This window comes from Netta rufina (assembly GCF_964035555.1).
Source record: "Netta rufina genome assembly, chromosome: 4".
Classification (NCBI taxonomy): domain Eukaryota; kingdom Metazoa; phylum Chordata; class Aves; order Anseriformes; family Anatidae; genus Netta; species Netta rufina.
In genome coordinates this window covers 63,553,067-63,697,245 of record NC_140127.1, presented here as the reverse complement: position 1 = coordinate 63,697,245, position 144,179 = coordinate 63,553,067, and the positions used below count along the sequence as shown (strand labels likewise).

General features: G+C 37.2%; 1 protein-coding gene across 2 annotated transcripts; it reads right to left on the bottom strand.

The window, feature by feature from the left end:
- Window positions 1-32,053: 32,053 nt before the first annotated feature.
- SLC2A9 (solute carrier family 2 member 9) lies at window positions 32,054-134,938 on the bottom strand (the record flags this gene model as incomplete). 2 transcript variants are annotated; one of them, XM_084285428.1, is made up of 12 exons in its annotated part: window positions 32,054-33,524; window positions 50,511-50,638; window positions 70,129-70,204; window positions 71,821-71,922; window positions 81,972-82,082; window positions 87,778-87,965; window positions 96,207-96,339; window positions 114,337-114,482; window positions 115,736-115,860; window positions 122,694-122,854; window positions 129,596-129,694; window positions 134,879-134,938. In XM_084285428.1, the coding sequence occupies 12 exons, from the start codon at window positions 134,936-134,938 to the stop codon at window positions 33,267-33,269; spliced, it is 1,587 nt and encodes a 528-aa protein (XP_084141554.1). In that variant the 3' UTR covers window positions 32,054-33,266. The 2 variants fall into 2 exon arrangements, with proteins under 2 accessions (XP_084141554.1, XP_084141553.1); XM_084285427.1 differs by lacking the exon at window positions 134,879-134,938 and adding an exon at window positions 133,045-133,125.
- Window positions 134,939-144,179: the final 9,241 nt, after the last annotated feature.

The following is a 144,179-nucleotide window of genomic DNA, read 5'->3' as shown; positions in this document are numbered from 1 at the left end:
TATGATGGTATTTTAGTTCATTTTTAAGAAGCCAAGACATGAAAGACATGGAAGTACAGTGTTTTATTTGAAATGCTGCAAACACTATAAAGACTCACTATTCAAATGTCCAAAGAACTTTTACTAGCACTGGCTTTTACATTTGGGGTTGTTTTGTGCATTGTGGTGTGTTTGTTGGTTTGTTTCCTGCAAGCTGAAGAAATGTAGATGACTTTCTCAAAGGTGAACACAAAAAAAACACTTTTCAAAGGCAGAAAAAAAAAATAAAATATATATATTTTTTGTATGTTTGGTAGTTTATCTTTTTGCTTTCATTGTGTTTTTTACTTTTGCTTGCTAAATCTACGTTTCTGCAGGGAGGCCCCCTACTGAGAGCTCTTGCATTTTTGTAACACATAACAAAAAAGCCTTCAAAATTAGGAGGGCTTCTGATAGAAAAACACTAAGCACAATCTTATACCATTCAGAAGTCAATCATAAACTTGGTATTCAAGAGACTGACTGGAGGCAGTATTTGGAACATGCATCAGGCTGCAGGTATGAGAGGTCATGTGTCCGTTGGCTGTTTTTATGTGCCAAAATTGCCACTCAAAGGGCATTTGAGTCACTGTCACATTGTCGCACAGTAGGCAGGGTATGTACCTATGTTGGTGTTAATAATAATGCAGAGATTTTTCTTTTCCTCTGAGGCCATCTTTGCTACTGTTTAATTAGATTCACCAGATCTTTAGAGTGATTCAGTGCCTATTTAAATCAGTAGAAGACCTCAGTGATGGATGTGGGCTTGGGTCACAGAGCAATGAAATTAATTGTCTTGGCTCCTTATAAATAGTGCTACTGGTATTCCCTGCTAGCAGGTGATGGCATGTTAAAATTGGCATGCTCAACAAAGTATTTTTGCCAGATTGTATGTGGAAATAGTTCTCTTATTCAGATTTGCTTATTTGTTTTCAAACTTTTGAAGACTTTTCAAACTTTCCAGATGCTGCACAAAGTCAACACGGAGCTTCTGCTCTTTGATCATGTCTCAGATCAGCAACAATGCGTACATTTTTAGTGCCTTGGTAACTACATAGTGCATTATGCCTGTTTTGAACAGAATTATGCCTCTGTAAGGCATAAATCAATGTTTGTAAAGATGAAAGTATACTTTTGGTCTAAAAGCACTGATGTGCACAAAAATAACTATAAATGAGGACCTTTTCCATTATAAATGGGACACCAAAAATGTGACTCTTTCTTTCTCCTCATTTATTTATTTATTTATTATACCAGTGAAAAGATTGCAGTGAGCAATAATAGTTTTAGGGGAGTGAAGAGTGAAAATACAAATAATATTATCATCTGAAGCAGGTGATGGATTGCTGATTTTGGAAAGCCTGATGGCTCTCCAAGGATACTTCAGTTTAAGAGAAAATTTACAAGATTATTTTATCTTATTATACATGTATGTCTAAATCATTTCTCAGTTGTGACTGGAGATGGTGTTCTACAAGATTTATAGTGGAAAGATAGCTGTTTAAAGAAGATAAGCATTTTTATTGGCTTAATCATTTATATCATAACCATCATGGTGTGTGAGGCTAGCAAAATGCAATGCAGCAATCAGAAAAAAAAATCATTAAAATTTTCCAGTCCATGAAAGAAATTTCTTCTTATGAATTATTCCCCACCATTAACAACAAATATTTGTGTCTTGTACTGCACTGTCATTACTACCAGAACAGGCTGGAATGCTCTGGATGTGCTACTAGTAACCTGCTGACTCACATTAGGAGGAAGGTCTGAAATATATAGAAATGGACAGCAACATGTACAGATACTTTCAGTGTGTGTTAAAACAGAGAAGTGTAAGCCAGGCCCAGCAGGTGATGGCACCTCAGTGAGCCATTCCCTGTGATACACAAGTCCTTGACCATAAACGCAAACTCCCTAGGCCCTGGCTGTGCTGCAGGGCTCTGGATCCTGAGGTGGATGCTCAAAATCTGTGTATAACCCTCAGGAAGTATGAACTTTTTATATCTGCTCCGACTATTGTTCACCTTAATGTTATTGTTTTCTTATTCAAAGTTATGCTCTGAAGGAAGCGGTTGCAAATAGTGTGGTTTAAATCTGTTTGGAGAACAGCCACCCAATGGTGAAATTCATGGGAGAGAGCAGCCTGCAAGGTTTACCAGCTGCCTGCCTACTGCTTGAGCTGACATGGCTACAGCAGCTGTTTGGGGTGTAGATATCATGAACTGCACATGTCCTAGTTTAGGGGTCTAATATTGCACAGAAAGAATCCTAAATTCATACAACTTTTCCCTGGGGAGCACTGCAAAGCAAAGCCTGGTAGTTTTAGAGCTGAGATGAGACTCAGCCACAGCCAGAGCACAGTTCCTACCACAGATATCGGAGATTTCTTGGCTGCAGCTCACCTGCTGTGGCTTTGAAAGTGTCTCATAAGCAAAACATTAACAAGGAAGTTCAGGAGGTGCCCTCTCTTGCCCTTTAACCTCATTTTTCCAGTTGGAAAGGTTTTAGAAAAATTAAAAATCTACAGTTTTAGCCTTTGGCCTTGACCTTTTGCTTTCTCTGTTAAATTCATATAATTAGTCTCCTGCAGTAAACAGAAGCTCCTGGCATGGTTAGCTGCTTGGGTACCTGCCTCATCGTCACCACATCTGGAACAACCTCAAGCTACACTTAAATTAACTCTCCAGACCAAAGGATATATTTTAGATTTATTTATTTATTTATAGTTTGTCTCAAACAGCATTTCCTTCTTCAACACAAGATTATTCACACAAAACGTAATTTAGAGGACAAGCATAAACAGACTTTCTAAAATGTTCGTAGGGATTTTTCTTGATTATAGAGAATAAGATTGAATAGTGTTTTTACAACAAGAGGCTTAATTTGTCTTTTCATAGAAATAAAGGCAGAATATTTTATTTATTTATTTATTTTCCTCTAGTATAGAAGTTGCAACTTCTATTATTTTGCCTAATGAGTATGGATACTCATTATGCATGGATTTCTCCCATGACATCCTACTAGCAAAGCTGAGAAAGTGTGGGATAGATGAGTAGAGGGCAAGGTGGGTTAAGAACTGGCTGACTGGCCGAGCTCAGAGGGTGGTGATCGGAGAAGCAGAGTCTGGCTGGAGGCCTTTGACTAGCGGTGTTCCTCAGGGGTTGGTGCTGGGTCTGGTCTTGTTCAACATCTTCATCGACGACCTTGATGAGGGAATAGTGTCTGCCCTCAGCAAGTACGCTGATGACACAAAGCTGGGAGGAGTGGCTGACACACCAGAAGGCTGTGCTGCCATTCAGTGAGACCTGGACCAGCTGGAGAGATGGGCAGGAAAAAAACAAGTGAGATTTAATAAGAGCAAGTGTAGAGTCCTGCACCTGGAAAGGAACAACCCTGATACTTTATCAGTACAGGCTGGGGGACGACCTGCTGGAGAAGAGCTCTGAGGAGAAGGTCCTGGTGGACGACAGGTTGACCATGAGCCAGCAGTGTGCCCTTGTGGCCAAGAGGGCTAATGGGATCCTGGCGTGCATTAAAAGGAGTGTGGCCAGCAGGTCAAGGGAGGTGATCCTCCCCCTCTACTCTGCCCTGGCCAGGTCTCACCTGGAGTACTGTGTCCAGTTCTGGGCTCCTCGGTACAAGAAAGACAGGGATCTCCTGAAAAGAGTCCAGCGGAGGGCCACAAAGATGATACAGGGCCTGGAGCATCTTCCTTATGAGGAAAGGCTGAGAGACCTGGAGAAGAGAAGACTGAGAGGGGATCTCCTCAGTGTATATAAATATCTGAGGGGTGGGGGACAGAAGGATGTAGCCAACTTCTTCTCAGTGGTTTGTGGGGATAAGACAAGGGGCAATGGCTGCAAGTTAGAGCACAGGAAGTTCCGCACTGACATGCGAAAGAACTTCTTCACGGTGAGGGTGACGGAGCATTGGAACAGGCTGCCTAGGGAGGTTGTAGAGTCTCCTTCTCTGGAGATATTCAAGGCCTGTCTGGATGTCTACCTAGTCAGCCTGCTCTGAGGAACCTGCTTTGGCAGGGTGGGTTGGACCTGATGATCTTTTGAGGTCCCTTCCAACCCCTACAGTTCTGTGATTCTGTGATAGTTTTGTACAGTCAGTGATGGGATTGTTGGAGATGGCCTTAGGAAACAGAAGGTTTAACTTCATAAATAAATAGAAGTATGTTGTGTAGTATTTGCTAGACAAATATTCTGTTCTATACAATACAAGGCTCATGCTGATTTCCATCTTTGCAGAATTTTGCAGAATGTCTTTTTTTTTTTTTTTTTTTTTAAATCTTGTGGTCACTTTTGTCAGAATACCCAGGTGACGGTAACATCCTGTAGAGATCTGCAAAGTAAACTGTTAAACTGTTAAATTTGATTGTTTTGATAATGTACTCTTTGGATGAGAAGTGACAATACCTCTGCTTGACCATATTCACCATATTTGCACAAAGTTCTGTGCCAGGTAAAGCAGAACGTCTTTTACCTGCACTCCCTCTGGATCCAGTGTCCCATGTTTTAGAAGGGGAGGTGGTGCCCTTGCCCACACTGCAGCTCCACAGCTCTCCTTGGAGAGAAACGTTGGTTCAAATCCATGAAGGTTGCAGAACACAAATCTCTCTGTTTTCAGCAGGGCCTCTCACTACCAGTCTATGATACACATTGCACGTACTGTCCATATTGACTATATTTCAAGGTCCAGCTAAATAGCAGGCTCTGAGTGTGCTTGGTAAATCAAGGAAATCCAGCAATGCAGAAGTACCTAGTCTTCAGGTGCCATCCCTCCATACTGGGTGGGAAGGTGTCTTAGCAAAAATTAGGGCCTGTTGGGTGTATGTGATGGCACAGCTTTAGGCTTGCGAACACAGTATTGCCTTAAAAATCATCTGGCTGTGCAAGTGGGATTGTTTCAAGACTTCTGTCCTGACTTAGGCACCAAGTTCTATGTAAAAAGACATTCAATCATTTCAATACCTTCTAGGTTATAGACGTACATGATGCAGATATTCAAGGTAGAGATGTAGATACTCGAGTACACCCTGTACATGTTGCAAATGAAACTGGATCCCATCTGAACAGGCTTTGAAATAAAACACAGAGCTGTGTAAACTGGATGATTTTGCATGTGTAGATTAACCAGGAGAGCAAACTTGCGCCCCTCCTCACTTGTGAGCATCTCCTTGTTCTGTGCCTGCTGTGTGCCACTTGGCAGGGGAATGACCCTTCAGTGCTATGGCTGTGTTATTCCTTCTCACACTGAGAGCTGAAGCAAAGCACTGGCACTACATGCTGCCATGTCCATTCATGCACAGGGGATGTTACCATACCCTGGAGCGAGGTTTTGCAGCACTAGGACCAACTGATGTAAAATCAGGACAATCCTATATGATGTGTCCCCACGGACAGCTTGGGCTGGCTGGAGTAGGGCTTGTGCTACGTCTGTGCCAGTTTGCAGGTTCAGGTAGCCTTAGGGAGGCCTAAATTTATCTCCAACTTTACCTCCCTGGGTTGAGAGCTTTATTTTGTGGCTCACAGAGGCACAGCCCACCTTCTACTGCTGTTTAAAAAGATGGTATGCTTCAGTGCTTTGTATATACAAGCAAATGTGATGAATTCAGTGATGGCAGCAGTACAAACTCTATAATTTTAATCTACTAGGACAGTTCATTCAGTGGTGAAGGCAATGTAAAGAGATGACTTTGCCAATCTAAAATTGCCTTTCTTCTTGTCTCCCTTCTCCTTCTTCATTTCTGAGCATATTAGTTGGAGCATCAGAGAAAATTATTTGGTGCAGGAAGAAGTTATTTTCAAACCGATTAAATACAATAAATTTTCCTGAAAGTTTCTTATAGTCTCTTTCAGGAGCTGCTAACCAGTAGCAAGGGAGATGTACTTTCCAGATCTTTTGTCTAACCAAGATCTTAACTTTCTTCTCTCAGGGCTCCCTTCTTTACAAGAAGGCAACTTCTTTTTGGAAGCCCTGTTTTACTGCAGTGCACTGTACAGGCTATGTGTAGAAGCTCACTGAGTGATCAGCCTCTTAAGTGGTGACGCTCACATCTCTTTATTAACTGGAGGATTCAGGATGCACTGCTTTTGTTCAGTCTACTTTTAGCAAAATTTACACACCTGTGCTGTTTGCAGCCAGAAGGTAGCAGACGTCTGCTTCAGAGTTCAAAAGTTTGATTTCAGACCTTGCTCCTTCCCTTTAGTTATTTGCAGCCTGTTAAATCCCCAATTTAAGCTTTCTTTCTTGCTTGCTTTTTTTTTTTTTTTTTTTTTTCACCTAAAGCAAAGCTAGAAAAGAATCTGTGCTAGAAATTGTCCTCTACAACTTCCCTTTTCTTTTCCCTCTGATCTCCAGATTCAGAGGAAACTCATTTCTGCATGACTTGTTCTGTGTTAAACTCAGTGGCTTTCAGCTCATGTGAAAATACCTCTGTGACTCTGTGCATTCTTCCTGTGCATTCAAGGTCCATCAGGGCAGTAGACTGACTTTAGTTTTGCTCCAGTGTAGGAGCCAGACTTTCTCCCTTTAACAAAACCAACAAAAAACTGTTTATGGTCAGGAAGCAGTAATTGGGTTGCTTTCTGACTTAATTTCAGCCTCACTGGCTTCCTCCCACTTCTGCTTCCTAACAAATATGTGATATAGGAGAAGAAGACACTTAGAATGTGAGTTATATGAAGTTATGTCTCTGTGTTTGCCCTCTGGTTGGAACTCAGACCTTGTTAGTAAGTATAGGATCAATGAAGTCCATTGACTGACCTATGTAAGATAACTTTTGTATTCCCACAGCCCAAGCAACGGGGCCTCTCCTGTGGGAGGAAATAGAGGAAAAGCACTGAAAACTGTCTTAAATTGCTCTTGTCAAAGCTTTAATAAGCTCTACTGTGGGTATAACAAAGTGTTAGATGTAACTTCTTCCACTGTTAAGAAAACGTATGTCCTATTTACCATTCTAGTATTGAAGTTATTTGAAAATGAACCAATAACTCTTTCCTGGAATTGGGACAAAGGTTGCTGAAGTCTTCAGGAAGATCTTGCTCTGAAATCCCAGAAGAAAGGAACTGTCATGCATGATAAGATGTTTGCACAATTTGTCTTTCTGAAATTGCAACTCAAAATGAAGGCATTTCCTTTTCTGTAGCTGTTTCATGTTAAATTATTCTTAAAATATCAGTGTCTGAGGCATGATGTTTTACATTCCTTCCTTTTGTTGTTGTTGTAATTGATGATTATAAATCTTTAAAAAACTAGATCATCTTGTATTTAATAAAGAAATGGTCAAAGTTTGGGGAAAAAAGCTCTTAGTTCTGAAGTAGTTAGCCTCTATATCTTATGAAGCAAAGTGTGTGTGCCTGAAAGTCTGCTTGTTTACCATACAGGATAATAAGGTATTACTCTCTGCTACAATCAGTGCTGTCCTAGTCTTGACAAGCTGGCATTCCTGTACAATTTTAACTTTAACTTTAGATATTTCTGAAGATGGTTTAAATATTCAATTTTCTCTTATAAATTCACTACACTTTTACTTTCAAATCTGAGGGTATCAAACAAGGTTTGAAAAATTGGTTCCTGTGATCAGCTTTTGACTTGCTGCCTCTCTCTGTTTCATCTGATGGCTCATTATTTCTTGTGTCTCATGGCAAAGAGAACAATAACTTCCAGTCTAGTTTATCTGTGAGTTTATATGCTTAATGGTAAATGGGTCCAAACTTTTCAATTGCACTTTACACTTTACAGGGGAGTTGTGTAATGTCCTTTATAGTTCTTGTGCTAAGCCTCTGCCTACTACAGTTCTGCCTAGTTAATTTGAAGTATCCTGTAATCACTGTTGGCTTTAACCAGAATTGAATTATGACAGTTTTACCTTGCCATAATGCATTGCTTAATAATTGTCTCAGTAACTTGCACAGGGATGCAAAACTGGAATAGAGCAGTAGGAATTGTTATTTGATAACAAAGCAGCAGAAAGAAAAGCCAAAAATCAACCAACCAACCAAACAGAAAAACAAACAAAAAAACCCACACCAATACAAGCAAGGAGCATGATTTCAAAGAGTTACATTGCTGTAACTCAAAGAGACATTGGACAAAGAATGATCTGTTCAGTCTATTACAGAAAAGATTTGAGACTGTCTTTCCCTATGCAAATCTGTGAAAATGTGGAAGGTATTTTTCAAGTTATACATCTAAGAAGTAGCAGGTGGATAAAAGCAAATGAGTCAAGTTTTACTTAACATTTCCATACATCATTAACTGTTTGAGTCAGTGCTGTGCACATAACATGACATTCAAAAATCCTCTTCAGTCAGTGTTTTTTCATTGCCTGAAAGATTACAGCTACTTTCATACACAGGGTTTAGTAGGAAAAAAATATATACTTATTAGGCTGAGGAAACAAATCGAATGCTTTTAAGTGACAGAACATATTGTAGACGGTGCTGCATAGGAGCCCCAGTCCTGCATTTGTGGGTATGTGGGTGACAGTGATGGCAGGAGCCATATGTGCATGGCATGAGTGAAGGAGTCGGTCTGCATGCAGATACCAACTGTTGTTTTTCTTCCTGCAATTAAAATGATGAAGCATATTTATTTTGGTATTAAAATTTGGAGGGAACTACAAAGGAATGATAACTACAACATTCTGTACTAGTAGGAGTAACTGAGTAGGTTTGTTGCTGAGTGAGCTTGTCATTTTTATATCTTCCTCAGTCCAAATCTGATTCCAAATCTAATGACATACAATGAAAGCAGACTTGTCATGCATCAGATACATGCTTTCAAGGTGCAGCTGACAGTACAAGGTCTGATGGCCTAGAAGTTTGCTAAGGTTGATTCTCCCCCTTCCCAACCTAAAACATAATAACTCAGACTATATATATATAACAAATTATAAATAACAAATTGAAACGTATGGATTCAAGTCAAAATACTTCAATCAGATGCATTTAAAGTCATTTGTATTTCTTCAGTGGATTGCTAAATTGTTTGGAAATTGTATTTATTTCCTCTAGATCTTTTCCTCCTTCACAAAAAAAAAAAAAAAAAAAAAAAAAAAAAAAAGTAAAGACAAGGCTGCTAGGTGCAATTTAAGGGAAGTATTTTTCTGTAAAAAGCAAACAAGCAAACAAACTTACATTCATATAAAAACTCTCTGACATATGCTTTATGCTACATAAACAATGCTGACATCAAACTGGATATAGTGTTCATAAGAAATGCTGTTTATAATAAAAACTGTGGAATGCAGTCCTGTAACGCTGACTTTCTTAACCAAAGAAAGAAATAATGAAAACATGGAGTGTGGTGCAAATTACTGAAATTTCTAGGGTAAACAATTTTTGTCTCCACTTTGCCAGTGTCCATTAGGATCTTTTTGGATTGTGATTATATATTTGAGTACAAAGCTGTTGTTTCTGCTTTCTGTGTCAAAGGAAAAGAGAGACTGCAGCTGGTTTAATCTCTCTGCTGTATATCCAAAGTATGAACAGCCCTATTTAGTAGCTCTCCTAACACTATCAGAAGATAAAGTTCAAAATTTTGTGGCAGAAGGCAAAAAAAATCTCTTATAATAGGACCTCTTTTATAATGAAGAAGTGTCTGATGTATTCTGAGATCCTCCTGAAATGCTTGTGATGTGCAGGGGACCTGTGTGGAAGAGAAGCTATAGTGTTGTGCTGCTCTGAGATCAGCAGAAAAGTAACACATCTGCAGCCAACTCATGCTGACACTTAAATTAAGATGAGTCAGTTTATGATACCATGAAGTGGGACTAGCTGGGAAAAGGGTTATAAAGAAGATGGAAGCGGACTCTTCTGGAAGTGTCCACAGAGAAAGGACAAAAAGCAACAGTTGGAAGCTAGAATCAGGGAAATTCTGTCTAGACATAAAGAAAAAAAATCATTATGAGGATCGTTAAGCTCTGGGTGGGGTTGCCCTGAGAGGTTGTTGAATCTCCCTCCCTCTCTGGAGATACTCAAAATTCAATTGAATGATGCCATGAACAACCTTATGTAGTATTGAAGTTAGCCCTGCTTTGAGTGGGAGGCTGAACAACAAAAGGTCAATAAATAAATAAATTCAGCAAACTGACCCCAAAGTGAGTCATTTTGTGGCTGATACAGTATTATATGGGGTGGAAATGCTGCACTGGGGAGCTGCAAAAGGGGGGATACTCTGCATGGGATGAAAAGGAAACAACAAGGGTGCAGTTCCACTGCACCTCAACAAGGAGAGCAGCACGTTTGGTGATTTTAATCTGATTCAGCTGAGATTCCAGTGGCCACCAGTTAGTCCATTATGTTGAGAATGTCCAAGTTAAAGCTGGGAAGTCAAGTCAGCAGGTCAAGGTCAGTAGGGTGCACGAGGGTACTGACATACATGAAGTATAGCTCAGGCAAGGACCAAGGAGAGGGTTTGAGCTTGGATATCACCATGGGGGTGAAGGTGGGGAGGACCAAAATGAGGTTTTCATAGCACTCAGGTCATCTAAGGCTATGAGAATGCATCATACCGTATCTGGATTTAAGCTGGACTTCCCCCACCCCAGAAATGAGAAAGAAGAGCAGAGGAGGACTCTGAATTAACAGACAGCTGCAACTTCACTGAATGCGTTAACTTTTAACTGAAAAATGTAACTTTTTTTTTTTTTTTTTTTTTTTTTTTTTTTTTTTTAATTCCCTGCTCATTTCCTGAAGACTTAAAATTTCAGGGAACATGTGGGTTAGAGAAGGGAAGGTCTCAGACATACTATTCATTTCCCCCAGAAATTTGGGTGGGCTTTAGAGCCAATTTCGTTGCATTTCAGGAAGGAGACATAACAGCTAGCACAAAACCATAACTGCAAAGGTATCTGATCCTCACATTGCTTTGTCAATTACTTACTACTTTGAAAAGAAAAGAATAATTGAGTATTTTATTTCCTCCTTCCTTTTCTTGGCTTTCTTGGTTTTGTTTTCTTGATGGCAGTTGTAAAATGTTTTAACAGGGAAGGAAGCCCCTTGTATTATTTGTGCTGTAAATCCCTTTCTCATAGATGCACATTTTTTCTTCAGAAAAACTCTTTTCAGGCTATTATTGCCATTTTGATCCTTGTTTCTTGTTTCTCTTGCTTCTCTCAATTTCTCCTCAGCAATAATTTCAGATCTGTTTTGTGTGTGTTTCTAGATCACTGTGTGACCTGTCAGTATAAACTCAACCCAGTGCTTCGTCCACTTCAGTGTAAGGTCACCTGGAGACCCAAAGACTGTCAGCACCACCATGCTCATAAACCTTGCTATTGCACTGTGCTGAGCAGAGTTTATAACGTATACACTTTTAAATAAAAAGGAAGAATTATACTAGCAAAGCAAAGATTAAGATTGCAAAACTGAGAAAAAGTTAAAAAAAAAAAAAAAAGCAATAACAGAAAGAATAAATTACAGTATACCTCTGCTCACAGGCACAGTCTTTTCTGCTCTCTTCTCTCTGTTGTAGATCAAAGGAAAAAAATGAAAGGAAAGCCAGTTGGAGCTGTAATTGCAGCTGGATGGGATAGTCCTGTGTGCTGGGAGCTCTGTGATATCGGTGGGGCTTGCTGGACCCTGCACTGTGAACCTCAGGCACAGGCGACTGGATAGGGGGCAGGCAGGGCATAGGGGCTCTTACCATAAGTTTCTGGGACTTGTTCCTTCTGGTTCTTTGCGGGCAGTAATGTCTCCCACCACTTTCCCACTTATACCACAGCATACATAATGGTAGTGCAGTGGCCTGACACATCTGCAAAATTGCCTTAAAAAGAGAAAAATAAAAGACAAGTTGAAGAGCTGATGGCTGCCTATTGCCTTCATAGGTGGGTACAGAGCAAGATGAAGGCAGACTGATTTGAAGAATTTTCTGTTTGCATGGCTGATCTGATGAAATTCAATTTTTTGAATATACCCCAAATTTATGGGTGATTATTATGTCTCTAATGATGCAGACATTTGTCTGTTTGAGTACTACCTTCAATCAAGCATCAAGAGATACTTATGCTAGTGGAATTATCATTACTGTTATAAAAAGAAATCTTTTCTCTTTCTCTTCCAACAACTTGACTCACAACTCTATTAAGCTCCATTTGTTCTTATTTAGAAGCTATTTTTCAGGTATCCTTTTTCAATCCAAGCCAAAAGTTCATTTAGCAATTTTCTTTCCAATTCAGCTAAAAATGACACAGGCTGACAAAAGTGGATAAATTTCCAGGTACTGTTTGTCTTTCCACGTCTACTAATCCCTGATGATACCTTTTTTTTTTCCCCTGGCTGTTGGTCATTCTGCAGCCATCACTGTGGGTGCTTTTACAGAACACCAAATGATGTAGAGCACGTGCATTTCAGTATAGTGCTGGGGCAGAGGTAAGCCAGTGTGAGTAGGATCGACATCCTGTGCAATCACACTGCTTCACAGCAAAGAGCAAACAGGGGGTGTTCTATACACACCATCATCCCCACTTCTAGATATAGCAGCAAAAAGCAGCAGCCAAGATCAAAACACTCATTCATTTTTCATTCATGTCAACTTTTGCAGGATTCTACAGAAAAAAACAGTCATGCTCCATGCCAGGAACTTCTAAAGAAATGGAAGTGATTGCAAGATGTCGCCCTAAATTTGAGGTTTGCAGACTCTCTAAAACATCAGTCAGTTTATAGAAATTCCACTGTATTGACCTCATGTCCTGGGGTTGTGGGCACGGGGGCTGTTTGGGACTGCAGAGGACTGTCTGCTGCTTGGAGGATCAGTATGATTCTTTTTCATTAATGTATCTTCAGTGTAAATTACAGATGTACTCATAGTCAGTGAGGGTAGGTGAAAGAGGATCCAAGGCAGGAGAGAAGAGTGTAAGAGAAGAAGAAAGTGAAGCACTCTGATGGACTGTCTTGTGAGAGTGGCTCACTTGCAGACAAGGGAAAGTATGGAGGTGAGGGGGAAATCTGGAAAGAAATTTTACACACTGGAAAAAAGAAACTAAGAAAGAAATCAACTGAGTAATTGAAAATGAGCATTGTATTCCATTGTCTGAAGAGAATAACATAGACTCTTCCTCCGAGAAATTAGCAAGAAAATATGTTAAACAACAGTGACCGCAGCTCCTTCAGAAAGGGAGGTAAGTTAGAATGCTACAAAGACTATTAATGAAATTTGATTATTTTCCCCTCCTGCCTCCCCCTAGAATAGAAGACAATTTCTCTGTCTCATGATTTTCAGGTTTGAGTCATGATCTGAACAGTAGAGCTGGCAACACAGGAACTCCTAGTTAGGCCTAGACAGACAATTTTTCCTTTAATTTAAAGAGGTGAAGGTCACAAAGGCATCTGGGACATGTCTCCAGAAGCCTAAGCGATGTAGAAAGATGTAGCTGCTTTGTCCAAATTTGTTTTGAGAAGGTAGAATTTGAACATCCCATCCCAGACCAAAAACAAATTAACAAAACTAGGCCTGATGCTTGTTGTGTTTTAACTGCCAGGTTACTCTGTGAGGCCTGAGCTCTACTCAGAGGCGTAGTTTCACACCAGCTCTAGATACCTCTTTCCAGTGTACTGGGGGATTTTTAGGCAAGCCCTTTGAGTATTCCTCACAGAATGTGGAAGTTTTACACCTTCCTGTGCCTTTGGACTGCAGCCGGGAGGCCAGGCTGTGTCCCATTGCCTGTGGTCAATGCAGATTTTTGGCAGCCTTAGCCCACGGCAGCTCAGCTACAGCTCTCCTGCTTGGGTGCTCACTTCTTTCTAGCCGAGCCTGGGTATTTTATACTCAGCTGCTGGCCACTTGGACAATCTCTTTGGTCAAATTCATTTAGGGAGCCTACCAAGGTTGAGGAAAACACAGGCCTGTAAATTACGTTACCAGTTCCATAATAGACAGTCAGATGTAAATACATGCCCCATATACTCTAAGAGGTTAATACACCTTCCTTTTCCATTCTGTTTGCCAATAACACCACTTGGCTGGGTATGATTGTGAGAATTCATAGCTCAGGCCTGTGGTGGAAGCTAAAAGGAGAGGTCATGAAGATTCCTGCTTGTGCATGTTTTGCTGGTCTACCTTATGTCACAGTGGTTTAATTGTGCTTGGGAAAAATATATCTACTTACCTACTTTTCATCATACTATTAAATAATTTGCTCTAGAGTTGTTCTAATTCATGGAAAACTCAGTAGCTTTAATGAAGATCTTTGTAAATCCTCTGGCCATGGTCTCTTATTCATTGCTACAGTTGTAGTAGGAAGGGAAATCCCCCAGCCCCACTTTGATAGCCCGGACAGCCATCCTTAATTTTCAGTGAGCCTAGATGGTTCCTCTAGTTTAAAATAAAATAAACATGTGCTAGCTCAAAAAGTCTCCATCTCACCAACATGAAGAATGAACTACTATATTACTAATGACCTTCGGAGAATATTTTTTTTGAAGCTACTTACTTTAAAAGGCACAATGATTCCTTGAAAACTGCTGACATATTTGAAATGTTAGTAATCTAACTGGAAGATAGATTGGTGTGTGAAGATGAAAATGCCCAGAGGACAAGTAAAATGTATTTGTTATATAGATTTGGTTACAATATTTTACCTGCATGCTGTTAGCTTCATTTAAGATATTATGGATACCACCCTAAATTCAGAAAGTGACCAATCCTTGCTGTTTTCCTTAACTATTGTATGCAGCTAAACTGAGTATTATCATGCTGCATTTCTGTTCTAAAGCTGCAGTTGCTTCTGCCCAAAATATAGGTATTCCTTTGACTACAACCCAGCAGTACTCCTGACCCCTGCCCACCCCCCCCCCCAACAGTGCAAACTGTCTCTCCCTTATAGAAAAGCTGATTTTTCTTTACAAAGGTTTTGAAATTAAAGTGACAAATGTGTGGAGAACTGCAACAAGAATTCATGTCATTTGTGAATTCACGTTAGAAATATATATTAATTAGATTAAGAGCTTGAACATATATTGCAACTTGCAACCCATAAAAACTATCAGTGTCGCAAGACAGTTCCTTTATCCAGCAATAGGTTACTTAGAAATCACTGCTTCCTTTGATCACCTTGTTCAGGGGGTTAACAGGTTATTCTGTGTTGTTCTAGGCAAAGATGGTGCCGATTTAAGAAATGAATAATCTTCTTTTGCTTTCAGGCTTTTGATTTATGCCCCACTGGAGATTCCATGGAGAATAGCAACAGCTTTATTCATAGGGAATGGCTTGAATTGTGTATTTGAGAGATCCCCAGGGAACTTCTTCAATAATACTGTAGTAGTTTTAGTGTTTCATGTTTTTCATGTACAGGTTCTCTAAGAGTCTTCCAGATTCCTCCTGGGGCTCTACACCATTTTTTATAATTATATCCTCTCCTCTTTTAGTCCAGTTAAGAACAAAATGCTCATCAGGCTTTTAAGATTCATGTCAGAATGATTCCTCTCTTTTATTCTTTTGAGGTAAATGACTCGTCAGTATTCTCTGTTTTGCTCTCTGTTGCATATCTCACTGACCTGACCTGTGCTTTGCAGCTCCTGAGCTAAGCAGAGCTGCAGTTCAGAGTCTGGTGAAGAGCTTTTTCCACTCATGCTTGTCAAATTGAAAGTCATTTTTGGAGTGCTGAACTTGGGAACTTTAGCATTTACTTTCTCTCTCGATTTTTTCTTCTGGTTCAAAATGAGTCACATCCTGCTACCCTGACACTTGACAATGACAAAGTATTAAGAAAGACCTTTTCTTTTAGGCATCTCTTTTAGTGAGTTCAGTATGAAAAACATGGCAAACCAAAGGATGGCTCTCCTCAGCCTGAAAGTGCAGCACTGTGGTTAGTGTAATGGGCTTTGGCTTGTGTCTGATTGCTGGGGCGTTGTATGTTACTTCAGAAGATACACGGAAGTATCTAGGAAAAGTTTTTTTTTTTTTTTTTTTTTTTTTTGTCATCAGGTTCTGCCTTGCATAGGAGTCTGTGTACCCAATAGAAAATTCTTAGAGGCTAGCAAACTGGAGAACTGTGACAAGTGCGAAACTGGAAGCTTTTCTGTCCTTTTCAGCTCCATAACCATAACATAACCAGAAAGTTTTGCATAACATTTACTGAGGCACAGCAATGCTGTGCATAAGTGTCTCCAAAAAGTGGGGGAAGATGTCCTACTACCAAGATGCCCTAACTCATCACAGTGCTCAACAGTAAGCCATGACAGAGAAATGAGAAATTGCTTATCAGGAATGGTCCTTGGTTTGTCCCAACTCCTGGACTCTGCCTGGGAACTTTTTGGGAGACTGACGGTGTATCAAAATGCAACAGCCTGTGTGTACTTAATGAGTCTTGAGTACAAAGCATACATTAACTCTTGAAAAGTTTCTAGCTCTGATACACTTGAGCACTGGCTTTTTTTAGAGGAAAGTGGGACCAGGGTCCAGGAGTTTGGTATAGAACTCTGTGGATGTATTAAGAGTCAGATTTTAGGTTGATTTACTCTCAGGAATATTGGTAAAACAAACAGGTTCTGTCATTCCTGTCCTCCCAGATAAACTATTTGAAAATTGTGCAGACATTGTTCTATGGAACCCAAAACATGGTCAGTGGCTGAAAGCATTAGCAAATACAAAAGTTCTGCAATGGCTGAATTAATATTCTGCAACAAAATGATATTTGTTGTTATGGTCTCATTATCTTAAAATAAAGATAAGGATATAAGGATACTACTAAAAAAAAAAAAAAACAAACAAACAAAAAACAAACCTAAAACTAAAGATATTTGAATTCTTAACTTTTAAGAGATTAGCAGGGAAAAAAAAAAAAAAAAAAAAAAAAAAAAAGAGCAATTTCCTGTGGAGATACAAAAGTGAATGAAAATGGATTGTAAATACTCATTTGTCCAAACACAGGGTTTTAGGGACTGATCCCATAAATTTCAACTCTTTGCTAGTCATGTCCACATGTTCTAGCCTACTACTTTCACATTTTTTACTTATTTTATTCTTACTAATAAGTGCTCACTAAAAATCTAGCAATAATAGCCAATGAGTTTTTCTGTGAGAAAAATACTAATTATTCTATTGCTAAATATTTTTAAAACCATATTTAGATAAATCCATAACTAGAAAGAGTGATTTTTTATTTTATTTTATTTATTTTTTTTAAGGAAAAACCCGTGTACTGAATAGTCTTATCTTTGTTTGTAATGGAAATAATTAACATCATATTTTAGTGTCTGCCTTTGTATTAAGAATCAACAGAGAGATTCATGAAGGTTGGAGTCTAGATAGGCTATACTCACTTGAAGAAAGTAACACATGGAAACAATAGCTTGTATTTATAACATCTTTTCTGACTGGAAGGGTCTGAAAGCATTGTACAAATTACATGTAAGTCAAGTGATTTTCAAAACACGAGACATGCTATTTGCACATTACCATCAGAAGAAACCATATAAGCAGATTGATCGTATGCTATGAATAGCAGTAATAACATTTACGCAGCATCTCCAGCCATGAAACTAATACTAATTTAAGTAAATTATGAAGGGGAAAAATAGAGTAAAGGCCTTTTTTCCTTCAACATAGTCTTTCACACCATTATCTGTGCTTGAAAATAAGACTGGTTAGCTGACCACAAAGTAGGCTTTGTCAATGAACTGAAGATACAACACCTTGATTCTTTGTGTATGTAATATGAAACTACAGAAATATTTAAGAAAAAGCATTTCTGATAACCTGCAGTGCTGAAAACTTGTGACAGCTAAAATCTGTGCTGTACTTTCTCCATCCCATCTTCTCTGCTTCTCTGCCTTCACCTCCTCTACCCCCTGCTCATGCCTGCTTGGGGCTCCAGAGAAGTTGGAGCCATTGTGCTCTCACCTCAGCCAGGCATGATCTGCAGGGCATAGGGGAAATTGGAAGGGCATGGGATGGGGTGGTGCAGGAGCTCCAACAGCACCCATTCAAGCATGGCAATGTCTGCGACTTATGCAAGATGTTTCTCAGTGCCTTGGCAAGCCCATAAGACTTTTCCTCCTATGAGCATCCTTTATTGCCAGGAGAGTTTCAATATTTCACATCTCAGCTTAGCATAAACTTCACATTTCTTCTTGGAAGTGTAAAGGACTAGGGTTTTATCACCATTATAGTGACATAAACCCAGGACTAATGTATGCAAAGTTACACAGGCACAACAACAGCCAGAATCTCAACAGAATTTGGAGGATGATTTTTACTTTAGGAAAATACTATTTTTTTTTTCATCTTGATCTAAAATTTAATTATGCGACCTTGGAAACAAAGACTTGAATCTAGGCCTTGTTTTAGCTGGGGCAGTACCTTTGGTGGGAAGTAATGTAATGCTATCATTCGCTTATCACCATGGTATCCAGATATTACTTATTTCTCTCAGTCTTCATGCAAAATGCCCACATTTCTCAGCTGAGCAGCCTGATATTCCTAGTGCAGAGTGATTATAACTGTGGCTCCAGCAACCCTGATATATCTGACAAATAGGCAATGTCAAGATAGACAGTGAAAGAATAATTTAGATAATTCTTAGGTTCATTTCTCTCTCTGTATGTCATATTTTTCTATTTAAAATTAATTTCTGTAACATGTAAAATAGGAAGGTGATCATTAGAGTACTGAGCAGTTGCAAATGAATTTGACTGAGGCAGATTTCATCTCTGTGTGAACCTTGTTGCAAAAAAATAGCACTTCATTTATGGTCTTTAAAGACCAGCTCCAGTGCCTCACCACGCTCATAGAAAAGAATTTCCTCCTTATATCTAATATAAACCTATGCTCTTTTAATGTATGCAAAGTCCTGAGTCCAGTTCTGGGACAGAGTCCTAAATCCAGGTCAGAGGTCCCCAACAAAAGAAGGATGTGGAGCTCTTACAGCAGGTCCAGAGGAGGGCCACAAAGATGATCAGAGGGCTGCAGTACCTCTCCTATGAAGAAAGGCTGATAGAGTTGGGGTTGTTCAGCCTGGAGAAGAGAAGGCTCACAGGAGATCTCATTGTGGCCTTTCAGTACATAAAGGGGGCTTATAAAAAAGATGGAGAACTACTTTTTACTTGGGCAGATAATGATAGGACAAGGGGGAATGGTTTAAAACTCAAAGAGGAGAGATTTGCATTAGATGTTAGGGGGAAATTCTTCACTCAGAGGGTGGTGAGGCACTGGCACAGGTTGCCCAGAGAAGCTGTGGAGGCCCCATCCCTGGAGGTGTTTAAGGTCAGCCAGGATGGGGCTTTGAGCAACCTTGTCTGATGGGAGGAGTCCCTGCCCATGGCAGGGGGGTTGGAACAAGATCTCTTCCAACCCAAACTATTTATGATTCTATGAAGGTTTTGTCTTTTTTTATTATTATTATATATATTTTTTTAATTTTTTTATTATTTTCCTAAGTCCTTTGGTCATTCAGATTTGTCAGCAGCTGACAAAATGCCACTGGCGAGTGAAGATAATTCTTAATATTTACCAATTATTCACCGCATTTATCAATGTGAGGACTTTTGTGCTTTTGGGGCCAATAAAGTGTGGATTGGTCACATTCACACTACAGAATGCCTTTTATAACAGTAAAAATGAAACGAAATGACAGTACAGAGAGAGAAGGCCCCTTCCATCAGGATAACTGCGTTCTGAAGTTACCACCTGGGTAACTGATACTGAAGTGGGCTCCAGCTTCGAACAGCATTAGCAGTTAAGTATGTAAGGCACATAGTAATATACCTTCCTCATTTTCCATGTCCTGAGGACAAATTGTGGTGGGATTTACTTGGCAAATTAAGCTAGGAATGTCAAAGGTCTAACCCCCTCCCTGTTCATGTGCCCTGTGAGGTGCTGCATTCCCAGCTTAGACTGAGGTTAAAAAATATGCATATTGCTGCTCAGAAGCACAGTGATTAGCTTTGGCTCTGATAAGGATGGCCAGCTTCCCTGATTCCAAGCAGCCTTGTATGACAATCTGTGTCAGGGAAAGAGTCATCAGGTCTCTCCTTTGATTCCAAATGTCATCTCCAAGGGGAGAAAAAGACTTTGAGATGACAAGCAGAGATGAGAGTAGCTCCTCAGGAGTCCCGCTGCTCTGTTCTCAGGTGAGGACGAGCAGGGTCTGTAGATGGGTTCTGGAGTTTTATCAGCCTCCCCACAGGCACATTGCACTATTTCCCATCACAACATCTCTCACACCAGCACAACTCCACCACTTGTCATGTGGTGTTAGGATTGCAGATGTTAGGATTTGGAATATATAACAGAGACACCGTTTTCTGTTTATTTTCAGCATGGTATTTGTTGCTTGAGTCTATACTATAGTGACCCATTTGGGAAGACTAAACATGTGCATACCAAATTTCTAGCACACAGCAAGGTGCTTTGAAAGTTCTCCATGGTTAATGGTCAAGTTCCCTCCCTTATACCCTAATAAGGCACTCATTTACAGTACCCCGTGGTCCAGTCCCAATGATACAAACTGGAGTCTCTCACTCCAGAATATATACCAAAATTGCTGCTGCCACTAAAATCAAGCAAAGAGAATAAAATTATTCAGCAGTACTTATTATTTTTATTTATTTATTTTTGCCACATGAAATTAAAGGGCAGTGTAGCTCAGTACTGTGTCATTTATATGTTGTAGGTTTCATGTGTAATTACTAGGAGACTTTCCAGATCAATATGTTCAGCACTGTAAATTCTAGATACTAATTAAAACATTTTTTTCTGTTCCCATTGATTTCCTTTTTTTTTTTTTTTCCTTTTTCCATCACAGTCAAGAGGAACACTGTCATATACTGTCTGTGGGAAAAATATAGTTGAGAGCAGTTTGCCACATTTGAAAGAGTGGTAGCTAGAAAAAATACAAAAAAAAAAAAAAACAAAAAACACAGCTAAGACTCTCTTTTGATGCACTGTAAAAGAATTTCAGGGTAAAATCAGTTCTGAACATGTAAAAAATGGTCAGCTGCTTCAGCTTCCTCCTGTTAGAGCCACAAATACATAGATTAACAGAAGAGAGGTTTTTCTAGGTGAAATCACTCAAAAGTTCAACAATTATCTCTTGTATCCTGTCAGTTAAGAAAATTGCACTGAAAAGCTTTGATTACAGTGTGGAAAAAAGAGAAAAGGATGAAAGATTAAAGGCACTGAAATGCAGGTTATTCCACATGGAGGAAGAAACAGCTGTGTCTGATCTGTGGCTTGGGAGTTCCCAGTTTGCAGCTCACTCCCAGGCAGGGCCATAGGGATTCAGGGGCACTTCAAAGGAGTTGGAGAAATTATGTTCCTACCTGCCATGCAGCTTCTGGCTGTTCATAGTTGCATTGTGATTCTGTTGGCTTTATCCTGCCTTGTCCCAATGATTTACTCCAGAAGCTCAAACATGCGAGCCCCAGAAGAGCATTGTGCAAAGCCATGGGAGATCAACAGCAGCCACCTAGTGCCTCATCGGAGAAAGATTAATTGTATCCAAACCACCTTTGTACAACTCCTGAAAATAACCCAAGAAGAAACCTTCCCATCTCCCAGAGCCTGTACTGCTTTATTGCTCTAAAAAAAAATTCAAGTTGCAGTTGAACCCCACTAGCTTTTATTCTACCCAGCAAGATTGTTACTTTGTGCCACAGCCTTTTACATATAAGGGTTTTCCCAGTGTATTGTTCTCAGTATTTTTCCTTCTTTCTTCATACTTTTTCAGGACAACAGTACTGAAAAGAAATACTGCCAGTGTCAAGGATGCATAAGCTGACAGATAACAGAAAATAATGTAATAGATAGACAAGGAGAGGGCTGAAACTGTATGAACAGTGAAAGCACCACAGGAATTGTCTTTAAAAGAAGGTGCTGAAACCCAGGAAAGGGATGTTTTCAACATTTTGATATTGTTTTGAAATGGAGTCAACAGGTAGGCTGAATAATGTGATTTTTCCCTCAATATCCTTAACGATTCCCCTAGAACATCCATCAGGAACAGGGATGTTGACCTTGCAGGCCGTGAGCACCCACTGAGCTGTAAAGGTATTGGGCCAGTATAACATGGAAAATAATTACAGTGTGCAAAGAAATGGGTTTTACTTTGGAATACTAAATTACAAATTTTTATATGGTACCTAAGCCATTGAGTCATGTGTAAACCTAGGTTTAACAGTCAAACCCCAAAGAGTCTGAACCTATTTAATCACATATTTTTTATACATATTGTGATAGAGTATACAAAAGGATGTAGGCATCAATAGATTAATATCTCTCCATACTACTGCCAATATAAACTGAGCAATGCATAAATAACTTCACTATTTCAGTATAAACAAGATCATAAAAAGTCATGAGACATTCAAAGTTGCTAGTTAAGCTGTGTGAGAATTTCTGAATATGCTTTATATAGGACCAAACCAAAAATAACTCATGAAAACTTATTTTCACTGGTATTTTAAGCAACTCTAAGATCAGCAACTAAGATTTGAAGCCTGTTGCTGTTTGGCCCTAGATTTACACAGACAGCTTACATGGAAGTATGCTGATAGTGTTTACAACCTTTGCATCAGTAACTGGGAATGAATGTAGAAAATCCAAATTGGCAGGGAACTGCAATCCTTCTTTGCTAGTTGTGCACAGCTGCATTTATATTTCAAAGGACAGAGCTATCCCAGTGATGATTTATATAACTTCTCCTTTCTAACTAAAGAAAGCAAATAATTGAACTCTACACAGTTACATAAATAATTCCATTTAAATATCTGTGAACTGGTCAAGAGAAGTACTTAAGGTTGTGCAATTTAATAAAGTCATACTTAATACAAGATGTGTAAAAGGATAGAGTTTATTGGATTTTATGGGTTACTGCTATTAGAATATTGAATTTCTTCTGTTTGAAGTCTTTTAGGGCACATAAGATCATTTTCTTTCTCTCTCTTTTTCCTATAAATATATATAATAAATATATATGTATTACAAAACTTGGCATATGAAAGTTATATATATAGTTATTTTCCTGGTGCGCATATGATTTCCATGTTTCTAGGAACGGCTCTGGTAACTGAATGAATTTATTACCATGACAGGCCATTTTTGTACATATTCTCTGTTTCAAATAAAAATATCTCCGAACTTGTAAACTATTTTGCAAATTAATCACATAGCTGCAATATTAACCCTAAAGCAAGACTTTTCTTGAGTCTGAGATGCACATTTCTCTGTGCATATTATTTGAATATATTGTAGAAGAAACATCTGAAAGTAGCAATTATCCTAAAATAACTACTAAAAAAACATCCCAAACCTTACTCCCTGATTATCACTGTAACTACAAAAGGCTTTTAAAATTGATGAGCATTCTGCATACTATACTGAATGCATACAAGGAAAAACTGCCTGATAACTAGCTGTCTCATATGTTTTGCCCTCTTTTTTTTTTTTTTTTTGTTTTTGGTGGAATATATCATCTGATGCAGAGCCATTAGTCACCACAGTGACAGAACTGCATTCGATCCACCAAATAAAAGTAATGTTGAAACAAACTGGTGTATAACAGCGCTGTCATTGTCAGTGGACTATCACACCTGAAGATCAGCAAACTTTTGACCATTACACATCAGTCTTTTTTCAAGATGTGATTTTTCCTCAAGGTAGAAATGTTTGTGGGAGCTTTTGCTATGTGTTAAGTTGAATGTGCTGAGGATGCACCTCAGGTCAGAGGGTCAGCTGGCAGAGCCTGCCTGGTCACTGCTTGGCATTTGCCTGTTATTTCTGTTTCTCACATTCCCTTCACAGCTTGTCTTTTGTCTGGGAAGCTGTTGGAAACATATGCAAAAATACAGTGATGTGGAGTGGTGCTGCTTCTTCTCCTGATAGGATCTCCACAGCCTCAAAGCTGTGGTACAGGTGTGGCTGGCTCATTCCAGTGCAGAGAAGAGGGACTCTTCCAGCCTTATCTCTTTCTTGGCCCTTTACAACTTTTGCTCCTATGCTGCTTCATCCTTGTTCTGTTATAGGTAAATTCAGCTGACAAAAATATAGACTGTGACAGGGGTTGTGAGGATGTTATATGAGGAGGAATTAGATAAATAAAATACAAGGCTACTTCTTGGTTTTGTAATGCAAGAGAATCTGATCTTAAATACAAAACAGTACAGGCCATAGTACAGATTAAGCATTTATCATGTATCATTTTAGTAAGTTTTAAAGTTTTAGCCTTTAAGGAAATACTAAACAGAGGAGTGACTCTGCTGCTGGCAGTGACAATATGTCACTCAATCTGACCCAACCCGTTGCAAGGAGGGCGCACTGTTTGAGTTGGATATGTAGGTCAGACAAATATTACAGATAGATGCCTGGGGCAAATCCACTCATTGCACTAATTTCTACAGAACAGTTTTGCAAATCATGAAGCAAATTGCAGAGCTGGTTTTAATTTCACTCTTCTTAAGGAATGATTAGCTGCAAATAAACCACAGGGCCACAGGACGGAGAGAGTGGCAACATCTGCAGTATCTGCTGTTGGCTGGACAAGAAGCCAGTCCTGCAAATTTTTTACCTTCTAACTAGCCCTCATCTACGTTGGCAATCAATCCCTTGTGCACCTCTGTGAGCATTTATTCAGTTCTGCATAAAGGTTTTGAGTGAAATCCTGACGTGCAATGGAAACAAAGGGTAAAATGTCAATTGACATTGTTTAGGAAAATGTCCAGTTTTCCCCAGTATGTATTTCAGAACCCATCTAAAATATTTAAAGGTAAAACCTCTCCAAGACCTATAGTCCACAGCTCCAGAGTTGTATTGGTTTTATTTGTCTATTTTGTCATTTATTTGTTTTGATCATGAAGGAGGAGGAAGCTAAAAGTCACGTCATTTTAAATGTGGGGTTGGAAAAAAAAAAAAAGTGTAGGTCTGATGGTGCTGTTCATGGTAAAATTGAGCAGAAGTGGCTGTAAAATAGGAGTCCATGATCTAGTATTGGATCAGTATAGAAGAAAGCATTGTCAACATCTCCTGTGTACAGTTTTGGGCACCACAACATAAAAAAGACATAAAACCTTATTGCTCTCTACAGCTACCAAGGAGGTTGTGGGGAGCTGGGGGTTGTCCTCTTCACAGATAACTAATGATAGGACTAGAGGGAATGGAGTGAAGTTGTTCCAGGAGAGGTTTAGGTTGGAAATTAGGAGACATTTCTTCTCAGAAGGAGTAGTCAGGCATTGGAACAAGTTGCCCAGGGAGGTGGTGGAGTCACCGTCCCTGGGGGTGTTTAAGGACAGGTTGGATGTCGTGCTTAGGGACATGGTTTACTGGTGACATTGATGGTAGGTGGATGGTTGGACCAGATGATCTTGGAGGTCTTTTCCAACCTTAATGATTCTGTGATTGGAGATCATCCAATGGAAGGCTAAAAACATGGTGAAGGGTTGAGAGGGGAATCACAGAATTGTCTAGGTTGGAGGAGACCTCAGGATCATCGAGTCCAACCTCTGACCTAACACTAACAAGTCCTCCACTAAACCATATCACTAAGCTCTACATCTAAATGTCTTTTAAAGACCTCCAGGGATGGTGACTCCACCACTTCCCTGGGCAGCCCATTCCAATGCCTCACAACCCTCTCTGTAAAGAAGTTCTTCCTAATATCCAACCTAAAACACCCCTGGCACAACTTTAGTCCATTCCCCCTCATCCTGTCACCAGGCACATGGGAGAATAGACCAACCCCCACCTCGCTACAGCCTCCTTTAAGGTAACTATAGAGAGCAATAAGGTCGCCTCTGAGCCTGCTCTTCTCCAGGCTGAACAAGTCCAGCACCCTCAGCCACTCCTCGTAAGACTTGTTCTCCAGACCCCTCACTAGCTTCGTCGCCCTTCTCTGGATGACCTATGAGGAGCAGCTGAGGTCCTTTGGTTTGTTCAGCCCAGAGCAGAGCAGGCTGAGCGCAGGCCTCATGGTGGCCTGCAGCTCCCTCACGTGGGGTGCAGAGGGGCAGGCGCTGAGCTCTGCTCTCTGGGAACAGCGACAGGACCCAAGGGAATGGCATGGAGCTGGGACAGGGGAGGGTCTGGCTGGGTGTCAGGAAAAGGTTCTTCACTCGGGGTGGTCAGGCACTGGGACAGGCTCCCCATGGCAGTGGTCATGGCACTGAGCCTGCTGCAGTTCAAGAAGAATTTGGACAATGCTCTCAAACATAAGGGTCCGATTTTTGGGTGGTACTGTGTGGAGCCAGGAATTGAACTTGATGATCCTAATGGGTCTTTCCAACTCAGGATATTTTACAATTCTAGCATTCTGTGATCTTTCATTCAAAAAAATAAAAAAAAAATAAAAAATCTTTGCCTTCAAAATCATATTTTTAAAGTAGTTCCGAGTAACTTAATGACAGTGAAAGCTGTATGATGTGTTACAATTTTCTGTCGCTTCTAAATTTGAAAAAAAATTGTCTTAGAACTGTGAACAATTTTGCTTTCCAGAGTGATCATCTCTTCATCACCTTCTACATCCCACGTGTCAACATCACCCACTTCATTTGGACTTCATTTCCTCAGCCCATTAGTTTGTACCACAAGGCTCACCCCTTTTAGCAATATAGTTTGAAAACATCTAAAAGATGACTTATTAATTTTTTAAAATTTTAAATAATCCAACCCAGCTGTCACAGAAAATACACAAACTTGCCAGACATGTTGATTCTCTTCCTCCTATTGCTCTATTGTTCCATTTTTATTCTGTCTTACTAACACCCATTTCTAAACCTTATTAGCCAATGTGAATGATCAAAAGAGGCTGAAACTTGTACTATATAACAGCTTTGCAAAACTGAATTAATAAAATTCAGTAAAGCTTCTAAAAAGAGCAAAGGAAGTTCAGCACAGTTTCCCAATGATCATCACTAGGCATAACGTTCCAATTTATGTCTGAAAAGCTCCCTTGTATGGAGAAAACTTAGGGCTTTTGGTACTTTTTCTGGAAGTCTGTGAGTCTGATTTTTCTTTATTTTTATTTTTTTTTCTCCTAGTAGTGGTGGGATTTCCCCAATTCTACTGTATTTTAGGTCAGTTGATAGTTCTCACTGCAACCTCTAAAATTATGATAGCATGACTGAACAATGATCCCAACAGAGCATTGTATTGACTATGTAAATTATCTGTATATCACAAAAGAAGGTGAAATAATGATGTAATGGCCAATTATAGACTACCTAGCTTCTTAGAGTAATTTTATATCTCCTATTAGCTGTAGCCTTTTGCTTTTTTATTTCTCTTGCTTAATTTAAATTGGAATGTTACCATACATTTAAATATCTAATCCTAAAACATTAATTAATTCTAATTTCTGCAAATGAATTCTACAGTTTTAGTTATGCTTTTTAAAAACTTTCCATTATTTTCCAATTTATTTTTCATTGCTCACTGAATAGGTCCTGAACCATGTACTGTAAAAACAAGCAATCTGTCTTGCATTGTTTCCCTCAGATGTTTCATCTTCTTAACCCTTTTAACTTTCATTTTCCATTAGAAAACATCCAGTAATTATCACCTGCCTCCTCCAATGCCCCTTTTAGAAGAAAGGGACCAGACCTGTAATATTACTTTTTTGTGTGTGTGATTTCTTGTTGCTATTTCTTTGCCCCTTTGTTTTCTTTGATTACTGGTGCAAACTGAGCAGCAGTTTCACCATCAGCTCAGAGTGATACCTGAGACTCCTTTCTATATGTTTTATATAAATTCACTAGATACTGGAAGAATATATTTGGCTTAGCCCAGACTGTGAACATGTGAATACATCTTAGTGCTTGAGAGATTTGGATACAAATCCATTCTGCAGTTGCATAAAGAGAGTTTAAATGTTTTCCTTTGATACCTTAAAAGAAAACTCACTACATACTATTAAGGATAACTTTTCTGTTAATAAATTAATCTTGAAGCATATTTGACAAAAGAAAATTGGTTCTCTTACTACATGTTAGAAATTATTTGAGCGTCAAACTCTTTGAACTCATCTTTGCAAGTGTCAGCCTCTAAAGAAAGTTATATTTATAATTTTTATAATCTTTGTCATGCTTGTTTTTCCTAAGAAAATATTTCTTTCTTGTTTTCAAATATGAACTGTAAAAATATTTATATAATTGAGTGGAAAAAATCAGAAACAAAAGGTGGAACAAATTTAAAGAGGTGAGCATTGCATCTAGCTTGGCTGATTCTTTAACTGAGAAAACCAGGAGAATATAAAACAAAAATCAATGCCTTTGTATGGCAGGTTACAGAACAGCAGACAAATTCTCTCTTACTCTTACAAGGTCATGCTCTTATAATGTACTGTGTTTCAGGGGGCCTGATGGTTTTATATATATATATATATATATAAATATATATATGTTTTATATATATTTATATTTACATATATGCATATATATAAAATTTTGAAAATAACCTTAAGACAACCACAAACTCCAGCAACCTCATGCTTTCCACTGTTCCTTACTATACTAACTAGATTACTCAAGCTCCCACTTAAAAGAAAAAACACACATGAAAAACAACAACAACACTACACAAACTCAGAAAAACATCAGATTGATGTTTTTACAGTGTTTGAATAATTATGGTATTTTTTCCTAGATTGAAAAAACAAGCCATCAGTTTACCATCTAAAGAAAACAAAAATCTGTAAGGTTTCCTAAGCTTTTTTTTTTTTGTACATCATGGCTTGCTTTGGTGCATTTGTACAGATGAAGCCACTCAAGGAGACTTCTGTGGACTTCATTAATCACTGGATAAAAGCCTCTTGGAAGCTTTTCTTGTATGCTTTAAAAAAAAAACACTTTAAAAAATGCATGGTTTTAAAAAAAAATCCAGTTTAAAAAATCCATGGTTTTAAAAAATCCATGGTTTAAAAGCATTTTAAAGTGAAGCTGTTTCTACTGTTTTAGTAGAAACATCTCAACAAGGAGCTTGATCATTGAGTCCCTGTATTTCTCTTAGGCTACAGCAAATGTGAGGTTAATGTAGTTTAGCTTATAAGGAAGAGAGTTGTAGTGACTCGGGTTATGCATGACTGCTTAGTGAACTGTGATAACTCGATTACAAGCACAAGCATAAGCCTTTGCCATGAAAATCACCTCTTCAAAGGGTTCACTCTGAAATATCACTCATAGAGAGCACAGAAATTGACTTGTTAACAACTGGAATATTTTCATTTGCAAACCTGCATCACCATTTAGGTCTATATATTTAAGGTTTTTACATTGCATCTAAACTGCATTTTCTGGAGTCAGACTGAAAGAAAAACATGGCAGGCATCTCCTAAACATGCTTTACTCTGTTTTGTTCTTCTGGCCGCAAGAGGTGATGGGAACTGTAATACAACTATTATTACACATTACTATTATATGGTGATCTCTGTAAGGCAAAGCACATAAAAACAGTCAAAAGAAATAAAATTTCAAAGTTTTTTTTTTTTTTTTTTTTTTTTTTTTTTTTTTTTTTACTTTGGATATGAAAATTGTCCCATATGGCTGAGATACTCACATCTTCCTCCACTAGAAAGCAGATCCTTGTGGAGTCCAAATTGGCTTCAGAATCTGAAGTATGAAATTCAATTTTTATACATATTTCAGATCTTGAGTTTTGCATATCTTTGTAGCAGAAATTCACATTTGACTGAATTTCACATCAGAAAGTAGAGCTTTAGCAACTCAAAGTCACCCATAGCAAATGGCAACTTTCTGTAAAAAAGGCCCACTGGATCCAAAAATTCTTATACACAGTTATTACTACCCCTAGCCAGTTTTAATAATTTAATTCTCACTCATGACTTAATTTTTATTTCCACAGACTATTAAAAATATATGAAAGAATGAATCATGGAATCTAATTTGAGAAGCAAAATATAAATAATACTCCACCAAACATACAGTTTCAGAGCTGTTTTTCTTCCCCATAACTCCCAACTAGCCAATGGAAGAGTCCAAAATGAGTTGGGTCATCCAAATGAATGTACAGCCTTGTATTGGGACATATGGAAAGCCCAGGGAGCTGTACAGTGAAACATGGACAGCTATAGGGATTCAGGTTTACCCAGAAGAAAACCTCCATCACTTGTTTAATTCCAAAGGTTTATTTTGCAGTCATTGTGTGTGAACACAATTGATCAAACACACACAAGTCACTCACGGTACTCATACAAAGAAACACCATCTAGCAGTATCTCATTCAAAAGTGAACATGACACCACACAGCACTCACTGACAAATACATGGGCTGCAGACAATTTGACACATTCAACAAGAAAACCCAACAATATGTTAATGATATTGTCCATTTTGCCCTCTCATTGCTGGAGAAGCCATAGCAGCATAACAATGGAGAGAAAAAAAGAAAAAAAAAAATTACTGAACAATTTCAAGAACAATACAAAACTCTCATTAGGGTCACAGATGAGAAGCTATGCAGTACCTGCACATCTGCAGCTTCCTCAGAAACTTCCCCAACCCAAGGCAAAGGAGACTGAAGCTACCTTCCCTAAGCAGTGAACAAAGCATCTGCACAAAGACACATTTGGAGACTGGAATTGTTTTTAACCTGAACTATGGGCTGGAGCAAATGGCAGAAGAGATGTGCAGCCACAGTCCATGGTGCTCTCGGTCTGCAGCTGCACAGAAAGTGCTTATCTGGAGTGTGCCTGTCTCTGGTATGGCAAGAGATGCACAAATGGGGCACAGCCCCCTGCTGTTAATACTGTACAAGCCCCTGAGCAGCAATAGGAACCATCCCTTTACCAACACATTTAGAGCTGGGCTCCAAACGCAACTGGAAGCAATTGTAAGATAATTTTATCTTCCGGAAGTCCAATTGAAATACTGTATGATATTTTATCAAAGTTACTTGGTATCAACATTATCAACAAGTAATGCCTGTAATGTACATCAATGAACATCACTAATGCTAAATTTTCCTAATTATAATGGATTCCAATCCTGCCACCTTGACTCAGTCAGATCACAATATATTATGTTGGTAGCCCTAGTTGCAAAGTAATTTTCATGAGAGAATCTAAATGAATGAGAGTCTGAATGAGAGAGTCTAAACTTGCCAGTCTTGCCCTACAGGCAGAAGAGGAAGAATTTATTCTTGAAATGGTCTGGAGGGGTGGTATTCAAGCTCTTTTTTTTACACAGCCACGCACTTAACAAGCTCATGTAACACATGGACTAAGCAACTAAAGCCACTGAAAGATGACATGTCCATTTGCTACATATACAATTTTGGAAGTGGTTATTGAAGACAATTTTCTTCAGTTTTCTTCCATAGTATTTGATTAGTTTCTATATCTGATTATCAGTTGGTATCGTCTTGATTTACTGTTTCTTAAGAATAGCACCAGTATCGTAAATCTGAATCTTCATTCTTAATTCTTTTCCTTGTATGTATCTTTCATTTCATCTTACTTGTTTATGTACTTCTGTCACAGTAAAATAGCAGAAATCCACGCATAAAGTCTCAGATCAATTTTTCTTCTATTACCTGGTAGTGAAATTGCCCTATCATGTAATCTGTGTTGTCAGCTTACAATGTGTGTAGTAAATAAGCCACAAATAAATAAATCACAGTATAACCTATAGAACATTTACTGGTGATAGCCGAACATCAGGACCTCTGATTTTAATTTACAGTATAAAACAAAACATTAAGCAGCTTGTCAGTTGGGGAAATCTGAGCAAAACAAGTACTGAGCAAAACAAGAAAATATTGTTCCACATTTATATATGTAAATATATGTATAGTCATATATACATTTATATTTTGAATATATATGAGTATATATATGAATATATATATATATATTTAAAAAATCACAAATTTCTGCATTACTAAATATTACTTCTGGAAGCAGCTGATTCCACCTAAATGCAGCACTTGCTTCTTTGCCTTACTCCTTACTGACAGCAGCTGTAAGACTTACTGACTTTTCATACAAAACAAGTTATCTATTGAATTTAAAAGTGCTTATTACCCCCCTCAGCATCCAGGTACCTAGAAGAGTCAAGAAAAACCATTATCATAATTGCAAACTGGAAAGATGATATTCATTAAAAATATCACAAATGTAAGGGAACGGATCACCTAACACCAGGCAGCCCGCTGAGTCTTGCTATCATGAAATTAAGCAGACCTTGGGGACAGTTTTACAATGCATTAAATAGCTTAGAAACTTATAAACATGAACAAGGTTCAAAGCTTCAGAATCTAATGCCCAAATGAAAATTAATGTTCAAATAAGAAATAGGTATCCAAGTTCCTTTGGAAATCTGATTTTTAAGAAACTACATTTATGGAGCCTCAGGGAAATTTTGGCTCCTAGGGGTTGTTTTAAAAGGAGCTCAAAAAGAAAAGCCAAACTAAAAAAATAAAATAAAATAGAAAAGAAACAAACAAAAACCCTTGGGAAACACGGTGTTTGATTTTTTTTACTGATACACCCTATACATCAGTGTTCTTTCACTTGACCGTGAGGTTTAGCTTTTCTTTCATATTAAAGATTCTACAGCTATTCTTTTATATATATAAATAATTTCCACAGAAATGCAGTGCCAGCAAATTCCGAAACTACAGGCAATTCTATTACTAGTTGATCAGGATTTGTGAGAGAGATGAGGAAACTGATCAGTACCTGCAGCTCTCCATTTATGTGAAGCTGGGAGGCTTTTGGATGAAGCAATGGAAAGCCAAAATAGCTGGAGATGGACTCAGAGGTCAGGGTCAGGGGAGTGTCACCAGTCTTCTTTGAAGCACTCAATCTCACGTGCAACTTTAATGACACATTGGAAAACGTGGAGAAATGCAAGCTGGTCCCATTTCAGGTTTGCTTGCATTGATTCCCAGCAGCCTGATCCCAGCAGGGATCTTTTCCCTTTCATCTCCTGCCAAGTGCACACACACCCCACCATTACCACACAGCTGTGTTCTGCCAAATTCTGCTCCCCAAGGCCAATTTTCTTCTTCAAGTCTATATTGCCCACCCCTGTTGCCATACCACCTATTTTGCAGGTGCCCAAGAAAACTTTGGCTCTTAGTTATTTAAACAGCTGCTGCTCCTCCCGCCTCCCACTTCCTCTACACTCACCCTAGCTGTTAATGAATTCACCAGTACTCACTTAAAAATGTATTCAAGGAGGAAGCAGTTCATGCTGTCACATTAAAAATACAAGTTGTACACCGCTATAAACATACTGAATGAAAAGAACATGTTTTCCCCCAGTCCCCCTGAAAGAACATCGTTGTTTTTACACAATTCCTTTTTTGGTTTCCCCATTGTCCACCGAAGAAGTGAAGTTTGATTCTTGCTCTGCACTTGATTTCCTCTCTCCTGAGTGGTGGTTCATTTCTTGCATTTCTAAAGAGACCTTATTCCTTTTTGCAAATGCTTGGCTGATCTCATTGAGTGTCTTGTTTTTTGTTTCAGGCAGGACAAAAAACAGGTAGGTGGCTCCTGCGAAGCAGATGGCAGCAAACACTAGGAAGCAGTAGGTCTGTAAACCACTCTGTGAACAGAAAACAAAGGAGATACGGTCATTGCATATGCTAAGGGGACAAAACTCAGAAGAAAATCAACATCAGGAATGACTTGAACGAAAAATTGAGTGGCATGGCATAATTTTTAAGCAAGTACAGTAAGTGCTGGCATTCATTGCAAGTCACAGTGCCTTAGAAGTTCATAAAAATGCATGAATCTTCAGTTCTTCCAACACTACCAGTAGCCCATAGACAGAGAAGCAGGCTCCTGGCAGATGGGTGCAGATCTGCAATCTGGGCAGCACTGGGAGACACCAGACTGGGTCCAGGCATGAAGGGTGCAGGTGGAAGCAGGCTGCTTCTTTCTGCCTGCACAGCCTAACCGAGCCTTGCTCGCGTGTGGTATTGCTGGAGATGAGGCAGGTTTTTCACCAGGTTGTTCTGAATACTGCCTCTCCATTTCTAGGTACAAAAAAAGAGGCATGCTTTTGCAATATCATGTGCCTGTACGTGACACATGAGAAACCTGTCATAGCCAGGAGCATCCGTATCACAGTTGTTACAAGCTTTGAGATTTGCAAAATAAATGAGGGAAAACAAACAAATGGCAGACATTGGTGTACTTTTGAAGGTTACAGGAACTTATAGCAGGAAAAAAAACAACCAACCAACCAACCAAAAAAAAACAAACAAACAAACAAAAAAACCCACCACAGAATGTATTTCTTTCCTGCTAGAGACTAGTGTAAGAATTACTTACCACAGCTTTTGAGGAAAGTCAAAGTGTCCAGGATACCCATAAGATTTTTTGACCTTCCACCTTCCTCTATTGATTTACCTCACTATGTGTTCTTAAAACCAGTAAACATTTTTGACTTGCTTTTACTAACAAGACTAAAGTTAGTGAAAAGTAGCACCTCTATCTCCACAAATAAGACAATCTTTCTGTGGTGCCATGTGTGAGGTCATGAATACAAGGACAAATGGATGTCTCAGATGTAAAATTATATTTTCCAAGGCAGGGGCTACCCTAGGAATATCACCCATGAAGGAGGAAGCAGAAGACTGCTAAGGAGTGCCAGGGCACTAGAAACAAGAATAAGTGAACTACTTCTCTAGCCACTTCCACAGAGAGCTGTCCCTTGCCACAAGCACCAGCCGCCGCCCCACCTTGCTCCTCCATCCTCCATGTGGAGCTGAAGCAAACCCAAAATCACCATGAGAAAACACAGCTCCTATTCAACATTTTTTAAAGCTTCCTTTGGCTGTGAGTTCCTTGGAGACACAGCTTCCTATACATACATATTTACAGTATAAAGGCATATTTACATATGCCTTTAAATGTGTGCATCTGAAACAATCCAGACAGGGCTAGAAAATGAAATAACACCAATTTTTCACATTTTTTCTAATATACTCTAATCACTGTCAGTTATCTCAGCTCTATAGTGTAGGCTGGGTAAGGTCCCTGCTTGGGGGCTAAGGGTTTATAAAATTCTTAGGACTACTTTTATGTGTCACTTGCTCAATATATGCAAGTGAAACATAGAAATATATACATCATATCTGGCATAGAAAAAGAAAATGAAAGAAAACAACAACAACAAAAATTTCTGCCACAGCTTTTTTATACTATGGCTGATAGCCAGCCTGCCTGGCCACAAAGTTTTCCATGGATAATTCATCACCTAGTTCAGCCCTTCAATTCCTGTCTGTAATAGGAAAAGCTGGAAAGTGCATCTTCTGAAATACTGCCTATGGACTCTTGAAATTATCAATACTTTTTTTTTTTTTTTTTTGTTAAATCCTAGAAGCATGAATTCCTGAACAACCTGACAATCACAAAACAATGAGCATGGGTGATGAGGGGGAAAATATTCTGGGAAGGGAACTGATATGACTTTCAAGTTTATACAGAGGCAGAATCAAATGGATTTAGTAGACAGGAGAAAACAACTTCACAGTGCCTCATAAATCATTCTGTCATGTTAAGAATACAAGTTTTTCATTGGGGTTTTCTGCATGTGAAATTGTTCAGTGGAATGATAAGGCTCCAATATGTAATCACATTTTTCCTTTTCTAAAATCTTTATTGAACAAAACTTTCTCCTTGATGAAAATGAACCATTAATGCCCTGTTTGACTAAGCTTTGACATCTGTGTATCTTGGTGGTACAGCCACAAGCTTTTTCCCTCCTTTCTCACTCATGTTTATTTCTTTGCAGTCCATTATCTGAATTAGTGTTTATCTTCTTTGATCTGTTTCCTTAAACCTTTCATAATTGAACTGAGTTTATAGCTTATTTTCAATTATTTTACATCATGTATTTACATGGATCGGTAATTTACATTTACATCGTGTATTTACATTTATTGGTAATAAACTTGATATCTTTAATTTCTGCAGATCCCTTTAGACATAGCCCTCCAAGGGCCTCCAGATGAAGTTCCACAGAGAATAAGCTAAAAATTATATTTTATTATAAATTCTACAAATGAGCTCTGCGGTAAGAGACCAAGACTTTGTAGTCCTTGTATTCAGCAGGATTCGCACAATGGAGCCCTAATTCCTGGACTGCAGAGCAATCACAAAATGCCTTTTTCTCACCAGCTAGTCTTCAGTCATAATATTTCTTTAAAGCTGGTTATCATTTTACACACCCGGAAAAGAGAAACACTTATATTCATAAGCCTTTTGTAACTCAGAATTCGGCTAATATCACCTGAACCTGTATTCAGCACAGAAGAATGTGAATTAAATTACTCATTATAAGCATGAAATCTTACATCTATACTGCACACTGATAAAGGACGTAGAACAGAAGTACAAGATAAAGCAGAAGGAAAATGTCAAATCCTGCATCCTAACTCAAAAGAAACCCTTAATGGGGCATGGGTGGGATGCAGCTCAGACTAGATTTTTAATTCACTTTTATCAGTTTCTGACATATTCTGAATTGATTGGTGCCAGAGTGGGGGGATCAATAAACGGATTGGCCACAGGATATCTGATGTGTCCATCAAATGATGCTGAAGATAGCATAAAGAGCTGGGAAAAGGGTGAGTTACTGAATGATGGGTACTACAAAAAAGGTACAGATAGATAGATCTGGCTGGAAAATGGATCTATGTTTTTGTTCCATGAAAATTCTGAACTTTCTCTTAATTGCATTATGTAAAGTATGTACTATTCATATTACTCCAATGAAACCTGTATCCATCATTTCTTCAGTGTGCCATCCTACATGAATAACTGAAATTTAAAGCTGCCAAATGTTTTAGGTGGTTTCCTGAATAACCAGGGCTCCACCTCGTGATAGGCTTGCAGATATTCATTCAGAGTCAATACCAGATACACACAGGAATGTCCTTAAAGGACCAGGCTGTCCACAGGTTCCTGAAGGTCACCTGCCCTCCCAGGTTCCTGGCATAGAGTTCGAGAGTGAACATGCTTATAGCTGCAGTCTCTCCAGGAAAGCACCTGTTACATACAGCCTGTTTCTGATTAGTCAGCAGGCTACTAAATCCTCTCCAAGGCAGGATTTACACTGCATTTTTAAAGTACAGTAAGGGTAACTGACACGCAGGATATTTGAAAGTTAACCATAAACTTTTAAAGTCATCACCTTCTATTTTTGTATTAGTTTTCTAAGGAAGGTGTTTAAAACATAATGTTTCTATAAATGCGCTGCCTTGAATTACTCATTTTTATCCTCCCTGAATTTCCACAGCTGGTCAAGGCTCTGAATTTGCCGAAAAGTGGAAAACCAGGAAAAAATTCACTTAATGCATGCATTTGATTACCACAAAAAGGAATCAAAGTCAAAGCACTTAGGTAATTCTTCCAAATCAGATAATGAAAATGGGAAAATAGATATTCTAGGCTGCCCTAGAGTCTTACACTAGGACTTGCTGCTGTTACCTTTGTTTTCTTATTTCCTTTTGTATTTCACAATAAGGAAGTCAATGATATAATCATTTTGGATTTCTTCTCTAAAAGTTCCATGGGAAGGGAAAACAAAAAACAAAAAATAAAACAAAACCAAACAGACAAACAAACAAAAAACACACACACACACAAAAAAAACAAAAACAAAAAACCAACCAACCAACCAACCAACCAAAAAAAAAAAAAAAAAAAAAAAACCAGGAGATTCCTGCAATACAGCTTTATGCAGATGACAGATGAATCCCTTTACCTTCTCTGCCTCTAAATTTTCCCCTTGCAATGTCACAGCCCCTTTGGCACTGGCAATGGATGCCTGCATTTGGAGGTTACCATGAAGTTTAGAGTCACTAGATAAGGGTCAAATTGGATTTTTGAAGTGATGATGTCAAATAATGAGGGTTAGATGTCTTACTAAAAAGATCAGCAGCAGAACAGTTATTCATGTAGACATTTGACTTTATTTGCTTTGCTTCAAATTTGTGTAACCCACTGAAACAAATGGATGAGAGAATACATGTCCTTTACCCTTTGCCCTTCTTCAGATCTAGACATAATTTAAGGTTCTACTGAAGGTGCAGGACAATGAACAAGGACAAAGCACTAAAATATAGTATACTAAATGTATTTCTTAAGTAAAAAATAGAGCAATTCTCAAAGGCATGAACTACAACTTCAACCCCAACCCTCACATTTTTATTACCTCCTCAAAAAGTTAACGTCTCTATATTTTACACTTGAAGGTGATTGCTACTAATTATGAGCTTTTTTTTTAAAAAAAAAAAATTTAACATTCTGATAGCCCACATTTCATTTCATTTCATTTCATCTTTGAGGGAACTTTAGCCAATTCCCTAAGTACAGATACACTTTAAATATCAGTTACTTTAAATATCAGATGTATATACGAAAACTTAAATTAGCTTGATTGAGGGAATCCACATATAAACTTCTATGCATACCTTTGCTAATGAAATTTTTGCATAATAGAAAAAGTCATCAAGTAGTATTATGCATTAATGAAATAATGAAAACCCGAAGAAAATCGTGATGGGTAAATGAATTTCAATGTACAAGAGGAAAAATCTCAAGTGTAAAAATAAGGAAGAAAAAGAGCAAATGTGCAAGAGAGCCTCCGGTAAAATGTATAGCAACTCAGAAGTACTACCTCACAGGGGAAAATAAATTAGTTTCTGAAAAGGGCAAAATAAACACACATGCAGGTCTTTCCATTACACTAGTAAGCAATTTAAACTAAGGCTACGAGCCGTGTGGCACCCGTATCTCATGTTATACTGAGCTCCATCTGGATCACAGATCCAAGCATGTTATTTTTTCAAAACACCTAATTCAGTTTAAAAATAAAAGAAAATCAATGCTTACTCAATTTCCAACTAGTGATAATTTGTATTCTACTTCTTTCATATGCCTTCTACTCTAATGTAAATAGAAAGGTTCTAAGAAGATTCAAACAGTATTGTCTTTGAATCCTTCACTGAAAAAGCCAGCTAGTAAAAACATGCACTATCTGGGGGATGTGACCTTCCACCCAGCTATTTGTTTTACTCTCTTGTCATCTCAGTAGCTGCCTCTGCCTCTCAGCATCAGCATTTGGCAACCAGAGTGCCAACCCTGACCTCCTACACCAGGGCACCAGAATTAGATCTCTACCCACCAGCTCAGCAACTGGGCACATCTGACTGTGACAGGCTGCAGTATGCTGCACATCTACAGCCATGCCCTAATTTTATTGCCCTTTTGCAGAAAGGTTAGGCAAACAGAAGCACTCAATGCCAAGGATTTCTTCACTGAAAAGGTGTTTTCCAGCTACAGCTACAGAAGATACAGGCAGCTCTTCATAATAAATATTTAAAACGATCCTTTTGTTATACATTCTCTATTTATTATGCAATCTCCTTAATAACCTTCTCTGTTCATTGCTTTACTTTTCTGAGAGCAAAGGCATTAAAAATGTTTGTTGCTTATTAGAAAGCTTTTTCTAATGTTTTCTATGGGACATTGATGGGGTGGAATAGGACAGCCCCAAACATCCCATCAGTTTGTCAGGTATTATTGAAGCTGGCATCAGATCTATCCATAGTAAAAAGCACATTGTTTTCCATTGCCTTTCTGAACCAGAAAGGAATTACAGAGGTCATTTATGTCGGTTGCTTGGTTCCCCAGCCTGAAGAGCCAGGCACCTATCTATAACGTAAGCATTTTATGCAGGTCCTTTATATAAAGTTAGAATGTTCATCTCTGGGATCTATAGCACAATATATACCTACTTTTTGAACAGGACCCAGTTTCCATTTACAGGGAAGCAGCACAGAAAAGATGACAGCAGATACATGTAACTATTACGACTTCATAAAATCAATGTTTTTTTATAACCAGAACAACCATTCAAACTACACAGTGATTTTTATTAGTCCCTGCAAAAATGAGATATTTTGTGCTATTGCTCTGCCAGAGCTGCAAACCATCATGCAGTTTATTATGATTGTTGCCTCAGCCTTGCTGCAAAAATGCTGCAAGAGAATGATGCCTGTCTCCTGTTTTGGGATAACACAGGCTTCTCCTGTGGCAGATGTAAGAGAAGAGGAAAAATCACTGCAGTCCTCAAGGACTATATGCAGGCCTGGAAGATGGAGAATTCCCATTTCTAAATGTGCTCCATTCAAGTCCTCTTTCTTTTTCTTATGAAACAGCAGCAACAATTAAGTTCTTCTTTGTCATTTAGACAGGGATCTACATCATTTTCTAGTACATCCATGCAGAGAGATTTGAAAACCTCCACCAACCGCTTTGCCAACAGTTTTATTGAATTCAGACTCTTTCTTTCCTTGCTGTTGGCATGCAGCCCCACAGTGCCTCACTTAAAAGTCGAACTCCACCTAGTAGAATCAGTTTTCCACTTAGGAAGCCTGTAATCATAGCTGGATCTGCTCTGTCATCCCTGGAAACATTTGTATTAGAAGGAAAGCCTGAAGATGAGTTGTTCTGGAAAATTTCTGCTGGGATAGAGAGAAATCCAGAGCAGCAGCTGGTTTCTGCAGGGCAGGGAGGGAAAAGGAGAGCTCCTGGCAGCCACTGGACAGAGGTATTCCCCCAGCTTAAGCATGCTCAGAAGACTGAAAGCTTACATGAAGATGGCAATGGGGCTAGTAAAGAAAGGTACAAAGGGGAGGCAAAAAAAAGCTCAGCCAGCCATAACCATAACCCAGGGAGAAGGGGGATACACATGGGGCAGTGGGGTGAACAGCAGGCAACGGCTGGGAAAAGCACATGTTATGGGGATGTGGTCAGTACCAAAATGTATCGTTGTGCCTCTTCCTCCATCTCTTTAGCCCCCCCTTTATCTCTTTAACCTCTCTTCCTCCATCTCTTTATTCCTTAAACATACTTATTATGAAACAGGTAATGAGAGGTATTTAAAGAACCAATACAAACCCCCAATTACATTCAAGGCGGTCAAAAATGAGTGATATCCCTCCATCCTCTCTGGCTTGCATCTGTTTCCAGTGTGTCACTAGGAAAGCTGTTATTCTACTACGTAGCTTAATGTATCCATGGAAAGATTCTAATTTCAATAAAAAACATAGTGATCTTTTGGTGAGTGCTTTTCGAATATGCAGTGAATATACACCATAACCTTAACACCTAAAAACAGATTCTGCACAGTCTTTTGGAAAGTGAAATTATTATGACAGAAAACTTCTGGAAGAATCTGCTAAGTTGTCCTGCAGCACACTACTACTTTACCATGTAGTCTTTAAGTGCCGCAGAACAGTCTAATAAAACAAACCGAAATAAGAAATAAGAATGCATCAGCATGTAGCGAAAATAACATATTCACTTGTTATGTCCTGATATTAATTGCTAATTATTAATGCTTAGTAATTCTTTGCATTTTATTTGCATTTTCACAATGTATTACATTCTTTGCATTTTCACAATGTATTGCAAAAATAAACAGCACCTGTTCCCGGATAACATGGAACATGTAACCCCCATCTGGTTACAGAAGTCTGTCCTGCAAGCTTTATTGAAGAGTAACAGCTGAACACTTGCTGAACACTATTGTACCAGGGGTTTTCAAGCATTTTTCTGCTGCTGTAGTTTGTTGTCCCATCTTTTTGCTTCAGCTCATTACACCTATTCACACATATATTAATACTTGAATTTCTCATTTACTACGTCCCTGCCCTCCACAATCCAGCACCTCCTGAGCATAAACATTCCTACCACTCACTACTGAGCATAACCATTCCTATCACTCACTCTTTAAAACAGATTCTTGAACCACAAGCTCCAGAAAAGTCAGGCAAGGCCCCAGATTTTCTTTCCAGCAACATAAAATTGATCCACAAATAATAAAATTGAGTCTGGCTAAATTAATAAGGGTATGCCTGAATTTGTTCATCTGAATGTTTGGGAAATAGTTTCTTTTTATAGATGTGCCTGTGAGAAAGAGAAAGCAGAAGGCTTATAGACAAGCAGACAAGTTTGTTTTATATGTTCTTTAGCCATTCGTATGCTTTATATGTTCTTTAGCTGGAATAAATGTCATGTAGAATGATAAGCTCCTTATGGTTTGTGAGTGACTTACATAAATGCCACTGCTTGAAATATATTCACCTGAGCTCTTCAGCTAATAATTAAAAATGTATCAAAACCTCCACTCTGTTCTGTTCAACAGGATATTAAGCAAACAACAATTTGCAACAAATAAAGTAACTGATGGGTGAAGGCTGAAGTCGATTAAAGTTAATACAGAAATAGATGCAATTTTTAATTCATCACTGAATACTTTATCGAGAAATATGAAAGCTACTGCAAACCTTCAGTGCTAGTTTAGTGTTGTAAAAGTGAAATACACTCTAGTGCAATTAGCAAATAGAGATGCTGATGTCAGTCAGTCATATTTGATGCTGCCTTTACCTTAAAATTGACAAGAATTCAAGGGTTCCTTTGGTCAGTTTCTTTTTTTTTTTTTTTTTTTTCCTTCCTTTTTGGTCAATGAATCACTACTGCCAAAGGGAAAATGGTCTGTTTCCTCTTGTTATCCATAAAAAAGAGAATATATTAAGCAGTAATAAGCTCACAAAAGTATGACTAATATAACCTTGAAGGACTTCAGGTTAGAAATTCCTCACATTTCCTTGGATTCTTGATTCTTGCTCAAGTTGTTCTGAAATTCACGACATTTTCTCTGATGTGCCAGAGGAGCTTAACATTCGAATCCTTTTGAACTGGAGAAAATAAGTGAACTTTTCTCTGTCCTCAGTTGTTCAGTTAGCCTTCCCTATCTCACATTTTTTTTTTCCAGATGGAATATATTTAGCTTTGCTTTCTTTTACTCCATCGCCATTTTTGCTTTCTCCTATAATTTCTCAGCATTTTACATTATTCCCACTTTGCCCTCATGAATTCCAAGAAAGGAGTGAGTGCAGTTGTCATCTCACTGTTTTGGATTTGGCATTCTGCCACCACAACCTGAAACAGCCCTTCTTGCAGGGATTACTGATGTACCACAGTGACACACACACACACACACACACAAAAAAAAAGCTTAAAGGAGCCTAGTGAGCCGCATGTGTGTACAGTTAGTGTGTACACTTAATGAGACACTTCCTGTTCTGAAGGCTTCAAAATGTCAATAAAATTAAAGGAAACCACCAATGCAGATGCCAGCCAGTCCATTCCCATTAGTAAAGTAGTCTCAGTTCCTGATGGACATCTGTCTGCCTGTCTTTTATAGATCTACAGTGATGGGCAAGCTACACACAGCATTACAGTTACACTATTCTCATGGTTAAAAACTTTGTGTGACTTCCTTCTTGATGCAGCTACCTTAAAATATAATATGAATTAGCTCTGCTTCATCACCTTACTTCCAAGTGGCAATAATGACCAGAACAGATCTGGACCCAGGTAAACAGAGGATGGATAAGCAACTGGAAGTGGGTCAGGTATGTCTGGAAACCTAAATTGGGTATCAAAGCACCTCCCTGCTCAAGCTGTTGGCTGAACTAACCCCTTTGTAATGCTTTGCTGATTAAGAGGACTTTGTGCTGTACCTCATTAAATGTGAGCTTCACATTCACTGTAGCAATCAATAAAATAATCCATTTTGTTGCAATGGAATTTGATAAAAAGGCTTTAATATTCTTCATGAGTGTTTCAGAAACCTGGAAAACAAGGCTCAGTTCAGATCTGACAGAGGCAGCAGAAGCCTCCTGGGATGGGACCACATGCAGCTGAGGAGTTGGGTCTTCTCACTGCTATTAGGATTCAGCTCTGACCAAACAGGCAAGCTGCTGTATATGGTGTAGGCAGCAAGAAAATAGCATCCTCTTTTGAAAGTACATACTAAAATCTTTCAAGTTCTTTATTCTTTCTACATAAGCAGAACTAAAGACTCCTATTTCAGATTAAGATGCTGCACATTTAGAGGCTCCAATTCATTCAACGTCACTCATTTGTACAGAAGAAGAGAGCTCTAAAATTTCAGCAATTGCATAGAAAGAGTATCCCACTACCACTGCCATCACTTGGCTTTTGGAATGTGTGGTCTTATCTACCATTGAGTACTTTATGCTCAGTCTTGCAGATTAAATGATATTAGCATCTGGCAGCTCTGCCCTTAGTGACATTAAAAAAATTCCTGAGGGCATCTTCCTGCAGCAGTAAACACTACCACCTGTACAGCTGGGTCCAAGAGCCCCACTCGAAGTTAAACACGCTGCTTCTAAATAAGCAGGGATGTAAATCCCAAAGTTTCTCACATTTCAGGACTGTATTTTGAGAAGCATTGAGAAGTTCAGGTGCAAATGCAACCCAAAGCTGATTTGGGGTGGGGAGAAGTGGGCAGAAATACAGCATCTGTACTGGAGAGTGTACAGTGCTAGTATAGAAAGAGAACTGAAGGCACTAACATTGTTCCTAATATAACCATATTTAGTATTCAAATAGCTCTCTGCAGGAAATAGCTTTGTGTATTTTCCAGGTTAACACCCTTCCCACAAGTGATGAGGATGCTCTTAACTGACTTTGAGCTTAAAGAATATTTATTCCAATATCTACTACACAAACATCCACACAATCCCAGTGTGGAGTCAGGCTCTAGGAATGAAAGATAAGATTTGATATCTAGCAGGCTCTACATGTTGAACAACAGTCAGCAAACTTAAGCCATACAATGCACTATCTTGGGAAGAAAAAACAAAAGCTGCATAACCACTGCTGTAATTACTGTATTTCTAAAAGGCTTGCAACTACAAGTCTATATTTAAAAAGCACATTGCTAGAAAGAAAGTACACACAATACAAAGAACAGACCTTCAAAATTCTTCTTTATGCTGTCTAAAGACAGGTATGCTTTTGCTCCCTCTGTGTCAGCCTCACTGTTTTTCATTAATCCTCTTTGTGTATTCTAGTCAAAGATTAATTGAAGCCATATACTAAACTTTTTAGCAACATAGAGGATTTATAAAACACCTACAACCATAGAACTATAGATATGTTTGAGTTGGAGGGATCTTGATGTATCACCTTCTTCCAATCCCCCTGCCATTATTGAAAAGAATGTTTCAGCCCAACCACCCAGATGAACATATTACAAATGTGGAAATACCTGGAATTACTCACTAAAACTTATGCACTCACCAAAACCAAACCAATATATTAAGAATATATTTGTTCTTCCCCTTAGCAGTTCCATTAGCTAAAAAAAAATTACAGAGCTAAGTGCTAATTATTCTACTAGTGCTATTCATTTCAGTCAGTGTACTTAAACTGAAAATCTGACAGATGGAGGTATATTATCTTGAGCTGTGATTTAGTTGTATATCAACACTAATGAGATTAGAACAGAGATGGAACTGAGGCACTTGTGATGAGGGAGACCTCTACACCCAAGTACATCTCAGCTATGGTGGGCTTCCTGCTCTCTTAGTATAGGACAGTGAAAGTTTTACCCTTAGCATTTACCATTTTACCAAACATTTTACCAAAAGACTTTCACAGTGGCTTGCTCCTACAAGAAATAATAGTAGCATCATTGATACTCATGTGTTCTCATCAAAGCAGCCTTTGTCGTTTTCTCAAGGAGAAATTGGTTGCCTCACATTGACTTCTGCAGACCATTAATATCACTGATCCACAAAGTGTAAAGCAAGAAATATCCCCGAAACCACAGACCTGTGCATCAGGAAGCAACATTTGGCTGCTTCTTTCTTATTCTGGAACATGGGGGAGCTTGAAGGCAAACTTCTATACTTCACTTTTACAAATATTTTTCAGTCTATGTCACATGTGCAAAGTTCACAAAATTCACATTATACAGGAACATAAAATGGTCCTATTAGTATTTCTTTTTGATACTATATATCTAACAGTACAATATCCCTTTTTCTCAAGATAAACAAAAACCCTCTGTCCCATGGACTATTCCTGATTAATTTTCTAAAGTTAGTTTTACAGAAGGAAAGTCGAACACACACACCTTTTGACACCCATCAAATATTCAAATACAAAGTGATTCTCATAAAATAATAAACCCAATAACCGTCTTTTTCATTTACTTATTTTTTAGTGAGTTTTATTCCAACTCAGGATTGATAGTGAATAATATTGAATTTTTAAAACTGAGATAAACTCTATTCTCAGAAATGACCAAACCCTGGTTACATTTTATCTATTGCCAGTTGTGATTAATGAGTCCTCAAAGTTTTAAAACTAACAGAGATGTACCCAATCTTGGAGGTTTTCAAGACACAACTAGACAAGGACTTCAGAAATTTGGTTTGATTTCACAGCTGGCCATCTCTGAGCAAGAGGTTCAACCAAAACTTCCTGGGCTCCCTTCTAGCTGGGACAATTCTATAATTATATCCATAATTGCTCACATCTTTGTTAGTTTGCTATGCATGCTCACTTGAGGCACAGAGTATTATACCCATCCCCAACAGATGATACGAATAAATGATGGAATGATATGTTGCGGATGACTACAGGTGCTCATTTTCAATATGCTTTCTGCATATGAAAAAATAAAGCTAAGCTGATTACTCACAGGTTTGCATACTGAGCATAAACTCTCTTCAAATATGAGCAAATACTTGAAGTCTGTGTTACAATATTCCATTTGCTCCAGGTGTTACAGTTAGCTTAGCATTTACTTAGAAAGAAACCACAATGAGAATCTGTTTTATATTCCCAGAAGCTAAAACATTTGGAAACAGAAATTATACTAGGAACACCAGGAGAAGAAAATTAATGCTCTGAGTTTAATATGTTGCATTCAAACATTTGTTATACTGAGTTACCCTGGGTCATGTCAACATCATAAAGAAGCTAGAACCCCATTTTCATCAACGCTATTTCAAAATGCTGAAGTGAATATTATACATAGGGACAATACACAGCACATGAGGATACGGCCTCAAGTTGCACCAGCAGTTGTTTAGAACAGTCTGCCAAGAGAAGTGGTGGATTCACCATCCCTGGAGGTATTTAAGAGATGGTGGACATGGTTTAACAATGGAGTTGTAGTGTTAGGTTGATGGTTGGACCTAAGATCCCTTAATGATCTTAAATCTTTCCAAACTAAATGATTCTATGATCCATTCTCAAGTGAAGGCAATGGAAGAGATACAGTGTTGAGTACCACTCAAGGTGATGTTTGACATTTCTCAAGATCAAGATTTATGTTGAACACAAGTCTAAAATGCCTCTGGACTTAAAACCAGACCTTTTACAATTTCTCTTTATGTTATAATATCCTATGCAATAGTGGTTCTGAAATTATTTTACTTTATACTAAAAAAAAAATGTAAGAAAGTGCATGATTTTGAGACCCATTATCAAAAACCTTCTAGTAATCACACAATATCAAATGTAGTTGTAAATTCATTACAGTATCTGTTGTCATTTTAACCTCAGTTATGATTCCTTGCACAAACTAATGTCTCAAACTGGCAGTGATGAGATCTGGAACATAACAACAATTTAAATTAGTTGTAATTTGTCAAAATTGATTTGTATGCTACATTTTCAATCTCATCCATAGATTTTAATGGAGGATTTAAATTACACAAGCCAGTGTTTTATTCTATTACATATTACTACAGATGGTTGAGGGGAGAAAATCTAGACATTCACACTAATTAATTGGTGACATTTGGAAAACTAACTACTGCTTGATTTTTTTGAATAACTCTAATGTTAATATATTTTTTCCAAGAAGTTTGGGATAATTTTATAGAAGCATAGCAATGATCAAAAAAGTGGTTGCTGTCTCTCAAACAATCAGATTAGCATTTAAATACACAGAAGGGATTATTCACTCATTCTGTGGAGACATTGTAAAGCTTTTTTTTTTTTTTTTTTTTTTTTTTTCTGTTTTAGAATTACAAAAATGAGCTAAGGAGAGGCAATTGCCAATCTGTAAAGAAACACAAGCTGAATTTTGAGAATAAGGTTGAATGAAATAGGAAAAAATGGAAAGTTAGGGAATGAGGAGATCTTATAGATTGATCTTGTGAAAAAGCTTTAAAAAATCAGTCCGAGTAACACTGCTTTCATCTTCAGGTGCAAACTGTAAGCTTTCTTTCTTTATTATTTTTTTAAAGAAGAGAAAACCCAAACCCTTGTAATATAGAAATATAATTTCCTTCATTAAAACTAAACTGGTAATCTTGTAACCACTCAAAGAGAAATTTTTATGACACTAAATGATAAATTTCCCAAGGCAACAGCAAACTTCATATTCATGAATATTAAAACACTCAAAAAGCTTTAATATGCATGTGAAAGAAACAGAAAATGTAGTTTGCCTTTTTACTTGAATTTACTGAGAGCCTTTTTTAAACAATTCCCAACAGGTGACCTACTAGGGGGGATTAGGAGAACAAGAGAGAAGGTTACACTAATGAAAGAGTCCTGAATTGGGTAAATTCAGATCCAACTGACAGCTGGAGCTCAGGTAACTCCTTGGTTTTGAGCAGGAGGTAGAAACTGCAATTTTGGAGAAAAATAATTATTCATTAAGTGTTTCTATATTATTTAAAAATACACAAATAAAATTATTTTGATTATACTGCCCCAGATTTGTGACTTTGTTCCCTGCTGGCATCCCAGCCACCATGGAGGCAAGCATAGGGACCATTGGTACCCAGCCAGCCGGAGCAGGAGGCATTCTCCTGTGCTGCTTCAATGGTCAGTCCCTGTCTTTTTGGAGTAAAAGCTAATAAACTACACAGAAGCATCCACATGCTGGATAAGCAGGCTGATGCTGATGACTAAGGTCAGGTTTTCAAAAACACAGAGGATTTGTCTAATTGTTTATCTGCTGAATTTGGATCTAATGACCTCAGTGGGAAAAGAATTATGTCAGCTCTACTTGATTTTGGAAATCTCACCTTTTGAAAGTCAGACTTTTAAGTCTAAGCTTGCAAGTCCTTACTCTGAGCTATAAAACTGGTGAAAAAACAGCTGATTTCACTAAGCATTAAAATAAACCCTTAACTCTTATAGCTCTGAGCAGTCTAATTGAAGCTAATGTTAGTAGTAGTACAGAGTTTGGAAGGATGACAGCCTTTATAATCATGTTAACTTTTGAAGGTGATCCAAGTAATCACAATAACTGGAGACATTTTCCTTTTAAAGAAATATGAAATGGTGTCAAACTTAGATCAAGGGTCAGACTTTATAATGCCTTCAAGTTCTCCCATATATTATCTCTAACAGATACTACTTTCAAACACTGCTACTTAGAAAAAGCAGTTCCACTCTCAAGTGAAAATTAATATATAAAGGCTTAGAGTAAGACATGTTGTATGGTATTGCATATGATAATGTATCATACAATTTTCAGTTTTAAGAAGGCACAAACAGCAGGATCACCTCCCTGCCTGTTTTTCAAATCTCATTACTCATCAATGATCTGAAGTGTAATGTTCCAAAATCTCTCTGGAGACAGTCTGGAGGACTCATTCCTTTCTACGCTCTTCTTCTGCTTCTTGTATTTTCCTCCATGCATTTTAAGCAAACAGTTAGGAATTCTGTACTTTCTCTCGTAGTTTTGAGTTTCACACAAAATGTTAACAGTGAAGCTGGATGGCTCTTTTTAAAACGTTAAAAAGTTTTTCATGGGACTGATCACCTGCCTTTCAGCTCCTGAGACAGAAAAGCTGCTCCCACCTGAGCCTGGGAGAAGTGCATGATCAGGAAAAGGCCCTCACTGTGGTTTTGAATGAGAAGCTGCTAGATGCCTCCTTTGCCAATTGCACATCAACCAAGATGAGGTATTTATAGGAATCAGAGGGGGAAAATGCTGCTCTGTGTAAAGGTTTGAATTTTATTTTATTCATTTTTATTTTTTAGACAATAAACTTATGCTGTTAAAATACAAACACTAGTTGTCAGACAGGTCTCAAGGAAACTGTCCTCAATCCTCCGCTTGTTCAGCCAAGGAAATAAAGAAGCAATCCACTAGAAGTGAAGCTTATGGGAGCCTGGGGAAGGCGGGACAGGAGAAAATTCATCCATGCAGAAACTAGGCTGCAGCTAGAAGGAACCAGCTAAAGAAGCCTGTCAGCAGAGACTGAAAAGAAGAGAGCCATGAAGAAAAGTGGGAGGAGCAGAGAACATTTATACCCCAATGAACTAACAAGAATTCTCAAAGCATAGGATAAGCCAGAAGATGGGTGGTCTAAAGGCTGAAGAAGAAGGCAGGGATAATCATCATCATTGACCGTGACTTCCGGACATAGCCATCAAACTACATTGCTATAGCATTCCCACGAGGAATTTGCCATACAGGGTTGTCCACTGATACAATATAGAGATTTATTGTTTTTTTTTTTCAGGACAGTTTTCTCTAAGACGTTCAAACAATGAGATACATGGGTAGTACAATTGAAATGCATCACAAAGATGGTGGGAATTTCATTCGCTTCAATGAAAAGACTTTTATTATTACCTAAAAATTACTATTCAAACATCATATGCCACAGTATATCAACCATATCACAGCATATCAGAGATCAAAAATGCTGAGTACCTGAATGAAAGGGAAGAGCAGTCCGACTGCGAAGTTGGAGAGCCAGTTGACTGTCCCAGCTATCATGAAAGCGGCTGGCCTCTGAGACTGCTGGAAAAACTCTCCCGTGAGGACAAATGGAATCCCACCTGAAACAGGGTCCAAGAAGGTGGTGATTTTAGTAAACTTCCTCTGCCTATAGCTGCTTTAATAATAGAGACAAACACGCTCCGTGTTACAAAACTCAGTGACTAGCACTGCTCTACAGTTCTCTTTTCAAGTGTACACAGAGGCTTCTGAGCCAGTAAAATGTGATTAGTCAAAACTGTGCTTTAGAGGAATGTGACATTTTGCTCTTTCACACCACTGTTTTACATCCTTTCAGTGACAGCAACCAGGTAAGAGTACGGAGAATTCATACAACTTCGAGAATACCACATGAGAAGCTGTTTATTAAAAATAAAAATTACATTTTCTAATAAAAGTTCAAAATTCTGAAAACTAAGAAATATTCCAAAATACTTTTAGACATTAACAATTGGAAAGACAGGACCAAAGAGATTAAGCAAAATTTTTAATAGCTGTTGCCCACTTTATTTTAGCAATAAGAAGGCAAAACATTTGCCTCTCTATAGGCATACTTTTCATTGGTGTTTATTTAACAAATTCCCTTACTAGTTGTCACTTTTGGCAAGGTCTATTTCTCCCATCAGCCAAGGACTCTGACCTTCATAATAACAAGCTCAGCTGTTTACTACATTTGTCACTCATGTTTCCTTCCACTTAAACAGTGGACTATTTTGTACAGCACTGGCATATTGCTGGCCTCACAGTAACCCCCAGGGTGTAGCTGTCTAGTATCTGAAAGTCTCAATTTATCTTTTGCTTCCTTCCTTTTAATAGGATATTTCTATAGAAATATTTCTGTTTCCATAGAATAAAGCATTTGCTGATTGTATACTTATTTTAGTTAATATTGCACATCAGACACACATATGATTGCAGAATTTTTTCACAGCAGTTTGGAAAAATATAAACCTCATGACCTCAGTCAGGTTTTCATTATTCTGGTGCTACCAATTTCTACCTCAAGAACTTCATATCTGCCTTTATTATTATGCCTTATTTTCTGCATTATCACTTAGCTCTGTAGGCAAGATTGGTGTACACATCTATTATCTCAATCCTTTCTCTGGTTTAGGCGCTTTAGTAATCAAAAACATGTAAATAGATACACCTTCTTTCAAAAGTCTCTGTAACAATCCTGCTTCCAAAATACACATAAATTAAGACAAAAACAACACTGAAGACTCGCCCACCCATTGGGTCTTCATGTAGCCCCTTGTGCTCAGTGGCATTGCACTTAAACACATGCATCAGAAGCTGTTCTATCAGCAGTATGAGATAGTAACTTGCAAACATGTAACAGGACATGCAAATGACACACAGTGTCAGATATTCCTCTATTTCATATCTTTCAAATGCAGGGACTGTGAATACGAGTGTAAAAGAAAGGCAATGTGATGCAGCCAAAGGCTAGATTATACATTAATAGGCATCACTCTCCTTTATCAACTAATGTGACTTCTTCTGAGAATATATCTACAACTGTAACAAACCCAGCTTTCTGTCCTAAAGACAGTCAGTATAAATTACACTTTAAAAAGTATACAGCAAATAAATATTTCCTCCTATTTCATACATAGAAAACAGAAACATGGGGAGATGAGGCCATCCATGCCTCTGTTTAATGTGTTTCTGCAAGCCACATGTAGAACCTAATTCTTAACCAACAAATGTGACCTCTGCCAACAGCGCTTTGACAATGCAGAATGAACAGCAGAAGAGGTATAACTATTGAAATTCTAGCAACATATGTTCTATCAATCTTTGGTGGCTTCCAGTACCCATTTTGTCATACATTTGGTATTTGGGTTCAAATCCTAAGCTATGGCAGGCAAAACAACAATCACATCTGTTCTGTCAGTATCTGTTTTAGGTCACAAGTGCCATACAAGGCAGTGGTTTGCCAGAGCACTTGCTCCTTAGAGAGAAGTGAAGGACTGGAAACATAGAAACCATGTAAGATGATTTATTTATGGTCATTTATTCTGTCATGCCTTTGCTGTAGGACAATCTACAGAGGTGTTGCTGTTCTTGTCAATATAATAAAAAATGCTGTTCTAGATCCATTTAGAACAATACACATTGTACAAGAGAGGAAAAAAGCCAGAGGCAAGCAAGAGAAATAACAATAAAAAAAAAAAAAAAAAAAAAAAAAGGACAGAAACATCAGAAAGCATAAATGTTATGAAAACAAAAATGCATGGGCACTATTTGTAAAAACAAAGAAAAAAAAGAAAAAAAATTTGAAATTCAGATGTAAATTCTAGATACATATTAGGCATGACTAATAAAAAGTTTTAGTGATGATTATCACAAAAGCTCTTCAATCTAATTGCAAAAATAATCAATTAAAAATAGTAAAATAAAATAGTATTTTGCAAAATCTAAAAAGAAAAAAGAAATTAGCAGCTCCTCTGAGCTCTAAATGTTTTGTAAATCAGGAATTGGGAAAGGTGGCACAGACAGACCTCCAGATTTTCTCATGGCATAGAAATGAATTTCTATAACATTGCACAACAGAGAAAGTCAATCTCTGTAGAGGAATGACTTAAGAGGAATTGTATGGAAGAATCAAGGAGCCTGAAAAATAATTGGCAGTTTAGCTGAAACACAGACCAGGCCTAGAAACAAATGACTGAATGAAGCCAGGTCATTGCTGTATAGTGCTATATGCCTGGAAGAGCAGAGACCTGATCTTAGTAAGAGTCAGAGCAGGGGTTGCATATACCTGCCAAGAGCCACATCATTGAGAAGAACACACTCCTCAGCTGAATGAAATGAAATGGAACTTAGGGCAAGTAGAAAGAAAAATGTAAATCCTTAAGACAAACAGCAAAGGTACATGAAATCAGCTAAGCTCATAGCCCCAGGGATCCTCCCATCCCCAGTCATTTCAAGGTGCAGAGGTGTACTCAAGGATCCCTTCTTAACTTGGTTTCTTTGAGAAAGAAATCTGGGTGCATGGGATTGGAGGAAGCTGCAATATGCTTTGAGTAGGTCAGCCCAGGTTGTAGAGTATGCCATTACAGTCTGCAGCTACAGGCTTGATCCTCCCTCACTGACCCTACAAAATCTAAAGATTTTCCACCTTGCTTTTTGAGTAGTAGGGTCATCACAATGATATGGCATCTCACCAAACATTCCTTATAGCCAGTCTCATTGCAAGCTCTCCTATGAATTAATTATCTATATATTTCTGTTCAATAGATGCTTGGGAACTACAGCTAAAAACAATCCAATAAATCTACTGTGCTTTTTTGAAACAGTCTTTAAAAATTTTGTCATGAATTTTGCAACCATAATACGTGTTTGAACATGGTTGAAATGGTTTCACCAAAAAGCTAACTGATATCCTTTCTCATGGGGAATGAACCTGGCATTAATACTTCCACTGAAATACTTTCCATGCATTTTTCAGTGAAACAGCTTTATTTTAGCTCTAATCATAAATTAAAATATATAATACGATTTCCTGTAGGAGTTTTTCAGCAAGGTAGCTTCTGAACATTAATTTAAACAGGTAATGCATTGACTGCAATGCTTATAGTGATTCATTTCTTTTTTATTATATTATATAATTCTTTGTTATTTTCAGCATTGCAGTGAATATAATGGAAGAAGCTCTTAACAGACTGCAGTGGCACTAAAGAAAGACTGTTATATCTGTTAGAATGCTACCTCCACTGAAAATTGCAAATCTCTTATTATAGGCCTTGTATATCAATGGCCTGCTTAATTAAACTAGACTATGCCTACACAACACAATTTGACATGCAACAAAACCTCTATATCTCTGTATTTTAGTCATTTCCTTCCATAATTTGTCCAGTTACACTTAGAATTAATGTCACTTGCTGGTAAACATCCAGAATCTGAACCCAACAGTCTTTTATACATGAAATTGGAATGATATAACTGAAATACTATTCTTGCTATACATGCTATGCTATTCTATTCTATTCTTTTTTTTTTTTTTCAAATATATATTTAGATTTGAACAAGTAGCATATTTTCCTGTGAAAAAATAAGTGCATATAGTTACTGTTTTGATCAGTGAGCAGTTACAAATACTGCTTAGCAGAAGCTACTTGGTTCATTACAAAAATATGAATACAAAAAACATGAAAAATGAAGGAAAATGCTGAGATCCTCATTCTGTTTCTATCCATTACCTATCCAGGAGTTAACGTCATAGATGATTTATGCAATGAAACTTAAGAGAATAAATGCCTCATATAAATGAGGGAGATTTATTATATTAATAAACTGCCTCTAAAGTCAATAGAGTCTTTGCATCCTAAGAACTAATGATGAGAAAGGAACACCCTGAGCCCCCTGCTCATCTTTCAACACAGGCTCAGGACACAGCTCCATGTATTCAGGCAGTATTTGGCATCTTGTGAGCCCTAGGCTTTGTAGCCCTGCAGCTCGAAATGCAGCCAAGTGCCTTTCTAACAGGAGGGCCTGGAAATCCTAAAAACTGTGAGCTCCCAGACTTTTCTGCCCCGTTCTCTGAAAGAAAAATATCTTCAAAATGAAATGCTTTGACAAATCAGGCAAGTACTTTTCAACAATGTTCTGTTTTGCTAAAAAATGTCTGCCAGCTCTACACAAGATCAAGTTGACTGCAAGGCAAGGTATGTAGGTGGAGAAGACTGATACATCCTAATAGGGTTGGGAAATAGAGTACCATCTCAGTGAAAGATTTCAGTATGTGCAATTCAAGTGCAAGAAGACAACTCTAGAGGACAGCTATGGTGGGGAGGAATGAAAGTCAGACAAAGTTCCTGCAAGAAAGCAACCTGGCAGAGCAACCTAGTATTCTTCACTGAGACCTCAAAAGTCTGTTTGTATTCAGACCTTAGCTACCAAAACACAAAAATGCAAACAAACAAATGAAAATGCTGGAAAGTACGTACTGTAGAACTGCTAGTGAGGCACCCAATACGAACTGTGAATGTTTTCCATGTCTATAGGTCAACAGATAGAACAAGAATTTTCTAAAATATATTGATCTTTAAAGAGATGCTGTGTAATCTTGTACATTCTATGTGGTGGAATAATACCCCACGAAATAACAGTGTTATGTATTCAGATGGGACGACTGTATTGCCTAGCTAATCCCGTTAAGAGAATTGGGAGCAGAATGTGTGATATGTGTGTACTGAGTCATAGCTTCATGCTGCAGACTCTCTTATCTATCTGCAGCTCTCCGCAGAACTGTTGATCTCATGTACTACTGAATTAAGCAAAACAGGCACTTGGCTTGTATAAAACAATATAGTTAGTTAACCACATTAATTTGTACCATCTGAAGAGCTTGGTCTCTTCTGCCTTAGATTAAGGACCACTTGAACATAGGACATTTAAAGCTAAGTCAGTCTATGGCAAACCATAAGCGTACATTATAGAACCAAATTAGAAAACAAAAAATACAGAACCTGGCAAAACCTGATAATATAGTAACTAATACATTATAGGTATTAACATTATAGTTTTAATACAATATTGTGTGGAAAAGGCTTTTGCATTTAATAAGTGGCCTTTGGTTTAGCCAACACTTTAGAGTAAATAAATTAACCAAACAATGGTGTACAACAGAAGTACCTCATATCCTCTGCAGTAACGTCATTAGTTAATATGTTAATTCTCAATTCTCAGTAATTCACATTAAAGTGGTTCACATAGCAAGGCTATCAGCTAATAAAGAAAATACAGAATATTCTTTCTACAGTTGCCTAGGTAATTACATTAAAAGTAGATATTCCACATAATTTTGTAATGTAAAAGACATAAGAATACCCGTATCTGAACCATCTGATCACTTCTTGTTCAGTGAAATTCTCCTTCTCTTGAACAATAATTAATGCATTTTCGTATAATTTTTGGTTCCATAAAGCAGTATTCTCAAGGACAATTTTATGAGCACTCATTTACTGACTGAACCATTTTTCTCTGCAAAATTGTTTAATGAAGGCAAAATACTTATTACATAATTGAAGTACCCCAGTAAGTTCAGTACTGTCAAGATATCATCCTTTACAGGAGTTATGATACTTCCTTTTAAATACAGCTGTTTTCTTGGAAGCCTGAGTAATATTTTCAGTTTTTCATAATTTTTCCTTTTCCCCTTACCACAAATCCCCACACATGCCCTGAACTCAGTCAGCTTTGACAGCATAATCTTTTTCACTGCAACCTAGAACTGAAAGCCAAGAGTAGAATACAGTTTTCACTCTAATCTCTGCACCATTTATGCTCTGCATTCACCTCTGAATTGTGCTTGGTCTTCCAGCGCAAAATGTCCAATATCTGTTAGTTCATCCATAAACGTTTTAACTATATGCAAATTATTATCTCACCCTGCTTAAATTATCCTTATTTCCTTCTATCTGGTGTGCTTTACCACTACATTCTACTTCATGAGTTCAAATACCAGTTCTTTGATCATCTTCCTTGTCAGTTACTCAATTTTATCATCTCTTTTTACTTCATTCCACCAACTCCATAACATCAAAGTAAAATCTAACAGCATCTAAAATTTTTCCATCTTGCATTAAAATTCTTTTGCAGGCCTGCTCATCCTCATCTATACCATTTTATACTCATCTCTTATCCACATTGTTTCTGAAAATTGTTCAGTCTTAAATGAAGTCTCAAGTCTGCAAAGGTAGTAGAAAATAGGTAGTAGAAAGGTAGTAGAAATAGGTAGAAAAAAACTGTATGTAAAAGTGATGCACATCTTGAAATACCATTCAGTACAAGGAACTGTTGAAAATTAAAGGAAAGCAATCTGTAAGTAATGTAGTCTGGAACTGTACAAGACCAATCAAGTACTAAAAAAAAATGGTTTTGTCATGCTAGGTTGTCCTGGTTTCATCTAGGACGGAGTTAATTTTCCTCCTAGTAGCTGGTAGGGTGCTATGTTTTGGATTAGGATGAGAATTAACTCTGTTCTAACTGAAACCAGGACATAGGGGCAGTTACCAAAATGAATCAACTGGACTACTTGGTGTTACAGTTTATTAGATTCATATATTCCTAATACAAAGCTACCTAAATATGCTCAATACGAGGTACACTTCACTGCACCGTCCCCAAATATGAATATTATTGCACCATGGTGACAAGGACTTTAAAATATATCAATATTTCTTCATCAGTAAGGAGATCCTAACTAGTTTGTATAGGCCCAAGTCAACCTCATTTTCAGCATTTGAGTAGAGTATCTTTACCTTTTTTATTTTTACTGTTTCCTTCTCTCTCTCTTCTGTGGGTTTATGTTTTAGTATTAACTGAAGACATCTCTTTCTTATCAATTAGTTGCTGCTAATTGGATCTTGAACATTTTTATCAAATTGATTTTCCTGTTCTACAGCACACATTTCTAGAGTTTTTAGAGACTGAATGAAATGCAGTGGCTGTTAATACACATGAAAGCAGGCTAGATGATCAAATTGTCTTAGTCTCAATTTCTATTAAGCAGTAGGTTTTTTTGTAGAACCAGTATTTTATTTTTAATTCTAATAGAATCAGCAGCTCAGAAACAGGCCATTCTGCTAATTGATTTACAAATTCAATTAGTACATAATCTTTTTGGTGTTTTGGAAACACTTTCGGTTTGGTGGAGTTATTTTTGTGATCTGTGCGTGTGTTTTTCTTTCCTTTTTTTTTTTTTTTTTTTTTCTTTTTCTTTTCCTTTTTTTTTTTTTTCTTCTTTTTGTGGTGTATAGCCCAGACCAGAGCTAGGTGCAGTAGTTATCATGAAACATCTGAAAACTGAACATCAATATTACATTTCTACTGTAGCACTAGCAATATTTTTTTTTCACTTCACCATTATTATTCTGTGTAGCTACTAAAGAACAAAATACAATTCAAAAATACACTCAACCTTTAACTACATGTGAATAGTCTTTTAAACATCTGCTATATTTCCAGACTCACTTTATCATATCAGAACCTTAATTATAGCCTGGCTTTCTATTCTGTTTGAACGTGAAGAAAAAATTTCTTTATTTAGCTATGACTAAGAGACTTTATGAAATAATTCATTTTATAATTATTCTCAGTATCATTATAATAATCAGATGGTGATTAAAATTTACTTCTGTTAATATCAACTTATTAAAAACAATGATCTTTAAAAAGGGAGTTCCTACTTTAATAGAAGCAGAGAAATGCCCCTTACATTTTCATCCACTATACAGATGGCAATATCATGGAAATACCTGAAATAAAGACTCACAAGTGATCAGTCTTAGGTAAGTGAAATGTTCAGGCATTCATAACACTATGAAAGGACTAAAAACAGAAAAAAAAAGAAAAAAAAATCCCTATCTAGTTGAGGCTGATTACTTCTATAGTAATCTACTTAAAAAAAATACAGAGACACCAGGCATGATTTCCCTGTCATGAATTCAAGATGACAACACATTAGCACAAAATGCTGCTGGTTGTGAAACTATGCAAGCTAAAACAGTCTTGAAAACTCAGTGTGGCATGTCAGGCTTTCCTCATGAAATCTTTTAACAAACAAATTAATCATAGTAGCCATGCACAATTATGTCATTGTATAGCTGCATTCATCTTGAAGGTTCCCAAGAGTAAGAATATTGGACCAAATTTTCGGAGAAACTTGGACAGAAGAGTGTCTCTTTCTTCCCCCCCCTTGTTTAAGATGGGCAACAGACTAAGTCTTCACTGTTTATGATTTCTGGAAACTATTGAAGTTTTTAGGACACTGGGTCTCAAATGACAGTGATTAAAGAATTTGGCTGCAGCTCCAGAATGCAGAGTATTACAAACACAGATATTTTGGCTGAATAGCCAAAACAGATATAGCAAATCACAGTACCTGATTGTTACCAAACAGAAAAAGAAAACAAATAGCCTGAAGATGACCTTTCACTATGAGTAACAACTTGACAGAAGACAGTCAATTGTTGGCACCCAAATATGGTGGTCCACATTCAACCTCTGCCCCAAGAACTCCATAACCAGCAGAATGACATGACAGAAGCTGCATTGGATGTACTCTGGAGGAAGACATACCCTGTTCACAGGTTTCCCTCGAAACATCCGCTACTAGCACCGCATGACAGCAATCCAAACAAAGTTGTAGTCTAACACTTTATAGCAGTTTATGTGTTTTTGTGACCTCAAAAGTTTAACTGCATTAGAGTTATGATTTATTTTTTCAACTGAGTGGAAGAACATCAATGGCACAGGAGAACTAAAAGCTTCCTCTCATTAAAGCCTTCCTCTAGGTAGACATTACAGAGGGTACAAGAAGATGAGTAATACAGTATAATTTAATAGTAATTTTGAAAAATACTTAGCAGCTACTTTGATGACTGGACAGGAAACACCTCCCAGTCAAAAAAGCCAGCTGTTTTCAGAAAAATTGAATGTTTCTCAAAAAAGTGAATTTTCTAGAATAGGACAAATAACATCTGGAGATCCAAAGGAATCAGCTGCTAACTGGCAAACACAAACCATCAAACTACTTTTGATATAATTCTTGTATATGGATTTGTACTTCTGACCTATTTTTACTTTCCCCTGAAAGTTACCTAGTGCTGTTTATTTAGCCTTCTACCTTCAGTATTTTTTACTAGGCTTTCTGTATCTACTCCACATTACTCCGAATAATGTGCCTACATCATTTACACAACATTTGAATAAATCAGTCTTTTAATTGAGCTCTAAACCACATGGATGCAATTTTTTCAGCAGCAAATTTCTTAAGTCTTTGAGTTGTGAGCCATCAGCAAGTAATTAACTATCACTCAGGAAAACACACTAGTTCAGGTAAGAGGAGTGCTCTCAAGTGTCAAAATGTTCACTTTTTGAAAGCTTCAATTAAGAAAATTTGTAAAATCTATTGTTAAAGGGAGGAAGTTTGTTAAGTTTTCCTGCTGCTAAGAACTCCAAATGTCATCTCCAGCAGTTCCTTTATCCAACAGTTACCTTAAGAATACTAGAGGATCATTTTTCTTTACAACTTCCATTAATTATAAAGAATGAAAATCACTTCTGTAACAGAACTGTTAAAAGCTACATTTATTCTATGCTGCACTTTAAAGAGAGGAGCATTTGAACAAAACATAAAACAGGTATTAATCCCAAATGCGTTGAATTATACTTTCTTTACTATAATCAAGGGACATGTTGTATTACCCTGCAAAAAATTTAGTGAAAATGCACCCAGATCATTTTTTTTCCTTAACTCCAAAATTCAGTTTGTTCACTGAAAGGCAACCAAAAGAGAAATTCTCACGTGAAACCCTTAAACTTCCCATTCTTTAACCTCCTTGATTTAGTAGCAGTAGTTGAAATTACTCCTGTCTCAAGTGTAGGGAGTAGCTTTTTCCATCACTAAATAGAAAAGGAATGGTAAATCAGAACTCCTGCTGCTTGGTTCACAGCCCACATAAATTAAAGAAATGGCACTCCTCATTAATATGGCAAGCTCTGATTGCTGGCAGCTGGGAGGCTGAGATGCTACCCGTAGGGCTACTTGTGTTGGATGGATGGTTTTCCACAGAAATGGAGCGGCACAACAGGGCAAAGGATGGGGCCAGAGATGCCTCAGAAAATCTTCAACTGAGACAAATTTATGGTACTTATTACATAATAAATATATCTCCAGGTTAGTATGAGTTATCCCTGATCAGAACTATAACTCATGTTTGGAATATTTAGCCACTCTTAGGGCAGCAGATTTAAATCTACTGTTGTTCCCCCAAAGCCTTACAGCTTTTAAACCAAGCCTTTTATTACATACTGAGGAAAACTAAAGGTTATTTCTGTGCAAGTACCCTTTGTTTCTAATGCAGGAACTATTTGGCAATATCAAAAGATGCTTACCTGCTGGAATGACTGTAAAGGCTTCTAGTTTATAGAATAAAAGATCCTTTGAAAATTAAACTTTGAAATCTACTACTTATTAAATTATATATTCAGCAACATGGGTTTATTGGTTTCTTTTTAACATGATAAATTTTTCTAGTATAAAGAGATTTTTTTTTTCCACACAAGCAAGCTCCAAACACTTTCTCAAACTGTACTAAAAGAATGTCTCTGTGGCAAGCCATGAGCATTAGAAATTCTTACATCCCCCCTCTAAGTGGAGAAGTTAAAGCATCACACAAAGCTTCTATAAATGCCTATTTCATTTGATAATACTGACACTGCCTTTCATTTCAGTACTTTTATGTCTACATGTGTGCTATCACACCTTTGTTTGTGTTTCACATCCAAGATAAGATTTTTTTTTCTTCTCTGATGACATTTCAGATTGAACAAACCTCATGGCTTTCAAGGTGACCCTTTTATCACAGCCGCTCTGCTGTCAATACAGCTATACACTGGCATTCAGAATAAGAGCACTGACTGATTTAAACTTTAAATACCAAAATATGTTTGATACACCTCAGGGCACAGAAATGATTTCTTCTGAGTTTTCTTTTGTTTACTTTATAATGTCAATTTAACACATGCTGAATATACCATTATCACATTTCCACTGTGTCTATATTGAGCTGTACTAGGAAAAACTTCACTCACGTTCAATAAACTATGACAAGTATGTATTATAAAACTCAGTTACAAGACAAAACAGTGACAAAAACCAAGTGAAATATTTTTTCTGAAATGGTCTGGTCTGTTAATGTTTCTTAGCTGTGCATGAAAGTGCAATCAGTATTAAAAGCAAGAGTTGGAAAACAAAGATCCTGCAAGCATAAAATTACTATTATTTTTTTTTTTTCAAATTCCATCAAAGAATGAATTTTAGTGATTTCACTTTTCTGTGATGAGATCATGTCTCTCATCATGTTTCTCTGGAAACCTACTACTCATCTGATTTTGCCATCCTGATGCATACTGAACAGGAACTTATTTTATAAGAAGGAGCTGAAAGAAAATCACAATGATTCACTTCTGATACTATTCACACTGAATTCAACTTCACACAAACACCACTGAAGCCAGTATTTCTTCTGAAGGGGAGTGTTACTCACCCACAGAAATGCCCGTGGGATTTTGGGCTAGAATAACCACTTTGAAAATGTTACACAACATAAGACAGTAAAGTCAGATGCTCTGAAAATACTGTGTAAGGACTAAATACATACTCTTGCTCTCTTCTCACTGAAGCTCCACTGAATTAAAAACAAACAAACAAACAAACAAAAAATAAACAGACACTGATTTAAGTCATTGGCTACGTGCTCTACATAATGACCAGCTAGAAAATCCTCTCTAAGAACATCTTTGTAGGCACAATGGCTTTTTGAAAAATGGAAGCGAAGACAGATTTTATACAGAGGATCTACTTGGAGGTAGAGTAAGAATGTAGGACTTGGAGATAAAGGAACACACAATCAGATTAAATCTGTGTCAAATCCCATCCTCAGTGGTTTCAGGCAGTATTTCATACAGTTGCTTTATAAATTTATAAAGCTTGTTTGTTTAGTTTCTCCTTTTGCTATTTAGTTTACCCTTTTTCTGTTTCCACTGTGCTGATGAAACAGAACTCAGCTCTTTCAGTGGTTAGGAGTTTTCTTCCAATTTCTGCCTGCATTTTTTTCGTGGCTAGCTTAGCACCTAGATTTGGGATTTGTTGTTATTTTCTGCAGTAACATTTGCCTTCAGCTTATTCTCCCTACTCAGTGTTGTTCTCTCTTTTGCTCATGTATTTAGAAACAGAAAACGTACTCTCAATCTTCTGTTTTGTTGAACACTATGAAGTTATTCAGTATCTTTTCATATAGAACTTACTTCACCTTCACAGAAGCCTTTCTTTGCAGCCTTCCTGTGCAAACTGCTCCATGAGCACTTCTTTGCTCTAACAATCAACTCTAAGTCTTCATCACAGAAATGATGATGTGGCACATGACAATATAATGCATATTTTTCACATTAGAATACAGAGAGATGATACATGGCAATATGATGTGTTAGGACTCTAAGATAAGATGTAAAATAATGTGTATATAGTGTGGTAACATAAAACTGGCTTTGAAATGACTTATAGATAAAATGGAAATAGTTATAGGTAAGCTTTCCATGTGATACTTATAGATATCATTCTTATATTCTCACTTAACTAACATTTTCAAATATTCTTAAATCCTCACTCTGCTCCTTTTTTTCTAAGTCTCTTTTACATTCCAGCTGCCTGAACATATACATCACCTATTACAAGAAATGAGAATGATAAAGTGACTCTTTAGTCACTTTAGACTAGTTTAGATCAGTAAATTTGGATCACTAATCTCAGACTTGAAGTGCTACCAAAATAACACAAGTTTCCCCCACAAAGATGGCTTGACTTATCAGGCAATAGATATAAAAGCAACTTTTCAGATTTCTAAAACTTTCCCTACTGGTCAAAGGAAGGGCAACGCAGACACCTTCTACAAGTCTCGCTACAACAATAAGGTCTTGGGTAATTTGTACTTATTGCCAATGGTAAAATATGTCCAGTACTCAAGTTTACTGTTTTCGGTGTCACTGAATTTGCAAAGGCTTGATTTGAAAGACATAATACTTCTTCAGTTTCTGAAAGAAGGTGGTAAAGGAAGGCCTACATTAAAGTTAGGAATATTCTTAGAACAGTCCACATCCTACCCTTCATTAAATTGTTTCAAAGACAGAACTCATAAATAACCTCCCCAGCTGCAACACTGCTTCCTCCATTTATCAAAACTGGATAGAAGGATGTAAACATGTAAACATAATGGTCTTCTGAAGAAGAAATATTAATAAAGCTCTTCATACAAAGACAACACATTGAATTGCTTTAGGCCAAGTTCCCAAAGATTCAAGGTCTTGCTGTATTTTTTGTCATGCTTATTTCCATTGGGAAAGTTATCTGTAAGTCCGTGCCAAAACTGCTGTAACCACTTACAGTTGGTTTTCTTTTTCCCCACGTCCTACCATCTCAGGTGAATCTCTTGACACATGGCAGAAGAGTCATTTTCTAGTTCAGAGAATGAATATTTGTGTGTTTTAAAGAAATTGGAACAGCTTCAAAAACAGTGAAAACCCCTTATCCAACATATAATACAGCCTCCCTGACTGTTGGTGTTATACCTCTGCAGAAAACTGTCTCTGGATGGATTGGACACATCTTGGGTCATCTGGTTTATTGGACTCAATTTCCATCAGCTTTGTAAAACTACCTCAAATTCCCCAATACACACACATACATATAGATATTTTTCAATTTACCCAGCAAAATAAAAAATCAATTGCTTGCACAGCAACTGCTGCAAAGGCACAATGAGTAGACAGGGAATTCAAGTAAACAGATAGAAATAAGCTTCACTTTTCCTGTTTAAGTCTGATTTTATTGTGGTTTTCCTGAAACAGGCATAGATTCTGTAGCCATAGCTCAACATGGTAGTATTCTGTGTCCATGATGAAGCAACTATATGGATTTAATTGAGAAAGTGGGAATAGCTATAGCTGGATTTAGCATTTTTTCATCTTTAAAAAATATTACTCTAAGACAAGGTCAAAGAAGGAAGATGTTTTGCATGTACCTAAGCCCACCTATCACTAACTAAATTTCCAATGAGTTGCACAGTGTTTGCTCACTCAGTCAAAGCATTCCAAATCAATACATTTGCTCCGAAGCTGAAAAACAGCACAAATGCTTTGTGGAGGTATTGAAACTGTTCTCTTATTACATTTTTTTTTTCTCTTTCTCTCTCTCTCTTTTTTTTTTTTTTTTTCTTTTTTGAGAAAGAAACTCATCAGTCCTTTCTGTTTACTCTATATTGGATGACACTTCCTTAGTAGAAACATACTATATATTTTTTTTTCAGGTCAAATGTGTGACCATGAAAAACATTTCCATGCAGCTTTCACATTTTGAGGTGAAAACTGTAAAAATATTTACTAACTTGCTAACTTGTTCACATCACCAAAATAACACTGGAAAGCATTGTCTATTCTGAACATAAGGTCCCCTTTATTTTTTTGGTAAATACATGAAAGATTTCTTTCTGCTCTTTTGTCCTTTGATAAAAACAATGAAGTACCAAATCACTCGCATGCATGAACATACCTGTTGTTAACATTATTGTTTCAGTGCTTAGCAATATGTCTGAAAAGCATCTGCAGGCTGAAAATCTGAGTTCAGAAAAATGAAACAAATAGAAAAAATATATATATAGTAACAGCTGATTCTAGCTGTAAAAAGCAGATGGTACTCATCCATATGCTATTCTGAAAGTGGGAGGCCACACAATATATAAGCTATCAAGCAAGTATCAGACGGTCTAGCAAGAGAGCAAATACTGTATTTATTATCTAGAAAGTTCTAGGAGTATTTTATGAGCTCAATTGTCCACATTATTTACTATTCTCAGATAGGATAATTCTTCCAAGTACCAATAGCTCAATGAATGCAAAGTGAATTCATCCTAGATGAAGATCTGTATCTGCGGAATCATGACAAACCATGTAGGATTTACTCCAAAGAATGCTGAAAAGCTCTAAATAAGAGCATAAAGAGCATGCTTCTTCTACAGAAGAATTTCATAAGATAGTAAGCATGAGCAGTACCATGACAATAGCACCTGGTTAAACAATATAAGCAAATGATGCTCAGCCTTCTATAGAAAGGCAAAAATATTAAAAAGTTGCAACTTGACAATAATGAAAAAATACATTAATTTTCTGGTGTAAAAAAACTTTTACTGACTGGAAAGATGGGACATTTATTTCTAAGCCTCAGTCTTATCTCATTAAAACAACAGAGTGTTAAAAAAGAATACCAGATATTTAAGTGTGAAACTTTCCTGCTAAAGGGGTGTCATAAAATATCTCTGAGAGAGAAGGAATAAGAAATAGCCATTCAGTCTGGAAAAGGTGATGAGTCTACAGGATCACAAGAAACCTGCAGAGGGAGGAAGGGAATCAACTATTACATTTCTTCCAATGGAAGACAGAAGGCATCACAAAGACAAAGGATGCAGTTATACACATGGCAGGTGGTAGACATGCAATTTTTTTTTGCCAAAGGATGTTGCAGATGCTAAAATTTTGCAGTTTCAGACAGAAAACGAACTAATTCATGCAAGACTATGACAATTTTAGAAACTATTCTCAGGAATACACTAAGCTGAAAAAATTTCCTTCTGGAAAAGTGTCTTACATGCTTGCCTTGTTCGTACTTTTCTTTGGACATTCTCTAACAGCCACTGCATTGGAGATCTGTTCAGAAATAGGTTCTTGTTTACTTACTTGCTCTTACTAAAACCCTAACAGTAGAAGGAACTGAAAGTTAAGGTTAATTTTCATTAGTGACTTTCCCATTATAATAAATGGTATTTTTATTTACCATGACACTCCAATGGTATTGCACACTTCCCTGTAACTTTTTTCCTTAGTACATGTATCTAGTTTTTGTATCTTTTTTCCCTAGTACGTTTATGAACATGTACTTTTTTCCTTAGTACGTGTATGAACATCATTTCTGCCATATATAGGGTGTGTATATATATATATATATATTAGTATAATAACTGTCACAGTATATTTTTGAACAAAACAAAGTCAAGATTTTAAGTTATCTGATAATGGCTAGTGAGTCTTATTTGCCCTATCTATGAATATCCAGAAATACAGATTTCCCATTGGACTGCAGAGTTCTGGAATAAAAGAACAGAAGTACACACTATTCAGTATTGATCTTTGTGTAGTAATTTAGGACTCAGAATCATTACTCATGAGTCATTTTTGTTCAGACAGAATTTGTTCCACAGAAGCCAACACTAATAGTTTTATTCCATAAATAAGAGATGCATGATTCAACCCTTACTTAAATTTTACAAAGTTTGAAACTAAGATCACAGAAAGAGTTCCAGTGAACTCATTAGGCATGCTGTCAAAATGTTTCAAAACATCATTACAGATTGTCACTAATGCTCAAGTTTCTGAAACCTGGCTGAAATGATCTTATCTTTGTTACACAAAATGATGAGGTTCATTCCTCTGTCTTTCCAAATTAATTAATTGTGGGTAATGATCTTCTTCTTTCTATAAGCTCACCTCTACTCATCTAGCAGAGATCTTTCAGAAAGAGAAGATTTAACCCAGGCAATTCATTGGTTTTTTTTGTTCTACCATGAATTAATTACATCCTCTCCTTTTATGCAAAATGAACAAATGAAACATGGTATGTAACTGTATGTGAGTTAACTAATATACTGAATATTTAGTTAACTAAATAACTGAAAAATATTACAATGTCTTGCACACTGGGACATACATAAATACATGCAGCAGGTCACTGATGAGAAAGTACTATCTGTGCAGACTACAATGGTAGAAGGTATAATGATAATGATGATAACGCAGCTGCAGAACCAGCTGCAAAGTGACATCCTTGAAACTGGAAAAAAAAAAAAAAAGTGGAAATATATTGGAATCGAAACTCTCTTATGTTGGAATCTCAGAAAAATCTTTTCATTTTTGTATTTATTTTACTCAAAAGATTACTGTTTTGACTGTATTGCCGTACTTGACTTGCTTGAGGAAAACACTGAACATTATCTCAGTTATGGAATAAGTCTGATCTATCTTGAAATGTTCAGTGTGTTGTATTTTACTTATTTAAGGAAACATAAGGATAAGTAATTCCACGGAATTCATCTCTTATTCCTCACACACAGTTGCAATCTTACATCTGCAGCATTTTTATTTTTTTTGTCTTTTTTTTTTTTTAATTACTAAGTTTTATAATTGTTTGATTAGTTATTCAACTAAATTTTAGTTCATAGAATAGAAATACAAAGTAATATTTCACACTAAGAAACCCAGCAAATCCTGAGATTTGCCAAGTAACATAAATCTTCCATTAAGATATTCTAAGGTCAAAGTCCTCTTGTAGCCACTACTACTAAATTGGCACAGTTTCTCTCAAGTGTTCTTTGCTCCAGAAATTCTGGCAGCTGGGGTTGGCCCATTAGTACAATAGCTTGGTTCCGATTTTGGAACCCAAGTATCACTGCTTGCACAAAAAGAAGTGCAGCTGCCCTACTTGGCCTTCTTTTCTTCTGCACTGATAGACTCTTGTATGATTAAACAGCATCAAGAGACTCATTCATCCATTTTAACACATGGCCAATAATTGAAATTGCTTTCATATTCTGAAAGAGAAATGAGAGGTAGGAAAGTAGTTCAGAGCTCTTAAGTCCCACTAAACAAAACAGAGATAATCCACCTCAGAGAAGTTTCACTGAAGATAAATCTGGCCCCATTAAAAGTCAACTAAAAATCTGCTGTTGAATTGCAGAGGAGACAAGATACGATTCTTCGTAATTTCTTCTTCACCACTGAAGTGTCAATTACCAAATTTTTCATAAAAAGCAAAGCAAAGCAATGTTCAATACTATAAAAATATTCCTACTACTGTCAGGTATAAAGAAGAGGTAGAGAAGCCAACTAGGCAGCTACTGGCACATTACAATGTTCTTTGGCTTTGAAAACAATAAGTACAGTGAAAAACACATGAGAAGATATAATTTCTAAAAAATTTTGGAGAAAACAATTAATATATTTAAAAAAAAAAAAAGCTGTCGGTTTTGCATACACCTACAGACACTTTGTTCCAAAGACAATGGAAAGTAAACCAGGAAATTCTGAATAGTCTCAGCAAGGGTCTATGTAAAGCTAAGTGAAGGAAAATGGAATATATTCGGATGAATATTGAGGTAACAGATAAATGTAAAGAATTAATTTTAAGATGCTGAAAATACAATGCAAGAGAACATATTTATCTGCAGGTTCTAAAAATTGGTGGAAAGCATTTGCAATATAGAACAAATTAGAACTCTCTTCAACAGATTTTTATGGAAGAAACAAAGAAAGATGCTATAAGTAGCTGCACTTAAATTATTTAAGCTACTTAAAACAATTGAAGGAAAATTCTTGAGAACTTTCAAGTCAACATTTAACTGTCATTAGGTATTGAAACAGCAAGAACATCTCTATTCTACAAACCCTTTTAAAAATCTTCAGTCTAAAAAAAAGATTTACCAGTAATACTAGAGACTTAGTTGAACCTGAGATTTGTCCTTACAGAAGGACAAGGGGATTGCAAGATTCAGTTGCCCCACTCCTCTCCCTCCACTGGTCTCCCAGTGTACTACTGGCATTAATCTGTTAACATAAGCATTGATAAATGAATACCTAGATACTAGACTCTCTCTATATATATTTAAAAAAACAGAAGCAATCCTACAATAGTTGCCAACATTATAATTTGGTACTGATTGCAGTTTAGGCACTAGTTCTGGAATGTGTGTGTACTTGAGTTTTTATTATGTATGTGGCTATCACTGTGTGCTGCTATTACCTTTCCTTGTCTTACACCCTTTGAGGTCTTAGACAAGGATTAAGTGATATTACTAACAAGCAATTTGTAAACATTGCTGCCAGTGCAAGAATAGCTGGGATTTAATGTACAAAGAAACATGAAAAATAGACATACCTGGTCCAATGCAGAATGATGCAATGATTGCAAGAATGCAAAATATACTGAGGTAAGGAAGCCAATGCACATTATTCTGGGTAGAAAAAAGACATTCACATTAATTGTATTGTACTTATCTCCAGTATTAAAAAATCAGAAATAATAGTTTTTTCCACAATTCATTCTCTATTTCAGAATTTAGTCTAGGACGAATTTAGAAAACCGCATTTCTGTAGAATTTTATTAGATTATTTGCATAGAAGGTCTTGCTCTCTGTGGTATCCATGTAGAGAAATACTAGCCAGTCTCCTGCACCACAGAAGTCACAACTCTAAAGGTCTACAACTTCTTGTGCTAAAGTTCAAGCCAATCTGGAAAAGAGTTTTTCTTTCTATTGTACAGATTCTGCACCTCTGTCCTCCTCAGATATTTCAAGCATGTTTAAAGAGCAGCTATGATGATCCAAAGAGCTTCTAATTTCTCCAGTTAAAGGCTGGGCAGAAGTCCAGATATGGAAGGCTGCCTTTGGATCGGACAGCTGTATCTGAAACTTCACATAGCACATGAAAGCCACATTCGAAGCATTTTAGCCATAACTTTATTTTGCAGACAAGAAAGGTTATGCGTGCACGCAACAACTACTGGGAAAAGCGAACACAATGTAAGTGGTTCTTTAGTGGACTTGTAAATGTTCACTAAAGGAATCACCTGTTTTCCTCACAAGGCAATCTTTTTATTTTACTCCAAAGTAGATTTCTCTCAATTCATACCTCTAAATGATAGGAACATGAAATACTCTGCATGATTTCTACTGAGTTTTCAGGACACTCTTTCTTAACTATCTACATTAATTCTTGATAAGAACACTATTAGATAAGGAAAAACTCAGGGATTCTCTTTTCTTTCTGTCTCTCCATTTATTTATTTTTCCATCAGCAAAGTTTTTATTAGAATTTTACTGTTTTTGCAAATTTGATCAAGATACATATCTATTATACAAGAAACATATATGTGCCCTAAGTGGCACTGTAAAATGCACTTGCTAAAACATGTAAATATTTATTTCAGTGCTAAATAATGACCCCCATTTTCTGATGGCTTTCTCTTATAGTCTGTCTATTATGCAGTGTGTCTATTAGGCTCAGTATTTAGATTGTTTTAATGATTATCCTTTGACCATTTGAAAGAGTTGGAGAACCAACTGCTGATAACATCTGAAAACTTAAGAGCAGATGTTCTGCAAAGGCCGTCTTTATAATTTTAATAAAAATATGTGACTTGATAGAAGAGTAAACATGGATACTTATCCAAGCCTAAGTATAATGATGAAATAGTATGAAAGAAGACTGCTTTACAAGCAAGGATAAAAACATAGAATATAACATTTCCCACCTATGGGTAAACCTGTCTTCATGATAGTTCATGATATGCCTGAGCCTTTCATTTGATGAGAGATGAATGTTCAAGGCCCCTATGGTTTCTTAATGCAAAACCTACTACAGTTAACTACGGTGCTTTGAAAACACCAGATTTATAAAAAAGCAAAACACCAGATTTATAAAAAAGCAAAAGACAGACCTTTGAATCCTTACATCAAACCAATTAAAAGGATTGGCTTATAGAGGAACACTAAGGCAAACAGGTATCAAGTAACTGGTGTTTAGAATAGACAAAAGAGAGAACAAAAATATCTAATGACTGTATTGTTACCTGTAAAGTCAGAGACACGGTAAGAATTGCAAAGAAGACAATCATCAACCCAAAACCTCCAATGAGAAGAGGCCTGCGTCCGAGCCGCTCAATAACTAAGCCCTGGAAAACAAAAATTGGCATCAGACAATGTAATACGCTCTTTTGGTCTGAATGTAATGCCATGTAATACGCTCTTTTGGTATGAAGACCAAAACAAATATAATTGAATTGATTTTGTACTACATATCAGGTATGCTATGTTTATAATTGTCCTCACAATTATGTTTACACAATTCTACGTTGATTTAACTGCTTACAAATTTTCACTAAATTCCTATAATATACAATTAAATAATATAGAAATATACAATTTTTAAATGTCAGTATTTTGAAAGAAATTACTTCTTTGCTTTTGCATTTCAACTATTTCTTAATTTCAACAGCTCATTCAACATCTCTTTCAACATAAACTTGAAAGGTTTAAGATTTAAGCAAAAAAAAAAAAAGAAAAAGCTTAGGTTAAGTAATTTTTATTAATCTACAATTTGTTTTTAATTTCTGGTTCACCTGAATTCAGAAAACAAAAACAAAACAAAAAAACAGATTTAATCATCATCTAGATTTAATTTGAGTAGCCATATAAAAGAAATCCATCCATCAGAAAACCTCACTAGGACAAGGGATTATTGAACAGATACCTGTGCATTCATGAACAATTTGAATTTATATTTAACACCTTAAGATAACACAACATTGTTAACAGTCAGAAAATTTGAATACTTTTCTGTTAGAAAAGAACACAGTGAAAAGATTTCTGAAAAGCTGCAATATGAAACTGAATTTTCTTTGCGAGTCAGATTAATTAAAATATGCTAATACCTATTTTAGATCACAATATTTTCTAATACACTATTCTCATTGACAACTGCCATAATTATCTATTACAATTGGTGTTGTTATGAGAAGGATAAAACAATTTTATGAAGCCCAAAATGTATCATTTTGAATATCTTAAAGTCAGAATCACGTGACTGTTTGTCACACAGTTATTTGGTAGAGACTGGAATCCGTCTTTTAGACATCCATTGAGCAAAAGATTAAATGAGCAAATAAAATGAAATCTGGAGCAATACCCTTAATTTTTGGAGACAACATAGACTTCCACTATGAGCATCTAAAAGAAATGTGTTACAGGAAAGCACGCAGTTGTTCAAGGAGGAAATGCCTCGTGTGTAAGCACTTCTCCCACAATGTCAGTTTTACCAGCAGTTTTTAGAAGAGGTTTCAAAACGTGCCATCCCCATCACCCTGAAGAGGTGGACTTCCACACCAGAGAGTACCATGACATGGCAGAACACAGCTAGCAGCTCTGCAGATAGATTTATCATTCCTTATTTCTTTAAATGAGGAAGTATACTCATTTTGACAGTTACCACAGATTCCATAATATAATTTATTTCAGAGCAGTGTTTAAAATAGACCTGATGTTATTAAGGTTTCACATTGCACTCGTGGAGTCCAAATGTTCTAAAACTGCAGCTGTTATGCTGTCAAAACCCTACAAGATGCCAAATATTTTGAACGTTGATTAATGAATCCATCTTGCAAATACATGTGGCCACACATAAACTTAACCAAGAGACATTTTTTATAACTATGAAGGATGTAAATTTATCCAGTGGGTCCATTAGAAGATGGAGACTTCTGCAGTGTGTTCAGCAATGGATGCTACAACCATAATTTGACATACCAGTGACTTTCCCTTACTTTTTCAATTACAGATTGGTGGTTGTGATTAAACAATCTTAGTGTTACACCAGCTGATGGGTTTTGTATTAAAAAGGCATGAAGGATGAATGTTTCCCTCTGAGGAAAAATGGTTCACATACGGAGCAAAATGTGGAAAAAAGTGCTATACAGTTTCTGGCTCTCAACCTCTAGGTAAAGCAAATGCCAGTAAGAGAGGACTCCAAGGAGATATGTACATACACCTGTACCCACATACATTGAGAATAAGTAGTCCGGACATATTTGGAAATCTAGGTGGGTTGGTGAGGAACTCCCGGTTTTAATTGAGAGCAGCAAAGCACAGACACAGATACAGCAGATCTGCAAGCTCCATATGTTTTTTAAAGAAGAGAATAATAGTTTCTAATATATATAAATTTTATCTTATCCAGAGATGAGTGGGGAAGACAACAGAACAATTCCACGTGAAACAGCTCTTTTCTGTGAGCTGATGCCAGGTTTCCCAATCTTTCATCATCTTACAGAGTCATTGTTATTTATTTAATACAGCAGCACTGAGGAACTTGAATGCTTCAACTTATGGGTGCTTCCTGCAGTTTCTGCCCCAAAGAATTTGCAACTATAATTCCTGGTGGCAGTTCCTGTTATTTATAGAACGGACCAACTTTGTTCACTGGAGAAAGTAAACAGCAATTTTGTACTTATTCACACAGATACTGTGATGTACCCAAATTGCTGGGAATTTTATAATCATTTTCAAAGTTAATCCTAAGTAAATCACACAAACAACTCAACAAAATCTACAGAATACTAAGAAGGTGAAGGCTTCTCCATTAGACATGATTAACTTTCCCAGTTATAGGGAGAAATAACCTATTTCCAGTTTAAAGCTAAGGACACCTCTAATTTGTTCAAATGCATGGCCCACCTCTTGCATCATCAATTCAAACCAAACAAAACACCCAGACATCTGCCTATGGCACAGATTCAAATGAGTCTCTGCTGAAATGGGATTCTACATTGAGTAAAGCTCAGGATAAGCCAAGTGCAACAACCAAACCCATGCTCCCTGCCTGGCCATGAATTACAAGGTTGTGCTACAGTGAAAAGCTACGCTTGCATTTGGAAAGCCATGGCTCCGTGCCTTTGCTACTGGCCTGTGCAGGGATGCAGGCAGTGAGGAGGCAAAGCAGAAGCATCCAGGGAGTATGAATAGGTCAAAGCTGTTCAAACGGGAGCCAGTCCACACCAGAAAAGCCTCTCAGAAGGCCCCATCTTTCATCAGGGCTAAAAGGATTTTTTGATTTAAGTACACAGATGCTTCAGCAGCCGTTCCATGAAGTTGTGCAGGTTAACAGTATTTCTAACTAAAATTTAGTTCCCAAATTAATTTATTTTTGAGGATTTCTTAAGAAAACCTATGACAATGCATCAATATTTCAAATTTCTGTTCCCCTTTTCTTGATGGAAACAAACGCTCAGATAAACCCTGAAGATTCCCTGTTGTTTTTTGTTTGTTTGTTTGTTTGTTTGTTTTAAAAAGTATATAAGGTTGTAAACAGATGACAAGTTCAGTTTTGGTTTTAATTATACAAATCCAAATCTTGTTATCTTGCAAAACCCACTAAGATGCCTATGACTCATAGGAAGTAGAAAATGATTCACCGGTTTTCAAGTATTTATAGTTCTGAATGCTCCACTGGTTAGCACTGGCAACACTTACTTATTAAAGACCTGCAACAAGTCAAAATATACTATGTGTTAGAGTAAATGAAACAAAAAGAAATTCAGCATATGCTCAAGTATAGCCATAAAAAGAGTCTTACAACTGTTTTCTGTGATAGTGCACTGAATTATTTGCCAAATTGTGGATGCTGATACTTATGTGTGATCACAAACATGCATTTGTAGAAACCTATACCCAGAGTCATGGTAATTAACACAGCAGAATTTATTGAAAATGTGTAAAAAAATATTGCAATCAAAATCTCTCAACACAAACGTTTGCTGATAAGGCAACCAATATGCAAACTAAGTTAACAGTTAACATAACTTTCTTTTGTCTGGCAGGAACCACTTGTGAATAAAGTTTAAAAAGCAAATGTCAATCTTTTCACTTGAGTCAGCTGCTGATACTGGGGCTGACATAATGAAAGCAGAGTGCATTAAAAAAGATCAGACAAGCTGGGGAAAAAATGAATATGTAAGCGAGTTCTACAGCCCAAATGGGAGATCTATTCCTTACTTATTTCCTGGCCCCAAATCATACTAACAAAACCCTATTAGATTTTCTTCATTTCTCAGCTCTATACAGAAATTGGATCTATACGTTAACATAAAGAGTAGCCATACTTTTTCTCATGTATTTTGGATATAGATCCAAGCAAGACTGTATGTCTAAATTCAGACAATGCAACAAGCCAATTCTGTGTTATTTCCATTTTTAAATAGCTGTGCTGAAACGAATAGTCACATTTACATTGCTGTCATGTCTATTTATGACACGGTGCATAGTTTCTTGCATCCAGGAGAAGAAGAGTAACAAAAGACCACGGGTTACAAATGGGGTTTGATTCCTATTTCTCTGTATATGTTTTTGCTGTATGAATTGCAAATTCAATTGCAAAACAAGGAAACAGGGTGTTTTATTTAAGCCCCTAAATTGCTCTGTAGTGGCCTAGCTCTGCATTTCACCAAATAAGTACAAACCTTAAATCAGTCTGTGCCTTCCTTGCCACTCATATCACTACCTGTATCTATGTTAATGCCACAACGGGATGATACCTCACACCTTCTGTAGGTACCATTGTAGGGATCACTATTAAGCAAAGGATTTTCTAATTTTTTTTAGAACTTTGTAAGTTTCTATTTTGCAGTAAAGTATCCTTAATCTACTTGACGTGATGGTGGATTTTTCCATTCACAGAGCACAGGGTCTCCATACGCAACTGCTGTTGAACCATTATGACACCAAGATGCAGCCCATGTAGGGATTTGCTCTAGCCTGCTGCCTTTGCCTTAGTAGTGCCTGGGAACAGCTCTTAGGCAGCACACACACACACACACAAAAAAAAAAAAAAACAACAAACAAACACTAATTCCTATTGTGTCCCTTCAACAAAATGAAGGTATTCCTGAAGTAAAGTTCCTTCTGTTTATGATTTATTTGTTAAAAATGCCAGGTTTTGTCTTGTGCTGGGTACACATTTCTAAAAGATAGACTAGGTCCATGATAGATTACCATAGCTGGTGCTTTATTTTCTAATGATGGTATTTGAATGCCCTGACGTAGATCAGTTTGAACAGACTGAAAAAAAAAAAAGAAAAAAAAAAAAAGAAAACCAACTAAACAAAAAAAAAAATCAATGCTTGAAATAAGATGTCTCTATAATTTTCAATTTCTGAATAAAAGAAGAAATATTTGTACCAAAGAAATGCAGTCTCTAACTCACCACCCCTCAGGTCTTAGGAGTGGTATTGTAGGTAGATTTCCATAAGGAACCTTTTTTTTTTTTCCTGGAAGCCATTACACCATCCCTTCCTTACCTGCAATTTTGCAATTTTGCCTATCCAGAAGTACACAGCTGTAATAAAATCATTTAGAACACTAATTTCCTTATCTAAAAATGATTATGTTGACCATTTCTGGATTGAAGTTGTATGCATTAATAGGATCACAATCTGTGATTCACCCTGCAGTAAATATGCGGCTACCTGCACTCCTGCTGTCTGCAAATACCATGGTCTGGGAAGTTTCTTGGTCAGTATCTCTTTTCTACTAATTCTTTATGGTTACTTTTATCCAATATAATGGCATAAATCCAAGCATTTTTCCACTCACAAATTTGCTCCATAAAGATTCCACACGTTTACATTTGAAGCTGTGAAATGAGGATGAATTTGCAACTGGGGAGTAATTAGTGACTCCCTGCATATAAAATAATTCAGTATTTTATATTCTAAATGAATTGTTGATTTTTTTTTTTTTCCCCATGTTACTTATTAGACGTACTCACTAATGCTTTTGTGGTTCTGAATAAAGTAAATCATTTAAATTTTCACAAAATTTAAATATGACATAGGCAACACAGATTAGTGTGATAGGCAATTTTGGAAGCCAACTGTTTGTTCATGGAGGCAACTATTTATGGTATCTTAAAATTATAGATGATAAGCTGCATAAATATTTCTCTTGGATAACATTAACAGTCTTCAGTGCCAGGTCACTTTTCCCACCAAATCAGCCTTTACTACCTCAAAATTTATTAGTAAAAATGAGGTTTTCATAAACAGTGAAAATCCCAGAAATCTTGTGAGTCAGTGGCAATGTTTGAGAGCACTGGGTTTGGGCAAACAGAGAACCTACCTTCTATTACATGGGGAGAAGGAAGTCAGAGTCTGACTCTTGCCCTCTCCCAAGTACTAGGATAAATTATTAACCAATCAAACAGTCTGACAGCAGCTAGAAGATACTAAGGTGATCAGAACAATCAAAACAGATTTGTTCAGTGCAGATCAGTGTGACTTCTTTCACTGTCAGGGAGAAAGCTGAGTGGATGAAAAGAAAATGAAAAACATGATAGATTTTGACTTCAGCAAGCCTTTTGACACAGCTCCACATGACATTTTGTTTTTGTGCATATGATTTTTTTCTTTCTCAAAGTACAGCACTGTGTACCTTTCATTGCTGAATTTCATCTCACCAATTTCAGGCCACAAACCCTGTTTTTTAGACCTTCTATAGTTATTGCAAACATTTTTGAGTTTTTCAACTTTGGTGAGCTTGGATGAAGCAGGTGATTATAAAAGGCTGTCTATTACCTCACCCATCTTACTAATGAGGTTTAGGACTAATTGACCCAGGACAGCTCTCACTAGATATTTCTTTGTATGACAGTGAAGTGTTGATAGCTACCTCTCTAAAGATAGTTTTGCAGTTAACCAAGTATCCAAACTACTATGATTTCATACAGTCCACACCTACTGTACCTGATATTCTCTGATCTCAACATGAGGGACTTTTTCATAAAATATGTAGTTACACTGGGAAATTCACTGCCTTAGGATGCCATGGGTTCTAAAAGTTGAAAAGTAACTAGACACATACAAAGAAAAAAATCCATCAAGATTATTAAAGACTGAGATACTATCTCCTAATTCTAATTCTGGTACTCCTTGTGCAGCAGATTGTCAGGGTCAGGAGAGGCCAGGGGAGCAAAGGGGGAAATGCCAAGTTTGCCCCATTCCTGCATTGTCCTCTACTTACCCACTATTGGGGATTATGGGTAGATGAAGGCTGATTCTGATCTAGTGCAATAAAGTCACACAGGACTGCATAACAATTCTCACTAAAAATCACATTATGACAAGGCTTCCTAAGAACCCTCAAGATGAAACTATTCACAACTTTTTTTTTTTTTTTTTTTTTTTTTTTTCACTTACCACAAACTGACCGTTATTGGAAGGTATTTCTTCCTATACTGACACCAGTGTAGCAACAGTTTCAGTGGAGACAAATTGCATTACCTTTTGCATATGATGGAGGAAATCTGTTGGGGATGAGGACACTTACTGATGTGTCTGGGATACCCTTGTCTTAAGATGTGTTATTTTCTGAGCAAGAAATTCCTTCTTGTATGTTAAGATCTATTAACATTAAAGGAAACTGAGAAAAGGTTGAATGCCCCTTTCTCATGACATCCCAGAGTAGAATAACATTATCTCCCTCAATTCAGGGAGTTGTCTTGACCTCTCTGTGATATGGCAAAGAATTTCCTATGTTCTTCTGTGTTCTACTACTGAATTATGTTTTAACTCATTCCAGGCTTTGCGCGGCTTGTCTCCATCAGAGGCTTTGGAAGGCACATTAGTAAAAACTTATGCAATACCTTATGGGAAATGCTTAAGGCATAATCTTCTCTACGTAGTCATAGCTAGTCTCTTTCTATGAGCATTACATAAAGACCAAATGTGGTGCCACAGATGGCAAAAATGGGAACAGGATGCTTAATCTGAGTAAGATTCCTTTTATTTTATGGTGGTTTAGGGAATCTTCTCACAAATTTTGTTCTATCTCTATCAGCCTATTACCACATGGAAGAAAGACTGGCAAATTGTTGTTTCTGTCCATTAGGAATAGGACAACAAAGTTAAACTAACCTCAGTTACTGACAAATACAAAAAGAGGCACAGTAACCACTCTTACCAAAGTTTAGCTAAGTTTGTAGAATTTAAAAAACAGACTTCTAATAAGCAAGTATTTACCAGGGAATGTTTTAGTTGTATTGTATCCTGCTTCAAAGCATGATGTCAAGCTAGATGTCTTCCCTCTGTGACATGTGTCCCAGTTGGAAGTCTATTCAATATTTCACTCCATCTATTTCTTTAGCATTTACTCAGGGCTCATCAATGGATGAACCCCAATTATTCCACTAAAGTTTAGAGTTTTTACAAATGACCATCTAACGTACCAAAAAAAATAATTAAATATTACCATTACTGATAGAAGGAGTATTTACTGAAACCCTGGCAAGCACAATAAAAATATACAAGGAATATTAACGTCTCCTCACTTTCTTCTACTTCTTCCATTTTTCCCTCTGAGCAATGTCAATCAGACATACACATCTGACTCTATATTTAACACTGTTATATATATATATATATAAATATATATATATATATATTTAAACAGCAAAAACTGCAGCTGAGAAATTGGAAGTGGAAAGAAATTTCCCATCCTTAGTTCTAGGCATGGAAGAAGTTTAGAGGAACTTATAGAAATATGAAGCTGTAAAATTTTCAGTTGAAAAAATGAATTCATAATATTGTTCCTTTAACCAGCAGCAATGAAACATCTATGAAGATTACTGAAATAAAATTAAGGCTTTTCTCTTGAACTGAAAGAGCAAATTTGAAGGGGTGGGGTATTAGTACATCAGCATTTCCAGTGGCACAGAAAGTAGGCTGAACAGAAAAAAATAAATATTCTCTTCTCATGCATAAAAAGGTTACCACACATACCAAGGAACCACACAACCATACAGCCACCTCATGTATGAACAGAGTGCTCTGAATAAGCTCCACAAACTGATAGCACAGAAGGAACTGAAGACAACAGACCCTATTTATATATCATGGAATTATCATGGCTTTAATATCATGGAATCACGTCTGTGTAATTTTCATCTGTTTCCACAAAAGAGGTGTATTCTTCACTTAAATTGCTGTAAGAAGTGTTTCTGGATTATGCAAAGAAGACATTGTAAGAGGTAGGGCTTTCCATATTTAACTATTTCCCCAAATTAAAAAGAAAAGAAAAAAAGTAAAAAGTAGATGGTTTATCCAAAAACAGATTGCTGGAAATTTACAAAGATCAGAATAAAAAGATATTTGTGACCTTTTAGGTTTCTTATGTCCCAGACTATAAGAAAATGAATTTGATAGTTAGACTTAGTTTAACATTTTACAGGTCATAAGCAGCTGCTCTACCACTGAAAAGTATTTTTGCTGAAGCCATTCTTCTGACATTTAAAAATGCTTGTTTGCTGTGTCCAGTATTTTGCAAATACACTTGGTGTAGAATATATGAAGATACGAAAAAAGTTCTAGCAAGGAATTAAAAAAGTATTTGCTTATTTGAAACTTTCTATTCCAAAGACCTGTTCATTGTTTCTTATATATTGCAGTGCAAAGAGAAATGAATTTTCTTTAGCTATCAGTGGTGTAGTCACCTACTAAAACTTCCAGTTTTAAATTGTTTGTTTAACCTATACTTTATCCTAATCAACTTCTACATGAGAAAGAAAAAAAATAAAAATAAAGTAAATATACATTACCTACAGAGCTCATGTATTATGAAAGGATGCCTGCTTGCCCTCAGTGAATGAGACAGCAGAATGTAACACAACAAGGGACAATTTTGTTGTAGTGTGATGGCTTTTCCAATGAGCCAGGTGACAAACATTTACTCCCATGTTTTAAATGGCTGAAGAATTTCCCACACTGTTCATAAATTGTTATAGAATAAGCATCATTAGAACATGTTGAACAGACATCTGTTTCTGCAGTCCACACTCAATGCCCCCTCCTGTACTATGCCCAAACCTTCACCAGCAACACTGCCTCCTTCCCAGCAAGTACATGGGAAGACTCTAAGATAAACTGCTACAATAGCCACTCTATCAGGTAATTTATGAGTTATCACCTATGGTTCTTTGGGCCTTGCATTTACAGCCTTCCTCCTCCTTACTCTTACAAAGCACAACTGGGTTTAGGGTTAACCCAAGAAATAATATATATTTTCAGTTACTACACTAAAACTTCAAAATACCACTTTGTTTATTTTCAACCTGTATAAGGAAATAAAATCAGTCATTTAAATATTAAGCGCATTGATTGACTTCCATAACTGCACTTACAGAAAAAACAGCAGCCAAAGTCTCAACAGCACCAGTGCTTAGAGTAACATATGGAATTGTTTCAGGATTGATCCCAGCTTCACTGAAGATGTTGTTTGTGTAGTACCAGATCTATATCAGAGAGAAGAGAAAGAGATATTAATCACTGTGGCTTGAACTACAAGCTATTAGCATTCAGTTCAAGCATCTCTTCTGCCGGAGACCAGACTTGTTAAAATACAGAGCACTACTGAATGACTGAGGGCTGGCCAGGATGACAAATGAAGGGAAAGTGCAAATTTCAGGTGGATTAGTCACAACACTGTTACACTTCTGCTTGGAGACTCAGACAGAATTACAAGTAGATTTAACTCAATTTGCCTTAATTCACTTCAGGAGTAAATCAAAGAAACTCACTTTAACTCACTTTGAACAATAGGATACAAAAAGGTTTCATGTGGCTGAGCCACACCACCTAAAAAATAAATTTGGGTGGCATTATAGAACTCTTTATTGGCATGCAACAATGGAGGCCAGAACAGAAAACAAAACAAAACAAAACAAAACAAAACAAAACAAAACAAAAGGAGAGAGAGAGAGAGAGAGAGTGAGGGGCACCACATAAACCTGCTTTCTGGACAGAAGGTGTGAAATTTATCTTTAATTTCACTGCATCTTCAGTTAAGTAATCACCATAATCTTTCTTTATTATCAACAGAGAGGAAAGATACCTTTAGACTGAGAGTCATTTGGTGAACAGTAAACAACAGCTTTTAGGATGAAATGAACCACAGGCTAGAAGGACTCGTCATTAACAGACAGAAACACAAGCATGCCAACTTAAAGGAGGACTTTCATGTTTGGTCAATAAAACCATATCCAGTGACAATATCCAGAGAGAATATATATCTAGTGGTAATACTTCAAAATAAAAAGTCTGGTAAGTATCACAGACCCATTCACATCAAAAAATGTTCAAACCATATAATATTTATGCTGGGCTTGATGTTACAACAAAGAACTAGCCAAAAAATGTGGCTGCCAAATCCATGCAAGCAAGGAGAGACTGACTTGGAGAGAGAAAAGATAACAGATTCACTGGAGGGGATGAAGAACAATTGAAGCAATTGATTGTCAGGAAAAAAAAAAAAAAAAAACAAAAAACTGAAATTGTAACACATAGCTGATTATCTGTGATAACAAAATTGAAAGCCAGAGCTAATGTGTGGCAGATATAGTAATGACACTAAGCATAAAAACAGCAGTGATATTTTTTCCATATGCTGTCCACGTGACAAGACTTAACAGGGCAAGTACTGCTAAAGAAAAGGCTTTTCTGATGAATGAAAGTGTTTTTATCACAAGAGGAAAACCCTGCTGTCTGCCAGCATATTATGCACATGCTACATCTGTTCATCAAAGTGCGAACTTGGTAGCTTTGTTAAAAAATCAGTAATTCTAAATTCCCAACTAATCCTACAGCGAAGCTGTTTTTCCTGGGCCAAAGGAAAAAATCCATTTTATCTTACATTAGACAAAAGCAAAATAAAATACCAAGGACTGAAAACTCACTTATACCACCTTTCAGATAAAGGGAAACTGACTTAAGAATGTTATGCCCACTGCTGCTACATCAGCTGGCACCAAAACAGATGCTTCACCAGTGATAGCAGCAAGTTTTGCTATATGAAGTAGTCTGCCTTCCATGTCACCTGTGCTGGTGTTAATTGCACATTTCTTTGGCTTGCTGAAACAGAGTGCAGACTGAAACAAAACAAAGTATCAGCTCCAATTCCCTCTGAAGTGTTTGTGACCTCTAACAAAAAATTTGGGACCCGTTACTCTGACATCCTTTTCACCTCTCCTCATCTGCCTATCCAGTGATTACAAGGAAAACAAGGTAGCACAAAAATGTCATTTTTTCCACATACTACAAGAGTACAAGTTAGCAAGATTGTTAAATTAAAAATAAAAAAATAATAGAAATTATGTAAGACATTTGGTTCTCGTTATCAGTTTTGCATAGTAGGTAGAACTTCTAGAAAATGGCAATATTGCAGGTATACAGATCTTGAAAAAGAACAAGGAAAAAAAAATGATGATAAAGAGTTACTTTATCAGGCAACTACAGAATTAATTTGCCAAAAGATAACAACTAGAACTCAAAAAGTTTCACAAGTGGCTTTATAGAGGAAAATGACTGATCATTGATCTTAAGAGTAGTAGTAAAACAGGTAGATTAAAAAAACTGTCACAGTGAAGACAGGATGAGGTTCTGAGTTGCATTTATTAGCATCTGTAACAGCACAAAAACAAATCAGAGTAAAAATTAACAAGATGTATGTGTTTAAAAACAATAAAAGTGAATGTTTTTCAGCCTGTGTATCATTAAACAGGGAAATACATTGCTCTAGGACATTACTGAGACAAATTTACTAGACTAACAATGACTACTTTACTTTCACTTAAGTTCTTTTTTAACATGGCTTTTGTTAATGAATTTTTAGGGCTAAATATTTTGGAATGAAAGAGCTGTTGAAAATGGGGCAGAAGGTACCAAACCCCAGAAACAACTGCTGTCTAGTCCAAATCAATACAGGAACATCTGACTTCTTATGATGGGTTTCTGTTGCTTCACAGGCTGAAGCAACACTTCACCATAGCAGCCAGCTAAATGCCATGAGGAAACAGCTACATCTCTGCAGTCTGAATTCTATGAGTTTGGAGACATTTCAGCATTCCTGTAGCTGTATGAAAGTTGTCTTTGCTTACCATAAGCTTTTACTCCTATAACCTCTTAGCTTAAAGTGGCATGTGTTATACCACCATCAGTGGTGGTCCCAAACTTCTTCACACCAGAGACCTCTCTAGCACTCACTCCATTTTCCAGTCTTTATTTCTCATCCAGCTCCCTACATACATTCCTTCCTGAGGACTTCAACTCTTCCCTTCAAAAAGGGAAAAGAAAGCACTGAAAAAAAGATGGGCAAAAAACATGCATATGATGTTGCATGCTATATGCATACTGCATACTGATCCCATTCTACAACTACTTGATGCCAGGTCTTCTCTAAAGCAAGCTTGAATAACACACTATGGTGGTTTTTTTTGCATACAAAAATACACATTTCTTAATGAACCCCCATCCCCAGCATGATTTCTTGCCACTGGAAATACAGAACCTTGGCTAAAGAAGCTACGTACCACAAATAAACTTTATCAGATGAAAATAGACTAATACGGATTCATTTACTTTTTTCAATTTAGGTCAGACTGTCTGGTATTCCATTATAATTGAATAGATTAATATGATCAGGGCTTCACCTTTATTTCTGTTCCATGTAGAAACTGATGAATGTACTCTTTTTAAACAAAACAATTTTTTTCATTACAAACTAAAACCTTAAAATGAAAGCAAGTGTTCTCAGATATCAGCAGGATGATTACAGAAGTCTGCCATTTGGTAATTTCCCTTGAGAGTGACCTGAGACTCTCCCCTGAAAGAGGTCCAACTTTCCCATATGCCCTACCCAGATGGCAGTTGTTGAAAAGACCAGACTGACTAACCGGGCACTATAGACAAAGAGAAGGATAAGAGCTATGATTTAAGAGATGCTTCTACAGCCAGTTAAACCTTGCTGACAGTGACTCACACCCAGCAGGAGACTTAGACACAGCCAGACAAACTGAGAACTGGGTTCAGCAGTTAACTGTCACATCTGTACCTGTCCTTTAATTTCTGAGCCTCAGGTGACTTATCAAGGTCAGCCTCAACAGCCAAGCAGAAGAAACAAGGAACTGAAACCTGAACTTGAACTCTTAACTGAGTAGCACAACTACTCTTTGATCGCATTCATTATTTGCCTTTTTTTTTTTCCTCTGGATAAACAAGTTAAACAATCAATTTCAGAATGTGAATTTTGTGTGGATATATATATTTTTTAAGTTTAGTGGTATTATACAGTTGGACTAACAAAGTAAAAATAATAACAATAAAAAGATAAGGCTTGAAATAACCAACTTGACATCCAGGTTTCCTGACAGTTTTTCTGAGGGTTGGTCTCAGAAAACAACCCCCTAATGATGCTTTAAAACAACTTCCACATTCATTTCGGTCTGTACATGTCTTACCCCCTCACATACACACTCACTCAATCTATGAGAGTGTGGTGTGTGGTTCTGCTCTGCCAAAGAATACCAGACAATTTCTGTCATTTATTAAATATTATCAAAGCCACAAAACTCCTCTCTCCCCTTAAGATTTAGCTGTTGCCTTTTTTATTTTTTATTTTTTCCTTTAGGAAATGTGCTTCATTGTTTGACCAGTTTGTTTCTTACTGTAAGTGTCATTTCATTTCACTTATACACTGATAAACCTTAGAAAGAGTAGATGACAGATAATTACAGTTCTCTTCTCCAAAAGTATCCACAATGAGCAATAAAACAGCTTGTCATTAGCACTGAAATTCATGGTTAAAAAAAAATCTATATACATGTTTTTACAGTTCACCCCACAGAGTGGAAAATCTTCTTCCTCCTAGTACTTTTTAAAATATCTTTTTGATACTGGAGTTCTAATCATTCTAGTCCTTCTAATGGTGTTGAAGAAAATATTTTGTATTAAGAGTTTTAAAGCTATACAGACACCTGAGATAATTCTGAACTAGTTAGCTTAGAGATCAGAGGCATTTACACTTATTATCAATGATTATCCCTGTGGGGAAAAATATACATATATATATATATATATATATACAAATATGCTAGCTGAATATATGCTAGCTGAAGCATGCTGTAATGCACAAAACCACAGTGCGAAGTTACATTTACAGAGCTCCTTTCAGCAGTGATAATATTGCCTGACATTGCCCAATAAGCAATTAATACCCTTCAACTATGATGAAAAACCTTTTCACTTTGAGATGCTTCATGAGAACATTCACATCATAAAATGTAAAGCATTTAACTCTGATGTCACAAGCTGCAGCAAGGAAAATTCTGCCTCGATATAAAGAAAACACTTTTCACAATGGAAGTGGTGAAAACACCTAGAACAGTTTGTCCAGGGAGGTTGTACTCTCCATCTTTGGAGATCCATAAAACCTCAACTGTACAAAGCCCTCGGTAGCCTGAGCTACATCTGCAGTTAGTCCTGCTTTGGGTGGGGGGTTGGACCAGATGGGCTCCAAAGGTCCCATACAATCTAAACTAGCCCATGGCCCTGTCCTAGCGGATGCTATAGGCTCAAACATCTGAAAATAAGACATTGATATCCATTAGCCTCAGCCACATTAACAGTCAGTTGGATTTATCTCTATTGACTATTATATGTCTGTTCTCTTTTTTTCCTTTCTAAGAAAGGAGATTGTAATGCAGCTTATTCAACGACAAAATCAACCAGCCAGTGCAACTTCTTGAAACTGTTAACGGACATTTTTTCTGAGTTTGTAAGTTCAGAACTGAATTATTCCAAGTAGAAATATCTACCAAAAGGACAAACTTTCCCTACCATGAACAAAAAAATATCAGAAACAGAAGCTGCAGCTGCATACCTTTTTTTTTTTTTTTTTTTTTCCTAATCCACACTATCTTTTTCATCAACTTTGATGCAACAATGCCTTTCTTTTCTTAATTAAACAAACAAACAAACTCGATACTTCATTCTGCAGGCCTTCCCACGTGCTGCTGTAACAAAACCATACTAATAAGGAATGACCAAAAATTGAAAGATATAGAGGTTGCTTTATGGTATAGTATAATCATTGTATTAAAAAGAAAGAAAGAAACACCCCAGAAGATGCCATGTGGCCTGAAGAAGGACACTTACAGCATTTAGCCCACAAAGCTGGTAGCAGCCCATGGTGACAACCACAGTAATGACCTGCCATCGCACAGAACGGGTTTTCAGGAGCTGTAGTACCGACACCAATTTGGTGTTTCTTTGGACTCGACTCTCTGCCAAAACTTCTTCTACTTCATGAGACACGTCATCTTTCCCAAGAAAGGTCTGAAATGCTACAAACAGAGAATGTACTTTAGGCCAGACATTCAGTGCTTATAACAGAATAGTTTCAAAGAAACTGAAGTGCATGAGACAAACAGGAGACATACATGGGATCCAACTTAATTATTCTTCTGCCAAAAATATGACTCCATTTTGGGTATGATTTGGTTCATCTGAAGCTGCAAGAATATACATTTTTTTGGCACCCTACTAGACCTCTCCTTATATTATTTTATATATATATATACACACACATATATATATATATTACAGTGTAAGGTCCAGCACAGAGTCAAAGCCTTGTGTAAACAGGAAAAAAAAAAAACATTTAATAGCAAAACAATTCTTAACATTATTTGACATGGCTACTTTTGCAAACCAAACTATAGAGCAGATTTTATTGCTGAAGATAGACTGGATAGAGTAGTAATAATATGTAAGAATCTGGCATGTCTGTTAAAACAAAAAATAACAGAAAAAAAAAAAAAGCAGGCATTTGAAAAGAATAGCTACAAACCTTCATATTATCTCATTTTTAATAGTACATAGACAAGAATTAACTTCTTCAATGTATTTAGTATTAGAAAGATTTATCCAAAGCAGCTCAAGACTTTCTATTTGACAACAATAGAGACATGGGAGTGAATTTACCTGGTAAACATAACCAAGCAACCCTGTCTTTCCATCTCACACCTTCTCCAAAAGGTGCTGCAAGTGAATACCTCCTAATGGAGGTGGTGTTTCTCCATCAATCCTGTTTTACTGACAAAGTATAAATCAATGATATTTTCATCACAGTTTTATGAACGTACCTCAGGGGCTGGCTTTTTAAGTGATATTTAAAATGCTCATCATCTTAGACTGACTGCAGAGAAACAATTACATTAAACAAACACTTGCAACAAGCCTTTGTGACCCAGTAGGACGCTAAGTCAAAAAACAATCCTTTACACAGCAGGTCACTTAGAGATGTTTCTTCTAAAGGAAATAATGAGTTATTTTTATTAAGTGAATAAATTGACTTATTTATCATAACACCCAAATCCATTTCTGTCTTATCCACTGCTTTGCACATAAATAAATAATCTTCATATTTTTCATTAAGTTTCCATTCTTTTGGATCACAAAAAGGATGTGGATAGTCAAGGAAGCCAAATACACTTACTAGTCAAGACTAAAACACCTGGATTCAGGCTTTGAAGGTTTTTTTTTTTTTTTTTTTTTTTTTTTTTTTTTTTTTTTTTTTTTTTGCCCAGCATGGCAAAAGGCCAAGCAGTGTTGTTTTGATGTTGTGAAGTATAGGCCACATAACGAGCTGATGCTCAACCCAGAGCAGCTTGCTCCATCCCTTTGGTGAATGCACCATGCTGCACACTGCCTGGCTTCCACTTGGGCTGTAAGGGGAACTCAAACTCTGGGCCAAGACTTTCATACGTGGTTAACCTTTCTACTGCATTTTAATAGGCATTATGTGACTCTGGTTAACAAGAGGCATCGTTTTTTAAGGGATGAATATTCACCACCTTCAGGTGCTGAGTCATTTCATAACATTCGTTTATTCTGATATTCATTTCTCTCCTGGGAAAGTAGAGGTCAGAATTTTTAAAACCCCTGAGACAGCATGAGAGCCATCTTTTCACCTAGGCCTTATAATCAGAAATGAGATAACAAATTCAGGCCTCAAAACCAAGAATTTAAGCTGCTGAGTTTTGTACTTGTGTCACTGCCCACTTATTAAATGACGTTTCAAAGCACTTGTTAAAATGAGTGTTATGTATTTAAAGGCTATGACAGGAAATGTAAAATTAGAACAATGTATGCCTCCAGTATGTTACAGTTAATGTTTTATGTTTAAATTACACATTTTTCAGTATTATTAGAGCACTAATAAATAAAAAAATAATCAGATAAAGATGAAAATAACAAGGCATATACCACAGTTATCTTCTTTGAAATTATTCTCATAGATTTTTAAGCATCTGTTTTATTGGTGTAAATTAGGTCAGTGCACAATTTTCTTTATTTTTCCTGTCCTTAGAATCCTCTGCATTCCTGTAGGGCACACAAGTCAAAAATGTAGGTGCAGTCAAGTAAAAAGGAAGCAATCTGTCTTTTCTGCACAAGGGAGCCTGCTGTATTTCTAGAGGGACCAGGAAGATAAAAAACAGACAAACAAAAACAATTACGAAAAACTACCGAGTGAAAGGCAAGAAATATATAGACACCTGCTTTTTTTCCTCTCTTCCGGTGTTAAGACCTGCTTTCTTTTCCTAGTTCATGGTGTTAACACCAGAAATGTAAATGCCAACTGGAAACTTTGACAGATACTTAAAATTAACAAGTCAAGAAATGCTAAGAAAATGTTATGCTATTCATGCATAGTTTTCAGTAGACAACACTAAAACTTGGAAACCTGTTTTCCAGCTAAGCACTACATTCAAGTTTATTTCATTAATGCTTTTTCATTATAGTAAGAATCACATTTTTATATATAATTAATATGGAAATGAATTCTGCAGTAGCAGGGAGATGGGAAAACTCAAAGGTCTTTTAATTTGTGAAGTTCAATTCTATTTATTTCACATTTTAAACCAATGCATTATTGGCACTGAGAATCACAGTTGCTGTTACTATCCCCACTGCAGTAACTCATTTCCCTCCATTATTGTCTGCTTCCTTCTTTAAGGATTTATTGTCTTCTTCCTTCCTTGTTATCATGTCTGTATCCTCCTCATGCATACAACCATCTAAGGAGTTATAGTTCTAACAACTTTAACAAGTTTTCCAGATTTTTTAATTCTCTCGGACCAGAAGGTCCTAGATACTCAGCTGTCAAAGGCTGGTACACTGTCTTTATAAATAGAAAAAGAAGTGGATGGTTCCAGTCAAGGGGAAAGGAGGTAGGAAAGCTTTCCATTTACATCCCTAGTTTTTATTCATCTCAGCTAAGATGAAGCATTTGGAGGTGGTTCAAAAGTCTGGACAAAATCAATCTGTACCATCTTTAAAACCAACCAGGCCTTTAAATTAACTGAAGCTGGGTATTGAAGAACTCTGCCACACATGGAATTACTAATTTTTTTTTTCCCACTGTAGTACTTCCATGACTGTGCAAGGGAAGCAGTTGTTAGAATTAGTATGCAGACTTTAAGAAGACATTTAAAAGAATCAAAATTCTATTTTGTGGTTTACAGAATAGAGCCAACCTCATGTATAATAAAGCAGAAGCAAAGATAAGTGGTCACAGGTACTAGGTAGGGTAATAACTCATGCTGTTAAAAAAAAAAGTTTTTTAAAAAAAAAAAACAAAACACAAATACTGTATGAATATTATTGTCATCTGTTTCCCATGCATGTTCACTTCACTGATTATGAAGTACCTTAAACCCAGTGTCTTTAAAATTCTTCTCTGAGTGGTGGAGGACATACAGGGAGTCTCACTGTCTGCCTCAGCATTCGCAGAAAGATAACTTCAGTACTTCTGAATCAGATAAGTAGCAATTTGCTGGTAGTAACTTTACATCATAAAAATATTTGGCAAAATGAAAAAGGACTGTTTTCACATACCACTGATTTTATTACAGTACTGTATAGCCAGAAGAATAATTTGGATGTACCTTGCTAGAAGAGATTTAAACAGCTATTTAAATGTAGCAAAATATTAACTACTAACTAACTACTACTAACATGTAACATATACAAGTTTAAGAATAAATCTCTATTTTGCTATTCCAGTTAAGTAAATATAACTGTAAGCAAAAGGTTTTAGGCTTTTCCCATGTGCCACTTCATTCTTGTAAGTAAAAAAACTCAGAGATCTGTATGTTAGCATCTTGTTTGGGATTACATCTTTACCTGTTCTTACACCTGGTTTCACAGACTATCATAGGCCTATTCAGGTCCGCTTGAAACTAGCCAAGGTATACAGATAAAACCAAATAACAATATGCTACCCACAAATAACACAGGAACTGGTAAACTGGGTTGTACCATAGGTCCAGTAAACCAAGAAATGTTTATGAAAGACAGGAGATTTAGGAAAAGCTTACAAACAAGGCAGACACACTGTGATCACTCCAGCTTTTGGCAGTCAGCAACCATCTGACATGGAGCCAGCAAGTTTAGAAGTCATGATTGTCTCTTTCTTTCCAATAAGCATAGCTTATAATGCTTAGAGTCATATAAAAAGCACACATAAACAGAAATTAATCATACGTGAACTTTCTGTCAGTATTAACAACTTCACTTAAAGCACTGCATTTACAACAACATTTTCCTGTAGTAACTTTGGTTTCAGTATGGCTCCTATACATGTGGGCCCTGTGAAGGTCTTTGTAAAAAAAGTAACTATTTTCTTTTATAAATCAGAAACAGCTTTGCTCTTCTGTTGCATCAAAAGATATCAACGCTAATACGTCTCTATGAATATTTAAATCACACTTTGTGTTATACCTGGTGCAATGTTTTTTTCATAACTATGGGAGTTTAAATGTATGGCTGAACATACCAAATGAACAGATTTTGTACGTCATCAACAGATGTTACTGTGATAGTATATCTAAGTTATTTGACCGTTAAGATATAACATTGTTATGGTGCTCTGGCAAGCTAGGATGCCAACTGATTTCTGTTATTGGTTTACATGACACGTTACTCTAGCTGTATTGAAAATACAGATTTCCTTCTTGCAGTAGTAGTCTTCAAAGGAAATACATCAGGTGTCCAAATGAAGCTGCCTATAAACAATGCTGTTAGTCAGAAAGCTGTTCCCTTTTATTGCAATACTACTAGTGGTTTTATTTGTATTGCATCTTACCTGGTAGCCACAGATACAGACCAGGTATCCATTTGGCGTGCAACAAATAATCAACTAATATCAAATTCCTGTCTCGCTCTCCTAGAGTTTGGATGGTAAACTGCCTGATGTAATCACAGCCATGGATTTCTTTTTCTTCCTGTTTCTGTCCTGTTGCCTTTTATTCCTACTGCTCCCTAGCAATCTAATAACAATTTCCTTCCAGATTCGTCTTCCTCATTTGAGTATCTGTTTCTCCTCCACTGCCTGGTGAGCATTATGAAGAAGGATCACACAAGTTAAATGTCAGGCATTTTTTTCTCCCTTCTTTTCTTCCCAAGAGAGTGGAGCTGGGAGGGTAGATGGAATGGCTCTTCCCTCTCTCCATTACCAGACTTATTGAGCAAAGAAGGTGTATAAATTTTGCTGTGGGTCTATTCAGTCATTCTGTCTCACATAGATAAATCAGTTCTCCCACGTTCAGCAGTCAATCACAAACATGGGATATAGTTCAGTTCGTGTTGGTCTCAGGAAGCCATCATAGGATGGTGACTCCAGAAAGACAAGCAGTGCTTGGCTGTTAGCAGTGCTTTCAGCAGCAAACAACTGCAAGTCAGCCAGTGTCCATATGGCTAATCAGTCAGGCAAGACTTCAGTTCAGCTACCCACATAGTTTACATGGTTAGAAAGGAGAAAGTAGGGAACTGGGTACCTAGCTGGTATTGCTCAGGAGATATCACTCATCTGGAGACTCCTTACTCCTGAGCCTGTGGAATAGCTTGTCTCATGGTGGTGTGGTCTATGTTCACACACGGCACCAGCCTGTTCTAAACCCATCTCCTCTTTTTCATCACTTTGGTCCTTCTCCCTATTTCAGGCTCTTATTTGCCACTTAAAAGCACTGTGCTCTTTTACATTGCTGCCAAAAAAGAGAATGAGGTCACTTGTGTTTTGGTAGCTATAGTCTGGTTATCTCCTGAGGGCAGAAAAAAAGGAAGGGACAAAAACAGGCGCAGAACTCAGTGGAAACTCAATGACCTATATTATCCCATTGGATTTTTATTACTCTAAAATAATTAGGAAGATTAATGTTGTCATCTCTATTTTAGAAGCATTTACTTTTTTTTTTTTTTTTAACTTTTAATAGAGTATCTTATAAAAAGACTAATATAGTCATCTGCCTTAAATACGGTAGACCTTTTACAAATAATAGTTTTATATTTATCCAACAAGATATAATCCAGAGTGCAATGTATGATATTTGCATGAGTAGCCTTGATCCATTGTGGAAAATAAAAAGGATTTAGTCAGAAGAAAGACCTGCACATTTCTCATATTAATATGCAGATCTAACCTAAGAGGCAAATAATTCAAGAGCATTACTGTAGTCATCATTATAATGGACAATACTGCATGGTCATTAATGGTTTACAAGCAGTAGGTTTTTTAATAATCCACAAACTCCTCTGGTCTCCTTAATACTCAGGCTTTTCCTCCCCCATTTCCAGAGATAATGCTAACATGCAGATGATTTTTCTTGACTGTCTATTCACAGTTATTCATCACAAAGTCCCCCCGTCCTGCCCCCCCCTTGCTTTCATTATTCTACTGCATTACTCCAGATACTCAGCTCAGGCCCAGCTTATGCCTAATCTGAAGTTCTCTGCATGTACTGGGGTGGGGAAACGATTTCATTTCAACAACCAATCACTGGCAATAAGGTATGGGTAACAGCTGTCCTGATGTTTTCTACTCCAAGAATCTACTTCCATTGCTTCTAGAGTAGTTTTTAAATCATTCTCAGAATGTGTATGCTGAAAACATAGCAGACTGCAGTTGGCCCATTACAAGTGACAGTAAGTGGTGTGAATTTCCAAGCAGGTGGAGTTATTTTCATGACATTTTTTTATACTTTTTAATCTCTACCTACAAGAGGCCCAGATTCACCTTCAGTGGTGAGGTTTCCAAGCACTGCGACAGTACTCTGAATAGATCCCTAAAGCAAGTCTGACATTATGCAATATCTTCACATATGCAGGCTTATTGCCAGACATAGCTTAAGAAATACATCTACAGTTTTATCAGGTAGAACTGAGCCAGTTTAAATCTGGCGCCCAAAGGCATTTCTTCTAAGCCCAGACGAAGCTACTCAACAGTCTGCCCCAAGCTCTCTGCCATGGTTTCCCTGCAGGATGGTCTGCCATGGCTGGCAAGCAAACCCTTTCCTTCATGGCCCCTGGAAAACTTCTTTTCTGCCTCATCAAAACTCTGTTGTCCCTGCAAATCCTTGTTGCTTTTGCTTTTTTATTTATTTTTTTTAAACAAAACAAACAAACAAACAAAAAAAAACATGGAGTGATATCTTTACATGTCTGAGGCTCTATTACAAAATTCTTCAACACCAAACTGAGACAACATGGGAGACTTTCATTAGTGTGTCATTTTCATTTCAGAGTGCTGATCAAAACAAAATGTTCGTTTTTTCATTCTACAGTAGAAGAAACAGGACAGAGTGAGTTACATAAATGTAATAATCTTGTAGCATGAAATTAAAGTTTCAGAGGCTAATTCACACTTTGCAAGTAATTTCCTAAACAGATAGTTAGGGAATGAAAATGCTAAAGGTTATATTTAAGTTTTCAGGAATAATTTTTAGTACACAGTAATGTTCCACAAATATTTTGGTATTACAAACAGCTTGCCTTCTTCTTTGTTTACTCCCCTTTTAAAAGTATTGCTATAAAAAGTAAAAACAGACTTACAACATTCTCTCAACAATAGCATCATGATACATTGGAAGCTATAACTGACCATAGTAATTTTACTGGGGCAAAGTATACAACAGCTGTGATCACAAAAGTAATTTTTTATTTTGTTTTATGCATTGATAAGTAAGAGCAAAATATTCTGGTCTGTGTCTGTGAAACTGAAGTAAGCAATATAGGAGTACTGCATATTTTCAGTTAAATAGGTGTATAAGGTCTTTATTAGATCTACAACGGTTATGGAGTTGCAGAACACATGGTAAACACAGTGACTATGGAACAAAACCCAGAAAGAGAATCAGTGTTTTTGTTAGCCGAACAGCAAAGACTCTATATAAATAGACACTCATGAAGACCAGAATCACCTCTACACTCCCTAGTGAACACTGCATATAGTGGCTGATACACAGCAGCAGGATGAGTTGGGTAAGTTTGTATCATCATGCATTATACTACAGTCAGGTTGCCGGAGAAAATCGTTAAAAAAAAAAAAAAAAAAAAAAAAAAAAAAAAGCAAACAGTTATTTTTACAGACATATAAAGACAAATAGAGAAAGCAAGGGAAAAATAATTGTCAAGAGAATATTTGTTGTTAAAATATTCTGCTTTCACTGTGATATTGAAATTTCTTTCCAGCCTGCATCCCTACAATAAAAGTGCTTTCTTACAAGAAACCAAGTATTAATTCATACCTTTTTCTGCCTTGCTGGTATTATGTTTTTCAAGTAGGAGGTAACGAGGACTTTCAGGAAGAAAAGGCAGAATCACTACTTGTACCAATGAAGGAACAATGATCACTCCAAATAAGTAAGGCCACCGAGATTCCTGTAAACAGGAACAAAGATGGTAGTCATTAATATTCTCCTGTATTGACACTAGGAACACAAATAGCTACAATGGAAATGCCGTAACTTTTCATCATTTGACATAGCGTGCCAATGAGCAGAGTAATGTCTTCTTCCTGAGATCAGTAAGCAGTCTGAACACTTTTCCCTCAGATCCCCTTACTCAAGGGCCGAGGAAGTCAGAATTTAATTCCTCAACTTATAGAAACAGAAAAAGAGAAAGGGGACCTGGAAAACATACTTTTCCTTTCCTTCAGCATCAAAAACCATACACACAAAAATCTTGATATATACTCAAATATATATTCTACAAGTCATCCTCATTCACAATAATATCCCGAATTTTCTTAAATGAATGGTACAGAAGTATCTTCATATAGTTACAAATAGCTGTCTCTTACTCTAATCTGTTTGTTAAAAAAAAATAAAAAGGAAAAAAATTAAAAAGAAAAAAAGGGGCATTATTCTCTTTGAAATCAAATGAAATAAAGTTGTTAGCAACCTCAAATGTACTAATTATTTAAAACTAGCTTTAGAGGGCCATCTGTGGAAAACCATTTCAGTAAAAGGCTGGGAAATGCTTTAAAGAGAGCATATCTAGCTCTCTGGGTTTACTCCAAAAAGAAAATACTAACAAGTAGCTGGAGAAGAAAGGTGCCTGTAGTATTATTTTCTCAACAATATGGTCCTTTATCTGTCCATGTTCTTAAGATACCTTCTGTTTCAATTGTCTAATGCCAAGACTCATTTTCTATAGTAGTTTTCTCATTAAAGGTCATCATTCATCTATTTAATTCAATTTTTTTCTAATTTGAGACTTGGTTTTTAATTGAAAAGCCTGGTGAGACTTCAGTGGGCCCACTGCTCAGCCATAATGTCTAGCACATTTTCAAAAACTTGGCTAGATCAAAAGCAGCTTGCAGTGCATCCTGTCTGATTGAACTTTGAAAGGCACTAGAGCTTTGGATCCAGTTTCTCCCTCAGAATGAATCTATCCATCCAGAGCCCACATTCCCCTATAGAGAACTCAATAAATTTTATTTCAACATAATTTTCCACAGTCATATCAAAGTTCAAAAGGCCCCTAAACTGTTGACAGCTTTTATTTTATGTTCTCTCACTTCAGTGATCCAACTGCACTGCACGCTAGAGGATGTAAACTGTGCTCAGATTCTGAACTGGGACATGAGCTCATTTAATAACTCCCAGGCAGAGTAAGAGGGGAGTTTTTTGTGTTGTTGTTGTTGTTGTTGTTGTTTTTAAGAAAAACAAAACAAAACAAAAAAAATCCAGAGATAGCAAAACAGTTTGAGAATGGGATTTTTCAAAAAATTCAAATCTCAATGTTATCAGTCTTCCTCAGAGCCTTTGTTACCATGAGGACTTCAAGAACCTCTTCCTTAATTTCCTTCATTTTTTTTTTTTATTTTTTTTTTAATTCAGGTAATTGAAGAAATTTACCTAGTATAGGAGCATTAAGACTGGTTAATAGTCTGTTTATGAATGAACAATCACAAGTCTTATTTTAAAAAATTGAAATATAAACTTAGGTTAAGACTTTAAGAATAACTAATAAATTGCATATACAAAACAGGAACCTGATTGTAAAGAAACTTAAGAAAACAGGCAGTCTGATCAGTTGTATTCTGTATCTGCCTGGAAGCATTTATTTTATACAAAACAATGGATTTTCTTTTATAACTTTATGTAATCTCTCATGATTACTTCCTATAATAGAAATACTCTTTCTACATATCATACAAAAAGTTTACAAGGCTTAATAAAGTTTAGAAGGCTTTTACAGTACTTCTAGAAAAAAAAAATACAGGAAATATGATGTGCTGATTGAGTAGTTTTTGTCCACAATGCCAAGGATTCTTTAAGTTAAAACAAACAAACAAACAAAAAAACCCTCTACTGTATATTGCTATGATTAAAATTCTGTCATCCTTTTGGGACTTAATTTGGATTTATCTTTCAACCTTTTTACAGTCTCACATAGTGCATGCTTTTTCAGTTCAGTTTTCTCTCAAGTAACACTTCGGAAAATGTTATTTTGAAAAAGCTATGAATGAAACTAAACTTCTGAACTTATCATTCACAATAATTAAGAACTTGACAGAATAATAAGGCATTTATTTTCACTACATAAAACACTGAGCTTCCTTTATTTCCTCTATGAAAGATTTTATATTTACTTTTTATTATGCTAACTCATAAAAAAAATTAAGGTAAAGCAATCAGAAATATACTTCTACACTTCTAAACATTCTACAAGGAAATTCGAGCATTTCTGAACTTGTAATTGAATCAAATTCATACATTTGTGATAAAACTGCTGTTTTGCCCTTTAGATAAGGGGCAAACATTTCATTTTGATAGGAAGGTTAAGAAATTTATTTCATTTTTAACGGTGTGCATATTACAGAAACAACAAAACAAACATTGGTAAATCACTGAGTTTAGTGGAAATGTTTCCATCCATTTGGAATGGGTTCTACTTGCTTTTCTCTTAATTAACATTATCCATATTCAGATTCTTCATCCCTATACAGAAAAGAAATATCAGGACTAAACTGAGTTTAAAAAGATACATAAAAGAGCTACACTTGTTGGTCTGAAAGTATAAAGTACACATTGCTGAAGATCAAGCAGAATTAGACCCTATAAAAAGAATTAAAGGAAGCAGAGAAAAGTAGGGTACCCTAACCTTTTTAAGGATTAATAGAATCTGAACAAACAGGGACAATGTTCAGAAAAAGTAATAAGGTGAAGAGAAAAGACATTTTAGGCGTCACTTAGAAAACACTGTAACATTTTGCCTCAGCTGTCAGTAAGGACAATAACACAGAAATTACTGAGAGAAATGAAAACAACACATTTTCTCTCAGGAAAAACTGAGAAAAGCAATAAATATTTTAATTACAGAGGACTTGACTCATCACCTGCTTAGAACTTGTACAAATAACTTGTCAAGATTGTAAGATTTTAAACTGTCACATTGTGAATATTTGCTTAGGCTGGAGCACGAAAAACCCAGCTTTGATCTATTTACAAAAGACAGCTAAATAATAGAGCAAGTTTGACATCCACAGACTCATTCACAGTTTGATATAATAAAGTGCGAAGCTGTAGAAACACATGGTGGGAAAAAAAATAGATAAAAACATGACACAGGTTTATCAATTAGACAAGATTAACTTTTATCAGAATACAGTAAAGCAAATGTTATTGTCAGAAAATTACTAATTAAAAAGTAGAAAATTAAACATATTGTAACAATTAAAACGTGGAAAATAAACTGGCATGGGGAAAATAACGATGGTTACTGCTGACAGATGGACTAGTGAACTATATGGACTTCAATGACCTATTTAAGCTCTGGCTACATTTAAAATTTTTGTTGATTAGGAAGATTTTATTGATAAAATTTGAAGACACTTTCCACACAGGAAAGGCTAAGAATATACATATACATATAAAATTAAAAAAGATGTTGTCAGGGTCATAAAACAGAGGTGAGAAGAAGTGCTGTACTGGCCCACACATGGATACTCATTTTTAGAAAAAAATGATTAGGCCAAATAAGTCTACTAGACAAGATGTGTAATAAGAGCAAAAAGACTGAGTTAGGAAACACATGACTGCCACAGACTCTACTCTTTGTGTATATATACATATGTATATGTATATATATATACACACACATATATATATGTGTGTGTATTATGTGTGTATATATATACACATAATTTCTTGAAAGCATACCTTTAAAAGAATAACAGCCATGCCACCTCATGGAAATATCAGGGGCTCATTTAGCTTACTGCTTGAAACTTTTGGATTAAATTAAAACAATATGTTTAATATAGAAGCATAAATAGTCACTATCCCTTTTTCTCATTCAATGCACAGCATGAAATATGATTTGTCCATGAGAAGGTATTCAATGTCCATTTACCAGTCACTATTCACAACTCCTCTGAATATTTATTCTAGAATTAACTCCTTTGGGAGTGGGGAATGGGTTATGACGGGTTTACAAAAACAGTTAACACTAGCAGCAATAATGATTTTTTGCATAATTCTTTTCTTATGAAAAATGACACATTTTCCCCATTTTGTATGTGGAGAACAGCACCTAATACAAGATGGATTTATCTGCTTTTTCATATTCCTAAAAGAATTGGGAACATGTTCACAACTTTATTTTGGCATAATATAATCACACACATACACACACACATACAAAGAATTACATCTACTGTAATTTCTAGATGCCCTGAAGCATCTTGCCTCACCTCCTTCTGTAGCCCTAGAATAATGCAGGTCTCTTGGGTTTTGTGTGTTACATCTGCCAGTCCCATGCGGACTTCTAAGGTGTGCTAGGGCATCAAAATAATACCGTATAGCGATGTGTTCAAGTAATTGAATCTTATCCTCTTTAATAGAGACTCAGTATGAAAACTTCATATTATACCACAAATATTCTGTTTGTCACACAGAAAAATCACATCCCTGCTCCAAACGGGCTGAGTAGACTTACTTGCATGTGCAAAACTGAAAATCTTGCACAAGTCTTGCATTTCTTTGTTCATCCATTACTGTTCCACAGAATATACTCCTGATGGTAAAGGACAACCTTACTGGCTTGGGGCCAAGGACTGAAAAAGCATCAAGGTGGAACTAATTTCTTAGCATTAAAATTGTCTTTTCTGCAAGTCAAGGGTATGATGAACATGAGGCAGTTAAGACCAGCTCCTTGTGTAATGTGCAAGACAACTAACTGCCTTCCTCTTATTTTCCTGGTGCCATTCCAATCTTGTCTCTACAGCCTCCTCTGCCTGCAGAGGTAGCTAACTTCATCAATCAACACTTGCATCCCTGCTGCATACAACTTGTAACCCCCATTTGTCATAATAAGTTTTAATGACAGAGTTATGAATTGCTTACTTTCTTGTTTAAAACATAGGTAACCCAAATAGTACACATCTTTCCCCTCAATTCTGCACCCATGTGGATGTTTATTTCTATGTCACTACTATAGATATAGCTTGACAACACTACTACTCAAGTCTCAGCATCTTTCCAGGTATTATACACTACATAAAGTTACCAGACTTATGGCTGTACAATCCTAATCTAAAATTCAAAGCAGTCAGTGGGAGGTTTTTGTTACAGATTGAATCACCTTTGGATCAGGACTTAGAACAGTCTTGAAAATGGTTGGTGTCCAAATTCTGTGACCTCATGTTCATTAAATTGCTTGTTAGATCATGTTGTCCATATTGAGACAGAAAATTAAGAGTTACCATAATGCCTATTTGTTCAACTTTTTAATGGAGTCAACAATTGCTAATTTTATTTATTTATTTATTTATTTTTTACCTAACACTTAAATGGCATAATTGCTGCCTACTTTGTTTATTCATTTCTGAAAAATAGCAATAGGAAATAGCAAGCTTTCAGATGGGATTATTTTCAGCAGTGAGCATAACTTGAGTATATTTAGAAATAAACATAAAAAGTATATTGCAGCTACACAGAATTTCTGACAGACTTCATTGCAGAAAAGCATGTGGGATCAGGTTAACTTCCATAATACAGTATAATAATAATACATAATAATACAGTATAAAATAGTAAATTAAAGTAATTGAAGAGGATAACATTCAGTTGTTTGAGCATAGTGTATGTATCGTTTTGATGCTGTAGTATACCTTAGATATCTGCATAGGACTGGCAGATGTGACACACAAAACTCAAGAGACCTGTATCATTCTGGGGCTGCAGCAGGAGGTGAGGCAGGATGCTTCAGGGCATCTAGAAATTACAGTGTATGTCATTTTTTGTGTGCATGTGTGGTTGTATTTTGCCAAACTAAAGTTATAAATGTTAGAATAAGGTATATAAAAGTTAAGAAAAATATATAAATAATTTAAAACAAACAGGCAGCAATTGCTGTTTTAAGATCAACTGAAATAGCTGAACATTTTATCTTGACACATTTTTAAAAGCAATAATCTTGTTTAGATTAAAAAAAAATCATTTTAATTTGACATTTATTTTAAATAATAATAAAAAAAACCTCAAAGGTGCAATACCAATCCAGTATATATCTCCTGATTTTATTTGTTGTCAATGGTTCCAAAAGCAAACTAAGAAATGCAAGTCTACAAAACACTACTCAACTCTAATGACTGCATGCTACCCTATGATGCTTGACCAATTTAACCACAGTATTAATATCCAATTTGTAAAGGACAAATTTACATATTAGGACATGAATTTGCAGTAATGGGTGATTTTATAAAGGACAATGGGAATTATAACTGAAATTTTAATCATCCAGAACCTTCAAAAAGGTTTAAGTGGTCATTATCTTCCCAGACTGTGAAGCACACTGGGAAGGAAGCCACAGGTCAAGTCATTTCAGATTTATTCCTTAATAACAGATTTGTAAATATTATCAGATACCAGATATTATCAGATATTCAGGCACTAAGGAGACATCATCTAAATATTTGTCTATACCTACTCATAAACTAATGAAGTGGAGTCCAACTACTACCAGATAGGATGAGGTTCGTAAACACGCTTTTTAGTAAGTCAACCACAATAGGTGGAAAAAGGTTTTTGTTTGTTTAGTGTTTTTTGTTTGTTTGTTTGTTTTTGTTTGATAGTTTTTTGGTTCTAAATCTGACAAAAGCAAAAAGTCAAACCTTAAATATAAGTGGAAAACAATTACTCTGTGTTTAGTTCAACGTGCTAACTATTATTTTGGTGGATCAAGAGAAAGCTGTCTGACAAACTATGAATAACTACCCTCAACTTTCATGGTATTTTGAAATCTTTCTTTACTTCAAACCTGTTGAAGGCCTTCTTTCCAATAAGGCTTATCCACTGTTTTTTCATCTGATCTAGTTAAATAAAGTACACCTACATATAAACCTCATCATCTCAAGTGTTAGGTGGGCACTGTTTCAACTGTCTATGAGAAAATCCTCAAAGATGAGAAACTGTCATCCAAATGTTAGATGCGCTGGCATTGTCTGCTGTTCAGCAATAAGTCTAAAAATAAATAAATACATATATTTTTTTTTCTTCTATAACCACACTCAGACAAATCCTCTCCTGCAGGACGTTCCCCTACCCAATGCAAAATTGGAACATTTGGATATTACACAATGCCAATCAGCCACGTGTTATTCCTAAAACTGCAGGAATTTAAGCCTCACAGCACAACTTTAATGGAATGAAACTCATTTGCATTTACAAAGACTCACAGCTGTTTTCCCATGCATTACTTAATGAGTTCTGTACAGAAAAAGAACAAATAAATACCTTTGTGTCTGTCTGGGGGAACCAATAAAATGTTGATTTATGATCCCTAGTAAATACATAACCTCAGCTGGTCCACAGTAGATATAAGCAAAATACCTCACTTAATGTCTCCATTATAAATATACCAACAATACCCACCACATCCTACCAACAGGGCTGGTGTAACAGAACAGACCTTCTCATCCCATGGTTATTATTGATCTAGTATTGAAAATTGTCCTGTGAATATGCAATAGCCCAAAGGGCCCTGGCAGCATATCTGTATCCTTGTCAGTGTGACCAAGGCCATGCTTTTCTATCCTGGTGACTACACAGAAAATTCCCTTCAACTTTTGGGTAAGGTGACCTCCAAGCCCTTGTTCAGCAACTCATAGCTTGCAGTTAAGCGCAAATATTTTGATACAGGACATGGAAATTGCTTCAGCAATAGGTAACTCTGTGTCTTATGTGTTACTCTGAAAAGATGAAAGAAATTTCCCATTTCTTAAAAGAAGGGACTAAGAGAATACTTTAAAAAGGATTGTCATCTTAAAAATCTCTATCTCAAGTAATTTTTAATTGACATGTCTGGTACCAGTTTACAGAAGTGCAGGCTCAGAAAAGCACCTGCTGAAATCTGTGATTATCTAAATAAGCAGTGAAAGTTCTTTTTGTTTGTTTGTTTGTTTTTTTCCTTAAGATTGTATTTAGAAATTTGTATCTTTGTACAGCTGCTTTTGTGAGCTACAATTAGGAGATACCATCCCCTTATGGATTTGAGCAGCCATTTACAAATACCAATATGTCTGCTGTATCCTTAAGATACATTTTAAAACATTCTTCTGGGGAATGCTCTAGTCTTTAGGTCAGAGTTTTGCATTTTACTAGAAGAATATGAAGAGGCTTTGCTTGTCTGCTTCTAAGAAACTTTGTGCAAGCTCAGCTGTTCAGAGGAATGATAAGGACCAGGGTAGACTGGACTGACCTTTTGTAAGTCTGTCTCAATGGCATTGCATTTACACAGGAATTTGAAAACTCCTCCTCAATATTTAATGAAGCTTACTCCAAACTTAGGCAACTCCTAAACAAAAAAAAAAAAAATTGGGGGACCAGCACTGATGAACCTAGTTCCTAGTTTATTTTTCCCATAGAATCACAGAATGGTTTGGGTTGGAAGGGACCTTTAAAGATCATATAGTTCCAACCCTCCTGCATGATGGACACCTTCCACTAGACCAGGTTGCTCAAAGCCCCATCCAACCTGGCCTTGAGCACCTCCAGCAATGGGGTATCCACAGCTTCTCTGAGCAACCTATTCCAGTGCCTCATTGCCCTCATATTAAAGAATTTCTTCCTAATATCTAACCTAATTCTACCTTCTTTTAGTTTAAAACCATTACCCTTTGTACTGTCATTATCTTCCTGACCAAAAAGTTGGTTTCCAACCTTTTTATAAGCCACTTCAAGTACAGAAAGACCACAATGAGGTGTCCCCAGAGCCTTCCCTTCTCCAGGCTGAACCACCCCAGCTCTCTCAGACTCTCTTCATAGGAGAGGTGCTCCAGCCCTCTGATCATCTTGGTGGCCCTCCTCTGGACTTGCTCTAACAGGTCAACATCCTTCTTTTGCTGGGAGCCCCAACCTGGATGCAGCACTCGAGTTCCTTCCTCATCTTCATCTCCCCTCACTGGCTCACTGGTATCTCTACAGTACATCTATGTGTCTCTTGTACTGGGGAGCCCAGAACTGGACACAGTGCTCCAGGTTATGCGTCACCTGTGCTGAGAAGAAGGAAAGGATCACCTCTCTTGACCTGCTGCCAACATTCCTCTTAATGCAGGTCAATCTGCCATTAGCCTTCTTTTTGACAATGTCACATTGCTGGCTCATGTTCAACTTGGTGCCCACCAGGTCCTTCTCTGCCAAGCTGCTCTCCAGCTGGGTGACCCCCAGCATGTACTGGTTGTTCCTTCCCAGGTGCAAGACTTCGCACTTCCCCTTGTTGAACTTCAATGAAGTTCCTCTCTGTCCATTTCTCCAGCCTGTTCATGTCTCTCTGGATAGAAGGACAACCAATGGGCAATAACATCTATTACTCCCAGTTTTGTGTCATCAACAACCCTGCTAAGGGTGCATTCTTCCTCATCATCCAGATCAATAATGAACATGTTAGTCAGGTTGATCCCTGGGGTACACTTAATGGCCTCCAACTAGCCTGTGTTCCACTTTGTTGGAACCCCTCGCTACAAGAAGGACATTGAGGTGCTCAAGTGAGTCCAAAGAAGGGCGATGAAGCTGGTGAGGGGTCTGGAGAACAAGTCCTACAAGAAGTGGCTGAGGGAGCTGGGTTTGTTCAGCCTGGGGAAAAGGAGGCTCAGGGGCAACCTTATCGCTCTCTATAAGTACATTAAAGGAGGCTGTAGTGAGGTGAGGGTTGGTCTATTCTCCCATGTGCCTGGTGACAGGACAAGGGGGAATGGGCTAAAGTTGTGTCAGGGGTGTTTTAAGTTGGATATTAGGAAGAACTTCTCTACCAAGAGGGTTGTGAGGCATTGGAATGGGCTGCCCAGGGAAGTGGTGGAGTCACCATCCCTGGAGGTCTTTAAAAGATGTTTAGATGTAGAGCTTAGGGATATGGTTTAGTGGAGGACTTGTTAGTGTTAGGTCAGAGGTTGGACTCAATGATCTTGAGGTCTCTTCCAATCTAGACAATTCTGTGATTCTGTTGTATTTCTGGAATATGACTAGACATAATGAAGGTGTTATACTTCTCTGTTCTAAACAGAGAGATATTTGTATTCATTACAAATATGACATTCTGGGAAACAGAGTGATTCTGGGAAACTAGTGTATGTCCTACTCTAATGGAAGCAACAAAATCTTGTTCTCGTGTTATGTAAACAGCATTTAGCTTTCATTTCCAAGATGCTTCACACAGTGGCTAGTGTTCACCTGTGTAAGTTCTCCTCTATCTCTTTCTTCCACAAGAGCTCTTGGGTCTATATTCTGATATAAATTCTCAGTTATACATTGAAAGATAAATACCTTTAGCCATAGTCACTCTCATGGTTCAAGGGGAAAATAGATGTATAGAACAAAAGAGGTCACAGAAAAATATGAGGAGGACTGATTGATTCTTATTTTGTACTATAATGCTAGTGAGTAAGATTCATTTAAAGAGCATCTCAGGCAGACATTTGGTCATTGGTGTCCCTCTACAGTCTGTGGGTCCCCAGAGCAATTCTGAATTGCTTTTTCTCAGTTGTAATATGCAGACAGTTTTTAAGGAGTCCTTGGATGTCAGTCAAGAGTCAAGAAGAAGGATCAGTTAAAAAGAAAAAGAAAAACAAGGAAAAAAAAAAAACACTAAAAATGAAGCTTTGACAAGTAAAGTCAAAGCTTAGTTTTTGGAACAGACTTCAACTAAACAGTCTATAAAACTGCCTATTTCATCACTGTCTATTTTAGTGCAAGTGAAGAAATATTTTTGAAAGAACTTAGTAAAGCATTATGAAAGATTTCTATATAAACTTTCCTAAGTACACAACAATCTATCACTTCAAATATGCCATTTTCAAGAGTCTTTGTAAAGAAAATTATAGTTTGACAAGTTTGACAATCTGCAGAAGTTCTTACAGTTCGATTTAAAAATAAATAAATAAATCACTATTCTATTTGAAAGAAGAACTAACTTGAAAGGGGTTCATCACAGTTATATTTTCTTACTAGCCTTACTAGCATAAAGTACAGCTACAGTATAGATTAAGTTCATTAGTCCTTTACCAAATTTAGTTCTTTTTGCCATAAAAATTGATATTTACATCAACAACATTTATTTTTTTTTCTGCTATTACAAAAAAAAAAAAAAAAAGATCTGTGGGAGGATTTTGCCTAGTATCATCATATGTTACAGACTTATTTCCAATTCCTTTTGTATAAACAGGTAATTGCTAGACAGCATTAAAGCTGTTCAAATTCCTCAAAAAGTAGAATATAAACTACAATTCATGTTGTTTCAATGACAAAAGACAATATCTAACTAATAAAGAGTTAGTAAATTGTAGCAATAGCAAATTCTGAATGTATTTAGAAGAGGCAGAGAAAAATCTAAAAAAAAAAAAATGCAGTGTATCACTTCAAGATGTATTCAGAAGAAAAGTTTTGGGTCTTCTCTCAGATACTTTTTTTTCTTCCTTTTAAATCTGTTTACTCCACATGGGGTTACACATAAAAGCCATCAAACCTTAAACAAGTCTTTTCTCTTCAGGAAGCCCTTCCTGCCTCTGATCACTGCTGCTCTGTCCTGTACCTTGTATTGTTCTTGTTAAAATAGGGTGACTAAAACTACCTGTATCATTCAAGAGATGGACACATCATGAATTTTACCACACTTTCAGCAGTTTTTCCATTTGCTTTATTTTCGTGGGTTTTTTTTTTTTTGTTGTTCCCCTCCCCCCCCCGGATACACCTACAGCAGCAATAGGTATTGTTCAGAAAGTGTTGCCCTAATAGGCCTTTGGAGATAAGCACAGCAAGGCTTCTAGGATGACATGCTACTCACCATGACACAGTGCAATCTAGCTAGACAAGTATGACATAAAAAGACTTGAAGTATAGAAAATAAGACTCCTGAAGTAAACAAGATCTATTTTTCCATTGGCCTACCCATGGCAGACAGACATTCTGGTCTAAACAGCAGCCAGAGCCAGGCAGCCACTAGAGGAAATTGCTGGAGAAACAACTATACCTTAGCAAAACATTACACACCACAGGAAATAGGGCTCTGAAAGGCAAAGTCTGAGGAAAAAATGGCAACATGCAGCAGTTTCAGTTTTACCTGTCCTGAATACACACACACTGAAATATTTTTACCCTTTCTCATTTCTGTACAAAAATGGAAAAGATACTGAGGGTCAATGCATAACAAATATGAAATGAGTTACTACAGCAAATATATTCATAAACTATATCTTCCATCATTAAAGGAAAGATTAAAGCCCACCTTCATTAAAGAAGCTGAAGCAATAGACAAAAATCAGCTTGGTAGTCTAAAACATTTTAAAAATGTTACCAAACTAAGAAAAACCTTTGGAGTGGGACACAAGCTTACATGCAGGAAGAAACAGATGAGTTGCTTACAGAGAGATACCATCTGAGAATACCCAGAATACGCCAGAATTAAGGCCATGGAATATTCCCCTGAGACCGTAAAAGTAAATTTGAACTTTCAGAACTAAAGTTGACAATGCACTGACAAAGGATCTGTAGGGAACAATCCGTCAGAAAAAATGCTCTGGCTTATTTAGTTGAATTTAGTAGAATCACATAAAGAAAGAGAAAGCGAAAACACCTGAAGGGCAGTGTTTTTATAAAGTGACAGGTCTGAAATACTTTTTCTTTATCATAAATATCTGTTTTCTCCTTCAGTTAAATATGTAGAAAGCTGCACATGCTATACAACCAAAAATGCCCCAAATGAAATAATCTTGTAGCCAGCAGCAGTAATTCAGTGCCCACCTTATGGCAGATAACATGATTCAATTCCTGAGGGACAGAATCAAGTTGTCATCTACAGTTGCCAGGGCTTCCTGAAGAATAAATGGCTGTGGACTAGAGAAGGCTAGAACAAGATACTAGCAAATGAAAACAAACATGCTATTCACAGCAGTCAGGATTGTGGAGAGAAGCAGGTCACCAGCATATAAAGTAGCTGTGCTCTGTGTTCTGATCACCAGCCAGATTTAACATAACATAATTCCTCGACCCTCAACAGAAACATAGTAGATATGGATTCCCGTAGGTTAGGATGTGTCAGAATCAGAACCTTTAACGAAAAGAGTTGTTGGGATTTGGGTGAATGGGAGGGAATTAAGATAGGGGAAATAATATCAAAGCACAGCAGCGGAGGACCAGTGTCATGATTGCAGCTTTTCTGCTTTGGAATAATCACTCTTAGTAAACATTGCACACTAAAGGAACACATTCTTCAGACTCAGTACTCTAAAATTAGTACCTTTGGAGACAAATAGAATAAAAGCCTATATATTCAGAAACCAAAAGAATGCCTGTATTCAAGTTTTAGAATCATTATTATATTTCTTGCATCTGTTCTTTTATACTATAATTTAAAAATTGGATGTAGTAGTGTTTAGCAAGTTCTTGTCCATATGGTATGATGTGGAAAAATATGTATATCTAGAATATTTCAACCAAAACATTTCCAGAAGAATCAGGAAATAAGGAATATTTAGATTAAAAAAAAAAAAAGTGTAATTTCATCTCATCTGAGTTATCTCTGTAACTGTTTGCTTGCGTTTAAATTTAAAACCAGAATCGATATAGAGGAAGACACCTAGGATAAGAAGGAGATTACAGAGACTGTTTTACTAGAAGATATGATCTAACCTGAAACTAACCTTAAGGACATAAAACTATTAGAGAGTGTGCAAAGGAGGGCTACAAAGATGGTGAAGGGTACAAAGGGGAAGATCTATGAGGAGTGGCTGATATCCCTGATAGCCCAGAACAGAGCAGGCTGAGGGGAGGCCTCATGGCGGTCTGCAGTTCCCTCACGAGGGGAGCGGGGAGCAGAGGAACAGGCACTGAGCTCTGCTCTCTGGGGACAGCAACAGGACCTGAGGGCACAGCATGGAGCTGGGACAGGGGAGGGTCAGGCTGGGGGTTAGGGAAAGGTTCTGCAGCCAGAGGGTGGTTGGGCACTGGAACAGGCTCCCCAGGGCAGTGGTCATGGCACAGAGCCTGCCACAGCTCAAGAAGTGTTTGGACAATGATGTCAGACACAGGGTCTGATTCTGGGGTGGTCCTGCACAGAGCCAGGAGCTGGGCTTGTTGATCCACTTCCAACTCAGGATATTCTATGAACACAAAAATCACAAGTAATGTGATGAGGATAAAGTGAGCACACTTCAGTAGGTGGGGAAAAAGTCAGAGTGACCGAAAGACCAAAAGAAAATGAGGATAAATTGACAGAATTAGCCACAAAAAGATAAAAGAATTAAATTAGATTCTCAACCATCAACACTTCCAGTAGAAAGCTTGGGAAGGCTGTAATGATAGAAAACAAGCAACCACGTTTAAGACAAACATTGGTAATTTTTCTGAAGGAGAAATTATGACATAATTAGTCTAGGAAGTAGGGAACTGGATTCGGGGTTGGGGGGGGGGGGGGGGCGGGGGAGGAGGAGCGCTTGCTCTCCTACTCTTTCACTTCAGTGCTTCACATATTTTCTGCATGAGTTCTGAAACTGTCAGGTTTGCGTTCATGCAGTGCAGTAACATAGCCAAAGAACTGAAACCTGACCATTGCCCCCCAGCCTCAAATCTTGGTCTGTGCACATGCCTCCTGCTTCACCTGTGTGAGGCTTTATAAATAAAAGACTACTAAAAATCACTTTGGGGCTGCTTAACCTACTTGACACAAAAAGAAGTAAGCATGTTCTGAATTGCCTCAAGTAATACTCAGAGCTTCAGAGCTAGTTTTAATCACATTTCCACATTTAAAGGAACACTGTTGCATTTGACAAATGAGGAAGTTACCAAACAGGTTGTTAATAAAGGCTTGTAAGGCTATGCCCAAAAGTCTATGTAAATGCTTTCCTTTTCTGTAGAAAGACTTCTACAGAACCACTGAAGGCAACAACCTCATATAATCCAGATAAATGCATCAAGTTCCAATTTAAAAGTTAAATTTTCTGCTCAAGCTACTTAAGCCAGAAGTCTGTTCCAAACATCACTGCTGAATTTCAGCATGCAATTATTCACAGAGCATTTATAAACAGTTCTTCTTGTAGCAATACTGTCCTTCAGATTAAGCAGCTCTTCCCTCTTTAGTTCTTCCTTCTGCATTAACAAGGTGCAGTCAAATCTTCTCCCTTCCCTCTATTTCCTCAGCCAAGCAAGCAATGTTCTTGTCATCTCCTCTTATAAAAAGCCATGCTTGCAGCTCTCCCCATGTCCCTTCCTGTTCCAAACAGTCTCTTCCAGCAAGATGCCCAACTTGGTCTTTGTTCCTCCTTTCTTCAAAAGTATCACAGCTTAAATACTATGATTAATAACCTTTCAATTAGCTTAAGTTACAAGTAACACATGACAGACCTCAGGAGAAAATTTTCATGAAATCATGATGGAAGACGAATATTTGCAACTTATTTACATTATTCACATTACCATTATTTACAACCAACTCTGAAAGAAAAAAGCGACCAACCACAGAACAATGAAAACTATTCCATGTGAGGCTTTAAGCCATGATAACTAAAATTTGGTCATTGCTAGATGGACTTATCAAAAGTGTTTTTTTCCAAATACTAGTGCAATCAGTGGCACAGAATGCTGATCACTGGTGACAAGCTCCCACAGATTGGAGCTTACCATTCAAATGTAGAATTATATCACAGAACATCATATTACAGCCTTGGCTTAAGTTGTAATGGAAACTGCCTCAGAATTCTGAGGAAAGGAAGTGTTTGCTTTACAGTTACAAGTGAAATCATTAAGAAGATACCATGAATGTGAAACCATCTCTGAAATATGGTGGCTGTGGATCTGGAATACTATCCTCACTTCAAGTGCATCAAAGGTTTCTCCAACAGAAGAAAAAGGAGAACAAAATAGGTATTCTGGAAGCAATTTGATAAGCTTTCACATCATTATAGAAGCCACAACATTAATCAGTGAGAAGCTGACATCTAGAAGGTAGTCAGCAAATGTCTTGAATGTACTTTCAAACATGATCAAACACAGTAACTGAAATTTCACAGAATCACGGCAAGATGTTTGCTGAGAAGGGGAGGAGGAGAGTCTTGCAAGAACCAAAGAACTCAAAGAAGACACCATCTTTGGTTCTTTCCAATTTCAACAGAAGTGAACTCCTCAGATGTACCCTCTGCAGCAATTTCCTCTGGCAACGGTTTGTTCCTTGTGCAAAACTCCCACTGATATCATGGGGAACACCACACAAAGCTATGGAAAAAAATCCTGGCTTGACTGAAACCAAAAGAAATCTTGATAAAGCTTTCAAAGAGGGCTAAGACTGCACTAGGGAATAACATTTCAAACAGCCTGAGGTTTTCCCTTGGTGCTAAATTTTATTAATGCATTAGAAGGAAAATACACCCACATACCCAACTGGAAAAATCAGGCCAACTCCAATAATTTCATTGGAACTATGCTAATTCACGCCAGCCAAAATTGTGCTCCTTTTACATACTGATATTACTCATCTTGAAAATGAATAATTCCACAGATAAAGTATATTTCTTCTTATATAATGTCTAACTTTAATGGTGTAGTATTTACTAACAGAATACTAAAGCAGTTTGTAGAAGCAGAATTGTAATCTGCGTGATTTGGGAGTGACAAAAATTAAGACAGAGGGAAGGGGAGAACAGAAACAAAAAGAGCAAGAGTAATATGAAAATAAGGAAAAAGTATATCCTTTTCAAAATAACCCAGAAACCTGGCAGGAAAATAAGAATTTTCACATGACACCTCAACTTTAAAAGCATGTGCATGCTTAGAAAAAAAAATATATCTACTGTTTAAGAGATGACATATATTCTAAGCACTCTTTTGTAATGCACTAGCTTTCAGAGCAAGAGAAGGGACATTACAGAAGCCATTACAGAAAGCCATTTTAAGTTTTTACCTAAGATCTGCTGCCTTAAAAGGGGAGAGAGGGAAGTAATCTGTTCTTCAATTAAAGGGTAAGTTGAACCAAAACATTTGCCTTCAGGAGAGCTTAACAAGATCATAGAATCATAGAACGTTAGGTAAGTAAGTCCAAGGATAAAAAGATAGAAAAAGAGAGCTGGTCATACAAAAATAAAGGTGTCAGGGAAGATGCTATCATGTATTTACAAGGAGTTGAATTTAGATGGACATGGGAGGACAAGCTCTCCTCACTTTTCAGCTGTTTACTACTTTTGCTGGCTGTCAGAAGGGATTCCTAGTACAAGTTTCACTGCAAGAGGATTGCTGCAGACACTTCCTCCGCACTGCCTTGAAGACTCATCTCTGGTTGAAAAGTATTTCCAAGTGCTAGCCTGAATAAACCTTGACTTCATTTGTTCAGAGTAATGATGACATCCAGTGGCCACCAAGTTAATCTCAGCCTATGGGAGCAAGATAACCTCCTACAGATATCCTTAAACAGATATTCTCTTTACATAAAGGTATACACTAACTCTGCTCTTGCACCTGCGAGTGCATGACAAAAAGCGCTATAATTATTGGGCAAGAGTCAGCTTCTTGTACAAACTCAAAACAAGACTTTTTCTATTCTATCTCACTTTGAAAACTTATAAATAAAATACACAAAAACTCCTAAGCATTTCCATGGCAATCAAAGAAACAGGAAAACAGCATGAATAAATGTATATAAAGAAAGGGGATGGGATGGGAAAACATGCATATGCACACACAATCCGCTCAAGCTGTTAAAACTGGTTGCAACATCTACCAAACTCACACACACTCTTTTAAATGATATGGAAGAAACCATTTTTAAGTGCTTCAAAACAAAAAAGCAATGGTTCTGTTCCCCATTTTCATAAGGAATTCTGTCAAAATACCAAAATACTGCTCTTTAAACATGCTTGTGTTCTTTCACGGAAAATGTCTGTTGCGTACTTACTTTCCCAAATATCTCTGGCAGCCCCAAAACTTGCCCAGTGAAAACACCAACACAGATGAAAATTGCTGTGACCTGACCCAATGAACCACGGATTTCCTTAGGAGATATTTCACTCAAATACATGGGAAGGGCACTCAGAGATATGCCTACAAAAGAAAGGTAAAAAACAAACAAACAAAAACATAAACTAAGTCATAATACCTTCTGCTTACACCAAGTACAAAATGAACAACTATTGAAAGGAGTCTGAGTATTAATCTGCTCACACAAGTGGCATAAAAATTCTCAAATAACAGAATTACCTCCACAGATAATATGAATTACCTTGTCTGCATCCCTAATTACTTTTGCACTATTTAACTCCCATGGGATTGATTATCTCTGTTACACATCTACAGTGATGTGTGTTGGCTGCTATCTGAAGAGAAGCAGCAAAGGTTACTGAGAGATGAGAATCACCAAGAGAATAGAGTTTTTGTTGTTGTTTTTAATTTGTTCACCCCAAAGGAAGCAAAATGAAGTTTGCACTGGTGCAGGTAAGGAAGAAAAAACAACATATCAGACACAGAGAGCAGACAGTGCCAAATGAAACATTTTCACTGTGAAAAGTATTAGCAGATTTTCCTCCAAATACAGGCTTATAAGTGCAGCAAACTTTTGACAGCAGGCATAAAATAGGGGCAAGAATGCTGCTCAAAATCAGGAATAAACAAATTCACGACCATGGTTAGCTCACTGACCATACTGATAAAGCTCCAAACATTTGATCATCTGCTGATGGTCTGAGACAAAAATTGGCAGCTAGCACCAAAATTCCCCATAAACTGCATATTGCAAGTGAAATACGCATCTACTTTCAAAGAACTGTAGTTTGTACTTATAGACAAGATAGACAAAGTTTGCCAGAAATGCTCAGTGTTGCAAAAGCCAAAACACTTTCCATTGCTTAACTTCATGTAACTATACAGAGAGGATAAAACCATCTTATTCCATCAAGTCTGTCTCCATATTAGGTTAGTACTTCTAACCATTTAGAAATCTGTAAAGCTGCAGAGAACTTTACTACCAGGTGCAAGACTACTCTGGTACAGAGGTGCTTCCATGATTTACTTTTAAATTGGGAAGACAATGTTGCTAGGAGTGAATGATGATGTTCCAAATGTCCTATTTAATCCTACCACTATTAGCATTGGATTAAACAACTTCCAAACACATAAGAGTAAGAAGCTTTAATAAATAGACTACATCCTCCTAATCAATGAAATGATTTTCATTGCATATTCTATAGGAGCTGATAAAGTAAAGGGGAAAGAATTAGGGTGGACACCAGAGGCTGGGGGAGAGAAGGGTTATGTGTAATGCAAGTATTACAGATATGTACAGCATGATAATAGCTTACCTGCATCAACACCCATTATAATGCGGCCCAGTATGAGCATTTCAAATGATCCCGCCAACAAAGAGAGTGACATCAGCAATGCAGCTGTCACTGCAAATACATTATTGAGCAGCAGTGTACACTTCCTAAAAGGAGAAGATACTTTATGTAGGTACCAGCACCATAACAGATAAATCTCATCATATTCCAAGCACATTAGGCTATTATTCTTATGTATTCATAAATAAACTCCAAAAGTGCTTAACAAACTGTGCCTTGTAAATGTTGTATAGAGTTCCAAAGCATAGCACAATGCTATACCTAAATGGATACAGTTCCAAACCTATACCACGGCTTTAAAATAAAAAATATCATAGTCAACAAAAGAGCTGTACTTTGAAGGCATGGCAACTAGCAATCCTACACATCCTAAGAACCTGAGAGCCATGCCTGAGACTCTCTATATGATTAGAAACAAACATATTCTGAGTAAATGAATGTATGTAGGAACCAGCAAATGTACTTCAAATAGTAATAAGCTAACATAACTATAGCCATTTTTATTCCACATATTGTTTTTACCATTTTGAGAACTTCCAAGCACTGACATTATTTATGTCATTATAATCCAGCCATAACATCCATAAGCCCAAAACCCATGACATTAAATAGATACATGGAAGAAAATTACTACTTGTAATTTTAAGAAAACACACTTGAAGTGGGGTGGGGGAAGGGGACACATGGCAATAAAAATCAACCTCTTTCCAAAAATGTTGAAATTAACCAAAATATTGATTTATAATTTCAACTTTTTCCAATTTTTGAATTGTTTCATTGTATGAGTCAATTTGATTTTTTTTTCAAAGCTCTTTTTTTATGAAAAAAAATATTACTTTGTTAAAGAAAAAAAAAACACATACACAGAAAGACAAGAAAATATATTTTTTAAATTTCAGAACATCTCAATTTCCCATTCATATTATGCCAACAGCAGTATATCTTACAGTTTTCATCTTACAGAACCTTCTGCTCAAATTTGAGTACTCATTAATTCAACAGTGACTCATAAGTCTCATAACTTCTCCAGAAGGAAATACTTTATAAAAGAAATAATATGTATGATTTCATGGTCCTTTGACTGTCAAATTCAAACACAGACATACTATTTCTCTGAACTTATGCAAGAAGCCTGGGTAAAGATATAAGATCAATAGCTCTGATGCAACTATCTTCCATTGAAAGACTAAATAGAAAACCCACCTAAAACTCAGAAAATCACTGCTACCTTATACACATCTTGTTCTCTCCCCACAAGTGGCTTTTTGCTAAATTACAGCCTGTAGGTGAATGGCTGGAGAACCATTAACTTCAGGTTCAGCCCTACAAGTGACTGAAAAAACTTCTTGAAATTCCCAGGCAGAATCACAGCCATCGCTTGCAATGTCTAATGAAGATGTGGTGGTCTCTCTACACTACATCACATTAGCATTGCTTATGATATAACACAGGACAAAACATAATTGTTTTCACGATAACGTGAAAGAAAATGATCTAACCTTATATTTTCCATCTATTAGTCACCTCACTCAGCTATATGTGGTAAAGCAACAGAGCTTTGTATTTACCAGGTTTTCAGTCACTTAATTAAGAACAGTTTTGATTTTGCTCTTGAATTACAACTCAATGCTGAAGCATCAAGCGCCATTCAAACAACATATGAAGGAAACAACTGATTTGATAACAAAATGTACCGGCAGACAAACATCACTGATTATGTTAATTATGAGGAATCCATTAACTTTGACAGTAAATTATGTAGGCTGACAACACACCAATTTTATTAAAGAACTAAAGTGGTATTAAATTTTTAAGTATTTTCAATGGATTTTCACCTTCTCTATGTTGCCACTTCCATGTAAAATAACAGGAATGATCAGAAGGGCTGTCTACCACCCCCCCCCCCTTTTTTTTTTTTCCAGAATGAGTAACAAACCAACACAGTGGTCCATGTTGCACATTCTTCTTGAGTTCAACACATAGCCACCAAATGGAAATATTCCAGCCATTGAACAAATGATCCAACTAGTTACAACAATTAATATATTTTTAATAGTAAGTATATTGAATATTTATGTTTTAACTTTCCTTTTTTTTTTTTTTTAATTAAAAAACTGCTTGAACACTGTTTGAATGAGATTGCTTGAGACCAGACAAAGAAAGAGATACAGCACATTTAAAGTACATTTTTGTATAACATAGCTGTCAAGAGAAAAGTGCTGATTTTGCTATTTGAAATAGGCTTTTCAAATGGATATAGGGCTAAATGGATAGAGGGCTAAAGATAATAAATAATGTCAAAAAATGGAAACAAGTCAGGTCAAACAAGTGCTATACATTCATCTGGAGTTGTTACTTTCTTCTTTTACAACTTAAAAAAAATAACGGAAAAATATAACATCCTTTTAGAAAAGGTTGGCAGCAACCACTTATTCTATGAAGCATGCTGGAGAATAGGAAAAAAGCAAGGATGGGCAGAGGGAAGCTGCTATGCACTGACCCTGACCCGTTTTACCACCTGGCCCCTCACCAAAGCGACTCAGTATAACCTGTGGTTATTAAGGAGTCAGTAGAGGAGTCTGGAGTAGGAGGAAAGGTGTTTCAATATTCACCTTCTTTCTTTCCTAATACCTGATCAGTAATTAAATGTTTATACTAACTGGCAATAATTTAAGTTAAATTCCCCAAGCTGAGTCTGTTTCAACCATGACAGTAATTTGTAAGCGATTTCTCTTTCTTTTTTTTTTGACTCATGAGTTTTCTTGCTCCTGCTGTTCCTCCTGTTTCTCTCTGACAACCTGTCTAGCTTGCAGAGTGGGGAGTGATGAACAGCTGGGTGGGGTGCTCAGCTGTCAGCTGGGACCAGCCCAGCACATCTATGAACAGAAATAACCACTTCTCATAAATCACCACTTCTCAAAAAACAAACAAACAAGAAAACCCTTCAGATTCCACATGCTACCTTGCTTTACTTCCAATCAGGTCATGTTGTATTCAGAATTGCTACAATCATAAATTAACCATGCTTTCCTGGTCACATAGGCCAGGAATGTATTAAACTAGACACAGGGCATAGGAAAAAGAAAAATGAAACAAAAAAATAAACAAAAAAAACCCTTGTATATCCTGCTTGCATAACTCCAATACAAACGATGTAATGATACCACACTTCATAGAGTACTGTAGCAGACACTTTCCCTTGGGAAACTCCAACAAATATCGTCATATAACTGCTTACCACGCTTACAGAGTGTAAGCATACAAACTTCAAAACTAACCTACCAGAAGAAAAGTCACATACTGGTGCATTGGTCAGCCTAATCATTTTCACAAATTGATTGACCAAGCAATTGTCAAATGGCACAAGAAACCCACTGAAACATAAATATCACACCTAGCTCTCACATAGCACATTTCATTTCAGTCTTGCTGAAGGTTATAGAGCACATCAGTAACCCTATTTTTGTAAACAGGCGAATAGGGAGTGAAGTCGACTTAACCTAAAGCTAAATTTCAAAACAGTGTCAGAGCTAGGAAAGGGAACCTGAATTCAAGTATGAGGACACCCCCCCCCCCCACATACTGCACTTACAGGCATGCAGACAGTCACTGTTTTGTGTGAAGAGCCCTGGGTTGTTTCAGTTGAGAGCAAAAGGAAATATGTTTGGGGAAGGGGGAGGAGGGGACGGGGAATTATATTTCTATTAATCATATAGTTCATGGCAAACTGCCTCTGCTGTGTCTATCACACTAAAAATCCTAGACTAGAGTTCATTTAAATTCAAAGATCTCTGTTCCTTCTTCTGCTCAAATTCAGGATTTTCTCTAGCCCAGAGAAATAAAGCATTTATGCATTCCAAAAGGAAGATGCAATCAAAAAACTTTTGATTGTTTGAGCACAGAGCAGTTTTTCACAAGCAGCTATATCCTAAGCCAAACAATAAGCATGGCAACTTATTACCAAAAATTGGTTGTCTCTTAAGGTTGGCTATTTGTTCTGCTGCAGGACTGTAATTTCCACTTCTGTGCTCAGTTGGAAATAGTTGTAAGAGATGAGCAATTTGCTCAGTAGAAATCACAGTTTCTATAAGCATCCCAGTTGAGCTGGACAATTTACGCATCAACTTGACACAAACAGAGCTAAGCTTTAAATAATTTTCCCTTTTCTTTTTTATAGATATTTTTTACAAAAAAAAAAAAAAAAAAGATTTTTTTTACAGATATTTTTGAGTATCTTGAGCATCTCCTCCTTAGAACTGTTCTTTTTTTTTTTCAAAAATCACATCTATCTATAGTTCCACAGAGGCCAGAACAGAATCCTACTGACTCTATGACCTCCACAGCTGCAATAATTTCAGTTTTAATTAGGGATTTGAATTAATGATCTGTTTACATAAAACTCAAAACTAGGAAAATGATAGAATTTTTAAGTTTCATCAAAAAAATATTATTTCCTCAAAATATAATAAAGACTCAGTATAATAAAGACTCTAGAAGCTCACCTTAGGAAGCAAATATGATACCTTATACAAAAAGTATAGTAAGGAAGCTAGGTTTTTAAATAATGAACTGTTAAGTCCAGTAACAGAACAAATACTAATCACTATTTTAACTACGGCAGATAACTTGAGAATAAAAGAAATGGTAGCATTACTAAAATAATCCAGATAAATTCCTTTAATTGCGTCAGACTCAAAACAATTCACTGGGCTAGAAGTAAGGCCTTACACCTCTTTTGCAATTCCTCCCCAGCAGTGGCTCAAGCAATTCACTGAATGTATCTCTCAGGATGTTTAGGATGTGCAACAGCAGCTACTCTTCAGTAGAAGATGAGAATTTAAATTATAAAGTGTCAAAACCACATCTGAACATGGGACTTCTGCTTATGTGGATGAAGGCCCTCTTTGAAAATTTTGCCCCGAACCTCTCTTGAAATAAGTAGTGCCTAGCAATCTGGTAATCTGAAAATTGTGTTATTAATCTTACAGCAATACGAATCAAGAGTGCTCTTTTTAAAGTCATACATTATTTCCAACTAATATTTTTGATCCCCATTAGTACACTATTCTGTGTCAGTATAAATGGAGCACATCTTCATCATACACACAGCTCTCTAACTTACACTTAAACAATTTAACAGCATATTTCATTGTTCTGTCAACATTTCATAATGTGCTCTACAGTTACTGTAGTGATATGTCAGTCTGGTTTCCCAGACCAGACAAACACACTGCAACGTGAACAGCAAAACCAAGAGCCACATTTGATGAGCAGCCTTTATCCAGTGTCTCTGAGAGATGTCATTCCTTCCTATCTCTAATCAAGTACTCTTATACCATATCTATGAGAAAGCTGTTTTCATGGTTTGACAGGGATAAACATAATAAACAGGGACAGAGCCTCCAAGCTTTAAAGCTCTGCCCTGGAAATACAATCTACTCCCATCAAAGCAGTATTCTTAATATAGTATTCAACTGACATCAATCACCACCTTAACAAACTTTCACACAAAACCATTCTACTCTTCACCAAAAATCAGTCTTCTTTGAACTTTTTTTTTACTACATTAATTTAAAAAAGAGCAGACTTAGTGACAATTCCAGGAATTAAACAGTCTGACTAAGGGAGTTTCATATATTTAATAAGTATGTAAAATCCAAATTGATGAATAGAAAAAAGAAATTGCAAACAAACAAACAAAAAAAGTGACTACAAAAAACATTTATGAATTAAAATTAAAATGGTGATTTGATGAATGGTGAATTGATGGAATAGAATACATTAATAAAATTTGATAATAGATTTACAAAGTAGAGAGCAGTGACTTGCAGTAAGTGCAAAATGGAAGAATGTGTAACTATTGTTTGAGGTGTAAAATGGGATGTGGAAGAGTTGGGATAAAATATAGTGACAATTAAGAAAAAAAAATCTAAGGAGAGGGGTTGAGAGAGATGACAAACAGGCTTGGGAGAGCACAATGTAAAGTGCATGATTGAAATAGTCAAATGTAGAATACAAAAAAATGAATATAATGGAGAGGACTGCTTATGTTTGAGACTCTATGATGACTTTCTTTGGTGATTTAATCAAGCAGAGATTATCAAATGATATAGAATTTATAATTAAGAAAAAGCCATATGAACAGTTAATATGCATATTATAGTGGCTTTTTATCTAGCCCCTTCCAAACAGGGAAATTAAAAATCACTTTTAAAACTCTTTGGAAGAAGGTATGAAACTGAAATTTGACAGAAGTATCTAGTTGCTACCTACTGCAAAAATGCAGACAAACCAGTAAAAACATTTCTAAAATACTGGTATTTGTTATAGTCAAGATTTGGTCAAATGCTGCATTGCATAGAATAAGGAAGGTGACAACAAGCATGTGGAAAAATAAACATGAACTTCACCCTAGTCTATTTCTTCAAACTATATTTTAAGTTAACAATAAGGCTAAAACAAAAAAAAAAAAAAAGATTTTTATTACTGCAAGACAACAAATCTGGTTGAGAAGCAAATGAGACAAATTGATAGTTTTATTTGTGTAGGGTAAGATACCCAGCAAACTTGCAGAACAAGAAGGTGCCAACCCTTTCTGAAATCCTTCCCTTTATATGGTATTTTCCTTTTGCACTCTTGTCTATTCAACTTCCTTGACATCTGAACCCACTGTCAGTTCAGAGCAGATGGTTTCTGTGATTCAAATAATGCACAGTAAGACCAGAGAAAAGAGTATTAATTTTACTCTTTGAAATTCACAATTCTCAGATATAAGCTTTTATAATTTGAAGATGTTTTAATTTGCATTCTGCTAAAGGTAAAAAGAGTTAAAAAAAAAAAAATAAAATACAAGTAAAGCTTTCTAGAGAAGTTAGGTTGGCAACTGCTTTAGAAACCAGAAGGTTTCCAATACACTTACCGTCCAAAGAACTTCACGATTGGGGTAACAATAATGGCACCTACAAGGCCACCAATGGCAAAAATAGATACAGTTATAGACCAGAGGAGAGTCAGGGTGCTTTCATCCACTGAGAAGCCATATCTTCTTTCCCAAGTTTCATTGTAAAACTTCTTGATGTACTGAAAGAAAATACATAACAGTAATACATGTAAAAACCACCCTTTAAGAACACTACTTACAGAAATTGAATTAACAACAGTAGCTTGTTTGCAAGGACCACCTTTGCATTTCTATCGCCCTCCTCTAAAAAAAGGATACTCAACTCTAGATGTAACTGTACTACAGACTAACTGAACCAGTCACAGCATACAATGACATGCCAGTTAAAACAAGGTGGAAACACCAGTAGACATGAACATAGAAGAAGTTTATAAAAGAGAAACTTCTTTAAAGAAAGGATGTTACAATTTAGGTTGCCAGTACAACATGAGCAACAGTTTGTGTTAGCCTTACTGGGATAAGGGCTCGGGCACATAATCATACCACCCACACATAGCATGGTGCTGCACATCACCTGAGCTCCGCTGGCTGCTCATATACATACCCTTAACCCCAGGTAAACAAGGTATCACATCGCAACCTAGCATAACATTTTTTGGACAAGCTAAACAAAACTGCACTCTAGCACACATCACGATATATATATAAATGCTTAAATGCTAAGTACTGCTGGTGAATCAACAAGAATTGTACTGCTTTTTCATGGATCTGTAATGATAATAACTTTGGGGAGGGGGGAAATGGAAGGAAGGACAGAAGGGAGGAAGGGAGGAAGGAAAAGAGCCACATTTGTGTGTGGAGTGGGAGGAATTAAGACTATCCACTCATTTCTACACACGTAACACAATGGAGGTAGTATCTTACAGTAGTTTTCCCATTTATTGACCCTTTTTTTGCCTTGCTGCCATTGTGCTTCTTTCAGAAATCTGTGCAAACACACATACATGGAAAATACTCCAGGTGTTAAGCTACCACAGAGAATCACAGTCTTTCATGGAGGATTTCAAAATCTGTTGTATACTTGTTCAAAGATACAGAAGATAAGTTATTCACAGGTTCAAAATGGTGATAGTCTAAGGGTATCAGACAGTTTTGGGTAGTGAAGTAGTGGGTCCAGTGTGCCCATGTCATCACTACCCATGATGAATGGTCTGACCAAAAGCCATCCTCTTGGGGCTGCCAAATGGCCAAAAGTCAGCAGATCTCCACCTCTGGCATTAGGACCTTGTCCCAGACCATACTTCAAACACAGAACTACAGTGACAGGGAGAGGAATATAGATAATAAGACAGACGTTTGGCTCAGCTGAGTAGGTAGCTATACGGTATTTATGAGCACCTGGGAAAACAATTTAAACTTTCTGACTTTAGCAACAAATTCTAAATCCCCAGTGAGTATAACACATGAAATCTGCTTTCTGTCTTCACACCAAAAAGAAATTTGTCTGTTATATTGCATGAAAGTCACATTAAAATTAAGTTATAAAATAAAACCAGGAATGGAGACCAGTTATGAAGCAATTTATCTCCTGGAATTTGTACTACTTCGGTGGCCTGTTCTGATTCATATTTAGCTTATGAAACTCCCTGGAAAATTTTTAATGATACTTTAGAAGCTATATAAGTAGGAATCCTTTTGGTCTGCACTGTGCTCACCATGAAACAACATTTATCATCTCTGTTTTGTATCTCAGTCCTAAATTACAGAGCTTGGATCTGCTCAAAATGAAGTGCATTTTACTTTTTTTTTTTTTTTTTTTTTTCCCATAGGGGCAGTATTGTAAAAATGAGTGATGCTATAGCAAAATTTTTAGCATAGGTTTAGGAAAAAAAAATAGAGTGAACTAAAAAAATGGGGTTTTATGGATTGAGATAAGAAGGGAAGCTGCATCCACTTTTATGTCTTAATTGTGATAGTGTAGCACCTGGAAGCCATAAAAAATCAGGGACCTATTAAGTCAAGCAATAAAAAAATAACACTCTTCTCCCCCCAAAAAATCACAGCCAAGACAAATAACTGTTAGAAGAGAGAGGTAAGAGCTGACAGCTGTTGGTTTCATACTAATGGGAAAAAAAAAAAAAAGCCCATATTATCAAAAAGAGATAGTTTTGTTTGAACTGTTAAGAATCAAAATCACTTCTATAAATAAGTTATAGCTTCTCCCCTTCACATTTACATAAACTGCTTTTTAAATGAAGTACAGGCTGCTAAACAAAATAAGCAATTTCTTTTCAGTAATGAAAGATGTATCAAACATGAAATCAGACACCTATGATCCAGATATAAATCTATGTGCCAGACAAGTGGTTTCTCATAAAAAAAAATGAAAACCTGATATCTGGGTTCTCCTATCTTCAGCTAAGTAGGAATAGAGAAGACAAACAGTTTTCTCCCATGGTAACTTAATTTTAAAAGGAGGAAAGGGATATTTTATTTCTTCCATCTTATTTTATATGCTTCTATACAAACAGACATCAAAAAAAAAAAAAAACTTGAGAGAAAAAAAAAAGTCAAACTGGTTCTTAATCCATTTCACAATGAACAGAATTTCACAGTGAAATACCAAATAAATCTGCCCTTAAATCAAGTAATAAATCCTCTCTCTAATACCTGTACTCAGATTATATTTAGATTCTGATATCTTCTTGTTTATTTGAAATTTGTACTTGATAGTAATGAATACTAACACAAAACATTTTTAGAACACTATTAACATTTCTTGCTAATGCTAATGACTAAAAATAGTATGCAAATCATTTTCCCCTTGTGTTATAACTAATTTTCTAAGCACAGCTTTGTTATTTATAACGACACATGAAATAACTGAAAATATTCATGAAAAGAAAGCACAAGCTACAACATTCAAGTATAACAGACAAAGGTGCCAACATGTACATCACCTTTGTCTAGATTTCCCCTGCCAACAAATGGGAAACTATTAACACATAGAAGTTTGAGGTATTGCACATGAAAATGAAAACCTAAAGCACAAAACAAATCAGATCCAACAAATCTTCTGAGTTCTGTGGAAAGGCTCCTTTTGATTTCAATCAGTTGTCTGAATAATGCTAACTCTGTATATAAATTTTCTAGGTCCTAACCAAAGCCTGCAAGGAATGGTAGCATTCCAACAACATTCCAACAAGTGATTGTTATCAGCTACTCTGGAAGGATCAATGCCATGACCACTGCCCTGGGAAGCCTGTTCCATACCCTCTCAGTGGGTAAAGACACTTTTCCTAACACCCAGCCTGACCCTCCCCTGTCACAGCTCCGTGCCATTCCCTTGGGTCCTGTTGCTAGTCACCAGAGAGAAGAAAAGGGAAGAGGTTGTGACACCAAGCCTTCCATAGTTCAAGAAGTGTTTGGACAACTCTCTCAGACACATGGTCTGATTTTGGATGGTCCTCTGTGGGGCCAGGAGTTACACTCAGTGACCCTTATGGGTCCCTTCCAACTCAGGATATTCTATGATTCTATGAGCTCGGCGCCTGCCCCTTCACTCCACTTGTGAGGGAGCTGCAGGCCACTATGATGCCTCCCCTCAGTTTGCTCTGCTCTGGACTGAACAAGCCACGGGGCTTCACCAGCCCAAAATTTCACTCAGTACTCAAGGTGAGGCATCACCGGTGCTGAGGGGAGAGAAAGAGAAAGAGAAAGACAGGCAGTATATATAGAGTGATTTTTCTTATCTCTTTAACTCTTTAACTGTAAATACTTAGAGCAAGGGAAGTGAAAAGACAGCCTTAAGAGAATTAAAAATGATTTGCCAATAGTTACAAGGGCTACTCACAGTTAGTGACAGTTATCCAATGGCTGTCACAGTCAGCTATATATTTTTGTAATAGTCTCACTTTCTCAGTATCAGCTCTAAAAGGAATGCAGAAACACAGCTTCCAGCAGGAAGAAGGCAAGAAGGGTGTTGCTGCCAGCGTGAGATTTCACGTCCTGCTCAGAGCACAAAGCAAATCATTGTTCTGAAGACCTTGCTCACAAGTGGTCTGCGGAATGCATTTTAAAAATGCCACTTGGAAAAAAGCAGCTTCAACATTTAGACAATTAAAATCTTAGTTTTCCTACTGCTGAATGTTTCCACGTTTTAATAAATTCTGATAGCTCTTCATAGAAGTCAGTGCAGACTTCTAATGCTGGGTTTCTCACATGGTCAAACACCACGTGCAGGGAAAAATGCACCTGTGACTGGCCATTGCACTTTCCCATAGAAATGTGGGGGACTGAGTGGGAACTGATCTTTTCCCATCTCTGCACTAGTCAGTACAGACAATTCTGCTCTGAGCAGATCTGGTGCATTACATCTCCGCCTTGCAACAAAAAGGAAGTTGGACCAAGCATACCTTACAAGATGATTTGTGGAAAAGTTTCCATCTGAGAACTGCAGGGGTATTCCCCTGTGGTTTGATGAGCTGGCACAACTTCAGCACAGAAAGGTAATGTACACAAGGATTTACAAATACAGTTCATATCTTCGGCCTTAAATGCACTTCCCCTACACAGTTCAGCAATCATGCTGACATGTTCAGATCCGGTTTCCTGGAAACATCCCATATTTTAGTCAACAGTCGTGATCAAGCACTTTCTAAAAACCTCCAGAAGCATCATACAGTGCCTTCTCTAAGACTGAGGGACTTTAGCCATTGAAAGGAATTGTATTGAAGCAAATAGAGGCAAAAGATATCCAACATCCTACACAGAGATGTTCACTACAATGCAAGCTATAAGCTGCATATGACCAGAACAAGTTATTTGACCTACCAAGTTTAAAAATCAAAGCTTACAACTTTTAGGAGATACTGGACCCAAATATAGCCTCTTTTAAGAGTACTGCTTATCTACAGGTAAAAGCTGTTTCCCTTATATTTTCCTCAATTAGCACACATCAGTGTTCCTAAAGGATCACCTCATAGCAGACTGATTTGGTGATGCATGGCCACACAAGGGGAAAACAGATAGGGCAAAGGTTCCTTTTCTTGTGCTGCAGGAAGCACAGCACTAGTACAGCTCATTCCTCCTCACCATGGCTAAAAACAGAGCACAGACTCTCCTCTTCACCCTGGACAGTGTGTGACAAAGGTGGGGAGGCGTCCTGTCCTAGGAAAATAGATGACAGAGCCTGATTCTGGGGCTAGTGAGAGGATCACCTAGTTCTCTGGTATTTTGCCACACTGGTATTTTGCTCTTGAACCACACAGCCACGTATGTATTTTCAGTAGGGTGTATAACTAGGACTACTCTTTAGACCTACATGATATATGGCTTAGCATGAGTAAGGAGGACACTATGTTCTCAACCGAACACAGCAATACGACACTGGAAAAGGGCCGACTTCATACATAACTGTCAACACTACATCATACCTGTCAACAAGAGCCATCAACATGGTGCCAACTTTCTGTCCAAAAGCCACAGTAAAGATTTCAAGCAAAAATAGACAAACCTGACGGTGCTACTAACCACGATGCCTGGAATTTAGCATTCTTCATGGTATGATTGCAACTTCAACCTTCCCACCTCTACTCTTGTCTGGTGACCACTACAATCTATTACATGGTTCTAATCTAACCCTCTGAGTGTTGCCAGACAGCACTTATGATTGCCCTTTCTTTCTTTTACTTCTGCAGAAAGTGATAGAAGAGCTCTGATTACCAAGATGGTCCATTTTGTAAAGGGCACTTAAAAGTTCTGAAGTCAGATAATTCACACTGCTCCTTTGACAGTACTGACTCAGTGCAGGAGAGATGTCTATCGTCAGTACAATCAATACCATTGTTCACAGCATTTCAGCTCCCCACCGATTCTGTTAAGTCATGTTTATTTTCTGAAGATTGCAAGCTGAAGGGATGCACAGACGTGCCATGCTAGAATAAACATCCAATCTGTCTAAACCTGTGTTATCAGTACAGAAGGTACCAGGAACTTCTAGAAAATTCCCAGAAGCTACCAGGGACAATTAAAGCAAGGTGAGTCTGTTTCTAATCCTTTGGGTTATCAGTTTATCAAAGACAATGCAAATACGAACAGCAAACTAAAAAAAAAAAAAAAAAAAAAAAAAAAAAAAAAAAAAAAAAAAAAAAAAAAAAGGACTTTTGACAGCTGAAAAATTTTACTATGTATTTTTTTTGTGTGCGTGTTGCTTACAACTGCACTGAATTGGTTATTTCCATGTTTGATTGAATTAAAGGCGCTGTAGACCACCAATACACCAATATAAAACCAAAACATTCATATTTCCATTTGTGATTGCTGATATTTTAATGAAATCCCTCAGATACTGTACAGTGATTTTACAATGCTCTTTTCATCAGACACATTCCACATGTTGCAGTCAACAGATGGTCAACACAGCAGATCCAAAATCAGAAACAAACAAGGCATTACCACAAAATGCAGAAGAGGCCCATTATTTAAGAGGCATCCAGAGACATTATTTACATTATCTGTACTGTGGTAATGAAATGCCATGTCAACCTCCAGAACTGAATAATGTGAACAGGATTTGTTGAATGTGCACCTGTAACTACCAAATAGTCACTAGCCAGAAAGACAGGCTATTAAAAATACCTTATAACACAAAAGTGTGGAAAAAGATTTAGCATTATTCTGGCTTTGGGAGAATGAAAAAGAAATGTTGTGCACCCACTCATCTCAACAGGAGCACTTAGTTTCCTGACAGCTACTGAACCTAGTTGGAAACTTCACAGATAGCAGAAAACTTTTCAAGCAAAGTTCTCTCTCTTCTAACACACTGGTTGGAGTACAAAAGCAAGATGTTAAAGAGCACACACTAGATGGACAAGGCTGCCCTCTACTGATAGTAAATGCCGGTTTTGTCAGTCACTTACCACTGCAGGAGCATTCACGACAGAGAGATTGTAACCGTAAAGAAAAGATGATCCAAAAGCACCAGTTAAAGAGGCTACAATCAGACTTCCAGACCAATTCTGAAAAACAATGAAAAAACGTAGCCATTGTTAGTATACATGAAATAGCTCAGGTTTTAAACATTCCTCACTCTGTCTTGCATAGCTCCTGCAGGCACATCTCCTTGCTACAGAATAATGGTCTGAAACACTTTCTATTTCTGCAATCCTAGAAGCAGTAAATGTGAAGTGACAGCATCTCAGTTAACATTTACCAAGGCATAAGTGAAAATTTAAACTTCTTTCAACCCCATGGATTTTGCTTCAAGCATCCCATCCGTCCCCAACACCAAAAAAGCTAAATGTTACAGAGGCATATGCTCAGCAAAGGAAACTCTTTGGCAACATACAATTAAAACAATGAAACGTGGTAGCATACATTTGATGCAACAGGGCTTTAGGTAGAGCCAACTTAGGAGCAATGTCCACCCGCTCCTATGAGCAGAAGGATTGGTGAAAATTTGACCAAAAAATTGAAATGATGCCTACAAACTAAATTTTATAACCCAAATGTAAGTTTCCAGCAGCAACTTGCTGCTACACAAAAATGCTGGCAGAGATGCCATCTGCTGTCTTCCTCCAGAAACTCTCCCTTTCTGACTTCCCTTTCTGACTTTCCTCCTTCCACCCCTGCCATACCAACTGTTGGTTTTTTTGGTTGTTTGTTTTGTTTTGTTTTAAGAACTCCACTAAGAATCCATATTTTCAGGTATCATTGACTATTGTTTTATGTCCAGTCTGATTGCTTGCTGAAGTCTGAATCTTTTCAAAAGGAGAAACACCTGATTAAGCAGGCCTAATAAACACAGCTTCCCCTACATCCCTTCAAGCGGACACAACAGCTTAATGAATCTATAAATTTTTGTCAACTGGACAAAGACTCGTGTTTGCTTTGGAAAATGAAGATCTGAAGCACGAGCTACTTTTGTGTAGGTAGCACATAGCATAACAGTGGTGATGATACACAGGAATGAGCTCTACCAGCCCCAGGACAAACATGGTAAGGAAAGTGAATGCAGCTTGGCAGCTGGCACGTGCCAGAGCTTGCAATGTCACCATGTCACTGCATTCTCACTTTGGTTCATGGAGAAATGATGAGATATCCACACATCGGGAGCAGAGACCGAGTGTCCAGCTTGGCAGCTTGGCGTGCATGGGGTCTGTCATGCTACACAGCTGCACTTCCCAAGGGCTTAAAATGTGCCCTGTGGGACAGCTTAGATGTTTTAACTTCTTCCACATGATGTGGTAAGTTTTTAAGAGATTACACAGTTCATTGACTGCCCTATTTTCAGTCAGGTCAGGAGAAAGCATATGGGGGGAAGAAAGCCTTGTGTAAGGAATATATCCTGTTGAGATTGTTAAATAAGCCAAATACAATTTCTTATTATTAGCCAGCTGCTTAAAATGAACCTGCCACACACACACAAAGCTTTGTACTATCACTTTGATAAGAAAAAAGTAGAAACATTGGCATAAAGCTTTATTTAGGTGTTCATAACACCTCATCTTAGGTGCCTGTTACTTCTCTACTATGAACAACCATTCCTGTGCTTATAGGAATCACTACTACCCTGAACTAATGGCACTGAATAGAATATTCCTGAAGAGCTACCAGATTGCTCCCAAAGGGGTCACAAATGATAAGTGCACATTCATGTGTGCTGTATGGTAATCTTGATGTAATATTGCTAAGGGCATCCGCTTCAGTAGCATTAAAACCCTGGGAAAAGCCCTGCAGACAAGATGATTTGGACCTTATATCCTAGTGTTTATTAAAAAGTCCAGTGAATGTTTGAAACTTTCAGCACAGGCAAATTATATGTACATAGGGTTAAGTGGAAAATAATAGAGTACAAATCACAAAAGTGCTGCCAAATTAGAAAATCTCACATCCACTTTATTTTCAAGTGTTGTGAATAGCAGCGTTTAGAGCCTACTTCTGTACCAAGAATTTTTCAAGTATGTAGTCTACTGCAGAAAGCACACAAAGCCTCAGATTTCCCGTGAAGTTTTACCGTTCTTGGAACGTGCACTTCAACTTCTCCATGACCTGTCTTCTCACACTCTATTTTAAATATTTGCTCAAGTTTCAGCAACACCAGATAAGAGATGAAAGCGTAATGAAGCAAGAAGGGGAGGAGAAAAAAAATAAATGGTTGCTCAGAAAAATATTAACCCTGTGGAAACATTAAAAAAAAAAAAAAAAAAAAAAAAAAAAAAAAAAAAAAAAGCAACAAACTCAGCAACCTGTTTTACAATGACTGTGAAACAAGACTGCGACCACACCTCCTCAGAGGTAGTCCTTTAACACCGTGAGTGCACTCATCTGTTGCTGCTGTCACCAGAGCAATAAACGTGCAGTGCGGAAAGCTGTCTGTCAGATCCCAGCAAAGACATCCAGCCTCTTGTTAGCTGCTTGTTTGTGAAAGTCCTTTTGTTGCTCTTACCAGGGCACAGTGTTCTGAGAGGTTCCAAAATGCTTTTTCCAACACACCTCTTTTGTCCAGCATGCAGGGTAATATTTGCACTCTGTGCACCTTAGGTTGCCTTTGTTTTAAATGCACATTGGTTTGCATTTCAGTTTTCAAAGCACAATTTGGGCTATTGTATTCTGGTTAGTTGGCTATAGATTAATCATGGTTGTAAGCTGGAAACTACAAACGTCCAGAAGAAAGTTTTAGGATTCTGCAACAGGTACTGCTCCGACTGTCTGCTGAATTTAGAAACCAGGACTTCTGCGCACCTTTCGCGTAGGCTTCCCGAGAGGCAGTTTTAGGGAAGCGCCGAGCACCGGAGCGGTCCTGGAGGCTGAGAGCAGCCGTGCCTAGCCGGGTGGCTGCCGGCAGGTGCGTGCTCGCACCGCACCGCGCTCCACGGCTTGCGATACCTTCCTGCGCCGCCGGGCAGGAGGGGGAACCCCCGGGCTTCCCTCCTCGCCTTTCTCCTTGCCCTTAGGACTTGCTGATTCGGGGAGGGGGAGGGTTAGCCCGTGAACTCGCCTTGCTGGTGGGAAAACAGCCCCCGGCACCTGCCGCTCGCCCACCCGTGGTGTGTCCCCTGCCCGTGGGGTGTGCCCTGCGGCCCCAGCCGCTGCCCTCCTCCCGTCCTCCGCGTCCCGGCCGGGGCAGCCGCATTATATTTTTAGCTCAGCCTAACCCCGCCGGCCTCTCCTCTACACCAGCAGCAACTTTCCGAGCGGGGAAAAAGCCTCGGGCTCTGCAACCTGAGCCCTTCCTCCCTTCTGGGGGAAGCAACGCGGAGTGACGCCGGATCCCCAGCGGCCGCGCACCGGCTCCGCTTTCTCCTCCGCTCCACCTGCAAAGCTGCGGGACACCCGCGAGCCCTCCGCGCCTCTCCGCGCTACTTACGCCCTTCCCTGCCCGGCGGGGACCCTTCCCCGCTGCCGGGGCCACCAGCGTGTCCTCCTCGGGCGCCGCCGCTGGGTCCATGCCGTAGGCGCGCAACGGCCGCGCATCTCCGCCGGGCAGCGCGCAGCGGGGGCGCGGCCGCAGCCGCGCAGAGCCGGAGGAGGGACCCTAGGGGGGAGAACCCGGGGGGGCCGAGCCTGGAGCTCCGGGGACCGCCGGGGGTCAGAGCTGCTCTGCCCGCAGTGCGCGGCTGAAGGGCTGGAGCTGCCCGAGCCCGTTTATAAGCGGGCACGTCCATAACTTAAGCAAATTAAACCTGGCGTGGGGTCTGCCCGGTGCCATCTGGGCTGCCCTGCTGTATACACGGCGCTGGAGAAAGGAGGGGAAGAGCTTCCCTTCGTCACCGAAGCTGGAAAGTGAAGCTACCGCAAGCCTTGTAACTAATTAAGATGTAAAACCACACGGCACAGGGACGTTCACACAGCCTTAGGAGGTTCAGATCTGACACACGGCACTGCTGCTGTGCAGCAGGTGGTGATTAGACGTGTTGCCCGAGGAAGATAAAAGCTTACAGCTATTAGTTTTGAAGGTGCCTATTTGTAAAGCCTGAGGATTTTGAACTGCTAAGAGTTAAACTGCACCTTCCAGTTGGCAATGGATGTGTCTCAGATGAGTACTAAGTGCATCTGGGAACTATTCACAGACGTCTGCAGTTCATATTGGTGTAAATCTCTGCTGCTTCCACTTCTGGCATGCTACATACCTCACCACTACCTTAGAGTCCTCAAAGACACATAAGTAATGCCATAAAGCACTGCAGGTTTGAAAGCAGTTCATGATGCAGAAACTTTGAAGTGTCCTTGGCACACATCAAGCTAAGCAACCTTTGAATAGAAATCCAGATGCTACTCGTTAACATGTAAAATTACTGTTCAGATTGAGAAACATCAGCATAGATAGATGATCCAGACATCATTTATAATCTCCTTGAATGGTCACAAGCACTTAAAGAGACATGTTAGGAGAATCAAGCCTCTAAAATATGTGGAGTGCATTTGAGAAGAATCGGACACCTGTGTTTTATTTAATTTCATTTAAAATAATACATTGCAAGTAGTTCACAGCAGTTGACACTCAAATACAAATAATATGGCTGCATGTGCTTAATACAGACATAGTTTCTCACTTTAACATGCTTATGTTTTTTGACATTTTACAATCACCATTAATAAGAGTTACAGAAACTAAAGATGCTACTCTCTGCACCCCTTAAATTTTAGTCCTGGCAGCTTTCCTTCAAATTTCCATATTCCCATGGAGACAAGTGTCAGTTTGCTCACCTCTTACAAGTTAGAGCGGAGAGGGAAAAGGGGGAAGAACACACAGATGCAAGGGTTCTTGTGTCAGAGAAAAAAACAAAGCTCTTTTTCTGCAGAATACATCCTTCCAGACTTTTTGTGCGAAGGCACACAAACACTTCTAGAGTGTTACCATTGCCCTCAATGACCAAGTCCCTCCCAGAAAAGAAAGTTTTCAACCTATTCAAAAGTCACTTAATTCTGGAATGGTTTGCCTAAACAGTTAATTGGCTCGTTCAAAACTAGACATTCATATAAGGAGAAGCATGGGAAAAAATTGGAGGCCTGCGGTGCAGATGCACAGTGAGACTATTAGCCGTTCCAGTACCAAAGGGAGAAGGGAAAGAGCAACGTTCCTGTGTATATGAAACTGAGCCTGTGCCTGCAAGTATTCACATAGGTTCCACATGTTTATTTTCTGTCTGCACTCCCCAAATGACAAACACATTGGCAGAAGATTTGAGGAATTCACTTACCAATTTTTTCTTCAGCACTTTTTCTTTCATCTCACCGTTGCTTTGTTGCTTGTTCTCCATCCTGTCACCTTTTTAGTTAATAGCTGAGGAGGAAAAGAGGGAAAGTTGTGGCAGCATTCAGCTGAGACTGTTATTTATTTATTTGTTTATTTTTAATATAATCAGAAATCTGACCCATGAAGGACTTTAAAAGCCTGTAAGTCTAGCTACTCAATTCAAAAATCTAACCTTTGTTCATGAAGGCACAGCTGCACCAAATTGAATGCAATAAAAAGCAACTAAAAATACATGTTAACTATGCATAAGCCATCTACTCAGAGGGCTACATGAACTTTGCAGCAGTTCCTTCCACAACTAAAGCATAAAAGGAAAAAAAAAATGGTATCAGGCTCTTCTCAGAGAAGAAGGCTCTTCTCTTCTCATTTTCAGAGAGAATGTCCTCTCTCTGTTAGCATGTGAGCAACAGACCCACTGGAACTGCAATTTAGAATTTAGATAGTCAGCTGGAACTACATTACTGTGGCTGGGTTGCAGCCAGGACATTTGGTTTAATTTATGTGATTTTAATGATTATGTTGCCCCCTTACATTAGCTGGGCCATTGCATGAACACATTTGCAAAGAAAGGGTCCACTTATTTACTGCTCTTGCAAGAAAATTCCTGCCTGATTGTCAAGATGCGTACTTTAATAGTGTTAAAAGACTTTTTAATTATCACTTCTTAAGAAACTAAACTGGTTTCTGGAGTTTCAGGGAGGGTGGATTAACTGTTATTTATACTGTGCTTCATTGTATGATCTTGGGCAGTTTTTCAAGCTGTTCAGTTCATCTGGAATATGGATTACTGGGTTCTTCTGTGTCAACATCTTGAGGACAGCACATTTCAAGATATTTGCTTGCTTTGCTTAAGGTAAAATGATAATATAAATGGTAATGATAGATCTAGTCTTGAATGCAAGGCGTCTTTTAGATTCCTGTCTAAAGTGAGCTATGATACACAGGGACTAACAGTCAATTTAGTGAAACAGCGGGTTGGAGCAGAATTGTGCTCAAGCCTTCACACGTACAAGGTATTTTCTAAGAAGAAATCATGTCTGATAGAAGAAATACCATTGACAGTACTGAGACCATTATTTCAGATGGTTACAAGAAATCAGGCTGAGCCCTAAAGGAAGAGGACCTAGAAAAGTGATGGGATCTTATAATCATTAAACCCACAAAAATTACCATCTTCCCTCTCCATCTCCTAGAGCAGACAGCACTGAAAACTTGAACACAACATTTTTCCTTTCACTGCAAAAGGTCTTCATCAATCCCTGGTAAATTACTCTTAAAAAAAAAAAAAAAAAAAAAAAAAAGCGATTTCAAGGCAAATGCTTTTCACTTTATAAGAGATACACTTAGTCTCACTATCAGACATTTCACCTGTCCCATGCCACATTTAACAAGCATACCAAAAATAATCTGTCAGAATTCCTTACTACAGCACCCATACACCATGCATTTTTTCATACTTAAGGCAGATAATTAAATTAATGAAATATAGGTGATGCACTTCTGACAGCACCAACAGAGCATCATCAAACTGGAATTTAAGAGCTTACAGGATGAAGAGTATATGGGGCATAGCACTGAAACAGAAACAGCACAAACTCAGACACAAACTATCAGTTTCACAAGTGTCTAAAGAGAAATCACTCAACCTCACAGCTACGCCACTAGCAAGGACAGATAACTTATGTCTCCTTTTCATCACCACATTTTTTTTATATGGCTGAATCTTCTTGTTCTTTGGGCAGTCTCTGAAACACTTTAATAATACTTCTGGCTTGTCTGGAAAGCCAACAGTACCAATGGTGCACCATCTGTGGAAGAGTTCAGATCAAACAATCCTTCCTGTATTTTAGGTAACTCTAGTTTCACTACTTTTTAAACAGATCCAATTGACTGTATAAAAAGGAATGTTACCCTATCTGTGACAGACATTCAATGTGACACAGAAAGTAAGAAATCTAGACTCGAAAGAGAGTATAAATCATGGAAATCCTTCATGGGTTTGCCAGTATTGCTTCTGGATTCTCATTGACTTGCGTGCAGGGAAGAGACATGGGATCCAAGCAAGTAGAAACAAGATCTGACTTTAGTGTCTTACAAAATCTATTGAACATTAAGCAAGAAATTAAGCAACATTTTGCTTGAGAAAATGAAAGTCTGGGGTTTGACCTGCTGCTGTCAGTGGCCATTCAGTGAAATGTTTTAACAGATGGGGGAAAAGTGTATTCTGTCATTCTATTCATATTGCTTGTGACAGAGAAGTTACTTAAGATGTGGATCCAGAAATATTCACTCATTTTTAATTCTCTGTCATGGAAAATTAGATCTGTCTGCTCCCCAACTTGTACAGTTAGTCAGGAGGTGACTGAAAAATCAGGAAAAGTTCATTTACGTCAGGCCTTGAAACACCTTCTGTTTCAGCATTACAGAACTACAGTTTGCTTACCTAAGTGTCCAGCAGTTTATTTAGCAAAGTATAGGTTGAGTTCATTAGCAGGATATTTAATCCAACCGACTCCTATAATTTGTTAGCCTTGGCAAAGATGGCTTAACAGTTCACAAAAAGGGAGCAATTATGGCTGGCATGGCAAGCTGAACTCAGAGGTGTGAATAAACTCCCTCTAATCTAGGTTTCATTTTGAGTTTGAATTGAACATTTGACATTTGTTGACTAACTGCAAGTCAGGAAAAACAAAAGCTATCAGAAAGCTGTCCTGTTCAAAAAGAGCAAATATGCAAAGGGAGTAATGCAGATAAACTCTGATTGAAGGGTCTGTGTTTGATATGTTACACGACAGAATTGCTAAGGAGATGAAGACCTCAGAAAAGCTGAGTTTAATCCAAAAATATTAAGACATCCCCACCTGCCCCCCAACTAAGAAGGGTAAAGGACCATGAATAGAGCAACTGTTGTTCAGTTTTCAGAGTTTTTGAGTATGTTTGGGCTGGTGGCCAGTTGGGGCCTGTTTACCATCTTGTTCAGATGGCTCTGGACTAACAGCAAGACACCAAGCACCCTGTTCAAGAACACCAGGCACAACACAAGAAAGCTTCAAAGCTTCAAGCAATTCAAACATCTGCAATTTACAAGGTTCTGGTGACACAGATTCCTCTTGATGGGCATACGCCACTTCCACATCTGTCTCACAAGCACAAAATATATTACCTCTATTAAAAGATTATGTCCGTGTCAACACTGTAGTAACATTCACAGAGAAAATATGGAAATCAGAAAAGCAGCTTAGAGATGAAAAAATTTACTGTAATTATAAACCATAACAGCCTCTCAGGGACCAAAGGGGACAGATTTGCACTCAGAGTAAGTCTCTTTCAGGTGTAGCACAGAATAGTTTAATTTCTTTTACAAATGGGAAAAAGAAGCACTCAGAGAGACAACACTGAAATAGAGTGTGGATTGCAAAGCTTTGGAAAGCATGTTGGTGTAAAAATAACCCAAATATGTTCAGTAAGTCCCATTGTATCATGGTAGAATGATGTCTAATTATTAGATATCAGTTTGCAAACATCTATTTTTAGAGAGTGTCCTTTTTCCTCCTTTCCTCATCTCTTATTTGGGAAGGCAAAATTGTTGTCCTAGTTTCAGCTGGGATAGAGTTAATTTTCTTCATAGTTGCTCACCTGTCCAACTTGAGTACTTTGGTTCCCTATCGATTTTATTGGAAACAGGTGGGTGATTCAGAAGACTATTTTAATTCAACCCTAAAATGCTAGTAAAAGAAAATTGAGGAGCAAAGTTTGAATATCACTCCTTCCTCTAGCTTGTGTGCTTTAGAATTACTGCAGCTACCTTTTTCCATGCAACTTACAGCCAAAATTTTCTACAGCTGAACACTTGCACCTTGCAGAAAAAAGGAGTCATCCTTGCAAGGGAAAGGACTTAAGCTGAGGAATTCCCTGTTCTTCCAGTTGGGTGCTTCCGTCACTAGTCTAGAGCATGTACTTCAATGAAGTGTGTTCCTCTGATACTATAAATTGTGCATACATACTCATACAAAATAAACCCACAACTGATTATTGAAAAGATTGATTAATTACAACATCCAATGTAAAGATCAAATATAAAGCTTAGTTTTTGTGTTACCCAAATCAGGAATAATTTATGTATTAAATTTTTGTAAGTGACAACTATCTGATTAAAAAAGGTGTTAAGGAATTTCATTAATAACAGAAGGTATTATTTACCCTGCAAATAGTGTTGTTAAAATAGATCTATTCCTGTGCAAATGAGACCATGCAAGTCAATGCTTCTCATACTATTTGTGTAAAATATCAAATAGTTCCAATATTAATGTGCCATTGCTGGAGTCAGGTACGGTATGACTTCAATACATCACAGAGCATTCCTATGGTACCAAACTATTTAGTTAGAGCTCTCCTCCAGCACAGATACTGTAGACACCTCAGCTTCCAGAAATACCTGTTCTCTTAAGTAATGAATTGGTACAGTGTTACAAAATTTATAATTTGTCTTTTTTTTTTTTTTTTAACAATACCTGCAGTGTTAGTACTAGAGTGTTTACAAGGTGATGTTTTCTCTATCTGGATTTCAGTATTTCACAGAATTTACAGTCTTATTTCCTCTACTGAGTATTTGACAAACACAGGAAAATATTTGTTGACAAATTTCAAAAAATTGTTTTTTATCAGGTTTAAACTATCCCTCCTTCCCTGAGTCAAACCCTAATGTGTCTAAATTTGAGAATTTGCTCCAAACTATCAACTCCAGGCATTACTTACCACTTCTCCAAAGTATTCTTCACTCTCAATGCTTTCTGAAATTCAGTCAGTTCAGAAGCAACTTTTGGATTGCTAGAGCAGTTCTCTTCTCTGAAATAGGAACAGCTGAATTACTGAACTAAGCATAGTGCCAGCTTTAACTTTTTTATAGCTTTTCAGAACTAATAAATAATTAACAATAATAATAATAATAATTTAAAAAAGTAAGACACTGGCTGGAATTCATGCAATAAATCTTTTTTTATCCAATAGAAAATGAACTGCCTTGTATGGCTGCAATACTATACAAGAGGTCTTTGTTTCCATTGCCACATGGTGTGAAAAAGCTTTACTTCCTACATTTGAACCAATAGGCATTTGAAATGTAAATGCCTAAGGCTAGAACCTGCATTCATGTACTCTTACTTGTTTACAAATGACCTGATTCAGGAACACCCACAGCATTCCATGTGCATAAATGACATTTAATAGTGATGTGTTGGGGCAGTACTTGTGTGTAAGAATGCATAGTACTTAATGGTCAGGAGTCACCCCTTTACAAGGCTTTGAAACATTGAGACAAGACATACTGTACAGTAAAAAAAAGCACGGTAGCTCATAAAAAGATTTAGCCTGTCTCTTGTTATGACTTTGTGCCATAGAAAGGAACTTCATATCAGTGTTGGTTTAAATACTAAACAAAACATGGGTCAGGACAAGGCTGTAACAGTTCTGACTACTTGTGTTGTCAGTTCCGCATATCATAAAGCTAAGTGGAGATAAGAACAATCTTAGGTATGAGAAAGTGTGCTCCATGTTGCCTTCTCCCTGCATATTGCTTACTCTGAAAAGCCATTGCATGTTAAGTTAGGCTCATCAGCATTTCTTCAAGGACACTAATGTAATTGTATTATCTATATTCTTGCAAGTTCTTAGCTATCCAAGATGCACTAGGTAGAGAGGCAGCTGTACAGATATCAGTTGGCTGAAATTCCAAATTCTAGATGAGATTTGAAGTAACTTTGTTCAAGTCGACATTATTGATCATGTGGTGCTTGGTTTGTCTTTCAGGTTATGACCTGGCAGCTCCTATGGATCATTTTTGACACTGTTGCATAAATGTCAATGAAGGTAAAAAAGAGATTGAGTCCTCAAAAGATATTACCATCAAATTTGCTTCAGCTTAACATGGGCATCCTTCTTCAGTTACAAGGAGACTATTATGAAAGCATCGCTTTTGAGGGACAGGAAAGAAGTTCTGTATAACATTCTCTAGCGTGTTTATCTAAAAATATCCTTAAACTTGGCACCCGATATCTTATAATTAAGAGCAGCCTGCTCTGTGCTAGAACTAATCCTTTCAGACTAAACAAAACTACTTCTTTGATCTAAGCTTTCCCTAGTTTTAGATTGGTTTATGAAGTTTGTATCAGCTTGAGCAAGAATACAAAGAAACCATCTCAAGGGCAATTTACATAGTCATGATCAAGAAATAGGACAAACAAATCAAGAATTACTGTGTTAGATAACACACAAAAAAGAATCAAAGTTTTTTTTTAATTGAAGTTATAAATTGAAGAGAAAAAAGAGAGACGATATTTACAAGCAAGCCTAAGTTGAAAGGTCACCAAGTGACTATTCAGAGAAAAGTCAGTGAAATTTTAATTTCATGTTCAAGAAGAATTTTTTCATTGTTATGAAGTTAGAAACAGAAATGCCAGAATAAATATGATAACCAGAGTTGTAACAACCATAAATAAACTTGATAGCCAGTGTTTGTAGCTATATGTGAATGCTTGTTTACACTTGTGAACAATGTGGTTGGTTTCTATGCAAGCAAGCCCCATGCACAAATTCAGTCTCAAATTGGTAAACCAAATTTATGCTCAGATTTCAGTTCTGCAAAAACTTCCTACTCTGGCAAAGCAGTAGAATATAGGTTAGTTTTAAACCCAGTTCTATAGGACAATTAGGCATGTACATACTTCACTAGCAAAAGAGAATTACTCACTTCTCACTGAGTCAAAACCCCAAAACTGTGATTTCATATCTTTCATGGCTGCATGTCCTTCATAGAAACATAACATCTTCCTGTGCTGCTAAAACCACAAGTCTGCAAAAAATAGTACACTGATCTTTTTTATTTAATAGCTTTTTCAGCTTAAAAGTGTCAACGTCCCCAGTATATAGGCTTCAGTACAAGCAAGAGCCTTCCTTTTCAGTCATTTATAACATACACAGTATGTTCCTGCATTCATTATAAAAGATCTAACAGATCAAGGGGAAAAACAGAATAGGAATATTATATATTTTAAAAGAGGTTTTTACTAGTTATTAGATAACACTGCCTTGGATCAGCTATAGCAGAATATTTTCCAGTTCTTTGTAGGAAAAAGTGGTTAATAATCACCTTTCACTGTGTTGGTCATTAGTGTTGTTTTAACCATTTTCTCTCATTTACACATGCAAGTTTGGTATGTCATCAGTTAGGAAAAATCCCATGAAGCATGAGTTTAATGTTATTGTTACATTAGGGTTACTTCCAGTATTACCTTCCATGTAAATTAAAGCTAGTTTAATCTTTGCCAGGTTATTTCCAGTGAGGTCAGCCTGGCATCCATCTGCCATTTAGTAAATGTTGAATTAAATATTGACAAGCAGAAGCTTTTATATTGTAAGGTCATGCCCTGAGTTAAGATCAGAGCTACTCCTGGGTGTACATTCTTTCCAGGTGGGAAAGAAATACCCTCAAAGTAACTTTTGTTAGAAAGCAGGATTATGCCCCAAAATAATGCCTTTCTAGGGTGGAAATTTGGAGCTCAGGATTAAAGAATTTATTTTCTGATGTTTAGAAAATAATTTCAGGATTTCCAAGACTGAAATACTTGAGCAGATTATATTGTCTTTATTGATGTTGTGAGCAAGGAAACTTCTGCTCACTGCGCTACAAGCGTGAGCCTCCCTCCTGTCCCTGTGTAGTAGTAGCACCTGCTTCCAACAGATTGGTATGCCCTGACAGATGAAGTCTCTATAAATCTTTGATTATGGTCTCATTATAGGCACCAAGGACAGGCAGATGACTTCTAGAGAAACAGTTTTTTCAACAAGGAGTGTAACAATTCTGGTTACATTTAGGAATTGTTTCTTACTCCTCTCAAAGCCTTCAGAGAACCACTGATCTGTTTTGAAAGATCGCTCAAACTGATACCATAGCATGCTCAAATACAAGGCCCTTGCAGATGAAGCTCCATGTTCTGATGTACGAAAGGGATCATCGTTGTTGGTATAATTACTCCTCTCAGCCTTAGACATCACTCTTGACTTCTGTGGGGGGGTAAATAAAACAAAATCTTTGCATGCATTGCATCCTCCGCCAGTCTCCAGCTTTCTCAAAACTTGAGTTGCAGTGCTTGAACTTCAGCCCTCTGGGAGCCACAGGCAGTTGTTGAAGCCCAGAGTCCAAGCATTCCTTGCACTGTTGAATGTGCCTAAAAAGGAGGCAGAGCAAGCTCAGAGTAGAAATATCTACTCATGTTGCCTTTGTGTGAAAGTCAGTCCTGGAAATCAGGCTACGAAAGTAAGCTTTGCCAGACTTCACCCTGTCCAACCCACCCAGTTATTTTAAAGTCACAAATCCCAGCTTCACTTCAAGTTGCCAGACCCTTTTAGCTTGTCTAGCTGTAGTTTAGGTCTGATATCTAGTTTTTCCTAATCTAAAGACTAAAAATAACACAGGGATATTTGTGTAACATATTAGTGTCTCTGCAGATTCATGAAGCCTGGCAAGCAGCAGCTCAACATTTATTCTCATGTGAAATTACCAAAATATTGCCTTCTAAAAGTAGGGTAAGATAATGTGTTATAGGAATTGGCTTCAAAGAGTCATTACCTTCTTCTGTGTAAGTAAAGCTTCATATGTAAATATGATATACTTCAGTATGTTATAAACATATGTGTTTTCATCCCATTGTGAGCAATGCGAGAGTGGAAGAACTAGTGAGGTGGACCCACACACACCTTTGACTATGATTTCCAGAGACATTTAAATGTCTTTTGCTGTAACTTTAAATAATATTACAAAAAATCTTTTGTCATACTTAGTAGGTTTCAATTACATGAACGTAAGAAAGTGAAACTCCCTTATATTTCCGTAGGTTATGAAGTACTAGAAAGACTGAGGGGAGAAGTGCCTGCTTTGCATTTCAAAAGCTATTGAGGTCAAAGTCTCTTAGTTATTACCATTTCCAGGCATTCTTGATGTCATGACCCTGGGCTCAGGGCCAACATAGTTGATAGGTGCAGGCACCTGGCCATGAGGAGAGCTGCTTTGAGATGATTTGTGGTGAAGCCACAGCGGGGACTCTCCCTCCACCTTCATTCTGGATGGCATGGTGATATTCTCAGATGTTGTCCTTAGTCCAGCATGAGCTGACCCAGACCTTTACCCTCACCAGCAGGCCTGACTTTGCAGATGAAATTCAGGCCTGCCTCCTCACCATGGACTCATCTGT